Source organism: Mobula hypostoma (assembly GCF_963921235.1).
Source record: "Mobula hypostoma chromosome 6 unlocalized genomic scaffold, sMobHyp1.1 SUPER_6_unloc_1, whole genome shotgun sequence".
NCBI lineage: Eukaryota > Metazoa > Chordata > Chondrichthyes > Myliobatiformes > Myliobatidae > Mobula > Mobula hypostoma.
In genome coordinates this window covers 205,442-349,620 of record NW_026948118.1, presented here as the reverse complement: position 1 = coordinate 349,620, position 144,179 = coordinate 205,442, and the positions used below count along the sequence as shown (strand labels likewise).

The 144,179-nt window shown below is 40.9% G+C and overlaps 1 protein-coding gene across 2 annotated transcripts; it reads right to left on the bottom strand.

Moving 5' to 3' along the window:
* Window positions 1–38,153: 38,153 nt before the first annotated feature.
* Window positions 38,154–105,367, bottom strand: LOC134341134 (ADP-ribosylation factor-like protein 13B). 2 transcript variants are annotated; one of them, XM_063038906.1, is made up of 14 exons: window positions 105,238–105,367; window positions 96,275–96,396; window positions 94,303–94,373; window positions 80,668–80,917; window positions 66,950–67,055; window positions 47,484–47,686; window positions 45,999–46,116; window positions 45,112–45,325; window positions 44,854–44,955; window positions 42,943–43,072; window positions 41,457–41,574; window positions 40,570–40,783; window positions 40,312–40,413; window positions 38,154–38,469 (listed from the first exon to the last, which is right to left on the bottom strand). In XM_063038906.1, the coding sequence occupies exons 2-14, from the start codon at window positions 96,331–96,333 to the stop codon at window positions 38,399–38,401; spliced, it is 1,758 nt and encodes a 585-aa protein (XP_062894976.1). In that variant the 5' UTR covers window positions 96,334–96,396; window positions 105,238–105,367; the 3' UTR covers window positions 38,154–38,398. The 2 variants fall into 2 exon arrangements, with proteins under 2 accessions (XP_062894976.1, XP_062894977.1); XM_063038907.1 differs by lacking the exons at window positions 80,668–80,917; window positions 94,303–94,373; window positions 96,275–96,396; window positions 105,238–105,367 and adding an exon at window positions 77,497–77,596.
* Window positions 105,368–144,179: the final 38,812 nt, after the last annotated feature.

Here is a 144,179-nt window from a genome sequence, read left to right as displayed (position 1 = left end):
TGCGTCAATATGATGGACCCAGGATAGATCTTTGGAGATGTTGACACCCTGGAGCTTTAACCTGCTCATCCTTTCCATTGCTGGTGCCCCTAAGGACTGGAGTGTGTTCCCTTGATTTCCCCTTCCTGAAGTCCACAATCAACTCCTTGGTGATTCTGATGTTGAGTGCAAGGTTGTTGTTGTGACACCACTCAACTAGCTGATCTATCTCAATTCCTTACATCCCCTCGTCACCATCTGAAATTTTGCCAAACACAGCTGTATCATTGGCAAATTTATAGATGCCATTTAGGCTGTGCTTGAGCACACAGTCATGAGTGTAGAGAGAGCAGGGGAGCAGGCTAAGCATGCGTCCTTGAGGTGCACCAGTGTTGACTTACAGCAAGGAGGAGATGTTATTTCCAATTCGCACTGAATGTGGTCTCCCAATGAAGAAGTCAAGGATCCAGTTGCAGAGGGAGGTACTGTACAGAGGCCCGGGTTTTGGAGCTTGTTGATTAGTACTGAGGGTATGATGGTATTGAACCCTGAGCTGTGATCAATAAACAGCAGCCTAACGCAGGCATTGCTCTTGTCTAGGTGATCCAAGGCCGAGCAGAGAGCCAGAGTGATTGCATCGACTGTGGATCTATTGTGGCGATAGACAAATTGCAATGGGTCCAGGTCCTTGCTTAGGCAGGAGTCAATTCCAGCCATGAAACAACTTCTCAATCACTTCATCACAGGAGATGTGAGTGCGTGTGGGTGATAATCATTGTGGCAGCTCATCTTGCTCTCTTAACAACTGGTATGATTGTTGCCTTTGTGAAGCAGGTGGGAACCTCCAACTACTGCAGTGAGAGACACTTGGTTGACACAGATTTTCCAGGTACACCATCAGGGCCTGATGCCTTGCCAGGGTCATGAAAGGTTTTCTGATATCAGTCCCTGAGACAGAGATTACAGAGTCACCAGATTATTTTCCCTCGCAGATCATGTATAAAAGACATTGAGCTCATCTGGGAATGAAGTAGCACAGCTAATTATGATGTTAGGTTTCGCTTTGTAGGAAGTTATGGCCTGCAAATCCTGCCGGAGCTGGCATGCATCCGTTTCTGTCTCTATCAATTGGAATTGTTTTCTCGCACTTAAGATAGACTTCCATATGTCATACTTGGACTTCTTCTAAAGTTCTCATCACTGGTCTTGAATGCCACAGATCTAGCCCTCAGCAGACTATGAATCTACTGGTTCGTCCACAGCTCGTGATTTAGGTATATCTGGTATGTTCTCAAAGGCACACACTCACCCACACAGGTCTTGATGAGGTAGGTTAACACTGTGGTGTATTCATTCAGATCTAAAGATGAATTCCTGAATATCGTCCAGTCCACCAACTTAAGGCAGTCCAGTAAGTGCTCTTCCACCTCCCTTGAACATACCTTCTTGGACCTCACCACCAGTGCTGCAGTCTTTAGTCTCTGCTTATACACTGAGAGTAGAAGTACAGTCAGTTGATTGAACTTTCCAAAGTGCAGGTGTTGGATGGCACTGTAAGTGTTTCTTGGATGGTGGTATAACAATGGTCAAGTATCTCTGGTTCCACAGGTGATATGTTGGTGGTAGTTGTTCAGAGACTTCTTCAAGCTGGCCCAGTTGACATCCCTCACAATGATAGGGAAGGCATCAGGGTGCTCTGTTTTGTGACTCCTGATATGGTGCTCAGCTCCTCCAGTGCCTGCCTGACATTGGCCTGATGTGGAATGCAGATTCCTGATGTGGAAGACAGAACCATCACATGTGTGCACCACAATGAGTTAATCATGAAGCATACTCTCCCTCCTCCACCTTTCAAAGACTCAACAGGCCTGTTGTGGAGAATGGTGAAGCAATTGGGCTGCAGTGCTGCATCCAGAATTGAAGAGCTTAACCATGTTTCTGTGAAGCAAAGTAGACAACAGTCCCTAATGTCCTTCTGGTACAGCAATCCTGCTCTGAGGTCTTCAAATTTTCCAGAGGCTATACATTCCCCAAGAGAATAATCGGGGGTGGGGGGGGGCGGGTCTATGCATCTGAATTTCAATTTTACCTGTAGCCTAGGGAGACTACCCCACTTCCATTTTTTAATATATGGGGAACAGCACTTGCAACCTGAGCCTTCCATCCAGGATTTGTCAATTTTGATGATTAATAGATTCCTTAAACATCTTAAATGATATTGCTTACTGAAGTACCCATGGCTGTGACTGTGGATTTCCTAACCAGGAATACTTGAAGATTGCCATTGGAGCTGCACTCAAAGAGTAGCCACTTATCGGCGCCATCTTCTTAATGGTGGTTAGCAAGTTGAGAGAATGACACAAAGAGCCTGAAGACAGAGAATTCCATACAGATGAATTCAGAAAATGGATGGGTGTTTGGTGATTGGAAAACAAAGTGGGAAAATCAGAGGGTTACCTACTTTGGAAAGAAACCTATTCCAATAATCTAGGGATTTGTTTTGCCAACCTACTAGATTTTCCAGTTTATCAAAGGTCACTCCATTAATATCCAAACAGCCTCTCAAAATCCAGTCCTGTGTCCCCATCACGAGAGGTGGAAATGGGTAAGGCTGGCTCAGTAGAGCTCCGATGCAGGTGTGTAGGCCAATCCCCTGTACAGTGGATTTCAGAAACATTGATGGACTCCAACGATACCATCCACTTTGGAAGATGGAAATGGGAGGTTATCAATGGCCTATGGGAGCTAAAGGTCCAAGAAGAAGAAGAATATCCAGATACAATTTCATTTCATGTGTATTTTAACATGGTACATAGCATTATAACTTTTCCAGTGTACTCAGTGAGTAAAAGAACAGGAAACATACAAGCGTTCCAGATCCTGGCTCTAGCTGCAAACCACTCCTTTTTCTGACTCCTGGTGGTTTGGATCCCAATCCTAGCCACAACCACAGTCCATGTCCCTGACTCTGGCCACACATCTCAGTTGCACTCCAGACCCCTAGTCACATGCTGAACCATCAAGATTCCCAATATATCGATGTGAGACTACAACATTTTGGTATACAGTGGGATCAAGTGATCACAGTACACAGAACACCACCAGATAGTAGGTAGGTAGTTTAGAATAATAATAGAATGTTGGTCTTTATACAAGGAGTATGGAATGAAAGAATATAGAAGTTTTGATGATGGTGAGAGCACACCTGGAATACAGAATACAATCTTGTCTGCATGTTTGAGAAACAAAGTGCTTGATTGGAGGCAGTACAGAAGATTCACAAGGTTCATTCCTGGGATGAATTGGCTGACCTATAAAGACTGGACAAATCAGAATCATATCAAATGGTGAAGCTGGATCAAGGTATCAACCATGTTCCTGCTTCCTTATGTAACAAAGAAAGTTCCAAAATAACTGATAACAATGTTTAATTTACTTTGAAATATTGTATTTTGTTTCTCTAGACAGTACAAATTCAAAAGGTAATACATTTCACATTATCAGTAACATATCAGCAAGCTTTCTAGCGGGGATCCTCAACCATTTTGATGCCATGGACCGATACCATTAAACAAGGGGTCCACGGTCCACAGGTTGGGAACCCCTGCTTTACTATACTATCTATGAAATTGAATAAATAAACAAATTACTATCAGCCAAGCCAGGCAAATAACTTGAAAGTTCGCCAATAAAGCTAATTAAGTAATGTATAAAGACAACAAATACCAATAGGTTTTTTAAGAAAACAAGGAACACACACACAATGCTGGTGGAATACAGCAGGCCAGACAGCATTCGTAGGAAGAAGCACAGTCGATGTTTCAGGCCAAGATCCTTCATCAGGACTAACTGAAAGAAGAGATAGTAAGAGATTTGAAAGTGGGAGGGGGAGGGGGAGATCTGAAATGATAGGAGAAGACAGGAGGTGGAGGGATAGAGCTAGGAGCTGGAAGGTTGATTGGCAAAAGGGATACAAGTCTGGAGAAGGGTGAAGATCATGGGATGGGAGGCCCAGGGAGAAAGAAAGGGGGAGGGGAACGCCAGAGGAAGATGGAGAACAGGCAAGGAGTTATTGTGAGAGGGAGAGAGAGAGAGAAAAAGAGGAAAAAAGGGAAATAAACAAACAAATAAATAAATAAATAAATAAGGGATGGGGTAAGAATGAGAGGAGGGGCATTAATGGAAGTTAGAGTAGTCAATGTTCATGGGTTGGAGACTACCCAGATGGAATATGAGGTGTTGTTCCTTCAACCTGAGTGTGGCTTCATCTTGACATTAGAGGAGACCGTTCCGCTGAACACCTACGCTCTGTCCGCCAGAGAAAGCAGGATCTCCCAGTAGCCACATATTTTAATTCCACGTTTCATTCCCATTCTGATAAGTCTATACATGGGCTCCTCTACTGTCAAGATGAAGCCACACTCAGGTTGGAGGAACAACACCTTATATTCCGTCTGGGTAGCCTCCAACCTGATGGCATGAACATTGACTTCTCTAACTTCCGCTAATGCCCCTCCTCCCGTTCTTACCCCAACCCTTATTTATTTTATTTATTATTTTTCCCCTTTTTCTGTCTCTCTGTCCCTCTCACAATAACTCTTTGCCTGCTCTCCATCTTCCTCTGAGCTCCCCTCCCCCTTTCTTTCTCCCTAGGCCTCCCGTCCCATGATCCTCTCCCTTCTCCAGCCTTGTATCCCTTTTGCCAATCAACTTTCCAGCTCCTAGCTCTATCCCTCACCCTCCGGTCTTCTCTTATCATTTTGGATCTCCCCTCCCCCTCCCACTTTCAAATCTCTTACTATCTTCTTTCAGTTAGTCCTGATGAAAGGTCTTGGCCCGAAACTTCGACTGTGCTTCTTCCTATGGATGCTGTCTGGCCTGCTGCGTTCCACCAGCAGTTTGTGTGTGTTGCTTGAATTTCCAGCAACTGCAGATTTCCTCGTGTTTGTGTTTTTAAAAACTAATGTTTTATTGTGTCTAAACCTCAGAGGCAACATCAGTGCAAGTTCAGCAGGTGCCAGGGCTGTCGCAATACTTCCTGTTATTCATGGGGTCTTAACTGGAAACCAGAAGTTATGAAAGGAAAACACATTTTTCTTCTGGTGAGAGCCTAGAAGTTAGGTTACACTCTTTCCTGGTGCCATGAACTTGTACTGGATAAAGGTAACATTTGCACAGAGTCCTGCACTAATACAGGAGCTTGTGGTCCCTGATACAAAGCCTCAACCAATCTGACACAGTTGGAAATAATTTGCTGTGCACATTCCCTGTGGTAACCAGAGAGCAGCAACACACAATGTGTTTGACATTGACCAGAGCTTTTCAATAGTAGAAATTAAGGTTGTGGTGAGTGAAATAAATGCCAGAAGGGAGACACTGAGTGTAGTGTGTGTAGTCACCTGCCAGAGTCTCCATAATTACAGGATAGAACAGATGGAGAGGAACAGGAGGAGGGAGATGATCACTGTACCAGATATCCCATAGCTTGGGAAGTCTGGTAAAATGAGGCTGGCACCATGAGAGATACAAAAATCATGGAATGCTGAACCATGGGGAGATACATTGGTATTAATGATTCTAGTGCTCAGAGGATGCACGCTTAATTTGTAAACACTCTTTCAAAGAGTCCCTTATTGCCCAGGGAGTCAATACTTTCTCTGCTGTGAGTTGAGACTGATGGTCTCCCCATTTGCCATTCTCATCCTCCTGCACATTCTCCTGCTGTTATTTATTTATTTAGTTATACAGTGTGGAACGCCTGCTTTACTATATTACCTATGAAACTGATAGCTCTTTCCTTTGAGCCACACCGCCTCAGAAACCCCCAACAAATCCAATTAACCCTAACAGAATCACAGGACAGTTTACAATGACCTATTAACCTAACTGGTAACCCTTTGGACTGAGGGAGGAAATTGGAGAAAACCCACGTTTTCCACGGGAGGACATACAGAGGCTCCTTACAGGACGGCACCGGAATTGAACTCTCAACTTCAGAACACCCCAAGCTGCAGTAGCAGCGCTGCACTACTGTGGTGCCCAGTACCACCACTCCCCTGATCTTCAGCCTTTGCCTCGTGGCCTTGCTGCTCCTCCTATGGTGTTAGCAGCTCTCTCGAGGTAGCAAGGTAGTACAGTCTGCAACACATGATAACACGGTCCTCAAACCTTTTGCAAAAATATCAGAGGGTGCCCCCAGACTAACTCAGGCACAGCAATTGCATTTTCAACTGACTGTTTGCATTTTTCTCGGTGATGCTGGTTCCAGCATGGTACACAGCTGCAGCTTTGAACAGGCATTTTAAACAAGGGAAATGGCCGAAAGTAACAGGCAATTTGATCTGTCCCAGGATGAAGACGTTGCATATATTCTCTGCTTCTGTTGCACTGACCATAAGGATAATCTTCTGATGATCCACCATGACTTGAAAACTGTGCGAGTGGAAAGCAGTGCAGTTTAGAAGATCCAGTTTTATTAAAGTGAGCCACAATGGGCACATGAATACATCTCCAGTTGTTGCACTTAAGAAAAAAATGCAGTGGTGACAAGTCTCACACTGCCCAGTATTCCAGCTGTTCCTCAGTTGAAACTGGTGAGCTGACTTTTATAGGAACACAGTACCTGAGCAAGTTCCCTAATGCAGTGGCGAGCAGCAAGCTAGGAGGCATGACTGAGATCAGCTGCCACACTTGGAAAGGAAGTTGAGATTAAAACCTTGAACCTGAACTCCATGAAGAAAAGAAGATCATTTACCCCTGTTAGTAAAATCTAAGCCTGCGAAAATGTTGTTTAACAGAATTGCTACTTTTGCATTTGCATCCTTCCTTAAATAAGATCAATACTGTATATAGCACTTCACCAATGCCCTACAGAACTGAAGTACAGGCTTCCTACTTTTGTATTCAATATTCTGTAAATACTGAAAATGAGCATTCCTAATTATTAGCTCTGTCTACGGACTGGGCTTTTGTGAACCACAGACTTGCACACCCAGATCCCTCACCTCCCCAGTGCACTTCAGTCTCTCACCATTTAGATAATGGTGTTCGTATATTTCACTACCCTTTCAGAGAGCTACAGATTTCTTTGATGCTCCAGGTGAAACATTTTTTCCTCATTAATCCTGCTACCAACTACTTTAGGTATGTGCCAATAACAGAGCCAAAAACATGACTTTGCAGAGACAATACAAGGGCTTGCTGATGTGTGGAGATACATTTATTATGAATGGTTATTACTGGAGTAAGTGGGTTAATGATGGTCATGCATTAACAAGTTAGTGGTATTGCTCCTCATTTGATGACCCCTCATTAATTCATCCTCCTCATCTCAGTCAGAAATGCAGAAGACTACTTATTTGCATGCTGGAACATCAAATCCAAGAGCAGCCAGGAATAATATAGCATGGTAATGATAGGAAAATGGATTCAAAATCTACAAAGGTTACACTAAAAAGCAAAACTGATGAATTAATGGAACGGTGTAGAAAGGGGTATAATAAAATACATTTCAATCATAGAAATTCACAAACAGGCGCAGTAATTCCTGAATCATATTCATGTAAACCAATAAAGGTCAGTGGAACAAAAGAATTCTCAACTCAATTTCAATTTTTCTATATTAACTTAAAACTATGTAACCTACTTATGAAGGCCCTTCAGATCACCCCAGTCTCATAATTAAGTATTTTGCTATTAAATTTCCTCTTTGCCTTCTTGGCTCCAAAGAAAACAACCTCAGTCTTGACAACCTTTCATTATAATCAAATTTGTCAAACTCTTGGCAAGTTATTTGTAAATTTCCTCTGTACTTTTTTTTAGTTCCGTCACATCCTTTATGCATAATAGGCTATATACACCACTTGAGCTGTGGTTTAACTAGTGTTTTATGCAATTTTAGCATTAAGTCCTCAATATTATACTCACTAACTCAGCCAATAAAATCAGGTAACCCATATGCCTTCCTCACCATTATATCTACCTTCATTAAATACTGGGCATTCACTCTGTTCTTTCACAATATTTAATACAGGTGTTCTTCAATGTACAAATGTTTCAAATTCTCCCTAAAATGCTATTCACTCTTTGAGGTACTTATCTTCAACTTCCAAACCCATGATTTTTAATAACAATTGACACAGAACCCTCCAGCCATAGGAAGTATTAAAATGCCCATTTTATAAATCAAGGAATGGCTATACTCTAAAGCAAAATACTGATGATGCTGGAAATCTTTTAAAAAAACAGAAGAAAGTGCGATAGACATTGAAAGTCATGCAACATCTGTATAAGTAAAAGAAAGAGTTCAGTGCTTATGCATGATTATCTTGCTATGGATTCAATCATTTATGGTGCATCCTCCTGCCCCATCAAAATGCATCACATTTCTCTGGAATGTATTCCTTTTGCCATTTTTGGGCACCAAATCACTTCATTGTTGCTTTCCTACTGTCAACAGATTTCTTTCTCTGTATCAAATACATTCTCTCATTAAATAATAGAGCTCCAGCATTACCCTCTGCTCTGTTTACACCAGCAGATTCTCGCCTAAGGAGCTCTATTGTACTGAAGCATTGAAATGAGACAATGTCTTCCTCTGGTGTAGACTCAATTTACTTTCCAAACTGCCCATTGCCAAAAGGAGAGTAACAAGCCCACGGAAGGATAACTACATGCTTAGTTAGACCATCTCCTCACTTTTATTGTGACTTTATATAAAAGGATCCCAACCAATTAAAAGGATCAAATCAGTCTCCCTATAACTAGGTTTGATTGGGAAGTCGATAATCTCTGACATCCCTTGTTGATCATTCAGCAGCCCTTTATGGTTTGTCTCAATCCTTGATTGTTATTTAATATAACTCCATCTGCTTGAGACAGATGCCTTGCTATCTCTTCACCCTCCCCACCCCAGAAATGGGTCGCATAGAACTGGAAACTATCTTGCATTCTGTGTAACCACATCAAGGAAATGTCTCTGCAGCATTCAAATCTGAAGATCAAACGCTTCCATTTCCATAAAAGTATTAGGAACTAATCACATAAATATAATACAAATATATACTTGTTTGCTAACATTTTCACAGGGTTTCAAGCCTCAAAATGGCTTAAGATTCTCCAGTATTTCAAAGCACATGCTCAATGGTTTATGAAACTAAAGTGCCATGGCCCTTTTATATTCCTCTTTCTAGCTTGAAATGAAATTAAAGTTCTGTCTGTTTATTACCAGACGTCTCAGATTGTTTAGTGATGTATTGTGTCGAGGTAACCAAAGATTTCAGTGCCGAGACACAGGAAGGCCTGTTGAATGAAGCGGACCATCTGGTACTTACAAACCCAGCTGACGGAGCTGGTCTGCTATCATCCTCAGTGAGCATAAGTGGCTGCAGCTCCTGCTGCTGAACAAACTCAACGGTATCCTCATCAACACGCCTTTCGCCAGCTGTACAAACATCAGGAAACTGGAAGTGGACGCGATGCCGTTGCAGGTCAGCTGAGGCCGACTGCATGAAGTTCAAGGTCCTTGGCTGAAACACTACATCAGACAAAGTAGGAGAGACTAGGCTCTCAAGCGATGATATGCTGTGCTCCCAGGCATTCCGCAAGTCGACTGGCACAATCTTGGTCGTTTCCACAGAGACACAGGCTGACAGGTTACTTGTGTCACCTTTCCAGGGAAGCTCTTTCTCAGCAGAAGTAGGAGATAGTGGGATAATGCTTCGGCTTTGAAGATATTCAGAATTACCTGAGATATACAAGTTTAGAATAGTACAATTTTATGTCACAAACATTTTCAAAATACATTTACTATAAAACATGAAATATACAACAGCATGAGAGTAAAAACAGTGCAAGATTTACTAACAGGTGCAAGTAAGGTGAAAATTAATAGTTGTAGGATTCAAGTTAACTTGGAGCAAATTAAATTTAGCAAGCAAGAGTTTAAGAGTTTCTGGAGAAACCATCACCATGTTTCATGACAACAAGAAGATGTTACTGATATCTACAAGTCTCTAAGTTTCTGAGTAATTACTTCAATAGCAAAATAAGAGCACGCTTAATCGTATTGTGTTCTTAATGACCAAATCATCCACTGATTTCTGTGGGTGAATTTTGTCTCATTGCTACATATCAGCAGAAATTTGACTATTCACATTGGTGAGTTAACCAATAGGTTACCCTCAACCTTCTTATGAGTTTATGCTGTGCTCACTCATTAACATCCCAATAAAATATATGCTGAAATTGGAGTTAATATTTAACCGCCTACAGACTCTTTTAATATTGAGATTAATGTTCCTGCAATGCATACTCCACATTGAAAGTGACAGTGGAACTATTGACCCTTCTCTGCATGTAGTAATTGTTTGTGTTTTTTCAGATTTTTTAAAAACCATTTTTCCATCTTCTCACTTTTATTAATTGTTCTTCACAATAGTTCATCCCATTTCCTTTCCTGCCAATCCTCTATTTCTTTCTCATTGTTTAATAAGTTAAAGCCATGGATCCCATTATTCAGCAAACAGAAGCCCTGTTGCTTGCTATCCACTTGCCCTATCTGCAACTTGCAGTACAAAATGAAATGCGAGGGTCTAATTCTGCCTATTCCAAGATGCCACTTTCTTAGTTGAAATGTTCAGTCATCTGCCTTCTCCTAGACTCTACACAGTTCTGCTCTCTGACATGGAAGATATTAAGGTAAGGAAAACACACCTTCAACATTCATTTTGCCATAATTTCAAAGGAGTAAATTAAAAACTGCAATCAATTTTTCTAAATGCTGCATTCATAGAACCAGCAAGCTGATCCCTGTAAAGAATTATATTTACACATTAACCATGGACCATTCTGAGTTACCTTAAGCAGAATGAGTGGATTAATAATGTATACAATTATTCATAATCAGGGTGCTTATTCATCTGCAATTGGACTATCACTTCAAGTAGTTAATGAATAGTCAATCGATGCTGCTAAGAACTGCTCATTCCGCACTGTTTTCATCATTCCAAATTCCTCCGGGAATCACCTCTCATAACTCACCACAACAGTTACATTTTTGTAAAATCTTTTCAGTGCTTAAGCTGGCCCGGTTCATTCATATACTAGACAATGCACTATACATAGCTTTCCTGATTGAAAAGCACAAGCTCCCACACTGACTACAGATTGAAATACTAAAATGAACCATCAAGGTTGTTTGAGCTGCTGCTGTGATCCAGCATGTGTCCCGGTACAAACACAGAAGTTGATCACCAACAGCTTCCAAAAAAAAAATCCTGATAGAACTAACATGAGTATAAACTTAGGACATGGAAATAATGCACTCATCTGTAAACATGTCACAATCTGAACTACAAGCTCTCCAATATTCCTTGATTTATTTATTAACATCTAAAAGATTTTCAGATTTTTTTTCTGATATTCTTCTAGAGAAATTACCTGCTATTAAGGATATGCATTGCAAGTAGTTATTGAATCTCAATATTACTTTTTCTTAAAGGACCATATTCAGTTCATGCAGTGGGATAAAGATAGTATTTTCCTCATTTTTGTGATTTCCACATGCCCTATTCTTAAGTCTCCGTAAATTAGTACTCTTTAATACTCAGTTCACTCTGGTTCCCTCTCATCTTTCATCTCTCATTTTGCACTCTGTTGCTTCATCTCGTCACACGATCACATTTCGTTACTCAGCTCCCACCATTCCTCAGTTCACATCATCCACCTTTCTCTTTTCCCGTCAGTCATGCACTTTCCCACCCTCTTCACCTCAATTTATACGGCAAATTCCATTCTTCTCCCCCCGCCCACCCCTGCCCACATTTCCACAGGGTCAATTCTGAACTTTTAAATTACATTTTTGTACTGAGCCTTAACTATATTGGAACAATGTTCAATTTCAACAAGGGGTCTGGGAATTTCTTTTTGCAAAAATTCTTACACCAACTGGCAATGTAACTGGGGCTTGAATATTAAGAAAACTTGCATGTTTAAAATACTTTCAATACAGCACAATGAAAAGATGACTGCATACTATCTCACTGGACCAGTGTACAAACCACGAATAAATCCAAAACGGCCTTCATTTGCTATTAGCAGAATATTTGAGCAGTCTGTATGCATACCATCAGATTCAATGCCTCTGGGAATTAAATTGCCTGCTTAAACAGAGAAAAAAATATATGCAAACACGCTCTACTTTTGATATTGACTATTGAAGTTTGTCTCAGAGTTGAAGAAAAAAAGGCAAATATTCCAGTCTGAAGGAAAGAAAGAAGGAGGACCAGCAGCAGAAAGTAATCGATAACTGCATTATTTACTGTTAATTGGTGTGTTGTTCTTTTGCTTCAGAAGCCACTTGTGGGTCTGCTGGATTAGTTTTGAGCTCGTGGAGATGAATGTATCCAGGCCGCACTAGCTGAGCACTCTGTGAAAGGATGGGTTCATCATTTTGAAATTTCCAAGGTGGATCCTTCTTGCAAATCTCCGATTCTGTGCCATCACTGATTTGACTAGTGACTAAAACAAGACGTGAGTTATTCTAAAACGAACTTAACATTAAAAAAATAAAATGTGAGGCCTATTATTTGATTTAAAACAAAAAAGCAACATTAATTGATGGCTGTGGTATAAAACTGCAAAGGAGCTAAATTGGAAAAGTGTGAAAATGTATGCTGGAATAGGGAAGTATGAATAAACTGCGTCCTTTTAACATGGCATTAGACTCACACAAAATGTATGCTTCAAACAAGGTTTTGTTAGGTTTAACTGTATTATTTATTCCTTCAGCACATAGCCAAGAGGTCAAATTTCATAGAAGGAGCAGATGAAAGCTCTCGTTAAAGAGAACCACCATGTGGCTGTACCTAATGGTGGCAAGTCATTAAAAAAGTCTGAGAACTTGTTGGAAGCCACAGCAGATCACAGGTGAGACAGGGCAGCCTGACCTTCAGATGCACTTCTGAAGGCCTTAGTAAGGGTGAGGAGAGAAATTCTCTTCCCTCACAGATTTGGAACCTCCCCTACGAGATGGGGAGGAAGGAATAACAGTGGGACCAATGTCAAGAGGAAGGAACCAAGCACATGTATGCATTGGCATTCACAAGTGTGGTCATGGATTGTGTAATCATTACCAGTTTCCATTTCTCAAAAATTGTACCACAGTTTCAATGTACCTACCAACAACTTCTGTCCATCAAGACTGCGACCTAACATTCAGATGCCTTCTTCTGGCCCCTGGCCCCCTTGCCAATTTCACATGCTTACCTTTACTCCAAGTTCCATTTTCACATCTCACAGATTTTACACTTCGCCAGTTATTCAGTTGCAACAGACCAGATAAGGCATTGCCCAGAGATGAGTGAGCTAGCAATTATCGGTGTGCCACTCATTGCTGGAATGTCAGGCACAGCCTGTGGGCAGCAGCAGCATGGAGATGTTGGGGATGATGAAATATTCAAACACAATGCTCCTCCTTAATTCCCTCTCCTTTCTTTGTCAGGCAACACAGTCCTGCAGGCCCTGGAGGGTCCGCTGCAGGGAGTGGCAGTGGGTAAGTGATTGGACTAGTATCTACGATTCCGGACTGCTGAGCTTGAAACATGATTTACAACCCCCTTGAGGACTCAAACGTATACAGTGTACTACATCCATGAAGGGTCGCAGTCCTTGAAACACAGTCAAGGTACAGAGAAGGTTTACTCGGATGCTGCCTGGACGAGAGGGCATATCTAATGAAAATGGGTTGAGTGAGCACAGGGATTTCTCTTTAGAGCTTAGGAGGATGAGTGGTGACTTGATAGAGGTGTACAAGAGGCATAGAAAGGGTGGATAGCCAGAGACTTTTCCCCAGAGCAGAAATGGTTAATATAAGGGGATATAATAGTAAGGTGATTGGAGGGAAGTATGGGAATTGGGGGTGGGGGGAAAATGTCAGAGGCAAGTTCTTTACACAGAGATTGGTGGATGTGTGGAATGCCCCGCTAGGGATGTTAGTAGAGGCAGATACATGAGGGGCATTTAAGAAACTCTTAGAAAATGGTGAGTTATGTAGGAGAAAAGGGTTAGATTGATCTTAGAGTAGGTTAGAAAGATGACATAACATTGTAGGGCAAATGGCCTGTACGGTGAGATAATGTTCTATGTTCATATGGCCAATTTGGATAGCAATGACCACCTCCTGTGAAAGCATAAATGTACAAAAATGCTATGCAGAAATGATGATGCAGCCACACCAAAGGACACATGAGAAGTATCCATTTTTTCTCTCTACAAATGTTGTGTAGTTTCTGACTTCGCTGTGGGTTTTCCACAACTGATGTTCTTGGGTTTTCAGTGAACAATGACTGCCAGGCCTATGCAAAGTGCTAAGGACTGTGCAGGTGCCAAGTAAAACCATGCACGTGGCTTCACGGAGTGCTTGGAAACCTTCAAAATGGAATGCAAGTAGTGACTGGCTCCATTTCTATACTTGCAGACCCAACCTTCACCCAGTATCTGTGTTGAGAATGGCAGCACATTGTTTACTGAGCACATACTCTCTTGTCATTGGTACGATCGGGAAGGAGGTACAGAAGTCTTAGGTCACTCAACCACCTGGTTCAGTAACAGTCATTAACCCAGATCCATCAGGCTTGTGATACAGTGTGGATAATTTCACTCATCTCAACTCTGAACTACAGACTCATTTTCAAGGACTTTACAACCAGCGTTCTCAGTATTATTTAATTATTCTTTTGCACATTGCTTGTTTTAGTCAGTCTTTATGTATAGTATTTTCATAAATTCTATTGTATTTATTTGTTCTCCTGTAAATGCCTGCAAGAAAATTAATTTCAAGGTAGTAAATGGTGACATACATATACTTTGATAATAAATATACTTTGATGGAGAAGTGTGTGTCTGTGTAGCTGCCTCCTTCAGTACACTTTTGTTGCATAGCTTTTCTCATGTGTTATTTGTTCACAGGAGGTAGACATCACTGAAAATGCTAGCATTTACTGCCTTTCCTTAATCACCCATGGATGGGTTTGGAGTCACATATAATCCAAACTGCAGAATTCATTCTCTCTATGGGATTTTATAATATTTAGATCATTTCATTGCTATTGTTATTGAGCTGCTTTAAAAAATCTGATTGTTAATTATTACTTGAATTTAAATACCCCACAGCTACTTGGACAAAGGATAGCCCTTGTCACCATATAGGCACATGCTAGTCTGGATTGGTGGCAGGAAGGTAGATGGACTATGGCGTGATGAAAATGTTGTGAGATCTCCCCAGACTGACCGCAAGATCACAATGGACTAAGCGCTCACTGACTGGATATTGAAAGGCTGAAACCAGTGGAGGGTGGAGTATACTCTGGAATCTCACACGGAGCCCTCAAGTTGACCTGGGCGCCATCAATACCGCACTGCACCTCAAGGAAGCCCACAGATATGAACTTTGTAAAGCTATCCAAAATAGAGGCCCGGTTAAGCCCCAGTTGTGACAGGAATTGTATGCTATAACAGGCTACACAACAAAGTTAGCTAGCATTGAGAAAACTGCATCCCTTCCTGATTAATTCAACACAGTCTACAGATACAGAAGCGGGGGGGGGGGGGGAATGAACCGTCACCACCCGCTTCAACAGCATTCACTCCACCTGTTACTACGGTCACCTTTGCAGACATCAAATCAATCTTCTGCAGAGTGAATGTGTCAAAAGCACAGAGGCAGAATTATGTCCCTGGCCATGTCTTCACATACTAAGCAGCTCACCTGGCGGGTGTATCTGCAGACTTATCCCTTCTTCAATCTGAGGTTCCCACCTGCTTTAAAGATCACTATCATTCTGGTACCCAAGAAAAATAATGTAATGTGCCTGAATAACTACTGTACGTATTCACTTGCATCCATAATCATAAAGTGCATTGAGAGGTTGGTCTTGGCTCCAACTCTGAGCACCCAGAGAACCTTGACCTACTGCCTCATGCTGAAACAGGTCCATGGCGGATGCCATCTCCCTGGCTCTATACTCATCTTTGGAGTATCTGGACAGTAGAAATACTTATGTGAGATTATTGTTTATTAACTACAGCTCTACTTTCAATACCATAATTCTTAGCAAACACATCTCCAAACTCCTAGACCTCTAGGACACAACTCTTCACTCTGAAACTGCATCCATGACTTCCTGACTGCAATCAGTAAGGAAAGGCTGCAACACAGGAGATTTCCCTCTCTTTGAATACATTTCCCCCATCAATCTCATGCAGACAGTCTCCACCATGTGTATAATTTGGAACTGTGGTTCAAATTAAGAATTGCTACAAATATCTATCTCCAATCTGGAAAGAGCCCAGAGTAAAAAAAAATGGTGGTCCATGATCATGATAATCACAGGCAGGATAGTCTTTTTATACAGTTATACTGTGGGCACCATTGAGGCAGGTCCTGGGCAGCAACTCATTACTTCAGTGAAGTGTTCACAGGCATTATTCATCACAGACATGCAATCGGACATCTGTTGTTGATGATAAAACCTTTTGCTCTTCACTCTCCCAGCAGATTCCCCTCTCCTGGGCGTCCTGTCTTTTTTCTTTAATCAAAGTACATAACTATTGAAGTAGGTATACTATATCAACACCACAAAATGCTGGAGGAACTCAACAGCTCAGGCAGCATTCATGGAAATGAATAAACAGTCGATGTTTCAGGCTGAGAGACTTCGTCAGGACTGGAAAGGAAGAGAGAAGATGCCAGAATAAAAAGGTAGGGGGAGGGAAAGAGGGATAGCTAGAAAGTGAAGGCAGGTGGTTAGGAAAGGTAAAGGACCGGAGAGGAAATAATCTGATAGGAAAGGAGAGTGGACCATAGAAGAAAGGGAAGGAGCAGGGGACCAAGGGGCAGGTGATGGAGAGCAGAGAAGAGGTAAGAGGCCAGACTGGAGAATAGAAGAAGAGGGGAGGGGGAGGCATTTCTTTATAACCAGAAAGAGAAATCAATATTCTTGCCAGCACACTGGAGGCTACCCACATGGACTTAAAGTGTTGCTCCTCCACCCTGAGGATGGCCTCATCTTGGCACAAGAGGAGGCCATGGAACAACATTTTGTAATGAGGATGGGAATCGACATTAAAATATTTTGCCACCAAAACGTTCCGCATTACACAGATGGGGCAGAGATGTTTCATGAAGCGGTTCCCCCAATTTGCAACAGATCTCACCAGTGTAGATGAGGCCACTTTAGGAGCACTGAACACAATAGATGACCCCAGCAGATTCGCAGGTAAAGTGTTGTCTACCCTGGAAGGACTGTTTGGGGCCCTGAATGGACGTCAGGGAGGAGGTGAATAGATAGGTGTAGCATTTTGGCTGCTTGCAGAGATAAGTGTTAGGCAGGCGATTAGTGGGGAGGGACAAATGGACCAGGGAATCACGGAGGGATGAACCCTGTGGAAAGTGGAGAGAGAGGAAGATGTGTTTTTGATTCCTTTGGAGATGACGGAAGTAATGGAGAATGATGTACTGGGTGCGGAGGCTCATGGGATGGTAGGGTAAACACAGGGGGAACTCTATCACAGTTAAGGCAGTGGGAAGATGGGGTGAGCACAGATGTTAAGGAAGTGGAAGAGATGCAGGTGAAGGCAGCATCAATGGTGGGGAAGGGAAACCCCGAGCATGGAAGGAGGAGGACATCTCTGATGCCCTGGAAAGGAAAGCCACATCCTGGGAACAAATGTAGCAAGGACAAAGGAACTGAGAAAAGAGAATAGCATTTTTACAGGAGACAGAGTGAAAAGAGGTATAGTCAAGACAAGCGTTGGGATCAGTGGGTTCATGAAAAATGTCGGTCGACAGAATGCAGCACCAATGCAGTCATCAATGTAACAGAGGAAGAGTTGAGGAGCATTTCCAGGCAAGGCTTGAAACATGGACTTTTCTACATAGCCAACAAAACAGCAGGCACAACTAGGGCTCATGCAGGTACCTATGGCTACCCCCCAAAAGTGGGAGGAGCTGAAGGAAAAATTGTTGAGGGTGAGGACCAATTCTGCCAGAAGGAAGAGGGTGGTGGTGGAGGGGAACTGGTTGGTTGTATACCATGTACAACCTCGAGACTCATCTTCTTGTAAGGCAGCCATAAAACAAAGAAACGATGAAAAACCCCACACCACAAAGACCGTCAAACATCTAATGTGCAAAAATAAGAATAAAGCTTGCAAACAACAAAGAACGTTAAAGACTCAGAGAAATGGCCAATGTTCTCAGGGAGGACAAAGGTGCAGTAGTTAATGAAAGTCCAAAACTCAGTCACCACAATCTCCAAAAACTTTCGTAACTTTCCCTACTTCTGACACTTCTCTCCAAACAGCTATCCCTTTAATTAACCAATTACAAATCAATGATGAGTCCTGATGATGGTTCTTTTCCAGAAACGTTGACTCTTTATACCTTTCCATTGATGATGCCTGACCTACCGAGTTCCCCCAGCATTTTGTGTGTGTCACCAACAAATCAATGATCCCTTTAAATTGTTTCAGAGAGGGGTTGGGGGTTTGTGGGAATGGATGGTTAGACTTGGTTCTTCCTGCTTATGAATATCAGGTTGTCGATATGGACTATGGGGATCATGTCAGGATTTGCCCACTCTTTATTGGCAAGTGTGTCAGTCTATCACACAGTCAGACTAACACCGAGAACTTGTCCTTATGATCTGCAGAGAAAAATTCAAGTATACAGTGGTGAAGCAATAGAAATGCAGAGTCCAGTTCTGTGGACTCTGAATAAACCCAACAGTCAATTATTGTTTACTGTCTGTTTGCAAAGGTAAATCATAAGCAAAATTAAAGCTCAGAGTTGGGGATGTTTTGATTGCACCTCGTGGTCGATGTTTCAGACATGTTTGCACACACTGAAGCAAATGGTGAATCAGGAGTTTTTGTTTCAGGTGGTTATTTGTTGCTGTCACCACCATTTTGAAAATGTGACTACAGCAACACTGTATTTAGTTTTAGCTAACACTGCAATCAACACACAAGTAGCGACTTAAACGGTATTGGCACTCTATCCCATTCTAACTTCCCTGATCCTAAATTTGAAAGCTTTTGCTAATAATATCCCATTTGTGTCTTTTTAATGACTTTATCTATCTGTTTTACTCTCTTTAAGGATCTGTTCCTCTTTTCATATCCTGGAGTTGAATACATTTACTCTTGCCTTTTTGAAACTCCACAAATGCATAATTTCACTCCTGTATGGAATACATTTCACCTGCTAATTTTCTTCCCAAATGACCAGACCATCTATATGTGCCTGTAATCTAAAGCGTACCTCCTCCCAGTGAAACGCAGCCATTTTTGCATCATTGTAAACATCCTTATCATGGACTTCACATTTAATTTTAAATGATCAGTGTATAAACAAAAAATAGCAAGGGACCAAGCACTATACCTTGTGGAGCACCATTGTAACAGTCTTCCTGTCACAAAACCACAAATCTATCTGCCATATTGTTTGCTATAATTAAACTAATTCTGCATCCAAATTACCATTCTTCTTTGGGTGCATTTGCCTTTCCTTCTGGAAAAAAAATCTATCATTTTGGATGTAGCCAAAACCCTTGGTTAAAGTTCATGTAGATTAAGTTGGAGAAATTAACCTCATCTATCCAATTTATTAATCTTCAAAAAATTCAAATTATTCAGACACAGCCATTCCTTAACAAATCCATGGTGTTTATCTTTGATTAGACTGTGCCTTCCTAAATTAAGGACCATAATGTTCCCTGGAATTGATTCCAATAGATTTAATGAGCAGTAGTTAAACAACCTGACCTGGATTACTCTTTTATCCATTTCTCACTTCCTTTCTAATAATGCAATGTTAACAGTGGTCTACTCTTTTACAAAGGCGTTTGAATCCGACAGAGATCTTTGGAAATTTTATCCTTTATTAGTTTTAACGTCCTGAATAATCTTACATCCAGTCCTGGAAATCTTTTTTCTTTTTAAAGATGCTACTCTTTTGCTCTGTTACTATGTTTCACACTCTTCCTCTTTAAATACAATCTCACCATCATCCCCCTTAAAAAAGCATTCAGAAAGTATTAAGTATTTTACACTCTTGTTCTACATGAGCTCTAATCTGCTAATTAAATTTGCCGATGACACCATATTGATTGGCCTAATTTCAAACAATAACAAGGTGGCCAACAAGGAAGAAGTCAAGAAAACAACCTCTCCCTCAATGTCGCAAAAACAAAGGAGCTGGTTGTGGATTACAGGAGAAATGGAGACGGGCTAACCCCTATTGACATCAATGGATCTGGGGTTGAGAGGGTAAAAAGCTTTAAGTTCCTCGGCATCCACATCACTGAGGACCTCACGTGATCTGTACACACCAGCTGTGTGGTGAAAAAGGCACAACAGCGCCTCTTTCACCTCAGACGGTTGAGGAAGTTTGGTATGGGTCGTCAAATCCTAAGAACTTCCTGCAGGGGCACAATTGAGAGCATCCTGACTGGCTGCATCAGTGCCTGGTATGGGAACTGTACCTCCCTTAATCACAGGACTCTGCAGAGGGTGGTGAAGACTACCAAACGCATCTGTAGTTGTGAACTTCCCATGGTTCAGGACACTTCAAAAAAACAGGTGTCAGAAAAGGGCCCAAAGGATCATTGTGGACCCAAGTCATCCCAACCACAATCTATTCCAGCTGCAACCATCCGGGAAACAGTACCGTAGCATAAAAGCTGGACCACCAGGGTCTGGGACAGCTTCTTCCATCAGGCCATCAGACTGATTAACTCACGCTGATTTGAGTTTATTTCCATGTTACATTGGCTGTTCTATTTATTATAAATTACTGTGATTGCACATTGCAAATTTAGATGGGGACGTAATGTAAAGATTTTTACTCATATATGTGAAGGATATAAGAAATAAAGTCAATTTAATTCATGAAGTCTACCCTTTTAGTTCTTAAGAAGTGCTTAGTGCTCTTCCTAATATATCTGTAAAATACCCAGAGTTTCTTTGATTTTATCTGTTGCATATTCTGATGCTTTCTCTTCACTTCCCTAATTTCCCTTTTAATTTCACTCCTACTTTTTTCTATTTTAGGGGAGAATAATATTTCAGAACAGATAAATTAATATTCCTGCTTCATGACAGTTTGGACTCTTCATCACCATCAGAAATTTGCATAGTAACATGCCCTTATTAAAGGCCTACAATGATGGGAGAAATGGAGAATTTTGCCTCTAACTATGGATGTGTCTGCTACATTTGCTTGGAAGTAAATAATGTATTGTCTGAGTGTCTTGTTATTGAAAAGTGGGTTTAAACTGTGCCCTCACACAGTCCAATTGGAAACTTGGCATTGCCGCTGCATGGATTCTCCAGTACTTGAGAAATCTGGCTGGGAAAGGTTTATGGGTAATGTCAATTTCACAAAAGATGCATTCTTATCAGCCCCTCCCGTGAGCCAGATGAGCTTTCTGAGGCCTCACTCTTACCCCAAACATCAATCCCACTTTTCACTGCCTCGATTCCCTTGTTGATGGTAATCATCTGCAGTAACCTCCCCATCAGGTGTCATCCTGGGTGCCAAATGGAGGGAAACAAAGTGAAAATGATTCTGTAGATCCTCCACACCTGACCTTGGTGGATTATTCATCCATTTCTAGTCTCCCTTTGATGTTCCTTGTAAATATCAGAGCATGTATCTAATTTGGTTTTCAAGTCCATTTGTACCTGAGATTTTTCTTTCTTGTAAATTCACATCCCGTGTACATGCCATGAAGGTGATGCCCTCGTCATCCTCCTGCTCATTTACCTTCACAGGGTCATCCTTTTCCTCATCTTCAGAGTCAACTTCTACAAAAACTGGAACTAGGGCCAATAGAAAGGAAACTTTCAATGCTCCAGTGTTCTGTACATCAGGAGAAAAAAATCATAAGTTAGTCACTTATTTTTAACCATGGAAAAAAAAGAATAATTATGGCCCCTTAACTGCTTCAATTAGATATCACATCAGTGATAATTCTGCTGTTGTATGCCACGTGGGTGATTGTATCACCAGGAAGATGGGAATTTGGTGTTTAGCTGTCCAATGTCAGGAGTGTAGTAGAATGCAAGCACTGATCTCAAGAACTATGGGTTATGGAGGAATGGAATCATCAAACTTTATATCCTGACTGGCATATAACAATACATGTTGGAAGGTGTCTAAAACTGCTATCAAGTAAGTATAAGACTCATGAGTAATATTCCACTAAGTGAACTAGCTGCAAATGCATTTACTTAAAGAAGATCAATTAAAGTGAGCTTCAAGGGATATTGAAGCTGCACCCTCATCTTTTCCAATGCCTGAGGAGGGAGGCGGAATCTGGGAAAATCACAGTATTAAGAGCAGAATTTTGTCGATTGCCGCCGGTGATTCTGAAGGTCACTAGCAGTTTTGGCATAATAGAATTTGGGTAAATTTGCTGAATGGTAGGCAATGCCAAATCTGACACTATACTCTATTACATGGCTCCACATGGTGTCCAGCAATGGATCCAGTCTTGTTGCACTTTTCCAGCATTGCACAAGAGAACTTCCTCTCCAATCCAAACCGTGGTAGAGAATTAGAGATCCCATTCACTTAGATGGGGATTCTAAACCTGTGGAATAGTGCAAGTCATCACTACACATTTTATAAACAAGAGAAAATCTGCAGATGCTGGAAGTCCAAGCAACACACACAAAATGCTGGAGGACCTTAGCAGGCCAGTCAGCATCTATGAAAAAGAGTACAGTCAATGTTTTGGGCCGACATCCTTCAGCAGAACATATTTTATGTTAAGTTATTCTTTTATATGATGGGTTTGGTTGAGTTTTGATTTGGTATTTTTAAAAATAAGTAGTTTTTATTTTTTAAATTATTAAATTATAACAGCATCTATAATTGTTACACCTTCATAGATTTGACACAAAAGTGCTTCACCCCTGGCTTTCTGTTGTCCAGACGGTTTCAGTGAAGTTTCTTGGATCCATACTGGCTGACACCTGTTCAAAGATCTCGCTGCACAATTTTTAGGGAGCAGAGATCTCGCTACATAATTCTCAGGTGCTAAAGGCCAAAGGAATGGCATCCAGTACTTTACAGAAGGGATTGCAGAACATAATTCTGGGCAGCAGGCAGCATCCACTAAGTTCCAGTATTTCCTCCTTCATGAACACTTCACTATGGATTAGGAAAGTTTAAAAGAATTCTTTCTAAAACATTCAACACTTCTGAGTTTTGCTACTAGCCATTGCTGCTGCTGCTGCTTCTTCTTCATACTGCACCCTCGTTGGATAACCATAATATGTGAATCTGCAACCTTTTATCACAGAACTCAACCCTCTTTTCGTCTGGTATATTTATAATGACTGTTCCTGAAGAAGGCTGATACACATGCTTAAATTATAGACTTAAATAATTATCATTCATTAAAGCTTCTCCTTTAACAAGTTCAGCCAACAACTTGCTAACAGTCACCGTAATTCCAACATGTGGAGAAACCTCATTCTTTATGGATGAGAAAATGTGGATCTGTTGCATACAGCAGTTTTAGACCTGTCACGGCAATGGCTTTTGTTGAAAGATGAAGATTTCAATAGTATAGTGTACAACAGGGCAATAAACAGGGCTGTGACTGTTATCCAAAATTAAAATGAGATGTCAGCTAGTTAATGACATCAGCTTAAAGATGGGTTGAATCCTGGAAAAGGCTACTTTTGATGATAATCAGGACATTCTTTATAGAAAAAGGAATCCATATTCATAGCAGAGACAATCTAGAATTGTTATGGTTAAAATGGTGGATAGAACATAGAATAGTACGTAGAACAGTATGGACCCTTCAGCCTGGGATGTTGTGCCGAACTTTAAACCTAGTCTACAATCAACCTCATCCTTCCTTCCTACATAGCCCATACCCCTCCATTTTTCTTTTATCCATGAGACTATCTAAGGATCTTTTATATGTCCCTAATGGTATCTGCCTCTGCCACCACCCCTAGAAGTGCATCCCAGGCACTTACCACTTGTTGGGCAAAGGAACACCTCGGACATCTTTGCTATACTTTTCGCCACTCACCTTAAAGTAATATTTTCTTATATTAGCTATTGCCGCACTAACTTTCTTTCTATCTATGTCTTCTATAATTTTATACACTTCTATCAAGTCGCCTTTCATCCTCTTTCTCTAAAGAGCAAAGCCCTAGCTTGTTCAACCTTTCCTAAGACATGCTCTCCAATCCAGGCAGCATCCTGGTAAATCTCCTCTTCACCCTCTTTCAAACTTCCACATTCTCCCAATGATGAGGTGACCAACACTGAATACAATACTCCAAGTGTGGTCTAACCTGACTTCTGCAGAGTTACAAAATTATCTCACAGCTCCTGAACTCAATGCCTCATCTAATGAAGACCAACACACCAAATGCCTTATTAAACACCCTATCAACTTGCACAGCAACTTTGAAGGATCTAAGGATGTGGACCCCAGACCCCCCCCCTTTTCCTCCACACTGCCAAAACTTCTGTTATTAACCTAGTATTGTCTTATCAAGTTCAACTTCCCATTGCGCTTTTCCAGACTGAGCTCTATTAGCCACTTCTCAGACCAGCACAGCATTATATGTCCAGTTGTACCCTACAACAAACTTCTATACTATTCATAATTCCACTATTCTTTGTCAGCTACAGATTTATTAACCCACCTTTCCACTTCCAAGTCCAAGTCATTTATTAAAACCACAAAGAGCAGGAGTACCAGAACAGATTCCTGATGCTCAATGACCTCCAAGGAGAACATACACCATCTAATACCACCTTCTGCCTTCGGTGGGCTAGCTAATTCCAAGTTCATGCTGTCAGGTTGCCATGTATCCGGTCCTTCATGACTTTCTGGATGAACCTTATCAAAGGCCTTACTAAAATCAATATGTACCACATTCACTGCTCTGCTGACTTCAATTTACTTTGACATTCCCTTGAAAATGTCAATCAGGCTCATAAGGCATGTCCGTCCCACACAGAACCATGTTGATTATCCCTGATGAAACCATGCTTCTCCAGATGCTTGTAAGTCCTGTCCCTAAGAATCTTCTCTATTAGTTTGCCCACCACTAACATATGACTCACTGGTCTTTCATTTCCAGCATTATCCCTATTACTTTCCTTGAATGTTTTCTATCCTCCAGTCCTCTGATACTACTCCTTGGCCAGTAAGGACACAAAGTCATTGTCAATACTCCAGCAATCTCTTGCCTCGCTTTTGTAGCCACCAAGGGTAGATCCCATCTGGACTCAGGGACTTATCTGTCCTTATGTTAACACCTCTTTATGTTAACTGCCTCTTTCTTAACACCAGCAAGTTATCTTGGACCTTGGGGAAACCTGAATTGCAAAAAGTCTTTGTTCGATTGTCATTTTGGTATTGGATAGTAAATTAATTGCAAGTGAAGTATGCTCTGTCACTCCTCCTTCAATGAAACAAAGCTTGCAAAGGGAATTAGTTTTTCACATTTTCAAATAATGACACTAAATACAAGAATGTTCACTAGAAAAACCTATTTCACAATTGTTAATCACAGTAGAGGAAAGGTCTGGCCATTAAGGTGCTGGTTGACTAGAACAGCAAAATTATCTTCTATTAGTTACAGAAAAGAACACCATAGACTGGTCAGAATGATTTTTTTCTCCACTTCCAAATCTCCATTTTGATCTGACACCATCATATTTTTGATAAAATCCTTTTGATATACCACGTATATATTTTACAGTATTTCATGACATTGAAACATCTGTGTGAGTGATCTACATTAATGATTTAAAAGAAGTGACTGAATGTACAGTTAAGATAGTTGTTGATGTAGTAAAATAGGTGGGTTAGCAAATAGAAAGGAGAGAACAACAGTTTTCAGAGGAATAGAGAACGGTTATGTGTGTGGGTAAGAAGTTGGCAGATGCATTTTAACATGGGAAAATATGGTTTAATGTTATCCACATTGCATGGAAGAATGAAAAAAGAAAAAAAATTATTATGATATGAAACTACAGAATGAAAAAAGAAAAAAAATCATTATGATATGAAACTACCCATACATTGGGATCCAATTACATGAAACACAAAAAGTCAGCATATGGAAATTAGAATATCCCTTGTAATATTAACTTCTATTGTAAAGGGCATAAGGTATAAAAGTAGCCAAGTCTTAATGCAACTTTACAAGGCACTGGTGAGAACATACCTGGAACACAGTACAAGTTTGGTTTCCATGTTTAAGGTAGGCTGTACTTGCATTGGAGGTATTTGAGCTCCAACAGTTGAGAAAATTGAGCTAATTGAGCTCCAACGGTTGAGAAAACCGATGCGGTCATGGGGACAACGTACAAACTTTTTATAGGCAGTAGTGGGAATTTAACCTGGGCCACTGGTACTGTAAAGTGTTGTGCTATCCACTAAACTGATTGATCTTGGAGTAAGTTAAAAGGTTGGTACAACATCGTGGGCCAAAGGTCATGTACTGTGGTGTACTTTTCTATGTCCAAGCATACCCAGCGTATAAATGCCATGAAATTAATTTTTTGCAGCTTCAGCACATTACAGACATGCAAACATAATGTGAAATAAACTGAATATTCAGACAACATCCTGGATCATCTTCCTTGCACACTGTGCAGCAGTCACATCTTTCCTATAGTGTGAAGGTTAGAACTGCACACAATACTTCTAAATGGGTTCTAAACTTGTAAAGTAACACCCCAAATGTTACATTCCATTTACCTTTCCAACGAAACAAGAACGCCAGACATCTCCTCCACCATCCTCATGAGTTGTTCAGTCAATGTACAAACCCCATTTCCAGAAAAGTTGGGATATTTTCCAAAATGCAATAAAAACAAAAATCTGTGATATGTTAATTCATGTGAACCTTTATTTAACTGACAAAAGTACAAAGAAAAGATTTTCAATAGTTTTACTGACCAACTTAATTGTATTTTGTAAACATACACAAATTTAGAATTTGATGGCTGCAACACACTCAACAAAAGTTGGGACAGAGTTAAAGTAAGATTGAAAAGTGCACAGAATATTCCAGTAACACCGGTTTCGAAGACTCCACATTAAGCAGACTAATTGGTAGCAGGTGAGGTATCATGACTGGGTATAAAAGTAGCATCCATCAAAAGCTCAGTCTTTGCAAGCAAGGATGGGTTGTGGCTCACCACTTTGTGCCAAAATTCGTGAGAGAATTGTTAGTCAGTTTAAAAGAAACATTTCTCAACGCAAAGGGCAAGGTCAGAAACCACCGTTGAATGCGTGTGATCTTCGAGCCCTCAGGTGGCACTGCCTAAGAAACCGTCATGCTACTGTGACAATTATAGCCACCTGGGCTCGGGACTACTTCGGAAAACCATTGTCACTCAACACACTCCGTTGCTACATCCAGAAATGCAACTTGAAACTGTATTACGCAAGGAGGAAGCCATACATCAACTCTATGCAGAAACGCCGGCGAGTTCTCTGGGCCCGAGCTCATCTCAGATGGACCGAAAGACTGTGGAACCGTGTGCTGTGGCCAGATGAGTCCACATTTCAGCTAGTTTTCGGAAAAAACGGGTGTCGAGTTCTCCGTGCCAAAGATGAAAACGACCATCCAGATTGTTATCAGTGAACGGTGCAAAAGTCAGCATCTGTGATGGTATGGGGGTGCATCAGTGCCCACGGCATGGGTGAGTTGTATGTATGTGAGGGCACCATTGACTCTGAGGCGTATATTAGGATTTTAGAGAGACATATGTTGCCATCAAGGCGACGTCTCTTCCTGGGACGTCCATGCTTATTTCAGCAGGACAATGCCAGACCACATTCTGCACGGGCTACAACAGCGTGGCTTTGTAGACACAGAGTGCGTGTGCTTGACTGGCCTGCTGTCAGTCCAGATCTATCTCCTATTGAAAATGTATAGCGCATCATGAAGAGGAGAATCAGACAACGGAGACCACGGACTGTTGAGCAGCTGAAGTCTTATATCAAGCAAGAATGGACAAAATTTCCAATTGCAAATCTACTACAATTAGTATCCTCAGTTCCAAAATGATTAAAAAGTGTTATTAAAAGGAAAGGTGATGTAACACAATGGTAAACATGCCTCTGTCCCAACTTTTGTTGAGTGTGTTGCAGCCATCAAATTCTAAATTTGTGTATATTTACAAAATACAATTAAGTTGGTCAGTAAAACTATTGAAAATCTTTTCTTTGTACTTTTGTCAGTTAAGTAAAGGTTCACGTGAATTAACATATCAGATTTTTGTTTTTATTGCATTTTGGAAAATATCCCAACTTTTCTGGAATGGGGTTTGTAATTTGTCTCATGAGCATAGTTTTAGAAACATATTCTAAATCTCAGTTTCTGGTTTTTAGTCATGAGTCTAATAATAACAATAATTTGCTGGAACTCAGAGGGTGAATCAACATCTGTGGAAGGAACTGTCGATGCTTCCGGTCAAAATCCTGCATAAAGCCAACATGGATAATTTCTTTCATCCAACAGATACTGCTCCGCCTGTTGAGTTCCCACGGCAGATCGTTTGTTCTCCAGATTCCAGTACAGTACATTCTTGTGCGTCTAATACTAATGTTTAGCCTGGATTTTTTTTTACAGACTAATAATGGCATTTCAGACATCCCACCTCTCCCGGAAGTTCCGGGAGTCTCCCGCATATCGATAGTTGCTCCCTGACGCCCGGAAATTATAAACAATATCCCGGTAATAGATTTTTTTGAGAAAGAGAGGGAGAAGGAGAGCGAGCATCATGATTGGTCTCTCTTCGTGCTAAGAGTGGTCCCCAACCACCGGGCCGTGAGGGAACGATATGATTTGGCGACAGGAGTCAGCTGCACCTTTCCCTGTCACGCACACTGTTGAGCTTGAACGCACGGGAGGTCATTACCCGCGCGTCATCCATGTCAGCGCGGGAAGGAGATCAACTCCTCGAGCTTGCAAATGACAGCGGGCTGAAAAGTATGTTTGACATAACATCTCTGCTGGCATTCCGGATCAAAGTCAAGGCTAAATATCCTGAGATAGCCATCTAAGCACTGAAAACGTTGCTTCCATTTCCAACATCATATCGCTGCGAAGCGGAGTTTTCTGCAAAGAATGCAATGAGAACTAAATTGCGGAATAGACTGGACACAAGGAACCCCCTTCGAGTATCACTGTCTCCCATCACCCTTCGATGGGACTGTCTTGTTGCAGGGAAACAAGCCCAGGGCTCCCACTGATTCAGCGATATTGGTGTGTTGCAACGATTTTATATGTTCATACGGGGAAAATATGCGTTGTGTTTAATATCCAAACGTTACTTAAAATGTTATGATGCTATTGACTAATAATTGACTTATTGTGGCGACCCACTTTCTAGCACACACGAACCAGCCCACAAAACAGCGCGCGGAGGCAGAGGGCCGGACCCAGAAAGGGCGCCAGGCCATCTTCACCAGCAGGGGGAAAATCCCGCGCGTGGAAAGGGTCTGGGAATATGCATTCCCCACAGCAGTCCCGCCCCAGGGAGGGCGGGAACGGTAAGGCTTTAAAGCAGGCCGCGAAGTTTGAATAAATCTCTTTATCGCACCTCCAACTCACCGACTCCGTGTGGTTATTCTAGCGCTGTGTGTAGCACACCGCTACATTTGGTGACCCCGACGGCCCAAACGATATTTGGACCAGAGATGACCGACGCCGCATCTGTTCATGCAGTTTCATTAAAACTCCCAAGCTTTTGGCCACTGAGACTTCGTCTGTGGTTTGAACAGGCAGAAGCACAATTCCACATTTGGCAGATAATCTCGGAGTCCACTCGTTACTACTACGTGCTGAGCTCCCTCGACCAAGAGACTGCTGCACAAGTTGAGGAGTTTATACAGTCGCCCCCGGAGAACGGCAAATACACAGCATTCAAAGCCCTGCTCATAAGGACTTTCGGACTCTCACGGCGCGAATGAGCACGCCGCTTAATGCACCTGGATGTTTTGGGAGACAGGCCGCCGTCGGCATTAATGAACGAGATGCTGGCCCTGGCTGAAAGACACAAACCCTGCCTCATGTTTGAGCTGGCGTTCCTAGAGCAACTGCCCGAGGACATATGCCTGTTGCTGGCCGACACAGATTTCAGCGACCCCCAGGAGGTGGCGGCCCGGGCAGATGCGCTGTGGAATGCTAAGAAGGAGAGAGGGGCATCCGTCGCACAGATCACCAAGCCGCGTGCTCAACGACAGACCAGGCCAGGCCCGGCAGCAGAGCCCAGCGAACAATGGTGCTTCTACCACCAGTGGTGGGGCACAGAGGCCCGCCGCTGTAGACCACCCTGCAAATTCCTGGGAAACGCCAAGGCCCAGCCGCCGCTGATGGCTACGGCGGCTGGCCATCAGGACAGCCTCCTGTACGTCTGGGACAAGCAGTCGGGACGCCGATTTTTGGTCGACACCGGAGCGGAAATCAGCATTTTATTTCCAATGTGTTACAACACCCGCAACAGAGAACCGGGACCCACCCTGAGGGCCGCAAATGGCAGCACAATACCAACCTACGGCACCCGCACGGTGCGGCTACAATTCAGCTCCAGCCGGTTCACGTGGGGCTTCACACTGGCCTCCGTGGCCCAACCACTCCTGGGGGCGGATTTTCTACAGGCCCACAGCCTGCTGGTCCACCTGCAAGGGAAGCGATTAGTCCACGCCAAGACTTTTCAAATGTTCTCCCTGGGTGAAGCAAAGTTGCCAGCCCCACACCTGGACTCCATCACGCTGTCCAACGATGAATTCACCAGGGTCCTGGCGGATTTCCCATCAGTACTGACACCGCAGTTCACGGCAGCCATGCCCAGACACGGAGTACAGCACCATATCCCGACCCAGGGAACACCCCTCCACGCCCATGCTCGAAGGCTTCCCCCGGCCAAGCTCCGACTGGCGAAGGAGGAGTTCAAGATGATGGAGGCATTGGGGATCATACGACAGTCCGACAGCCCATGGGCCTCCCCCCTGCACATGGTGCCCAAGGCAACGGGGGGCTGGAGACCATGCGGTGATTACTGCAGACTGAACGAGGCTACAACGCCAGACCGCTACCCTGTGCCGCACATTCAAGACTTCGCAGCAAACCTACACGGCGCAAGGATCTTTTCCAAGGTAGACCTCGTCCGGGGATACCATCAAATCCCGCTAAATCCGGACGACATCCCCAAAACATCACTCATCACCCCGTTTGGACTTTCTGAACTCCTCCGACTGCCGTTCGGCTTGAAGAATGCCGCACAGACTTTCTAGCGGCTAATGGACGCGGTGGGACGTGACCTGGACTTTGCATTCATCTATTTGGACGACATCATCATAGCCAGCAGTAGTCGTCAAGAGCATCTGTCTCACGTCCACCAGCTCTACTCCCGCCTGAGTGAATTCCGCCTTCCAATCAAGTCCAAACGGGCATCGCTACAGCGGCCCTACGAGGGGCCGTTTAAGGTGATCAGGAACAACGTGTCCACGTTCGTGCTGGACATTTGGGGGAGAGAGGTGGTTTTCACAGTGGACCGACTCAAACTGGCCCATGTGAACTTGGCGCAGCCGGTCCAGTCTTAGGCAAACGGCCAAGGTGCAGCGGCACACCAAGGCTCCGCCGCAGCAGTTCGAACCCACCCACAGCAGTCCTGGACAGACTACGGGAGAGGCTCGGTAACCTGGCCCCCATCCCCACTTCACAGCACGGACAGAGCCCGACCTGCGTACCCAAAGACCTGCAGAACTGTAAGTTTCTTTTTGTACGACGGGGCGGACACCGGGCACCGCTACAGCGGCCCTACGAGGGGCCGTTTAAGGTGATCAGGAACAACGTGTCCACGTTCGTGCTGGACATTGGGGGGAGAGAGGTGGTTTTCACAGTGGACCGACTCAAACCGGCCCATGTGGACTTGGCGCAGCCGGTCCAGGCTCAGGTACCGCGGCACGGGGGCAGGCCTGCCAAACAGAGGCCGATCCAGACTGTGGACATTGGGGAAGTATCGCCGGTTCTGAGGTGGGGGGGGGGGGTTATGTGGCGACCCGCTTTCTAGCACACACGAACAGTCAATAGCATCATAACATTTTAAGTAATGTTTGGATATTAAACACACGGCACTATATGTTCATACGGGGAAAATAAAAATCATTTCAACACACCAATATCGCTGAATCAGTGGGAGCCCTGGGCTTGTTTCCCTGCAACAAGACGGTCCTATCGGGGGTGATGGGAGACAGCGATACTCGAAGGGGGTTCCTTATGTCCAGTCTATTCCGCAATTTAGTTTTCGTTGCATTCATTGCAGAGATATGTTGGAAATGGAAGCAATGTTTTCAGTGCTTTCCTGACTATCTCAGGATATTTAGCCTTGACTTTAATCCAGAATGCCAACAGAGATGTTATGTCAAACACACTTTTCAGCCCGCCGTCATTTGCAAGCTCGAGGAGTTGATCATCTTCCCGCGCTGACATGGACGACGCGCGGGTAATGACCTCGCGTGTGTTCAAGCTCAACTGTGGGCGTGACAGGGAATGAGGAAAGGTGCCGCTGACTCATATCGCCAAATAATATCGTTTCCTCGCGGCCCGGTCTGCGGGGCAATAAATGTTGGGGACTCCTGCTGAGTAGACCTATCAGTTTTCTTTGTGGGGGGGCTTTACAGTCGACCTCAAAGATAATGACAGTGCTGCTCGCTGCACTGTTTGCAACAGTGACTTTTCTATTGCCCATGGTGGGTTAAAATGTAAAAGCATGTTGAGGTGAGTTTAACAGGTGTCATTCGTTCATTAGCATAGCTAACGTTATTTAAACTAGCTGGCTGGCTGCTAAGGAACTACGCTATTGCTGTCCTACGTGATGAGGCCAAACTCCCTGTAGACTTGCTTATAAACATGATAATATAAGTACATATTTTAATGTCACATTTTCTGCATATACCCAACTTGGTTTACAGATTAGACAAAATCACTAAACAAAGTATTACATACACCCTTGGAGGTCGACGGGGGAGGGGGGAGGAATATGGGGTTGCGGGGGGCGGGGGTGCTACCTCCCTGAAATGGTGGTGATGCCTCCCTGAAATGAGTTTTTGCAGGGTGGGATGTCTGGCATTTGTTTATAAAGTTGTGGTAAACCGAGGTTTTAAGTTCCTCCAGCATTTTGTGTGTGTTGTTTTCTATTTCCAGCATCTGCAGATTTTTAAATATTTTAATGGTTTAAAAAGGGAGTATTACTACCTGCTCAGACATTTATCAACTAGTATTTTGACTTTCAGGAAACTATGGTCTTGAACCCCAAATTTTCTCTGTTCATCAACTTTACTTAAGCGCCCTCCCATTTACTGTATACTTGTAAATTGCAGATTTTCAACTTGGGATTTCTGGTTTCTTAAATTAAAACTAACTTCTACGCTAACCACACATTCCTCCCATTCAACCAGCGAAATCCAAAGCCCTGGCCTCCCCTCTCCAACTTTTCCATCAGAAAGCATCCCCTCCCAGTTCTCTCTTGGCGTCTCAGCAACCGGGCCTGTGCCCAGCCTCGTCAGCGGTGTATCCTGTCTCTGTACCTGTGCCTGGGTTCCGAATGCAAGGCCGCGCGTCTGACCCAGCCGCCAAGGAAGTGAAGCTAATCGGGAGCCCTTCACACCGCCTGCAGAGCCTTGCATCGTGGCGGGCCGCGGCCTCGGGCGCCCCCAACTGGACGGCCCAACTGCCCACCCTCGGACCGTTCGCCCGCCTCGCCTCACCCCGCCCCGATAGCCTTTCTGCTTCTATGAAGTGCAGTTTCTCCCCATCGGAGCCATGGTCGGGGTTGTCACAACCCACCCATCTGTTAGAGCTAGCGATTGATGACACCAGAGCGCAGGAGCTCTCTCTGGATTTTACCACTTGCTCCTCTCCAGATCGCCCGAACAGTTCTGTTTTTTAAATTACAAGGGAGTAGGGGATTTGAGGATAAACAACTCCTCACCGTGGAGAATGACTAGTTTCTGCTTCCGTTCTGTCGTTTACCAGATGACCGTTGAGGCCAATGAGAGCTGACAAGTTAGCGGTCAGTTTATACAGAGTTTACCTTGGACCACTGTATCTTGTGAATGCAAGGACTTGGGACTTTGGCCGCCATCCTAAATGGTCCTTTGTGAATAGGCGAGGATTCCCTAGGATCAGTGGGGATATTGTACTTCTTGGAAAGTTTAGGGGAAATCATTGCATCTTTAACACCATCTGCCCTGTAATACCATCTTATATGACATGAAATTTGGTGTTTTACAGCAGCAGAACAGTGAAAGACATAACGTTTGCATGGGATAAGCTGCTCCTAAATCATTGTGTGGGTCTTCAAAGTCCTGTTTCTCCTCCTCTATGGTAGTAGCGAAAGGACATGGACCAGATAGCAAGGGTCCTTGATGATATGCCACCTTGTTAAGGCATTGCCTCTTGAATATGTCCTCTACAGTTGGGAGGCTGTGCCCATGATAAAGGCGGCTGAGCCTATAGCCTCTTGCAATCCTGTGCATTGGAGCATCCATACCAAGCTTTCCACTACAGATCTATTGAGATTGCAAGAGTCTTTGGTGATATACGAAGTCTCTTCAAACTCCTAACAACATGGAGCCATTGGTATGCCTTCTTCATGATTGTGCTGGGAAGTGGTCCAGGATCAAGTGAACAACATGTCCCACTTGCAGTAAACAATTGAGTATAATTGGGTGATGTACATTTTTTTGTATACAATTAATGAATAATTAAATTACCAAGCGGCCCACACATTAATGAGAACATGGACAGGGACAAAGTTTCATACCTTGGAAGGATTTCACAGGATAAATACTTTAACCTCAACAGTATTATCTGGCGTTCCTTTCATATCACAAGGGTGACTCTCTTAAAATGCATCAACTAATGCTCCCATGGATGTCTTGTAAAAGTAACAGAATCAATCAGGGATCAGAGAACATAACAGGAACAACAAGGTCTTGAATACAAGGATAGCTGCAAATATTTTAAAATTATGTGCAAGGAACAGCATTATCTACATTAACTGCTACTACAGCAGTGGTATTTCTGCATTGCCAATGATAAGTCTCAGTCCAGATATAAACCCTTAAGACATAGAAGTAGAATTAGGCCATTTGGCCCATCAAGTCTGCTGTCATTTCATGGCTGATCCATTTTTCTTCTCAGCCCCAATCTCCTGCCTTCTCCACATATCCCTTAATGCCCTGACCAATCAAGATTCCATCAACCTCTGCCTTAAGTATACATATAGACTTGTCCTCCACAGCTGCCTGTGGCAACGAATTCCACAGATTCACCACTCTCTGGCTAAAGAAATCTCATTTCTGTTCTAAAAAGACACCCCTTTATTCCAAGGCTGTGTCCTCTGGTCTTAGACTGTCCCACCAGAGGAAACATTCTATCCACATCTACTCTATCAAGGCCTTTCACCATTCGATTGGTTTCAATGAGGTCACCCCTCACTCTTCTCAATACCAGTGAAGCAGGCACAGACCCATTCAACACTCCTTATATGACAACCCCCTCAAACCTGGAATCATTTTCATGAACATTCTCCAGCTCCAGCACATCCTTTCTATAAGGGGCTCAAAACTGCTCACAATACTACAAGTGAGGCCTCATCAATGTTTTATAAAGGCTCAATATTACATCCTTGTTTTTATATTCTAGCCCTCTTAAAATGAATGCTAACATCCTTACCTGACTCTACCTGCAAATTAATCTTTTGGGAATCTTGCACAAGTCCCTTTGCACCTCAGGTGCTTGTATTTCCTCTCTAGAAAATTGTCAAACCTTTCATTTCTTCTACCAAAGTGCATGACCATACACTTCCTGACACTATATTCCATTTGCTACTTCTTTGGCCATTCTCCAAATCCAAGTCCTTCTGTAGCCTCTCTACTTCCTCAGAACTATCTGCTGCTCCACCTATCTTTGTATTGTCTGCAAACTTTGCAAACTCCTCAATTGTATCATCCAAATTATTAACATATAATGTAAAAAGAATCCGTCCCAACACAGACCCCTGTGAAACACCACTAGTCACCGGCAGCCAGTCAGAAAAGACACCCTTTACTCTCAATCTTTGCCTTCTGCCAGTCAGCCACTGCTTTATCCATGCTAGAATCTTCCCTGTACTACTATGGGCTTGCACCTTGTTAAGCAGCCTCATTTGTGGCACCTTCTGAAAATCCAAGTACACAACATCAACCGATTCTCCTTTCTCTAACAGCAAAATCTATTATCTTGTAAGTGATGAAATGGGAATGTAATTTGGAGTTGATTCAGGACACTTGATAGTGATCTTCAGAGATGTTTTCTGAATAGTATTCATTTTAAGGGCAAAAAGACGTCAGTCTCCAAACTTATAAATATAGAGAAAACACTCTCCAGCGCTTTTAAGAGTAATTCTTTTATTTCAAAAACATCATGAAATTTTCAATTAAGAAATTGAGCCCTGAAGGTTACTAATAACCTATTAACATATCAGACATCAGTTTCTGAGTACAAGACATTTTACTATTTAGCTATTCACAGTAACAGAAATTTTGACCAGGGTGCCCAAACTTTTACATGCCACTGTATTAGTTGTATTCTGTACAAACAAGTCACAGATTTAGCCCTAGATCATGACAAATATGTGGATCAGTGGGAGGGGAAGGTAAAGCAAGTGATGCCAGAGCACAGGGAATTATTTGAGAACTATCCATGGGATTTCAAGTGTGAATTTTGGAAAACAGCTTTGGTTTGAGTTGCAATGTTGCAATTCTTCATTCATATCAGCTAGGTATTTGTGTGACAAAAATATGTTCAGGCTTATAACATATAACGTCCCTACTCAGCAAGATACCTGATGGTTGCTGACATTTGTACTCTAAATATGAAACAATGTCTTCAGGTGAACCAGGTTGTATTATTGGGAGAAGACAGTATTTAAAGGGTTGGGACTCATCTACTGTACAGTTTCAGAAAAACAAAATTCATGAAAATTTCAAAATTTATAAATTTATGAGATGTACAAAATCTAACTAAGCACCAACTGCATTTGAAAAATGTTATCTTGCACTGAAATATATTTGGATTTGTTGTGATCATTTTAACTGATGAAACAATGCTTGAATGTTAAATGTTTCATTGAAGAAAACCCATTAGGATTCAGTTACTGTATGAGAATATACAACTGTTCAATAGCTTTGTGATTGATGTAGTTTAAAAATACATACAGAAAGGGATATTGGAAAAGTGGAATAAAAACAATTCATGACATAATATATACTGTTGAGCTGATCGTAGTTGTGATGTTAACAACTTCTTTCTCAGAAAACACAAGCAAACTATCTCATTACTCTCAAACTGAAGTGACAATCATGGGTATTTTCAACATCTCATTGGATTCTAAATACAGTAGTTTTGAAAGTAAAAAGTTTATTCAAATGAAATTTCAATTTTACAATTTAAACCCATATGGTGCTTTAGCAATTTAACAGGAATCCTTTTAAAAACTAGTATTTTCTGAAACTTAATGATTCTTTATTTTGAAAGGTATGTAAAGTGCTTGAAAACTAAAGTGCTTGAAGACATCTTTGACAGATGTGTAAAGGTATCAGATAGTCTCTGAAAACTCTTGATTGCAGAGTAAAATGGACTCTTCAGTTATGAAGATAAAGCTTAAATTGCACATATACCTTTAGTGACCACCAACATACCTATATTAAAAAGTGCTCTCTGGAAAAACATATATCGCCATCTCAGAATGGGAAGCCCAAGTTCCAACTGTAACAATTCTTCACTTGACCATAATCAACATAGATGTGATTTCTGTTTGCTGAGAATGAACCACTTTAATGACATCTTAAAGTAGTTATTGGAGCTTAACCAGAAGCAGCCCAACAGTTCAAAGGTGTGTATACATTTTCCCTTCATTGACGTTGCCTGACTTATTGAGCTCCTCCAACTTTGTGTTGCTCCCGATTTCCAGCATTTGCAGTCTCTTCTATCTCCATTAAGCTCCGAAGACTTCATGGTGGTTTGTACTATATTAAAGCTGATTTTTGTTGCAACTATTTTACTCTGCCAGTTTTCAAAAGCTCTGTAAAAAACTTTCCTCAAAGTCTGTCATTTTTTGCATTGCTAACATGCCAGTGTTTTTCAGTACAAAGGATCAATTTCTGGAGCAATATTCAATTCTTTTTCTTCTTAGTGGTAGGTCCCACAGGTCTTTCCTGATTTCATAAAACAACTTTTTTTATGTCGTGACTATACATACAATTTTTTCTGTTTAAAGAGAATCACGACCTTCAGACCGCCGAGACCTTCAGACATCATCGGCCTCAGAGTCTGATTTCTGACTTGTTGGTACTGGTGACAATGGCTTAGTGTAAAAATCTGCAAAACAGGTTACATGGAAAATACACCAAGTTAATTGTAGAAACAATAAAGTTTTCTAAGTAGAATCAAAACTACAAAGCAATTGTGCCAATTGCATTTCGTCCGAAAACATGCCATTGAACTTCTGTGTAGGGAGTAGGTCGCCATCAGCAAGATATCTTTTATACATTTAGCCCTACTGACATTACGGGATAGTGTTTATGGAAATGAATAAACAGTCAACGTTTTGAGCTGAAACAGTTCATCAGGATTCAATGTCAACTGTTTATTCATTTCCAGACACTGTCTGACCTGCAGGTATTTCCAGCATCTGCAGAATCTCTTGTGTTACAGAATTTTATTGCATTGCTCTGTGCATTTCTCAACAAACCATGTTAATTTATATTTTGACACCTCAGCCAATCAATTATTCTCCAATGAAAATGCATTAACTGCCCTATGAGCAATCATCATATGAATTTTCAAACTGAGATCACTAAGGACTTCATTTAGTTAAATATTATTAAAAATTTTTAAGGATGTTACAGGGGCCTTTACTTAATTGAAGCCATGGAAGAGAGATCATATAATCGCCCAGGAACATATGTATCTGTGCAAGAGAGATGCGCATGGTGTGGAGAACTATATCTACTGTTTCTGTATGACTTACTATTAAAAAGACCAGATAAAGGGTGTAAACTTGTGGATAAATGTTTCATTTTCATACAAGTAGTGTTCCACTGTAAATAATTACAAGGACAATTAGGTAACCTGAAAGACTACAAGAGAATAAGATTCCTAATTGTTTATTAACATACTATGTTTTCCTTATTTCCGTTCAGTTTTCTGGAGGTTATGATAACTTTTACCAAAAAATTTACACCTAATAAGTGTACCTCTGCTGCAAGCATTGAATTCAGCTGATCTGCCAAAATACCCCATCAGGGGATCATTCAAGTACAACTCTTGACTACATTTATAGCAGAACCTGCTTTCAATAATGTCTACAATGGGATATACCAGTAGAGCCAATGGATAAAACTTAAAATTCTACCTTTACATAAAGTGCTACCAATGAAGTATGAAAATATAATACTACTATAACTAGCAAGTCAATGCACATTGAGAAGACCAAATATAGATATAATTTTGTTAAATATTTCATTTCAGAGCAGAGAACAATCCTGAACTTGGGTATACAAACAGAAAGTACTGGAAATACTAAGCAGGTCAGGGAGCATGCTTCAGGTCATAACCTTCCATTAAAAGTGGTGTGTGGCATTTATTCTATTGCAAATAATTTTCTTCATTTTACAAACACCAAGCAATGAAATTTCATTTTACAATCGGGTGAAGTACATGGGGGAAAATGACTTTGAATATCCGGCATCACAATATTAAAGGACTCAGACCTTCATTTGGACAGAACAGTATCATATTCCTTCTTTATTGCTACCTCACCAGTAACTTACTTCTTAAAAGTTCTGCTACATTACAATTATATAGATTTTAGCAAACACTTAACTGTGGCTGTTGTTCATCCATACTTGTTCAACAGACACAAAGCAACTGGTTGGTTTCTCCTGATCTGTGTTAATTTGAACTACCCAACATTATGCTAATATATACAATTAGAAATCAGATTTTTGGACTGCGGCTAAGAAAGAGTAAAGATGTATTAACTAATCTTGTTAATAAATAACTATATCAATTTCACAGATAAAGAATTATTTATGTTAATCCACACACACTACTGAAATCCATGTGTTCCTTTTGGTAATCAATTCATTTCAAGCAACCTGTTTACTGTCAATACATTGTTTCCCTGTGAGTGTATCAGACCGGAAGTATTTTACTTACCAGACAAACGAAGTACCCTTAAATTTCCAGAGTCATCACCTACATTGCCTGGTTCTACAATATTCTTTGTCTTCATTCGAAACTTCTTGGACTTTTTCTTCCCTGTCATTGTTTAAAATACACAATTGTAAATATACAGCAAAACATGAACATTTGAATGTGAAGATTGATACATAACATCCATTTTAAATCTGAACATAGCCCTGCATAGGAATTTGACACACTGTTTACACTTTCCAAGCAACATTGTTTAATTACCAGAGTCTTGCATTTTACGGTGCGATCCAGGTACTTGGAGCTTATCAGTTACTGCTTCTGCAGTGGCACCCAATTTCAGTGGCTGATCATTTGGAACAGTATCTCTGGTACTCTTTTCCATCTTAGATGGTCCCTGTTCTGCAATATTTAGTGGAGGGTCTCGATTAGGGATTCGATTGTTCTTTTCTTTCTGCCCTTTGATTTCCTCTTCATTCTGACATCATCACAAACAACAAAAATCCTTTTAATGCACAAAATCCAACAGGGAAAGTGATTCATTCATGGTTGACAAGAGAGATGAAGATAGAATGAACTCCAAAGAAGCTAACAAAGCTGTTAAAATGATCTCAGGAACCAGAGCATTTGGAAATTAACAACACTGAACCATGAAAACGAGTTTAAAAGTTGCAAGATAGAATACAAGACCTGAAAGGTCTGAACATTAAATAAATTGTAGGATGAGGGGGAAAGAAAAAAGGAAAATACTTGTAATGGCAGGTTGAGCCCCTTACAGGCAGAGATAGGAGTATTTAGAAAGGAGCATAAGGAATAGCAGAGGAATTAACAATTACTTTGTACCTGTCTGAAAAATAGAAATAACACAAAAATACTGCCAGGTAAACAAACTAGAGAACAAGAAGTCAGGAGAGAATAAGAAATGGGAGAAACGGAATAACAAACAATAAGTGTCAAAGGTGAAGTCAGTCTTTACTATAAACCTTTAACTACATTATGCCACAGACACCACTAGATTAAAATTATCAGATTACATTAACGTTAACTACAGTTAGACATTACAAGCTGATGTTTATTTTAAAATTGACAGCTTAAATGGGATACCCTTAAAAGTTGACAGGAAGATTTTGAGCAGATGCACCAATACCCACCACAAAAATGATCTTGGGTAGTGGTTGAAAGGGGTTTGTTTGTGGATCTGATTCATCACTGTCATCTTGATTTAACAGGTGTCCATCTCTTTTAGCATCTTCCCTTTCTTTCAGTTCTCTGCAAAGACATGAATGTTTAAATAATATCAAGATCATCAGGTAGGAGATACAGAAGCCTGAACGCTCACACTCAGCGATTCAGGAACAGCTTCTTCCCCTCTGCCATCCGATTCCTAACTGGACTTTGAAGCTTTGAACACTACCTCACTCTTTTTTAATATACAGTATTTCTGTTTTTGCACATTTTTTAACAACCTATTCAATATACTTAACTGATTTACTTGTCTATTTGTTTTATTTTATTTACTATTATTTTTTTCTCTCTCTGCTACATTATGTATTGCAGTGAACTGCTGCTGCTAGGTTAACAAATTTCACGTCACATGTCGGTGATAATAAACCTGATTGTGATTTTCTTGTGAATTGTTTTTGCCTTCAGTGATTAGATTTTGAAAATTAATTCCTTGTAAGTGTTTGTGTTAGCTTTATACCCATATTTCATTGTCTTCGGCTGTGAGACACAACTGCTCCTGACATGATAGTGGGATTTATGAGTTAACAACGATAGTGTGGAACTAGTCAGTCATTTATAGGCCAGAATGGTAAATATGGCAAATTCAAACCCCCCCACTGCAACCCTGCCAGAGAGATACTTGTGTGACTGTGATTGCATTTAATAGAATCAATGCCTTTTAGAATATAAGAATTTTGTGCACTAGGCATTAAAATAAGGACTCTATATGTGACCCAGATTCATTGGTTATATTAATAAACATTTTTTCTTTAAATATTGCTCAATGCATATTATTTACACTTGAGCTTTTCCATAATTTTTAGAAATGTGAAGGTTGAATTTTGACATCTTAATGGACTAGAAACAAAGGGGACCGCCAGTGGGCAGCAGACCAAAAGTATCCTGCAGTCCAACTAGCAGAAGCGCTTTGAAAACAGAACATAAACACAGCATTTTCAACATCCTGGCAAATGGTACTGAGTGAGTGTAGAGACAACACACATGGCTCAGTTTCAGAAGCAATATTTAAAGCCTCAATGCCAGCAAAACATCTATAGGATTTTAAAATCTGGCTGCACCACACCAGGGAAGCAGAATGTGGATTACACATGAATCAAGGCTGTCCCAGGATTGATTAACTCTTCACTGGATATGTTCCTAGGCACTCTTCGAGTGATGAAAGGAAAACCCCATTCTTTGAAAGAAAGAGAAATCTCAGATGTTCTGGAATGGAAAGTCTCACCTTGAGAACAGATGTCCCAAAGACAGAGTAACTGAAAGAAGGGAATAGCAATTTTAAAAAATGATAAGCTGGGGAAATTTCAAAGAGCTTGAAAAAAATGTTTCAAAAGTCATAATGTTAAAGATTAGAAATTTTTGAAGTAAGGCAAGCATAACTGTTTGATCTTTTACCTCTCCTCTGGGATTTTTCGTACTCTTTCTACACGTTCTCGTTTCTCTTGGTCTTCCCGTGCCTTCTGCACCATCACATCGTTTTCAACCCGTTCTTGAAGCAACAAATGATCTGCAGGTTGAGAAGTATCTGTTGAGGGAAAAGATTTTTTCAGTGTTTCAAATCAACAACCTGCAATGGGGCTGTGGAGAGGAAAGACAGCCAGTAAAAACACGAGAGATTGAGTTCTACGGTAAAAGTCAGCCGGCAATGGGTGATGGGTGAAGGATGAGCTCCCAGGTGCATACCATTTTAACTCTTCCTCCAATTTTGTCGACTACATTTGGTGCTGCTGATATGTTCCCTCTACATTAGTGTGACCAAGCACATGCAACTAATCTCCACAGCAGCTGAGCTCTGTCTGCAATGGCCACCCCAAGCACCCAGATGTGTGCCATTTCCTTCTCATACCACACCTACTGGCCTTTCCCGTGCCTTCTCCACTGTTAGGGTGAGGACCAGAGGAACAACACTCATATTGCATCTGTGTAGTCTACAATCCAATAGGATGAATGTTGATTTTCCAGTTTCAAGTAAACTTCCCCTAACCCCCACTCTCTCTTTCCAATTGACCTCCAGTCCTCCCATTTTGTTCCCTTTCATACATCCTTCTTCAGCCCCTCATCACTCATTTTCATCCCCCTCCTCCACCCGATTTCATTCCATCTACTAGCCTCAGATTTTGCCTACCAAATCACTGCTTCCCCCCTCGTGCTCCAACTGAAGACCCCCTAATAGTTCCCATTATCTGCTTCCTTATTTATCAGATTTTAGCGCGGGTAGCCTTTATATTCCTGTTTATCACCTTGCTAGTCACGTCGAATTTCATTCTCCCTTCCCTCCACTTGGCTCCATTTTCCTTTTTGTTTCCACCACCATCCATCTCTCTGCCTGCCTCTGTCTTCCAATTCCATTCCTCTCCCACCTCCAAACTCCCTAACCCCCAACCTGGCTCCATCTGCCCATCAGCCTTCATCAATCTTGGATCCACCAATCATTTACCGGCCTCTATCTCACTTCTTCACCTCCCAATTTTACATCGGCTACCTTGCCATTCCACTCTTAGTCCTGAAGCAGAGTTTTCACCTGCAACATCAACTGTTTCTTTCCCCACTTCAGATGCTGCTCAAATTCCTGAGTTCCTTCAGCAGATTGTTGATGTCTCAACACTCAATGATAATGGTGCAATAACAAATTAATAGAGATTGAAAAGGGAATATGAGGGGAAACAACCAAATGTTCCTGATACTTGCTTCCTATTTGACATTTGCTTAAAAATAGTGGTGTGTGGCATTTATTCTATTGCAAATAATTTTCTTCATTTTACAAACACCAAGCAATGAAATTTCATTTTACAATCGGGTGAAGTACATGGGGGAAATGACTTTGAATATCCGGCATCACAATATTAAAGGACTCAGACCTTCATTTGGACAGAACAGTATCATATTCCTTCTTTATTGCTACCACACCAGTAACTTGCTTCTTAAAAGTTCTGCTACATTACAATTATATAGATTTTAGCAAACACTTAACTGTGGCTGTTGTTCATCCATACTTGTTCAACAGACACAAAGCAACTGGTTGGTTTCTCCTGATCTGTGTTAATTTGAACTACCCAACATTATGCTAATATATACAATTAGAAATCAGATTTTTGGACTGCGGCTAAGAAAGAGTAAAGATGTATTAACTAATCTTGTTAATAAATAACTATATCAATTTCACAGATAAAGAATTATTTATGTTAATCCACACACACTACTGAAATCCATGTGTTCCTTTTGGTAATCAATTCATTTCAAGCAACCTGTTTACTGTCAATACATTGTTTCCCTGTGAGTGTATCAGACCGGAAGTATTTTACTTACCAGACAAACGAAGTACCCTTAAATTTCCAGAGTCATCACCTACATTGCCTGGTTCTACAATATTCTTTGTCTTCATTCGAAACTTCTTGGACTTTTTCTTCCCTGTCATTGTTTAAAATACACAATTGTAAATATACAGCAAAACATGAACATTTGAATGTGAAGATTGATACATAACATCCATTTTAAATCTGAACATAGCCCTGCATAGGAATTTGACACACTGTTTACACTTTCCAAGCAACATTGTTTAATTACCAGAGTCTTGCATTTTACGGTGCGATCCAGGTACTTGGAGCTTATCAGTTACTGCTTCTGCAGTGGCACCCAATTTCAGTGGCTGATCATTTGGAACAGTATCTCTGGTACTCTTTTCCATCTTAGATGGTCCCTGTTCTGCAATATTTAGTGGAGGGTCTCGATTAGGGATTCGATTGTTCTTTTCTTTCTGCCCTTTGATTTCCTCTTCATTCTGACATCATCACAAACAACAAAAATCCTTTTAATGCACAAAATCCAACAGGGAAAGTGATTCATTCATGGTTGACAAGAGAGATGAAGATAGAATGAACTCCAAAGAAGCTAACAAAGCTGTTAAAATGATCTCAGGAACCAGAGCATTTGGAAATTAACAACACTGAACCATGAAAACGAGTTTAAAAGTTGCAAGATAGAATACAAGACCTGAAAGGTCTGAACATTAAATAAATTGTAGGATGAGGGGGAAAGAAAAAAGGAAAATACTTGTAATGGCAGGTTGAGCCCCTTACAGGCAGAGATAGGAGTATTTAGAAAGGAGCATAAGGAATAGCAGAGGAATTAACAATTACATTGTACCTGTCTGAAAAATAGAAATAACACAAAAATACTGCCAGGTAAACAAACTAGAGAACAAGAAGTCAGGAGAGAATAAGAAATGGGAGAAACGGAATAACAAACAATAAGTGTCAAAGGTGAAGTCAGTCTTTACTATAAACCTTTAACTACATTATGCCACAGACACCACTAGATTAAAATTATCAGATTACATTAACGTTAACTACAGTTAGACATTACAAGCTGATGTTTATTTTAAAATTGACAGCTTAAATGGGATACCCTTAAAAGTTGACAGGAAGATTTTGAGCAGATGCACCAATACCCACCACAAAAATGATCTTGGGTAGTGGTTGAAAGGGGTTTGTTTGTGGATCTGATTCATCACTGTCATCTTGATTTAACAGGTGTCCATCTCTTTTAGCATCTTCCCTTTCTTTCAGTTCTCTGCAAAGACATGAATGTTTAAATAATATCAAGATCATCAGGTAGGAGATACAGAAGCCTGAACGCTCACACTCAGCGATTCAGGAACAGCTTCTTCCCCTCTGCCATCCGATTCCTAACTGGACTTTGAAGCTTTGAACACTACCTCACTCTTTTTTAATATACAGTATTTCTGTTTTTGCACATTTTTTAACAACCTATTCAATATACGTAACTGATTTACTTGTCTATTTGTTTTATTTTATTTATTATTATTTTTTTCTCTCTCTGCTACATTATGTATTGCAGTGAACTGCTGCTGCTAGGTTAACAAATTTCACGTCACATGTCGGTGATAATAAACCTGATTGTGATTTTCTTGTGAATTGTTTTTGCCTTCAGTGATTAGATTTTGAAAATTAATTCCTTGTAAGTGTTTGTGTTAGCTTTATACCCATATTTCATTGTCTTCAGCTGTGAGACACAACTGCTCCTGACATGATAGTGGGACTTATGAGTTAACAATGATAGTGTGGAACTAGTCAGTCATTTATAGGCCAGAATGGTAAATATGGCAAATTCAAACCCCCCCCCCGCAACCCTGCCAGAGAGATACTTGTGTGACTGTGATTGCATTTAATAGAATCAATGCCTTTTAGAATATAAGAATTTTGTGCACTAGGCATTAAAATAAGGACTCTATATGTGACCCAGATTCATTGGTTATATTAATAAACATTTTTTCTTTAAATATTGCTCAATGCATATTATTTACACTTGAGCTTTTCCATAATTTTTAGAAATGTGAAGGTTGAATTTTGACATCTTAATGGACTAGAAACAAAGGGGACCGCCAGTGGGCAGCAGACCAAAAGTATCCTGCAGTCCAACTAGCAGAAGCGCTTTGAAAACAGAACATAAACACAGCATTTTCAACATCCTGGCAAATGGTACTGAGTGAGTGTAGAGACAACACACATGGCTCAGTTTCAGAAGCAATATTTAAAGCCTCAATGCCAGCAAAACATCTATAGGATTTTAAAATCTGGCTGCACCACACCAGGGAAGCAGAATGTGGATTACACATGAATCAAGGCTGTCCCAGGATTGATTAACTCTTCACTGGATATGTTCCTAGGCACTCTTCGAGTGATGAAAGGAAAACCCCATTCTTTGAAAGAAAGAGAAATCTCAAATGTTCTGGAATGGAAAATCTCACCTTGAGAACAGATGTCCCAAAGACAGAGTAACTGAAAGAAGGGAATAGCAATTTTAAAAAATGATAAGCTGGGGAAATTTCAAAGAGCTTGAAAGAAATGTTTCAAAAGTCATAATGTTGAAGATTAGAAATTTTTAAGTAAGGCAAGCATAACTGTTTGGTCTTTTACCTCTCCTCTCGGATTTTTCGTACTCTTTCTGCACGTTCTCGTTTCTCTTGGTCTTCCCGTGCCTTCTGCAGCATCACATCGTTTTCAACCCGTTCTTGAAGGTTGCCATAATCCTTTGCTATGGTAACCAAAAGCCAATTAAGGCCTTCTTTAATTGCCTCGTCCAATGTTTTTCCATATCCCCGAACAGCAGAACATGGTTGCTATTGATATAAATGGGAAAAAAATATGCTCTGTGAACAATTACTACTTCACTAAAAAGGACAACATGCGTTGGGATGCATTTCCCATTTGCATTTAAGCAGACAGAATCTGCAATAGAAACAGATCATTTGAAGAAACTGCTGTTTCAACATTGTCCGGAAATCAAGTTCCATAACTTTGTGATGTATTTGACAACTGTAAGGTTGACATAATTGTTTATATTCTTTCACTGCTTTGAAAGCATGAGTTCAATGAACTGAATTATCCTTCATTAGTTTCTAGGATTCTGTGATTTACTTTTTAACCAATGTTTTACAAAGCTTGGGATGCACAGTTGTTTAACACTAGTGATAAGAGGAATTATTAGAATTGTGTAGAAGCCTCCAGGATTTGACTGCAACCAGAGGAGAATGTACAGTTCCCATAGTGCAACTGCACCGGTCCCATGAAATAATGGCCACGCAACCTACAGATGTCCTTGAAGATTTATTTTTATTTCTCTCTCTCTTCAGCAGACACCGTGAAAACTACAAGAAAATAAAAGACATAAAGGGTTTGAAACATATATCTCTCAGTCTTTTAAAGTCTCTCAAGCTAGTGTCTGCCGATAAACAGGCTCAACACGTCAGCAAAACAGAAGTGTGCTGAAATCAAATAAAATCACTGAAAACGTATCACACTGTCCATGTAAAGGCACATCAACAACATTATGCACAATAGAAAACAAATTTTAAAATAGCAATTACCGTGTGCACCTCTTGGAGCACATGCAGAATAAGATTATTTTAGGACCATAAATCTTTCTCTGCCTCCATGTTAGTTCTGACCCATAATGCCACAGTCATGCTCTTATTAAACTCTGGTCATGTGACCCATTACACTCTACAGTAAATAAAACCTTATATAAAAAGCACAAAATTCTTAATCAAACAATATTTTAAGGTAATATGTTTTAAACAATTTTTTTTTATGAATGTTACCCTTTTAACATCTTATTTATTACATTTTTAATCTTTTTTACAGCTATGAACTCAAATACTTATGAATTTATGGCAGAAACATATAAAATAAACATCTCAATGAAACACGTCTCTGAGACAGTTACACATCGCTTCAGCGATCATCTTGAATTGTGTGATTCTGAGGTTTGGTTTCAATAGAATTTGGGGTCTGGAAAAGTTTATTTAAATATGCAACTGGAACGGTGGATGTCTAACAATGTCTTTGCCGCTGCAAGGTTGGAAGTAGCAGTACTGCGTGGGTGCAAGGGCTGCAAAGGTTAACTATGACACAACAGGCATTCTGCAAACTGACAACAAGAATAGCAGCAGGTATTGAATTGAAAATACACTTGGACTAAGATGTTAACTGTCCTGTGCTATCACTAGTGGGATCATCAGTTGACTTGCCACCTGTCTTCAGGAGTTTCGGCCCGCTTATGGTCAAGACTCCCTCAAGGTGGTGGGCCAGCAATGCTAAAGCACCACCTCCCACTGGTGAGCTGAAAAACTTGGCATCTGCCTCTATCAGAGTTGTTGGTCGCTTCCATCCAACAGATAATCTGCTCTTCAGGTGTCCATGCAACTACTGAAGGGTTTGCAAAAGATGTATACACTGTCTGACTATCTGCCCCTCTGGACATACTTGGGCCACACCCATGATGATCCTGTCTCTGCTGCCTCAGCTACACCCCTGCTGGTTGACTTGATCTTTCTTCTAGTGAAGTCAAGGTCACACAGCCACTTCTGGAAAGTGAACACCATAAACATAGAAACATAGAAAATAGGTGCAGGAGTAGGCCATTCGGCCCTTCGAGCCTGCACCGCCATTTATTATGATCATGGCTGATCATCCAACTCAGAACCCCGCCCCAGCCTTCCCTCCATACCCCCTGACCCCCCGTAGCCACAAGGGCCATATCTAACTCCCTCTTCAATATAGCCAATGAACTGGCCTCAACTGTTTCCTGTGGCAGAGAATTCCACAGATTCACCACTCTCTGTGTGAAGAAGTTTTTCCTAATCTCGGTCCTAAAAGGCTTCCCCTCTATCCTCAAACTGTGGCCCCTCGTTCTGGACTTCCCCAACGTCGGGAACAATCTTCCTGCATCTAGCCTGTCCAATCCCTTTAGGATCTTATACATTTCAATCAGATCCCCCCTCAATCTTCTAAATTCCAACGAGTACAAGCCCAGTTCATCCAGTCTTTCTTCATATGAAAGTCCTGCCATCCCAGGAATCAATCTGGTGAACCTTCTTTGTACTCCCTCTAAGGCAAGGATGTCTTTCCTCAGATTAGGGGACCAAAACTGCACACAATACTCCAGGTGTGGTCTCACCAAGGCCTTGTACAACTGCAGTAGTACCTCCCTGCTCCTGTACTCGAATCCTCTCGCTATAAATGCCAGCATACCATTCGCCTTTTTCACCGCCTGCTGTACCTGCATGCCCACTTTCAATGACTCCCAGGTCTCGTTGCACCTCCCCTTTTCCTAATCGGCCACCATTCAGATAATAATCTGTTTTCCCATTTTTGCCACCAAAGTGGATAACTTCACATTTATCCACATTAAATTGCATCTGCCATGAATTTGCCCACTCACCCAACCTATCCAAGTCACCCTGCATCCTCTTAGCATCCTCCTCACAGCTAACACTGCCACCCAGCTTCGTGTCATCTGCAAACTTGGAGATGCTGCATTTAATTCCCTCATCCAAGTCATTAATATATATTGTAAACAACTGGGGTCCCAGCACTGAGCCTTGCGGTACCCCACGAGTCACCGCCTGCCATTCTGAAAAGGTCCCGTTTATTTCCACTCTTTGCTTCCTGTCTGCTAACCAATTCTCCACCCACACCAATACCTTACCCCCAATACCGTGTGCTTTAAGTTTGCACACTAATCTCCTGTGTGGGACCTTGTCAAAAGCCTTTTGAAAATCCAAATATACCACATCCACTGGTTCTCCCCTATCCACTCTACTAGTTACATCCTCAAAAAATTCTATGAGATTCGTCAGACATGATTTTCCTTTCACAAATCCATGCTGACTTTGTCCAATCATTTCACCGCTTTCCAAATGTGCTGTTATCACATCCTTGATACGACTCCAGCAGTTTCCCCACCACCGACGTTAGGCTAACCGGTCTATAATTCCCCGGTTTCTCTCTCCCTCCTTTTTTAAAAAGTGGAGTTACATTAGCCACCTTCCAATCCTCAGGAACTAGTCCAGAATCTAACGAGTTTTGAAAAATTATCACTAATGCATCCACTATTTCTTGGGCTACTTCCTTAAACACTCTAGGATGCAGACCATCTGGCCCTGGTGATTTATCTGCCTTCAATCCCTTCAATTTACCTAACACCACTTCCCTACTAACATGTATTTCGCTCAGTTCCTCCATCTCACTGGACCCTCTGTCCCCTACTATTTCTGGAAGATTATTTATGTCCTTCTTAGTGAAGACAGAACCAAAGTAATTATTCAATTGGTCTGCCATGTCCTTGCTCCCCATAATCAATTCACCTGTTTCTGTCTGCAGGGGACCTACATTTGTCTTTACCAGTCTTTTCCTTTTTACATATCTATAAAAGCTTTTACAGTCCGTTTTTATGTTCCCTGCCAGTTTTCTCTCATAATCTTTTTTCCCCTTCCTAATTAAGCCCTTTGTCCTCCTCTGCTGATCTCTGAATTTCTCCCAGTCCTCAGGTGAGCCACTTTCTCTGGCTAATTTGTATGCTTCTTCTTTGGAATTGATACTATCCCTAATTTCTCTTGTCAGCCACGGGTGCACTACCTTCCTTGATTTATTCTTTTGCCAAACTGGGATGAACAATTGTTGTAGTTCATCCATGCAACCTTTAAATGCTTGCCATTGCATATCCACCGTCAATCCTTTAAGTGTCTTTGCCAGTCTATCGTAGCTAATTCACGTCTCATACCTTCAAAGTTACCCCTCTTTAAGTTCAGAACCTTTGTTTCTGAATTAACTATGTCACTCTCCATCTTAATGAAGAATTCCACCATATTATGGTCACTCTTACCCAAGGGGCCTCTCACGACAAGATCGCTAATTAACCCTTCCTCATTGCTCAAAACCCAGTCCAGAATAGCCTGCTCTCTAGTTGGTTCCTTGACATGTTGGTTCAAAAAACCATCCCGCACACATTCCAAGAAATCCTCTTCCTCAGCACCTTTACCAATTTGGTTCACCCAATCTACATGTAGATTGAAGTCACTCATTATAACTGCTGTTCCTTTATTGCACACATTTCTAATTTCCTGTTTAATACCATCTCCGACCTCACTACTACTGTTAGGTGGCCTGTACACAACTCCCACCAGCGTCTTCTGCCCCTTAGTGTTACGCAGCTCTACCCATATCGATTCCACAGCTTCCCAGCTTATGTCCTTCCTTTCTATTGCGTTAATCTCTTCTTTAACCAGCAACGCCACCTCACCTCCCCTTCCTTCATGTCTATCCCTCCTGAATATTGAATATCCCTGAACGTTGAGCTCCCATCCCCGGTCACCCTGGAGCCATGTCTCTGTGATCCCAACTATATCATAATCATTAATAACAATCTGTACTTTCAATTCATCCACCTTATTACGAATGCTCCTTGCATTGACACACAAAGCCTTCAGGCGCTCTTTTACAACTCTCTTAGCCCTTATACAATTATGTTGAAAAGTGGCCCTTTTTAATGCTTGCCCTGGATTTGTCGGCCTGCCACTTTTACTTTTCTCCTTAGTACTTTTTGCTTCTACCCTCACTTTACACCCCTCTGTCTCTCTGCACTGGTTCCCATCCCCCTGTTGTGAACTAACCTCCTCACACGTAGCCTCTTTAATTTGATTCCCACCCCCCAACCATTCTAGTTTAAAGTCACCTCAGTAGCCCCCGCTAATCTCCCTGCCAGGATATTGGTCCCCCTAGGTTTCAAGTGTAACCCGTCCTTTTTGTACAGGTTATGCCTGCGCCAAAAGAGGTCCCAATGATCCAAAAACTTGAATCCCTGCCCCCTGCTCCAATCCCTCAGCCACGCATTTATCCTCCACCTCATCGCATTCCTACTCTCACTGTCGCGTGGCACAAGCAGTAATCCCGAGATTACTACCTTTGCGGTCCTTTTTCTCAATTCCCTTCCTAGCTCCCTATATTCTCCTTTCAGGACCTCATCCCTTTTCCTACCTATGTCATTGGTACCTATATGTACCACGACCTCTGGCTCCTCACCCTCCCACTTCAGGATATCTTGGACATGATCAGAAATATCCCGGACCCTGGCACCCGGGAGGCAAACTACCATCCGGGTCTCTGGACTGCGTCCACAGAATCGCCTATCTGACCCCCTTAGTATTGAGTCCCCTATCACAACTGCCCTCCTCTTCCTTGCCCTACCCTTCTGAGCTACAGGGCCAGATTCTGTGCCGGAGGCACGGCCACTGTCGCTTCCCCCGGGTAAGCTGTCCCCCCCAACAGTACTCAAACAGGAGTACCTGTTGTTAAGGGGCACAGCCACCGGGGTACTCTCTATTACCTGACTTTTCCCCTTCCCCCTCCTAACCGTGACCCACTTGTCTGCCTCCCGTGGCCCCGGCGTGACCACCTGCCTGCAACTCCTCTCTATCACCTCCTCACTCTCCCTGACCAGACGAAGGTCATCCAGCTGCAGCTCCAGTTCCGTAACGCGGTCCCTTAGGAGCTGCATCTTGATGCACTTGGCGCAGATGTAGACGTCTGGGAGGCTTGGAGACTCCAGGGCCTCCCACATCCGGCACCCTACTTTGAATGGATAGCATGAGACCTTCCGCCCTCTGTCTCTGCACTCTGATCTTAATTCTGCATACTTGGTTAACTTGCGCTCATGGGCTTCATCAATGTTGTCTTCCCAGGGGACTGTGAATTAACCAATAACTGGTGTCAGACCAAACGATTATATCTGGACACAATGTGGTGAAAGCTATTTGCACCGGGAAACTGCTTTTCCCATCCAGGTCAGCCTTGACACTCCAATCACTGGCTGAAGAAAGTATGCTTGATATATTTAGGTATATTAATCATCACCCATAAAATGCTAGAGGAACTCAGCATGTCAGGTAGCACCTATGGAAATGAATAAACAGTCAACATAACAGGCAAAATCCTTCTTCAGGACTGTAAAGGAAGGGGGAAGACAACAGAATAAAAAGGTGGGGAGGGGAAGGAAGATAGCTGGGATCTGATAGGTGAAGCCACATGGGTAGGAAAGGTAAAGGGCTGGAGAAGAAGGAATCTGATAAGGAGAGGAGAATAGACCATAGGAGAAAGGGATGGAGGAAGGTACTGGGGGGGGCGGGGGGGCTAGGCAGGTGATAAGAGGTAGGGAAATAGAAGAGGGAAGGGGGAAAGAAAAATGTTTTTATCAGAAGGAGATGGGTACCATAGGACAAGGTTTTGAGGGGAATGCAGGAAATTGGGACTAGGTGGTACTGTAGTTGACATAGACTTATTGGGCTGAAGGGCCAGTTTCTGTGCTGTATTGCTCTATGACTCCTTAAAAACATGGAAGTACTTAGGATGTATGCAGTGAAGATTCATTGCTGTATGCTGAGAGATCAAGTAAGCAAGGCCTCTGTCATCTGCAGTTTGACCTTATTGCAAAGTACTGAACTGTCTGAGTGCTCTAAAGTGCTTGATTATGGAAGACATTTCCCAATAGCTTGAGTCTGGAACTAAGTGTCAAAATTTCAAACATAGGATTGGAATGAGGAGAAATTTCTTCAGTCAGAGGATGCTTTGCAAGTCTCTAACACAGAGGGCTGTAGAGGCTCACTGTATTCAAAAATAAGAATAACACAGATATTTAGATTTCTGCTTGTGATAGAAGATCAATATTCTTGAGGGACCACATAGCCTATTCCCATTTCTTTTTTATATTGAGTTATCTCATGTTTTTGAATTATATACTCAGTGGCCACTTTATTTGGTACCCCTGCTTGTTAATGCAAATATCGAATCAGGCAATCATATGTCAACAAATGCACAAAACCATAGACATTGTCAAGAGGTTCAGTTGTTCAGAAAAAAATTATCAGAATGGGGAAGAAATGTGATTGAAATGACTGACTGTGGAATGATTGTTGGTGCCAGATGGAGTGTTTTGAGTATCTCAGAAACTGCTGATCTGGATTCTTAAACACACAGCATTCCCTAGAGCAGCGGTCCCCAACCACCGGGCCGCGAGGAAACTATATGATTTGGCGATATGAGTCAGCGGCACCTTTCCTCATTCCCTGTCACGCCCACTGTTGAGCTTGAATGCACGCGAGATCATTACCCGCGCGTCATCCATGTCAGCGCGGGAAGGAGATCAACTCCATGAGCTTGCAAATGACGGCGGGCTGAAAAGTATGTTTGACATAACATCGCTGCCGACATTCCGGATCAAAGTCAAGGCTAAATATCCTGAGATAGTCAGGAAAGCACTGAAAACGTTGCTTCCATTTCCAACATATCTCTGCAATGAATGCAACGAAAACTAAATTGCGGAATAGACTGGACATAAGGAACCCCCTTCGAGTATCACTGTCTTCCCATCACCCCTCGATAGGACCGTCTTGTTGCAGGGAAACAAGCCCAGGGCTCCCACTGATTCAGCGATATTGGTGTGTTGAAATGATTTTATATGTTCATACAGGGAAAATATGCGCTGTGTGTTTGATATCCAAACGTTACTTAAAATGTTATGATGCTATTATAAGTGACTTATATAACCATGGAACAATTACGGCATGGAAACAGGCGATCTCGCTCCTTCTAGTCCGTGCCGAACGCTACTCTCACCTAGTCCCATCAACCTGCACTCAGCCCATAACCCTCCATTCCTTTCCTGTCCATATACCCATCCAATTCTTCTTTAAATGATAATATCGAACCTGCCTCTACCACTTCTACTGGAAGTTCGTTCAACACTTCCAGCTCCCCTGTCCTCCCCTGATATTTGTCTTATCGCTATATTCATGCGAGGAAAATATGCGCTGTGCGTTTAATATTAAATTCATTAGATAAACCCTTTTAGAAATGAAATTGAGTGTATTAGCCACTTATCACCTATATTCCGGTCGTGATTAATACGCCGCCACCACCAACAGAATCGGCAAAAACAATTTTTAAGAAATCGGCACGTAAATGCATGCGCACTGGTGCCCGCGCAAGGCTTCATGGTCATTGTAGTCTTTCTCGGGGTAACCCGACATATTTGACTGCTACTCTTGTACGTTGGCAACCCTACCCCCTCCCCCCGCTCGGCCGGTCCGCAGTACGAAAAAGGTTGGGGACCCCTGCCCTAGAGTTTACAGAGAATGATGCAAAAAACAAAAACAAAAAACTAGCGAGCAGCAGTTCTGTGGGCAAAACTGCCTTATTAATGAGAGAAGTCAGAGGAGAATAGCCAGACTGGTTCAAGCTGACAGGAAGGCAACAGTAATTCAGATAACATCGCATTACAATAGGGGTGAGAAGAAGAGCATCTCTGAGCACACAGCACATCGAACCTCAAAGTGGATCGGCTACAACAGCAGAAGACGATGGACATACATTCAGCGGCCACTTTATGAGATACAAGAGGTACCCAATAAGGTGGCCGCTGAATGTATGTCAATAATACAGCTGAGTGTATTAGGTGACTAAGGGAGACAAAACCTTTAGCTTTGAGAAGAAGTTCTGTGATAGTAATTAATACACATCATAGAAAGAACTTTAATAAGCCAATTAAATAATTTTAAGCCTCAACTGCTTCCCTGGGCAGAGATTTCCATAGATTCAATCCTCTGTGGAAAACGCAATTCCTCCTCATCTCAGTCCTATATCTAATCCCCAAAATATTGAGGCTACAGTCCCCCAGTTCTAGTTCTACCTACCAATGGAAGCAACTTTTCTGCTTCCATCCCTTTCACAATTTTATATGTGCTTAAAAGATTCCCTCTACTCATTGTTCTGAATTCCAGTGAATATAGTCCCAGGCAACTGCACCTTTTCTTGTAGGCTAACCCCATCATCTCTGGCATTAACCTGGTGAATCTCCTCCACATCACCTTCAAAGCTGGTATATACTTTCTCAAGTCAGGAGACCAGAGCCACATGCAGTACTTCAGCTGTGACCTCCGTAGTACCCCTGTATAGTTGCAGCATGATCTCTCCGCTCTTAAATTCAATTCCTCTTGCAATAAAGGACAACATTGCCTTCCTGTTAACCTGTTGTATCTGCAAACCAATCTTTTGTGATTCATACACAAGCACTCCCTAGAACCTCTGCACATCAGCATGCTGCAATCTTTCACCATTAAAAAAATCCCATCTTCCAATTTTTCCTTCTAAAGTGGGTGACTTTGCATTTCCCAGCATTGTACTCCATCTGATCAACTCTGCTCCATTCACTTATATACCTCTGCAGACTCTTCATATCCTCTGCACAATTTAGTTTTCCCACTCTATATAGTTCATCGGCAAACACTGCATTTGGTCCCCTCTTCCAAATGGTTAATGTACAAACACTTTGTATATTGTGAACAGCTGCGGGCCCAGCACCAATCCCTGCAGCACACTGTTCACCAGAGAAACCTATTTATCCCAACTGTATGTCTCTTATTAGTTAACCAATACTCTTCTTATGGCTTACCTCAACTTCCTAAGTCTTTTCTACCACATCATATCAAACGCGTCTGAAAATCCAAGTATAGAACATCCATCCACTGCACTTATTATATCCTCAAAGAACTCCAGTAAGTCTGGCAAACAGGACTTGCGCTTCCTGAGGAAACCGCCACTATCCAGTCATCTCACCATTTCTTCCTTAGTGATAGCTTAAAGCATTTTGCTGACTACAGATGTTAAGCTAACTGGCCTTTTGTTAACTGCCTTTTGCCTATATCCTTTTTTTTAAAAAAACAGTAGTTGACATTCAGTGTCTTCCGATCTGCCAGGACCTGCCCAGAGTCCAGATAATTTTAGTAGATTATCAGAAACACTTCTACTATAATTTATGCCATTTCTTTCAGTACCCTGGTATGCATTCCATCAGGACCAGGGGCCTGACCTACTTCTAAGGCCATTAGTTTGTGCAGCACTACTTCTTTAGTATTAACGACTGTATCAAGGTCTTCACCTGCCATTGCATCCATTAGATTAGATTCAACTTTATTGTCATTGTTCCGAGTACAGATACAAAGCCAATGAAATGCAGTTAGCATCTAACCAGAAATGCAAAGAACAGTGTTATATACAAAATAACTGCGAATAAAAAGTAACTGCTGCAGCACACAAATATAAAAGTACTGAGACAGTACAATATGGGTGCAATACTGCTGAGCGCTGTGATGAGAGGTTCAGCAGGGGTCACAGCCTCAGGGAAGAAGCTCTTCCTCAGCCTGCTGGTGCGGGAGCGGAGGCTCCTGTAGCGCCTACCAGATGGGATGAGAGTAAAAAGTCCATGGTTAGGGTGAGATGCATCCTTGATAATGCTTTTTGCCCTGCCCAGGCGGCACTTATGGTAGATGTTCTCAATGGTGGGGAATCGGGTGCCGATAATCCGCTGGGCAGTTTTCACCACACGCTGGAGTGCTTTGCGGTCTGATATGGGACAATTGCCACACCACACTGAGATACAGTTGGTGAGTATGCTCTCAATGGTACAGTGGTAAAAGTCCGTCAGTCTCCTGGGACAGAGGTGAGCTTTCTTGATGCTCCGCAGGAAGTAAAGGCGCTATTGCGCCTTTTTGATCAGGATGGAGGAGTTCAGGGACCAGGTGAGATCCTCGGAAATGTGGACACCAAGGAATTTGAAGCTTGATATACGCTCCACTACAGCTCCGTTGATGTAGATGTGGATGTGATGTGAGTGTGGCTCCTAGCATGCCTGAAGTCCACAATGATTTCCTTGCTCTTCTGGATGTTAAGGGCCAGGTTGTTGTTGGCACACCGTGCGGCCAGGTGCTGGACCTCATCCCTGTAGGCCCTCTCGTCATCCCTTCTGATCAGGCCAACCACCGTGGTGTTGTCTGCAAACTTGATGATGGAGTTAGAACCATGTACAGGAACGCAGTCATAGGTGAAAAGGGAGTACAGAAGAGAGCTCAGCACACAGCCTTGAGGCATGCCGGTGTTCATGGTGAGAGTGGAGGAGGAGAGGTTGTCTAACTTAACTGATTGGGGTCAGTTAGTCAGAAAGTCCAAGGTTCAATTGCAGAGGGATGATGAGCACTATATCTCTCTTTGCCATATTTGAGATGTCCTCCATTGTGAAAAGTGACACAATATAGTCATTCAAAGCCTCAGCCATCTCCACATTACCCACTATTAATTTGCCTTCTCATCTTCCAAGGAGCCTACATTCACTTTACATAATTCCAAAAAAAAATACTGTTTTAAATTTTACTTTACTCTCATAATCTATATTGTCTTACTGCTTGCTTAGCGGATTCTTTTTTTTGAGATACAGCCTGGTAACAGGTCCTTCCAGCCCAAAGAGCCCACAATGTCCAATTAGACATGTGTGACCAATTAATCTATTAACCAGTATGTCTTTGGAATATGGGAGGAAACCCACGAGGTCATGAGGAAGACACACAAACTCCTTCAGACGTCGGCGGAATTGACACCAGATCGCTGGCTCTGTCATAGCATTACGCTAACTGCTACACTACCTACCATTTGGCTCAACCCACGCTAACTTTTCTTGCTTTTTCTTTTACCTTTTCCATTTTTTTATATGTATAAAACTACAATTATTTATACATTCTTAAGTACACATTGAGATGATATAAAAGGAAAGTAAACATTTAAATAGATAATTATGTACTGTGGTAAATCTAACCTATTAGGCTAAGTAATGAAATTAGTTGTTAAGAAAAATGGTAATAATAGTTTCCATACAACCCTTCTGGACCATTTCCACTGGTCCAAAATGTTGCATACAAGCCTATATACCAACCATTGTAGGTGTTTATATCCCAATTTGTTCGTGCTTGTTCCTGCCCACAGACATAATTATCCAATCCCTATGTACTTATTTACTTAATTTTTTCTTTTTTTTTATCCCTTTCCCAAATCTTTCCCTTTAATTGTGTTAATTCTCTATTTTCCAAAAAAAAAACATTTAGACTAGGGGTGCTTACGTTAGCAATATTACTGTGTTGATGAGAAGAGCAATATAAATCATTAGGAGAGTCATCTAAAGTCTGCTCGCATTGGGGTTATATATTCAATCCATTTATTCCAGATTTGATAAAATGTTTCTTTTTGAGTTCTTAGGGAGTAAGTCAACTTTTCCATTTTAAATATTTCCAAGATAATTTCGTACCAATCTTCTAATGTAGGTGGTATTGGATTTAGCCATTTTCTAGTGATTGATTTCTTACTTGCCGCTAAGAGGGCCTGCAGCAACTTTATATCTTCCTTCTGTTCAAGGAACAATACATGCCCCAAATAGAGCGTCTCAAAGTTCAGAGGTATCTGGGACCTAAGTACCTTAACTAATGTTCTATGAATACCTTCCCAAAATAGACTTAATTTAGGGCAATCCCAGAAAATATGAAAATGATTTGCCTCCTTAGAGCCGCACCTTCTCCAACACATCACATTTGTATCTTTATATTTTACCTGATATGGGGTCTTATAATGTTTTTCCAACAATGTTCTCTCCAAGTCAAAGAATTAGTCGAGGGACCATTGAAAGCTGCAGATTTTCCCCCAAGCCTCCTCTGAAAGTACCAACCCCGCTTCTTTCTCCCACTTCTCTTTAATATACGGTGTATTTACATTTTTAGCATGGGAGAGTGCATTATATAGGCGAGAAACTGATTTACTAGGTATTGAACTGCAAGCCGAATTCAGAATCTTGAAAAATTTTAATTCTACTGTTGATAGGTCTGTATATCTACAACTCTGGTTAACATAGTTTCGTATTTGAAGGTACCTAAAAAAGTCATTATGTTCTAGGCCATGCTTGTCCTGCAGGATTTGGAAACTTTGTAATACTCTTTTATCTATAAATGAGAGGTAGGTTGTAAGACCTTTCTTTATCCATAGCTCAAATCTTTTATCTCCTCTGTTGGGAAGGAATTCGGTATCATATGCACACCATCTAAAGAGTTTTAACATGTTATTAATTCCACATGAATTAACCACCTTCTGCCATACTTTTAATGTAAGATTTATCCAAGCATTATTAAATTTTTCCAACTGGGCCATCAATCCTTTGTCAGCTATTGAGGCCTGAAGAGGAAAACTGTCAACTAATCCAAATTCTATTTCCTTCCATCTAGCCTTATATTCCCTATTACACCAATATAACAGAGGGGTTATCTGTGAGGCATAAAAGTAATTTCTCAGGCAAGGAAGAACCATACCTCCTCCTTCCTTCCCTAACTGTAAGGTGTTATATCGAATTCTAGGTTTCCTTCCTTGCCAAATGAAGCGGGAAATCCATTTGTCCCATTCCCTGAATTGATTATCATCCACCTCCACTGGTAAAGTACGGAAAAGGTATAATAACCGAGGAAGAATATTCATTTTTATAGTATTTATCCTTGAATTTAAACTTAAAAAGGGGATAAGATTCCATCTATGCATATCTGCTTTTATCTCTGAGATTAATGGCCCATAATTTACCTGTGACAGTGTTGAAAGATCCTTCGGCAGGGTTATTCCTAAATATTTTAATGATTTAGCTTCCCACTTAAGATCGTATGTATCCTGCAATTTTTTGGATGGTGTATAATTTAGGGACATAACCTGCGTTTTCTTTACATTTATTTTATAACCTGATATTTTCCCAAAGTCATCCAACAGTGTAAACAATCCTATAAATGATTTTTCTGGTTCACTCAGATAGACCAAAACATCATCTGTGAATAACGCCACTTTCTGTTCAATCCCTGCCACCTTGATACCTTTTACCATTTCGCTCTGTCTTATTAGTTGGGCAAGTGGTTCAATATATAGCGCAAAAAGGAGAGGAGAAATTGGGCATCCCTGTCTAGTGCCTCTCTCTAAAATGAAGGAGTCAGAGAGGTCCCCATTTATCTTAATTCCGGCTGTAGGGCTGTCATATAGAGTCTGAATTACTTTAATAAACCTTTCTTGAAAGCCGAATCTTCCTAACACTCTGTATAGGAATGCCCAACTAACCGAATCAAAAGCTTTCTCAGCGTCCAATCCTACTACCATTGTCTCTGTCTCGTTCTTATTAACCTGTTCTAATATGTGCAGAGTTCTCCTTATGTTGTCCTGTGTTTGTCTTTGTTGAATAAATCCAGTCTGGTCTAAATGGATTAGGCCAGGTAAAAGCTTTTCCAATCTGCGCGCTAATATAGATGTAAATAGTTTGTAATCTAAATTAAGAACACTAATTGGCCGATAATTGCCACATTCTAGTTTATCTTTACCCTCTTTAGGAATAACTGAAATAATCGCTTCTCTCCAGGAAGGTGGAGTTTCTCCTCTCTGCAAGATCCAATTAAAGGTGTTAAGTAGTAATGGGGCTAACTGTGTCTTCAGGGACTTGTACCACTCTGAGGTAAACCCATCAGAACCCGGGGACTTTCCAGCCTTTAACCTAGAGATGGCCATGTTCAGTTCTTTGACAGTTACTGGTTCTAATAAACTTTCATTTTGTAAATCTGTAAGTTTAGGTAGATCTAAAAAATTCAATACACTGTCTATATAGGGCTCATTGGGGGCCCGGGGTTGGGAGTACAGCTCTCGATAATATGTTTCAAAACTCTCTTGAATTTTCCCTATTGTACTCTCCACAAGCTTTGTCTTTGGATTCTTTATTTTATGAATTGTATTGTCTGCTTGTTGTTTTCGTAATTTATATGCTAATAATCTAGCTGATTTACCTCCTACTTCATAATTCTTTTGTCTCAGGTAAAGAAAATTTCTTTGCGTTTCCAACGTATAAATATCATCAATTTCACTTTGCAATGTCCTAATTTCCTGTTTTCGATTTGAATTACTTTTGTTGCTATCTACAACTTGAAGTTGTTTTAATTTTCCTTGAAGGTCTGCTAATTTTTGTGCATTGATTTTTTTCATGTGAGTAGTAATGGAAATAATTTTCCCTCTCAGTACAGCTTTCAATGTATCCCATAAAATCACTGGTGATGTTTCTCCCGTGTCATTAAGGTCTAGATATTCTTCGATTTCTCCCCTTAATCTCTCCATTACTTTCGGGTTATTGAGTATATGTGAGTTTAGCCTCCATAGTGTTTTCCTCATTTTCCTTTCCAGGATTAGAGACATAGAGACTGGGCTATGATCCGACAGATCAATTGTTGCAATATTACAGTTTTTTATCCTGAGTCTATCTGTATTAAAGATAAAGAAATAGTCTATCCTTGAATAGGCTGAATGAGGGAAAGAGTAATGTGTATAATCTTTACTAGTAGGGTGTAATTCCCTCCAGACATCTATAATTCCCAACTCCTCCATCAATGAATTCACTTTCCGAGTCAGAGGTTTATTCTGAGTAACTATTCTTGAAGAATCTAATATAGGATTTAATCTAATATTAAAATCCCCTCCACAAATTACTACCCCTCGAGAACTGACCATTAGGTCAAAAATGTGTCTATAAAATGACCATTCACTACCTGGAGGAGCATAAACATTCAGCAATGTTATTTCTGTACCTTCTATTCTTCCTGTGATTTTTACAAACCGTCCTTCTTTGTCTCTAGTCTCTGAAATATGTTCATAATTAAGAGTACTTGATATTAAAGTAGCTACCCCTCTTTTGTGACTCAATTTATATGATGAATAAAATACATGCTTAAAGCCCATTCTTTTTAATTTTCCATGTTCAGATTGGCTCATATGTGTTTCCTGGAGGAAAGCTATTTGTGCCCTCTCTTTTTTCAATTTAGACATAATCTTATTTCTTTTAATTGGATTCAAAACCCCATTAACATTATAGGAAATTATTTTTACCAATTCAGTTTGCATTTTTCTCTAGTAGAAAAAAAGCACTCTCCTTTTCTAACCAAACAGTAAGCAATCCCTTCTCAACAGTAAACCAAGACATATAACCACACCCTAGACATTTCTGAACGTATAATATTTGAAAATTTTTCCCGACTTCCCACAGTGAGGCCTGAGCACCGACCCGCCTCAGTTCAGAGGGATAACCTCTATCTTCACCCTGTGTTAGAGGGCCCTCAGCAGTTTGAATAATCATAGAGAATTTTCTCCTATTTATGTCTCGACCATATTGCTATCATTCAAGTTATTCCGCCTAGTTTATTTTCAGTTACCAGTTTTCATTTTACTTTTAAGTCCGATTTACTCTTTTCAGTCATTTCTCTTAATTAATCTGTATTCTCTGTACATTCGCGTCTGAATATTTGCAGCTTTTCCTTGTAGATTGACACTCTGGTTCGAGTGGAGCGTCCTCGCCCCACTAACTGCCACCACTTCTGCCGAATCCTCTCCAGTAGCGACTCCGGTTGGATGATAACTTTAATAGGTAGTCCCCGGTCCACCAGGTCCAACGTTGCCTCCTCCACCGTAGCGTAAGTTTTTGTTCCTTCGTCGTAAAAGACTCTCAGCCGAGCTGGATACAGGGTCTGGAATCTGATGTTGTTTTCCTTCAGGACACTCCGTGTTTCCGTATATTCCTTCCGTCTGGCAAGAATCCCCGGTGCGTAGTCGTGGTCTAAACTGATTTTGCAGTTGTTCCACATGAAACCTTTCTTTTGCCATGCTCTTTTAAGCACCTCTTCCTTCGTTCTGTAACTGAGAAATCTGATCAGAATCGATCTGGCCTGGGTGCCTGCCGGAGGCTGTGGTGCCAACGCGCGGTGAGCCCTTTCTATCTGTAGGTCTTTTGCGGCCGGTATATCAAGGTTCTCTCTAAGCAGCCTCTCCACGAAGGGAATCATCAATCCGGGTTTACCTTCGGTTCCTTCGGGAACTCCGTAGATCCTCACATTTTCCCTTCTCGAGCGGCCTTCCCGATCCACCAGCTTCCACTGGAGCTGGTCTTGTAGCTTCAGCATTTCTGCTATCACTTCCTCGGCGTTCTGTAGCTTCTCTTCAATTCCAACAATCCTCGCTTCGGCTTCATCTATCCGCGAGTTAGTTTTCTCCTTTAATATCTTCCAGCTGTTTGCTGTTATCTTGTCGGAACTCGCGAATCTCTCCGAGAATCAAAGACAGAGTCACCGATTCCCCCTCATTATCTCCGTCCTGGCTTGCCGTGGGGGAGCTAGGCCCGTCGCCTTGCTGCATCTCTTTATGTTTATCAGCCTTCGAAGCGGACTTTTTATTCTTGTTCTTAGACATCATCCTTGCCCCTTTTATTAATATAGTTATGCAATATTAAGTATTTGTCTAAATTCGATTTTGGGGCAGTTTACCTTTTTTGTCGAGAGACTTTTTCCTTACGCCGCCATTCCCTTGATGACCCGGAAGTCCTCCTGTTCTTGCTTTTAACTAGAATATAATTTTCTTGAGCACTGTGAAAAAATCTGATTTCCACTGTTCCACAAATTTCCCACATATAGTATGTGTACACGAACCAACCCACCCTGACTCAGGCATCCGTTAGTCCTGCGAGACCATAGATCTGCACCTGGAAAGTCTTCACTGTCCAGGGCGTAGGCCTGGGCAAGGTCATAAGGAAGACCAGCAGTTGCCCATGCTGCAAGTCTCCCCTCCCCACGACACCGATGTTGTCCAAGGGAAGGGCATTAGGACCCACATACCTTGGCATTAGTGTCGTCGCAGAGCACCGTGTGGTTAAGTGCCTTGCTCAAGGACACAACACGCTGCCTCGGCTGGGGATCGAACTCACGACCTTCAGGTCGCTAGTCGAATGCCTTAACCACTTGGCCACGTGCCCACTACTTAGTCATAATACATGGGTTTTAGATTGAAAATGGTTGTTGTGATGTATCTAGTGTGGTAGCATGGTGGATAGTGCTTGTGGCTCTCACTTTAGCTTCTACTGCTGGCTAGCAGACTTGCACATCCATCTCTCCATTTGGCAAGTCTCTCCCTGCAGTATACGGCCTCTCCAACAGCAAGCATCATGTACTGCCCTGTCACTGGCATCACACAGAAACGGACTCCTTTCAGACAAAGGCTGAACTACAGAAAACGGGGAGGAGATCTGGCCCCTGCACATGCAGCACGCTGACGCACTGGTGTGTAGACACGCCCTGGTGCCTGTGAACCAGATCCCCAGCTATGGGTAAATAGCCCCACTACATTGTGAGCAGCCTCAGGAGAGGCGACGACGACGGAAGTGAACTCAGACAGCAAATCCAGAGTGGAGTGCCTAAGACAGCTGGACACCATTGAACATCCTTACGGCAGCTCCTGCAGCCAAGCTGGTGGATTACACTGGTGAAGCAGAGAGAGGGATCTTGACACTGGGCATCTCAGGATTTCCATACCTTCCGTCCAGGCTTGTGATCTTGATCATCACCCATTGTCCTTCGAGACAAGTCAGATGCCAACCACAGTTTGAACTATTGTACCCTCCAAATGAATGGGATATTCAATCAAACTGTGTTCACTCTTTCCAAAGGATCCTGAACTATGAGGTAGTTAATGTTAACAGCCTCATTAAATGGGACCAGATCTAAGATATATTTTCGTTTGCATGTTTAGTGATATACTATTCAAGAAATCCTAATCTTTCTTTGAGCATTAAAAAAATACATTAGGATTTTAATAAAAGAGAATATATACGTCATGCCTGCTTAACCTGGAAATTGAACAAAAATCCATAAATGAAGGCTGCTGTTGATGTAATTTTTAGAAAGTAACTACTGCCAAATCTTTCTGCAGCTTCATGTACCAAAATATTGATGGGAATACAAAATCTGGTCTTATTAGATATTAAGTTATATTTAAATATTAAAGTAAGCAAATTAAATATCAATGTTGACTGTGTTGAGGTATTGTTTCCATTCAAACAATATGAATGGGAACAAATACTGAGTGCAAATATGGTAGCAGTAACAATTAGTAGCTCAGAAACACAAATCACAAAGTGTAATAATGAGATCTACATTTGTGAGCTGGGAAATACAATATAAACCCATAAAAATCAATAATATGTTCTCTTTAGACTTTATTACCTTCGTTCAGGAAAGACATTAAGATGATAGAGAGGAAAGAAAAAAATCACTGTGATAACACAACGGCTTTAACAGTGAAGAAGAATGGAAAGAATTTTTATTGAAGTAATTGACTGCACAGGTACTTACAATTTTGCAGAAGCTTTTATTTTCATTGACCAACTTCTCCAATGAAAGGCGCTCTATGAGTTCAGCCTCTCCTAAAGCACCAACACAATCTTGTTTGTTTGCCAATCTAAAATAGACAAAGCATTGATTATATTTCAATTTAACTGTTCATTTTACCAATAGTAATAACATACTTGGTGAATTATTGGACACTTAGAAAATGGGCTAAATTATCATTTGGGCATTTGCAACTGAACTTCCTGGGATGTTCTAGGGTGATCTCATATTTTTCACATTTCTTGAAGGAAGATTAGTCTTTAAAGGGATTAGACAGTCATTAGTTCATATACAGTGGCATGCAAAAGTTTGGGCACCCCGGTCAACATTTGTTACTGTGAATAGCTATGCCAGTAAAACATGACCTGATTTCCAAAAGCCATGAAGTTAAAGATGACAGATTTCTTTAATATTTTAAGCAGATTACTTTTTTTTATTTCCATCTTTTACAGTTTCAAAATAACAAAAAGGGAAAAGGGCCCGAAGCAAAAGTTTGGGTACCCTGCATGGTGAGTACTTAGTAACATCCCCTTTGGCAAGTATCACAGCTTGTAAATGCTTTTTGTAGCCAGCTAAGAGTCTTTCAATTCTTGTTTGGGGGATCTTCACCCATTCTTCCTTGCAAAAGGCTTCTAGGGTCGTGAGATTCTTGGGCCGTTTTGCATGCACTGCTCTTTTGAGGTCTATCCACAGATTTTTGATGATGTTTAGGTCGGGGGACAGTGAGGTCCATGGCAAAACCTTCAGCTTGCGCCTCTTGAGGTCATCCATTATGGATTGTGAGGTGTGTTTAGGTTCATTACCCCGTTGCACAAGCCATCCTCTTTTCATCGTCAGCTTTTTTACAGACGGTGTGATGTTTGTTTCCAGAATTTGCTGGTATTTAATTGAATTAATTCTTCCCTCTACCAGTGAAATGTTCCCCGTGCCACTGGCTGCAACTCAAGCCCAAAGCATGATCGATCCACCCCATGCTTAACAGTTGGAGAAGTGTTCTTTTCATGAAATTCTGCACCCTTTTTTCTCCAAACATACCTTTGCTCATTGCAGCAAAGAAGTTCTATTTTAACTTCATCAGTCCACAGGACTTGTTTCCAACATGTATTAGGCTTGTTTTAGATGTTCCTTTGTAAACTTCTGACACTGAATTTTGGCCACAATGGGCAAAGGTATGTTTGGAGAAAAAAGGGTACGAAAGGAAGGAAATATCATCAAAAGAGCAGTGCATACAAGACAACCCAAGAATCTCACAGAACTAGAAGCCTTTTGCAAGGAAGAATGGGCGAAAATCCCCCAAACAAGAATTGAAAGACTCTTAGCTGACCACAAAAAATTTGTGGGCAGAACTGAAAAAGTGTGTGTGAGCAAGGAGGCCTACAAATTGTAACCTGACTCAGTTACACCAGTTCTGTCTGGAGGAATGGAACAAAATCCCAGCAATTTACTGTGAGAGGCTTGTGGAAGGCTATCCCAAAGCGTTTGACCCAAGTTAAACAATTTAAAGGCAATGCTACCAAATACTAACAAAATGTATGTAAACTTCTGACCCACTGGGAAAGTGATGAAAGAAATAAAAGCTGAAATAAATCATTCTCTCTATTATTATTCTGACATTTCACATTCTTAAAATAAAGTAGTGATCCTAACTGAGCTGAGACAGGGAATGTTTTCTAGGATTAAATGCCAGGAATTGTGAAAAATTGAGTCTAAATGTATTTGGCTAAGATGTATGTAAACTTCTGACTTCAACTGTATATAATAATCTCAGCAATTAGGCTTCAAAGGAAATTTTATACACAAATTTAGACATGTTTCTATGAAACAACATATTTTTGCATTTTAGCTTTGAGCATAATTTTAAAAAAAACCTCTGCTCGCATCTGAGCAGCTGTCCATGCCACAATAAGGCCACCCTCGGGTTACAGGAGCAACATCTTATATTCCATCTGCATAGCCTCCAACCTGATTGTTCCCCACTCTGGCCCCTTCGCTCACCTTCTCTGCCTATCACCTCTACCTGGGTCCCCTCCTCCTACCCTTTCTCCTATGTCCACCTCTCTCCCATCAGATTCCTTCCTCTCCCTCTCTTTACTTTTCCTACCCACTTGGCTTCACCTATCACCTTCCAGCTATCCTTCCCCTCTCCCTACCTTTTTATTTTGTCATCTCTTCCACCCTACCCCACCTCTGCATTTCCCATCCTCAAGAAGGGTCTCAGCCTGAAATGTCAACGGTTCATGCATTTCCATAGATGCTGCCTGACCAGCATCTTGTGTGTGTTGCTTTGGATTTACAGCATCTGCAGAATTTATTGTGTTTAAGATTCATGGTAAGTTGATGCAGAGCATTTTTTGTGCATAAAGCTGGTAGATATTTAAATAGAAAGAAAAAAGAAATTAGCTTTATTTGTCACATGTACAAGAAAACACTGAAACAGGCAGTGAAGTGTATCATTTGCATCAAATAAAATCAGCAAGGATTGTGCTACGCAGCCCAAAAGCGTCATCATGCTCCTCCAAAACACTGATTTTATTTGAGTTTCATATTTCAAGTAATTTTGAAATCTGCAATAGAATATATTTTTCTCTTACATCAAGCACTGTACATTATAAAGACAATTCATTTTTAGAACAAGGTAGGAAATTGAGATGTCTCAGGGCTGTTCTTACATTTTGATTCTTTTTTAAATATTGTTGCATCCGACAGTTTAATTCTAGATTAGCCTACAATTGTATCTTTCTTTGCATTCTAACAATTAAAATACAAAGCATAATTCTAGAAAGCTCTGTATGTTTCTTTGCTCTGAAATTACTTACATAAGTGCATACTCATTGGTTAACATGGCACTCCCAGTATCGCATAGCTGCTTTCTAATTGGTTAAATCTTATCTATAGATTTAAATGGATTTTTCCTTATCCGAAGGTATAAAACAGCTGAACACAAAGCAGCGCCGTCTTAAACTTCTTGAATTTAAGACTTCTGCTTCTAGCTCCTGCTCCTGTTTCTTTCAACACTTAATAAAATGATCGTGAAGGAACAAGTTTTGCCCCTATTTTCTAACTTCCGAAAGAACCTTGGATTTAAACATCAAAATCCAACAAGTGGCGAAGTCAGCAGCACGGTTGTGGAGACTTAGAACTTGCAACAATCAAAGCCAAAAGTGAAATTGTCAGCGCCTAAACAAAAGCGGTAAAAATTTCCTCTTTATGTTCCTAATTATCTGAGAGAGAATTAGTTCTGACTTCAACATCGTCAGATGGGTGTTAGGAGTGAGGACTGCTACACTGCTCTTTTAAAGAAATGCAACTCGGTAGATCTACGTGCAAAACTGGTAGAGTGTGGATTAAATATGCAAGCTGATAGACTGTCAAAAATGAAATTTATACAAGCAGCGGAGCACAGATAAACAGATAATAAATTTGCACAGGTCAGCAGAGTGCATGAGAGAATTTACATACTTACAAGCTGGCAGAGCATTAAGAGAAAAAAATAAACTTGGGTTGCAGGACAACTTATTAAAATTTTGGCTGTAATACTATAAATACTTCAAGATCACCAAATAATAAAAAGAGTGTACAAATTAAGATCGAATTAAAGCAATGTCCGAAGTCGAAAAACCAACTACACAATCTCCAGTTACATGGGAACAGATATTTGAGCGTTTGAGCTCGTACTTGAATAAAACATTCCATTTGTTAAGTTTAATGCGAGAAACTGGACGGAATATATGATCAATATTGAATCTAATGAAACATAGCTCCTAAATGATACCATGAAAGCACGGAATAAAATCCAGAAAACACCTGCTACTGATTTAGAGATAAAACCGCATGGTCAGTATGATCAAATGTTGAAGCGATTCAAAGAGATAACAGGACAAGTAAGGTCTTTTACTAATCAAAAGAAATGCGAACCTTGCTATAAACTACAGAAACAGCATGATAAAGACAGTTATAAAGCATAAAAAGCAAATCAGTGCATTAACTGAACAAGCAAAGAGCAATACACTTGTAGGATTTTGTGAATAAAACATGAGTCATTTTATGAGCTTGAAAGCCGCAACCCTTTACTTCCATTACAAACAAAACCAAAAGCAGTTGCCTTACACTGACATTATTATGTCAGACACCATCTCTTAAAGTGAACACAATTAATGAAGTGGTTTGTGAATTATGTAGAGTAGTTTCTATTTATGAACAATATGTAACAATAAATAATTACTTCCGTAGTAATTCAATTGAAGTGTATTCTGCCGAGCTCAGAAGCAAAATAAAACGAAATGTAAAAAGTGCAGCCACGACTTCAAGTGGGTGGTCCTGCCAATGATGCTACTGCTAGTGCTCCGCCCGAGGAAACACCTACTTCTGAAGCTCCGTCCAAGGAATGAAAACTCACATTGAACAATTGAGTCTCCCCATACAGCACCACCATCCAAACTCTTGAGAATCTCACCTAATATCGGACAGACTCCAGAGATAGTGACACCACCTGAACTCTGAGGAATTACAGGATGGACGTGACAAAAACGCTATAGCAGCCCTGACCGACTCAACGGAGAATGACAGTGATGGAACAATAACATTGACAGCTATGTTACAGCTTGCTCCAGTGAAGACCAAAGGAGGGAAGACACGTAGGACTGAAGAGGAAACCAATGTAAATCAATACATTGACCAGTCAGTGACAGATCCATCAACAATTGCTTAACTACTCAAGTCTGCTGAAGGACAGCAAGTCCTCAAACTCTTAGTTAAGAGCAACTCAGTGTTTCAAACTTTAAAGGTGACATTCTGTTCTGCATCTGCATTGTATCCCTGATACAGGTAAACATTTACCCAGTATGTCAACAAGAAACACGTGATGGCAGTCTCAACTCAGAACATGGAGACTGACAGTGTGCTGTTGATTGTTACTCCAATCATCTGATTCTGTACACCGATGAGTAAGTGTGTGCCTCCATGTACCCCGAAACAGCATCTTTAACAATCAACTCCAACATCTCCCAACCACTGACGTCAGGCTAACTGGCCTATAATTCCCTTTCTTCTGCCTCCCTCATTTCTTGGAAGAGTGGGGTGATATTTGCAATTTTCCAGTCTTCCAGAATAATGTCAAAATATAGTGATTTTTGAAATATCATTAATAATGCCTCCACAATCTCTTCAACTACATTTTTCAGAACCCTCGGGTGTAGTCCGTCTGGTCCAAGTGACTCAACTACCTTTAGACCTTTCAGCTTCCGAAGCCCCTTCTCCCTAGTAATAGCAACCACACTTACTTTTTCCCTGACATTCTCAAACTTCTGGCATACTGCTAGTGTCTTCTCACAGTGAGTACTGATGCAAAGTACTTATTACATCTCCAGCATCTTTTTCCAGCAGTCTAGTATCTACTCTCGCCTCTTTTACTAATGTTAAAACATTTGGCATCCTCTTTGACATTATTGGATAGTGTACCTTCATATTTCATCTTTTTGCTCCTTTTTGCATGCAAGGGGAATAAGTGCTACACCTGCCCCTACACCAAAGGATCACTACCATTTAGGGGAGATTTGATAGAGGTATATAAAATTATGATGGGTATAGATAGAGTGAATGCAAGCAGGCTTTTTCCACTGAGGCAAGGGGAGAAAAAAACCAGAGGACATGGGTTAAGGGTGAGGGGGGAAAAGTTTAAAGGGAAGATTAGGGGGGGCTTCTTCACACAGAGAGTGGTGGGAGTATGAAATGAGCTGCCAGACGAGGTGGTAAATGCAGGTTCTTTTTTAACATTTAAGAATAAATTGGACAGATACATGGATGGGAGGTGTATGGAGGGATATTGTCCGTGTGCAGGTCAGTGGGACTAGGCAGAAAATGGTTCGGCACAGCCAAGAAGGGCCAAAAGGCCTGTTTCTGTGCTGTAGTTTCTATGGTTTCTATGGCATTTTTAGTTGCCTTCTGCAGATTTTCAGAAGCTTCCCAATCCACTATCTTCCCACTATTTTTTGCTCTATTATATGCCATCTCTTTTGCTTTTACGTTGGCTTTGACTTCCCTTGTTAACCACGGTTGTGTCATCCTGCCTTGTTGTTTCTGAAACTGTAATGCTGGCATCGGGAAGCATGGCTCCTGGTACCTCTGTGCAACAGGCAGAACAGAAAACTTTGATCGAAGCCTGTAAGGAAGATCAGCGAATGTCTCCACTGATTCCTCCAACCTGAGCACGTAAGGGGAATAAGTGCTACACCTTACCCTACACCAAAGGATCACTACTATTTAGGGCACCAAACAGTCCTTCCAGGTGAGGTGACACTTCACCTGTGAGTCTTTTGGGGTCATATATGGTGCCCAGTGCTCCTGGTGTGGCTGCATATATAATCGGTGAAACCCCAACGTAGATTGAGAGACCGCTTCACCGAGCACCTATGCTCAGTCCACCAGAAGAAGCAGGATCTCCCAGTGGCCACCCATTTTAATTCCACTTCCAATTCTGATACGTCAATCCTCTACTATGGCGATGAGGCCACACTCAAGGTGGAGGAACAACACCTTATATTCTGTCAGGGCAACCTCCAATCTGATGGCATGAACATCAATTTCTTAAACTTCCAGTAATGGCCCCTCACCTTCACCATTCCCCATCCCCTTTTCCCTCTCTCACCTCATCGCCTCCCTCTGGTGCTCCTCCCCCCTTTTCTTTCTTCCATGGCCTTCTGTCCTCTCCTATCGGACTCCCCCTTCTCCAGCCCTGTATCTCTTTCAACTTCCCAGCTCTTTACTTCATCCTTCCCCCTCCTGGTTTCACTTATCACCTTGTGTTTCTCTCTTGCCTCCCCCATCTTTTTTTCTCCAGTCCTGTAAAAGGGTCTCGGCCTGAAATGTCAGCTATACTTTTTTTCCCATAGATGCTGCCTGGACTGCTGAGTTCCTCCAACATTTTGTGTCTGTTGCCCTGATCAAGAATGACCAGTTAATACAAGAACTCATGAATGTCATAATTCAAGTAACGCAAAGAAACTTCCAGAGCTTTCCAGAATTATACTTTGTATTACCACTAGAAGCATATTAAACTGAGCATTGGTTTTTCCATACCACACTGTAATGCAACCAGTTAGGATACTCATCACTGATCATCTACAGAAGTTAGTCAAAGTTCTTGGTGTCATGCCAAATCTACACAAACTTCTAAGTAGAGGTGCTGTTACACCTTCTATATGAAGACCCAGGATAGATGCTCTGATATGTTAGTGCAAAAGAATTTAAAGCAACTGACCCTCTCCAGCTTCATTCTCTAATGAGGGATGTCTCATGGACCTCTGGCTCCTTCCTGCTCAATAATCAGCTTTTTGGTTTTGCTAATTTTGAATGAGAGATGGTTGCTGAGGCACCATTCAACCAGATTCTCCATCTCCCTCCTACATGCTGATTCATCAGTACCTTTGATTCGACCAACAACTGTGCTGTCGTGAGCAAACTTAAATACGCCATTGGAGCTGCACTTAGTGACACAATCATAAGTATAAAACGAGTAGAGCAGAGGGCGAAGCACACAGCCCTAACATGCATCTGTGCTGATGGTGAGCATGCAGGAGATGATGTTGCCAACACAACACAAAATAATCTGCAGATGCTGGGATCAAAGCAACACTCACAACACGCTGGAGGAACTCAGCAGGTCCGGCAGCATCATTGGAAACGACGAGTCGACGTTTTGGGCCGGAACCCTTCGTCAGGACTGGAGAGGGCCTATGCCCCTTCCCTCTACAGTCCTGACGAAGGGTTCCGGCCTGAAACATCGACTCATTGTTTCCATGGATGCTGCCCAACCTGCTGAGTTCCTCCAGCGTGTTGTGAGTGTTGAGATGATGTTGCCAATCTGCACAACTGGGGTCGACTAGTGAGGAAATTAAGGATCCGGTTGCACAGGGAGCTACCAGGATCATGGAGCTTAGTGATGAATTTCATTGGGGACGACAATGTTGGATAATGAGCTGTAGTCAATGAAGAGCATCCTGACATGTGCATATTCATTGTCCATGTGTTCCAGAATTGAGTGATGAACCAATGAAATGGCATCTCTGGTTGATCGGTTGTGACTGTAGGCAAACTGTAATGGATCCAGGTCACTCCTCAGGCAAGATTTGATATGCTTCATGACTGACCTCTCAAAGCATATCATCACAGCGGATGTAGGTGATACAGGATAGTAGTCATTGCGGCAAGTTGCCATGTTCTTCCTGAGCAATATTATGATTGATTCCTGCTTGAAGTAGGTGGGTACCTCAGATTGCTGAAGTGAGAAGTTGAAGATGTCCAATCTCTTACTTTGGCAATCTGAGGTAGTTTTGTAATGAGACTTGCACAAGTCTTCAGTACTTGGCCAGTTACGCTGTCTGGACCAGATGCTTTCTGTAAATTGACCCCCCCGCCGAAAGGATGGTCTCACATCGGCCTCAAGAGACTTAAGATCACAGGATCAGCAGGAATTGTGGGGATTCATGAAGATGTCTCCATGTTCTGTCAGTCAAAGCAAGAATAGCTTTCAGCCTATCAGGGAACAAAACCTGGTTACTACGGAAAGCGACGGAAGAGATTATGTGCTTTTAGTGATGATCTTTGCTTGCACACAGGCCACACGAGTAGTGGTACCAGAGGAAGGCAACTGCTATTCCTTTGTAAAAGAAAAGCAATTGGAATTATCCTGGGAATTATAGACCAGTCAGCCTTACTTCAGTGGTAAGCAAACTATTGGAGAGGATTCTTAGAAACAGGATTTACAACCATTTGAATAAACATAGCCTGATTAGGGATAGTAGGCATAGCTTTGGGGAGGGTGCGGGCGGCAGCAGGTCCTGCCTCACAAGCCAGACTAAATTCTTCAAGGAAGTGACAATGAAGGTAGAACGGTGGATACAGTATCAACATAAATGAATTTTAAGAAGGAATTTGACAAGTTTCCCTTAGGCAGGCTCATTCAGAAAGTCAGGAGGCATTGGATCCAGGGAATCTTGACTGTGTGGATTCAGAATTGGCTTGCTCACAGAAGGCATAAGGTGATAGTTGAGGGGGTGTATTCTGCCTGGAAGTCCATGACTAATGTTCCACAGTAATCAGTTCTGGGACTCACATGCTTTGTGATATTTATAAATGACTTAGATGAGGAAGTGGAAGGGTGGGTTAGAAAGGTGCAGACGACACAAAGATTGGTAGCACTGTGCACAGTGTAGAAAGCTGTCGTAGGTTACTAGGACATTAATAGGATGCAGAGCTGGGCTGAGAAGTGCTAGATGGAGTTCAATCCGGAAAAATGTGAATGATAAACTTTGGAAAGTCAAAGCTGAAGGCAGAGTGCAGGACTAGTGGCAGGATTCTTAGCAGTATGGAGGAACAGAAGGATCTTGGGGTCAATATCGAGAGATCCCTCAAAGTTGTCACGCACGTTGAGAGAATGGTTAAGATGCCATGTGGTGTGTTGGTCTTCATAAGTCAGTGGTTTGTGTTCAAGAGCAAGAAGGTACTGTTGCAGCTTATAAAACTCTGGTTAGACCACGCTTGAAGTATTGTTTCAATGTTGGTCACCTCATTAAAGGCAGGATATGACATTTACAAGGATGCTGCCTGGATTAGAGAGCATGCTCTATGTGGAAAGGTTGAGTGTGCTAGGGCTTTTCTCTTTGGAGCAAAGAAGAACGAGAGGAGATTTGATGGGGATGTTTAACTTGATAGGACGCATAGTTAAAGTGGACAGCTAGTGCCTCCCCCCACCACAAAAAATGTGGAAATAGCTAATAGGACAGGCCAAAATTTTAAGATGATTGGAGGAAAGTATAGGGGATGTCAGAGATTGCGTTATTTAAAAAACACAGAGTGGTAAGTACATGAAACACACTGCCAGGGATTGTGGTAGAGGCAGATACATTAGAAACTCTTAGATAGGCACAAGAATGAAAGAAAAATGGAGCACTATGTGAAAGGAAGGGGCTAGACTGATCTTAGAGTAGGTTAAAAGGTTGGGAAAACATCATGGTCCATGGGACTGTACTGTCTGTATTGTTCAATGCTCTAGGTTCAAAACTGCAGTCCCTTTTTATGTGCAAGTAACAATCGGTTCAACGTTACTTTAAAGGCGCATTCTAGCCTATCTAATCAATTTCAAAGCTTTTGCATTTAAAGAGAAATAGAACTAGAAGCAAAATCAGGTTCAACGTCACTGGCACTTGTTGCGAAATTTGTTGTTTTGTGGCAGCAGTACAGTGTAATACATAAAAACTATAAATTACAATAAGTACATATAAAAAAATTAAATAAGTAGTGCAAAAAAGTGATTTAAAAAACCATACTGATTTAGTGTGCATGGGTCCATTGTCCATTCAAAAATCTGATAGCAGAGTGGAAGAAGCTGCACCTCAAAACATTGAGTGCATGTCTTCCAGCTCCTGTACTTCCTCCTCGATTTTAACAATGAGGAGAGGGAATGTCCAACGTGAAGGGAGTCCTTAATGATGGATGCTGCCTCTCTGAGACTTTACCTTTTGAAGGTATCCTGGATGCTGGAGAGGCTAGTACCCATGATAGCGCCAGCTGAGTTTACAACTTCCTGCAGCTTTTTCTAATCTTGAGCAGTGGCTCTTTCCATATCAGATGATGATACAACTTGTTAGAATGTTCTTCATGATACATCTGTAAAAGTTGGCAATTGTCTTTGGTGACACACCAATTCTCCACAAACTCCTAACGAAATACAGCTGCTGTTGTGCCTTCTTTGTAATGGCATCAATATGTTGGGTCCAGGATGGATCCTCAACAATGTTGACATCCAGGGTCTTGAAACTGCTCACACTTTCCACTTCTGATCCCTCAATGAGGACTGGTGTGTGTTCTCCTCACTTCCCCTTCCTGAAGTCCACAATCAATTCCTTGGTCTTACTGGTACTGAGTGCAAGGTTATTGCTGTGTTACCAGTCAATTTAACTCTGATATTAAAGACAATTTCTCCACTTTGGATTTCTTGAGTCATAGAAAAATACAATACAGAAACAGGCCCTTCAGCGCATATAGTCCATGCCAAACCATTTAAACTGCCAATTTCTTTCGACCTGCACCGGGACTATAGGTACTCCTACCATCAATGTATGTATCGGAACTTCTCTTAAACATTGAGATCGAGCTTACATGCACCACCTGTGCTGGCAGCTCGTTCCAGTGAAGAAGTTTCCCTCATGTTCCCCTTAAGCTTTTCACCTTTCACCCTTAAGCCATGACCTCTAGTTGTAGTCCCACCCAACCTCGATTTAAAAAGCCTGCTTGCATTTACCCTATTTATACCCATCAGTGTTGTATACCTCCATCAAATCTCCTCTTAATCTTATACATTCCAAGGGATAAAGTCCTAACCTATTCAATCTTTCCTAATAACTCAGGTGTATACAGGATAAATATCAGCACAACTATAGTACTGATTTTTCCTTACTTTCTACACAAGGCCGGAGTTAGCTTAGCAATTTTATATGATTTCAGATATTTGACACTTGATGCTGTTTATAGGCAAATGAAAAATGAATAATGTCACAATTGCATTACGAGTTCTTTTCACAGACATGGTTGACCAAATAAAGGCTTTGCCTTCATCAAACCATATTTCATTCTTTTAGCACGCTGCTAACTTATTATTTTACCAGTTAAATGCTAGATTAAATTAGGAGATAAAAAAGTAGTTTACAAGGAGCTACTGGATTTCTGCAGTAACCTAAAGCCCAAAAAATACCCAGGGTCACACACTACTGGAAACTGTAGCAGTCATATACAAGATAGGATAAATGAATGAACAATAGGGCATTGGTAATAGACAAGCTTGATTCAGTACGCCACGAGCATCTGCATTTCCAGCTTCACTGCTCTTAGTTGCACTGGAAATGAGGCGCAAACCTAATTCCTAATCGATAGGCCCTCACGACTTTCCTGGCCATAAATAGCAAACTCTGCCTACAAAAATGCCTAGTACCTAAAGACATCAAATTACTGTGAACATCTTCAATATTCATTAACATTCAGTATCAGACAAAATCTATTAAAAATTAATAAAGAAACATTTCCCCCAAAAATCTAATTTTAATGCATTTAAAGACTAAAACATACTTAAACACAACACGCTAGAGGAACTCAGCAGGTTGGACAGCATCCGTGGAAAAGATCAGTCGACATTTCGGGCCAGAACCCTTTGTCCTGACGGGTTCCGGCCCGAAACGTCGACCAATCTTTTCCACAGATGCTGTCTGACCTGCTGAGTTCCCCTAGCGTGTTGTGTTCTAGTGTTGCTTTGACCCCAGCATCTGCAGATTATTTTGTGTTAACATACTTAAACAGAATTAATCAGATTAATTACACATAACCTACATTACTGTTTCTCTCAGAAACATTCTTCTTCACTGGAATCAACAGAATCACTACTTTATCTTCGAGACTAAAATGGAAAAATAGTCTGCTGACAATATTTACCATTGTTACTGCTGGGAAACTATACGAAATTGGCAGTCTACGTCAGAGTGTAGTCAGAACAACAAAGCGAGAACCTTTCAGGAAGTTTATCACTTCTGCATTCACGTGAAATTCCCTCAAGAGCGCTCTGAATTCTCAGTCTTATCCCTCCCGCCAACAATAACTGTGCCCACTGACACAACTTATTCCATTAATTCTGTAAAGATGTTTTGACAATGAGTCAGCTATTTTACTGCAACACACAAGTCATCTAGAAATGAATAATGAAGTGGTATGTAACGCTCAGTTATATTGGCTCGTATATGTCCAGGGGAAATCCCACCCAGCACCTGCCTCAACGCTTCCCATGGAGTCGGTTACCGCCCAAATCAAGCCCAAACATCAATCATCAGCCAGCACACCCAGTAAATTTTACCAAGTACACTTTATAGATATTACTAATTCTATGACATTAATATAAATTCGATACAGAAAAGGAAGTAATGAAAAAAAAGCCGCCAACACTTATCAAAGTCCAAGTTCTTTGCACGCAACTGTTGGAGCTCAATCGATTCCGGACGACCACCCGAATCCTGTCGACTCACGGCTCGGGATCACCCGAAGTGATCGACCGCAGCCTCTCCGCACGTCCACCGTCCTCCTCGTCTCTCCTCCGACTCCCCGCCAAAAACCCCGTCCACAGTCATATGATACAGCATTATATCCGAAATCAAAACGATACATGACCACACATTGGCTAATAGCACCCTGCTATCTATAATAACCCAAGCAACTGTCTAGCTAGAGACTTTCTCAGCATTCCCCAGTATAACATAACAAAAGAAGCCATTTTAAATTTAACAAAAAAAAGAAAGACCCAGTACAGTCAATATGAAATATTACATTGTAAAACTCAGCTGTCAACATGATAATTGAAATGTTTGCTTTTCTCCTTTGTTTGAATTTATTAAGCTGACATGATAAATCCAATGCCTTGATCATAGTGGCCCAAGATCAAGTATTTCCATTCTGTGCCCTACAGCAAAGCAGGAAATTTTGCAATTGAGTCCAGAGAAGCAGAGGAGCCCAGAGATTTAGCTACTAGAGATTCAGCTTCTTGCTATCAGACATAATACTGCACTGTGTGTTATTACTTTTCCAGGAATTGGAGGAAGTAAACATTGCAAAGAGATAGGCTTTGTTTTATATTCAGATGAGACACTTACACAAGCACAGGTTTTCCAGAAATCCCAGGATGCCTTATGACGTCGGTCACAGCTTTTTTAACTATTTCCATTCGAATAATATCACTGGAGTCCACAACGAAAATAACGCCAAAGGATTCAGCATAATAGTTCTTCCAGATAGATCTGATATTTCTCCCTCCACCTAAGTCATGAATGGTGACTTCGAATTTCCCCTGTTTTATATCAACTCTTGAAAACCCCACCGTTGGATCTGTAAAATATGGAGGCTCTGTAAAAAAAAAACAAAAAAAAAATTTAAGAACTACAGGTGTCAGAAATATGAAATAAAAAAACAAGAAAGCATTTAAATGTTTAAGCAGAGGAAGCATCTGTGGGGAACAGCATCTCAAAGACACGTGGGTTGGTAAATTAATTGGCACTGTAAACTGCCCCAAATGTGTAGATGGTGGAACCTGGATCGGCTGGGGTATAGAGGTAGACGTTGATGAGAATGTAGGAAGAATTTTTTAAAAATTGGGTTAATGTACGACTCCTGGAAATGGGTGGCTGATGGTTGGCATGGACTTGGAGGGTGGCATCTCTCTATGTATATTAGATAACCTGAGGACATCTTAACTCAAAAGCAAGTCCATTCACTCAGCATTCTCTGATCTATACCATTCCTAAGCAACAGATACATTTTTAAACCCTCATCACCATTTCGAATCTTTCTATAATTGCATCCATCTTCTTTTCAGTAACTTCTTCAGCATTCTCCCTCAGTATGTCTATATATGGCTTCTCACACAAGAAACTTAATTCCACTTCACCAATGGCAGCTATACCTTCAACTGCTAAAGCTCTAGAATCTCCTCTTTATATCAAGTTCAAATACATTTATTATCAAAGAATGTATAAATTATACAATCCTGAGATTTGCTTGCTCACAGGCAGCCACAAAGCAAGAAAGCCGAAAGAACTCAGTTAAAGAAGAAAAGTAAAAAGACCAACACCCAATGCGCAAGAGAAAGAAAAAAAAACACACACAAATCATGCAAACAATTGAAGCGAACAACAATATTCCAAACCAAAATTGAGTCCTCAGATCTGAACCACGGAGTAACCTGGAGTTGACCCAAAGCTTTGCTGAGCAGTTAAACATATTAGCAGGCACAGAGCACAGCAGCCAGGGCAGTCTTCATAGTCTCAATGCTATGGAGAGGAGTGACCATCACAGACAGTGAGCAAAATTGGCCATCACCCCAGTTGCCAACACCCTATCTTTCCAGTCTATTTGGGCTGGTGTTTAAATTGACCAATTAACTAAATAGTGAAAGGCTCTGGAACCCGGGTGAAAGGAGTGACCATCACAGAGAACAAGCAAGAATCTGCTCTCGCCTCCGATCTGGGTCAGCGTTTAAATTGTCTAAACAGCAAATTGTACCTCACACTAGGACACAGTGGCAGTGAAAGGCTCCAGGCCTAGACCACACCATCTAGCGACTCAATCTGGGCCCATATTTCGCCATCCAGCCTGAAGCCACTCTCGAGCTCTTCAAATCGGCTCTGTGCCCAGGGAGATCCAACCTCGTACCTGGACCAGTTGTACAGGCACCAAATCTCCTCTGTTCATCTAACTTTTCTGTTAAGAGAACTGTTTTATCACAATACTTCTGTAGCTCTTCCCATATTTGGTAGGCTGTTTAAAATCTCCATCTGACCAAGTATAGGGTCATCTGCTGTAATTCACCTGTGGCTCATTGTCAATTTTCTGTTTCTTTTGACAAACACCCCTATATCTTTATGGTATATTTAAGACATTATACAAAAAGATGCAAACTGCTGGACATATTATTGCTTTCAAAAATGGATAGGGGAGCAATGAATAAAACAGAAGGTCTACAATAAAGTGAAAGGCTAGAGGAATTAAATGAAATGATGGAATGATGACGTGACAAGAGTCCAGATGAGTTGTAAATGACAAAGGAAATGTCTCAAAATAATAGAAAGGGCAAAATTAATTATGACCAGAATAATGGAATACAATTGATCAGTCAAAGCTTACAAAGTAACTACTCATTAGGTACTGCTCCACAACCTTCCATTGAGCTATATCACAGCAACACACCTCAAAGTTGCTGGTGAACGCAGCAGACCAGGCAGCATCTCCAGGAAGAGGTACAGTCGACGTTTCGGGCCAAGACCCTTCGTCAGGACTAACTGAAAGAGGAGCTAGTAAGAGATTTGAAAGTGGGAGGGGGAGATCCAAAATGATAGGAGAAGACAGGAGAGGGAGGGATGGAGCCAAGAGCTGGACAGGTGATTGGCAAAGGGGATATGAGAGGATCATAGGACAGGAGGCCCAGGGAGAAAGCCAAGGGGGAGGGGAACCCAGAGGATGGGCAAGGGGTACAGCCAGCGGGACAGAAGGAGAAAAAGGAGAGTGAGAGAAAGAATGTGTGTATAAAAATAAATAACGAATGGGGTACGAGGGGGAGGTGGGGCATTAGCACAAGTTAGACACACATTCTTTCTCTCACTCTCCTTTTTCTCCCTTTGTCCCTCTGGCTGTACCCCTTGCCCATCCTCTGGGTTCCCCCCCCCCCCACCCCCCTGTCTTTCTCCCTGGGCCTCCTGTCCCATGATCCTCTCATATCCCCTTTGCCAATCACCTGTCCAGCTCTTGGCTCCATCCCTCCCCCTCCTGTCTTCTCCTATCATTTTGGATCTCCCCCTCCCCCTCCCACTTTCAAATCTCTTACTATCTCTTCCTTCAGGTAGTCCTGACGAAAGGTCTCGGCCTGAAACGTCGACTGTACCTCTTCCTAGAGATGCTGCCTGGCCTGCTGTGTTCACCAGCAACTTTGATGTGTGTTGCCTCAATACTCAACATCTGCAGATTTCCTGTTGTTTGTGTGAGCTATATTACAGTAGTACAGGAAGCCAAAGGCGAACGTCATGAAATAGAAAATTAACAGGACAGGTTCAGAGTCTAACTACAGACCAAAAAGATGTGTCTCATAATCCAATCTGAATTTAGTCTTCCCAGTGTAGAAGAACTGCAGCTTATTGTCCGTTATACTATGTTAAACAGAAAATAAGGCAAACATGATTACTAGATTTTAAAATATACCCTTACATCATGTTCTCCAAGAGCCAGCAAGAAAAAGCTACAGGACTTAGAAACACCACAATAGGTTCCAGTGACGTCATCGTTCAGAATGGCAGCTTAAATCAACAGCTCCTCCGGAAAAACGCATATTTTGCCCAGTTAATCTATCAAGTATAAGATCTTTTGAAAATATCAGAATTGATAAGGGGGCAAGAATGGGGAGAAAGAATCGAGATGAAAAAAAAGCACCACTGCGGAGCCTATGCAAGAGAGAGGTACAACGCGCGGCTCTCCTACACGTGCGTGTGGCGGCGAAGCTGACGCTGGGCTTCGTGCGGGCGAAGCGGCAAATACGATAAAGATTCTGGAAGAGATAAGGGAAGTCCAAAAAGATATAAAGCAGCAACTCAATGATATAAAGTCAGAGCTCGCCAACGTCAATCAGAAAATAGTGGTGGCAGAGACTCGAATTGAGAAGATGGAAGATCGCGTGCAAGACGTGGAACAGATACTAATTAAGATGATAAAAATATTAAATTAACAGGAAAGTAAATTGCTTGATCAGGAGGGAAGATCGTGTCGGAAAAGTATCAGGATTTATAATGTTCCCGAAGGAGCGGAGGGATTGTCGATGACGGACTTTGTAGACAAGCTGCTGCAGGAAGTGCTGGAGATTTCTCAGACTATGGAGACTGAAATTGAAAGGGTGCATCATTCGCTTGTCCAGTGGCCTCCCGGAGACAGAGAAGGTAAACCGCACTCCATAGTACTTAAATTCCTTCGATTCAAGAGCAAGGCAGAGATCCTACGAAGGGCCTGGGGTAAGAAGAAGGTGCTTTGGAACGGGAAGTTAATATACTTCGATCATGATTATCCCCCAGCGGTCCTACAGAAACGGAAGGAATATTCCGAAGCGAAACGGATATTAAAGCAAGAAAAGATTAAATTCCAAATCCGGTACCCTGCAAAACTGAGGGTATTTTACCAAGAAGGGGTGTATCTGGACCAGAAGGTGGAGGAGGCGACTACAGACATGAACAACAGAGGACTGCCCATTAGCATGTTCAAACCAAGAGAAACTCTGGCTGAGCAGTTGTCCCGAGCTGCTTGGGAAATAGTAAGAGAACCTAGAAAGCAGGGGACGGGAGCAGGACGCGAGGAGGATTTTAGGAAGAGACGGTCAGTTCTGAGGGCAGCCCTCACCTCCTCCAGAAGAGCCATAAGGTTTGGCTAACTTTAAAAGTGCTGATAAACTAAACAAAAATAGACGGTGATATACCTGTCTTGAGAAATACATGTTATAATGTGGATTTTATATTACTCAATTTTTAAAAAAATTCATTTATTCATTCCTTTTACCCCAGCTAAATGAGAATATATACATGGGAGGAATACACAGGGAAATCATTTCTGTGTAATGGACAGAGTTTTTTTTCACTTACTTTTATAGGTACTGCAACAGGGGCCCTCAACCCACAGCTAGGAGGGGCTATCCCCCACGGCTTGACTTTTCTTCTAGCCCAACCCAGGGTCATCTAGAGATCCCAGCCTTGGAACCACACTTTCATTACCTTTTGTTACATTATTCACTTCTCTTGGTTCTTATTTGCTCGGATCGATTAAGTTATATTCTGCAAATTTCTATGATATACTAACAAATAAATACACTTAGAGAGTAAGACCATATATTTTGGGTATATACCTCAAGAATGGTTGAAAAGAGATAAATATAAATATTTAATGAATGTACTGCTGGTGGCTGGTAAAAAGACCCTTACCAGGAAATGGTTTTCTCAAGAGAGCCCAATTTTAAATGTATGGATGGAAATTACAATGGACATTTACAAAATGGAGAAGATAACAACATCTGTCAATTGTAAGTTGGAACAATTTTATTCATACTGGAAAAAATGGTTTAACTACATAACACCTCATAGGCCTGATTTTATTCTCACAATCAATGAATATGTTGTAAAAAAAATCACTCCCTACTCTGTACATAGTTTTCTTCTTTCGATTGTTCTTTCTTTCCTCTTCTTTCTATAAGTGTATACCTCCGATAAATATTATGTGGAGATTTGTGACAAATATGATTATATGATATATATGTACAATATCTGAATTTCCACTTTAAAACGTGGACACTTATCTAAAGGAAGGAATAGGTCATCTGATAACTCTAGCCCTAAAAAGTGCAAACTGCCAATTAACACTGCAAACACGATGGCAGATAATCTGTGGTGTATATTTAACTAAACCCCAACCATCAAAACATGCAGCCAATTTAAAAACTCTACCCTACAAAATCAGAAAAGACTTAATGCCCTGTGTATTGTCATGTTAGCAAAATCAATAGTGATCACAATTGCAAAATGACATTGTGCGGGTTCCTAAAGACTGGAAAATAGCATATGTCATTCCACTCTTCAAGAAGGGAGGGAGGTAGAAGAAAGGAAATTGTAAGCCATATAGACTGCCTTCAGTGGTTGGAAAGATGCTGGAGTTTATTAAGATGAGATTTCATGGTACTTGGAGGCACATGATAAAACAGGCCAAAGTCAGCATGATTTTCTAAAGGGGAAATCTTGCCTGACAAAGCTGTTGGAATTCTTTGAGGAAATAACAGGCAGGATAGACAAAGGTGAATAGGTGGATGTTGTGTAGTTTGATTTTTAAAAGGCCTTTGACCAGGTGTCACATGAGGTTGTTTAACAAAGCAAGAACCCAAGGTATTACAGAAAATAGATAGAAGATTGACTGACAGGCAAAAGGCAGAGTGGGAATAAAGGGGGCCTTTTCTGGTTGGCTGCCAGTGACGAGTGATGTGCCGCAGGGGTCAGTGCTGGGACCTCTTCTTTTCACATTGTATGTCAATAACCTGGACGAAGGAATTGATGACTTTGTGGCTAAGTTTGGAGATGATACAAAGATAGGTGGCAAGGCAGGTAATGTTGAGGAAGCAGAGTGTTTGCAAAAGGACTTGTATTGGGGGATTGGGCAAAGAAGTGGCAGATGGAATATAATGTCGAATGAATAAAGTGCAGAGGGACTTGGGAATCCTTGTGAAAGATTCCCTAAAGGTTAACTTGCATATAATAACATATTATATAAGCATTTGATATTTAATTTAAGGACCACTCTGAAGTATAGGAAATTATAGCATTTCTATTCATTTCAGACATACTGCTGAATCCAAAAAACTTTGAAATAGGCTCAGGAGGAGGGGGGACTTCCGGGTCATCAAGGGAATGGCGGCGTAAGGAAAAGGTCTCTCAACAAAAAAGAAGGTAAACTGCCCCAAAATCAAATTTAGACAAATACTTAATATTGCATAACTATATTAATAAAAGGGGCAAGGATGATGTCTAAGAACAAGAATAAAAAGTCCGCTTCGAAGGCTGATAAACATAAAGAGATGCAGCAAGGCGAAGGGCCTAGCTCCCCCACGGCAAGCCAGGACGGAGATAATGAGGGGGAATCGGTGACTCTGTCTTTGATTCTCGGAGAGATTCGTGAGTTCCGACAAGATAACAGCAAACAGCTGGAAGATATTAAAGGAGAAATAGTAAAAACTAACTCGCGGATAGATGAAGCCGAAGCGAGGATTGTTGGAATTGAGGAGAAGCTACAGAACGCCGAGGAAGTGATAGCAGAAATGCTGAAGCTACAAGACCAGCTCCAGTGGAAACTAATAGATCAAGAAGGCCGCTCGAGAAGGGAAAATGTGAGGATCTACGGAGTTCCCGAAGGAACCAAAGGTAAACCCGGATTGATGATTCCCTTCGTGGAGAGGCTGCTTAGAGAGAACCTTGATATACCGGCCGCAAAAGACCTACAGATAGAAAGGGCTCACCGCGCGTTGGCACCACAGCCTCCGGCAGGCGCCCAGCCCAGATCGATTCTGATCAGATTTCAGTTACAGAACGAAGGAAGAGGTGCTTAAAAGAGCATGGCAAAAGAAAGGTTTCATGTGGAACAACTGCAAAATCAGTTTAGACCACGACTACGCACCAGGGATTCTTGCCAGACGGAAGGAATATACGGAAACACGGAGAGTCCTGAAGGAAAACAACATCAGATTCCAGACCCTGTATCCAGCTCGGCTGAGAGTCTTTTACGACGAAGGAACAAAAACTTACGCTACGGTGGAGGAGGCAACGTTGAACCTGGCAGACAGGGGACTACCTATTAAAGTTATCACCCAACCGGAGTCGCTACTGGAGAGGATTCGGCAGAAGTGGTGGCAGTTAGTGGGGCGAGGACGCTCCACTCGAACCAGAGTGTCAAACTACAAGGAAAAGCTGCAAATATTCAGACGCGAATGTACAGAGAATACAGATTAATTAAGAGAAATGACTGAAAAGAGTAAATCGGACTTAAAAGTAAAATGAAAACTGGTAACTGAAAATAAACTAGGCGGAATAACTTGAATGATAGCAATATGGTCGAGACATAAATAGGAGAAAATTCTCTATGATTATTCAAACTGCTGAGGGCCCTCTAACACAGGGTGAAGATAGAGGTTATCCCTCTGAACTGAGGCGGGTCGGTGCTCAGGCCTCACTGTGGGAAGTCGGGAAAAATTTTCAAATGTTATACGTTCAGAAATGTCTAGGGTGTGGTTATATGTCTTGGTTTACTGTTGAGAAGGGATTGCTTACTGTTTGGTTAGAAAAGGAGAGTGCTTTTTTTCTACTAGAGAAAAATGCAAACTGAATTGGTAAAAATAATTTCCTATAATGTTAATGGGGTTTTGAATCCAATTAAAAGAAATAAGATTATGTCTAAATTGAAAAAAGAGAGGGCACAAATAGCTTTCCTCCAGGAAACACATATGAGCCAATCTGAACATGGAAAATTAAAAAGAATGGGCTTTAAGCATGTATTTTATTCATCATATAAATTGAGTCACAAAAGAGGGGTAGCTACTTTAATATCAAGTACTCTTAATTATGAACATATTTCAGAGACTAGAGACAAAGAAGGACGGTTTGTAAAAATCACAGGAAGAATAGAAGGTACAGAAATAACATTGCTGAATGTTTATGCTCCTCCAGGTAGTGAATGGTCATTTTATAGACACATTTTTGACCTAATGGTCAGTTCTCGAGGGGTAGTAATTTGTGGAGGGGATTTTAATATTAGATTAAATCCTATATTAGATTCTTCAAGAATAGTTACTCAGAATAAACCTCTGACTCGGAAAGTGAATTCATTGATGGAGGAGTTGGGAATTATAGATGTCTGGAGGGAATTACACCCTACTAGTAAAGATTATACACATTACTCTTTCCCTCATTCAGCCTATTCAAGGATAGACTATTTCTTTATCTTTAATACAGATAGACTCAGGATAAAAAACTGTAATATTGCAACAATTGATCTGTCGGATCATAGCCCAGTCTCTATGTCTCTAATCCTGGAAAGGAAAATGAGGAAAACACTATGGAGGCTAAACTCACATATACTCAATAACCCGAAAGTAATGGAGAGATTAAGGGGAGAAATCGAAGAATATCTAGACCTTAATGACACGGGAGAAACATCACCAGTGATTTTATGGGATACGTTGAAAGCTGTACTGAGAGGGAAAATTATTTCCATTACTACTCACATAAAAAAAATCAATGCACAAAAATTAGCAGACCTTCAAGGAAAATTAAAACAACTTCAAGTTGTAGATAGCAACAAAAGTAATTCAAATCGAAAACAGGAAATTAGGACATTGCAAAGTGAAATTGATGATATTTATATGTTGGAAACGCAAAGAAATTTTCTTTACCTGAGACAAAAGAATTATGAAGTAGGAGGTAAATCAGCTAGATTATTAGCATATGAATTACGAAAACAACAAGCAGTCAATACAATTCATAAAATAAAGAATCCAAAGACAAAGCTTGTGGAGAGTACAATAGGGAAAATTCAAGAGAGTTTTGAAACATATTATCGAGAGCTGTACCCCCAACCCCGGGCCCCCAATGAGCCCTATATAGACAGTGTATTGAATTTTTTAGATCTACCTAAACTTACAGATTTACAAAATGAAAGTTTATTAGAACCAGTAACTGTCAAAGAACTGAACGTGGCCATCTCTAGGTTAAAGGCTGGAAAGTCCCCGGGTTCTGATGGGTTTACCTCAGAGTGGTACAAGTCCCTGAAGACACAGTTAGCCCCATTACTACTTAACACCTTTAATTGGATCTTGCAGAGAGGAGAAACTCCGCCTTCCTGGAAAGAAGCGATTATTTCAGTTATTCCTAAAGAGAGTAAAGATAAACTAGAATGTGGCAATTATCGGCCAATTAGTGTTCTTAATTTAGATTACAAACTATTTACATCTATATTAGCGCGCAGATTGGAAAAGCTTTTACCTGGCCTAATCCATTTAGACCAGACTGAATTTATTCAACAAAGACAAACACAGGACAACATAAGGAGAACTCTGCACATATTAGAACAGGTTAATAAGAACAAGACAGAGACAATGGTAGTAGGATTGGACGCTGAGAAAGCTTTTGATTCGGTTAGTTGGGCATTCCTATACAGAGTGTTAGGAAGATTCGGCTTTCAAGAAAGGTTTATTAAAGTAATTCAGACTCTATATGACAGCCCTACAGCCCGAATTAAGATAAATGGGGACCTCTCTGACTCCTTCATTTTAGAGAGAGGCACTAGACAGGGATGCCCAATTTCTCCTCTCCTTTTTGCGCTATATATTGAACCACTTGCCCAACTAATAAGACAGAGCAAAATCGTAAAAGGTATCAAGGTGGCAGGGATTGAACAGAAAGTGGCGTTATTCGCAGATGATGTTTTGGTCTATCTGAGTGAACCAGAAAAATCATTTATAGGATTGTTTACACTGTTGGATGACTTTGGGAAAATATCAGGTTATAAAATAAATGTAAAGAAAACGCAGGTTATGTCCCTAAATTATACACCATCCAAAAAATTGCAGGATACATACGATCTTAAGTGGGAAGCTAAATCATTAAAATATTTAGGAATAACCCTGCCGAAGGATCTTTCAACACTGTCACAGGTAAATTATGGGCCATTAATCTCAGAGATAAAAGCAGATATGCATAGATGGAATCTTATCCCCTTTTTAAGTTTAAATTCAAGGATAAATACTATAAAAATGAATATTCTTCCTCGGTTATTATACCTTTTCCGTACTTTACCAGTGGAGGTGGATGATAATCAATTCAGGGAATGGGACAAATGGATTTCCCGCTTCATTTGGCAAGGAAGGAAACCTAGAATTCGATATAACACCTTACAGTTAGGGAAGGAAGGAGGAGGTATGGTTCTTCCTTGCCTGAGAAATTATTTTTATGCCTCACAGATAACCCCTCTGTTATATTGGTGTAATAGGGAATATAAGGCTAGATGGAAGGAAATAGAATTTGGATTAGTTGACAGTTTTCCTCTTCAGGCCTCAATAGCTGACAAAGGATTGATGGCCCAGTTGGAAAAATTTAATAATGCTTGGATAAATCTTACATTAAAAGTATGGCAGAAGGTGGTTAATTCATGTGGAATTAATAACATGTTAAAACTCTTTAGATGGTGTGCAGATGATACCGAATTCCTTCCCAACACAGGAGATAAAAGATTTGAGCTATGGATAAAGAAAGGTCTTACAACCTACCTCTCATTTATAGATAAAAGAGTATTACAAAGTTTCCAAATCCTGCAGGACAAGCATGGCCTAGAACATAATGACTTTTTTAGGTACCTTCAAATACGAAACTATGTTAACCAGAGTTGTAGATATACAGACCTACCAACAGTAGAATTAGAATTTTTCAAGATTCTGAATTCGGCTTGCAGTTCAATACCTAGAAAATCAGTTTCTCGCCTATATAATGCACTCTCCCATGCTAAAAATGTAAATACACCGTATATTAAAGAGAAGTGGGAGAAAGAAGCGGGGTTGGTACTTTCAGAGGAGGCTTGGGGGAAAATCTGCAGCTTTCAATGGTCCTCGACTAATTCTTTGACTTGGAGAGAACATTGTTGGAAAAACATTATAAGACCCCATATCAGGAAAAATATAAAGATACAAATGTGATGTGTTGGAGAAGGTGCGGCTCCAAGGAGGCAAATCATTTTCATATTTTCTGGGATTGCCCTAAATTAAGTCTATTTTGGAAAGGTATTCATAGAACATTAGTTAAGGTACTTAGGTCCCAGATACCTCTGAACTTTGAGACGCTCTATTTGGGGCATGTATTGTTCCTTGAACAGAAGGAAGATATAAAGTTGCTGCAGGCCCTCTTAGCAGCAAGTAAGAAATCAATCACTAGAAAATGGCTAAATCCAATACCACCTACATTAGAAGATTGGTACGAAATTATCTTGGAAATATTTAAAATGGAAAAGTTGACTTACTCCCTGAGAACTCAAAAAGAAACATTTTATCAAATCTGGAATAAATGGATTGAATATATAACCCCAATGCGAGCAGACTTTAGATGACTCTCCTAATGATTTATATTGCTCTTCTCATCAACACAGTAATATTGCTAATGTAAGCACCCCTAGTCTAAATGTTTGTTTTTTTTTGGAAAATAGAGAATTAACACAAGTAAAGGGAAAGATTTGGGAAAGGGATAAAAAAAATGAAAAAATTAAGTAAATAAGTACATAGGGATTGGATAATTATGTCTGCGGGCAGGAACAAGCACGAACAAATTGGGATATAAACACCTACAATGGTTGGTATATAGGCTTGTATGCAACATTTTGGACAGTGGAAATGGTCCAGAAGGGTTGTATGGAAACTATTATTACCATTTTTCTTAACAACTAATTTCATTACTTAGCCTAATAGGTTAGATTTACCACAGTACATAATTATCTATTTAAATATTTATTTTCCTTTTATATCATCTCAATGTGTACTTAAGAATGTATATATAATTGTAGTTTTATACATATAAAAAAATGGAAAAGGTTATATGTGTGAAAAAAGTACATGATAATTGTGAATTCCTTATCCAAATAAAAATAAAATTTAAAAAAAAAAGAAATAGGCTCAGGAGACAGCACATTTACAGGCTTTTTGGCATCAATCCATAACTTGCTCTCGAGAATAATCGTGAAATAAAATTTCACAATGACTGTACAAGTTTCATTTTCATAGTTCCCTCTTCAATACTCTTGATTATTTTCAATGTACATTAAAAGATACAATTCTATAGCAGTAGCTATATTCAAAAAAAAGTCAGACTGCAAGATTCTATTATAACGTATTGGCCACCAAATTAAAAGTCTATGATACATAGGGTCACTGAATAATAATCTTGATGATGATTTCCCATAATCTATTAGATTTACCAAACATGCTTTCTCCTATGCAAGTACAAAGCATCCTTAGCTGAAACTAATGCTTCTACAATATTTCAGGTGCCTTGCCGTTTGGCGTGGGCGATCATGTCTCTCCATCCATCACAGTCCCTAACCCTCCGAATTGTAGTTGTTGCCTCCCCTGTTTCTAACCACGATATTATTCCATCTATCATTTTCATTCTCTGCTTGCCTCTGCTTCTTTTTCCTTCCAGCTTTCCAGTTGTAACTACAGCATAGTTAAATGATCAAGTGATTAAACTAAGTTCAGAGTATAGCAAGAGGAATTGGGGTGGAGCTTAGGAGGAATGATGGCGCTTAATGGCAACTCCTTTGCTTGCATCTTTGGAAACAGCTCTATTTCTACTTCTCTACCTTTAATATCTTTATTTTTCCTTTCAGGGTTCTTTTGAAGAACCTGACCTGGAGTTACACGCAGGCTTCGGTTCTTTGCGGGAATGGGACCCGTTCTCGGGGTTCCATGACTGGCCACTATTCGACATGCCAAGAGTTTGGCCTGAGAATCTGAATTGTGTTCGAAAGCCTAAGATCTTGGGGCTCTGGAGACGGGTGGATCGAGGGTCAGTGTCACAGCCGAAGACTCGTGTGCCGTCAGGGAGGCCAGAAAATCTTTCACCATGGGCCCGAAGACCCAAGGTCTTTGCCATCTTTGGACACAAAGCTCGAGAAAAGCGACGAAATGGACTTTTAAGATCGTAAGCCAGCGGGTTGTTGTTATGTCTCCCGCTTGCCGTGAAAATGGGGGACACCTCCCTCTCCCTTGCCAGGGAGAGAGAGAACCTGTGGGTTGTCGAATTCGGATGAAATGTGAAGCTTTTGGGGTAACTTTGGTCTGTGTCTTTGCTATTGCTTAGCACACACTTGGGTTCGGTGATTGTACCGATGAGAATTTATTTTTGCTGTTTGGGGGAGGGGGGGATCGTTGCTCACTGCCACTTACATGCGGGGGAGCTCGGGGGTGGACTTTGGGGTTCTCACATTTAACTATCATTCGTTCTTTGGGGCACTGTTTTTGTGGATGTTTTGCGAAGAAAAAGCATTTCAGGATGTATATTGTATACATTTCTCTGATATCAAACTTGACCTTTGAACCTATTAGATAAAATTGAGTTAAACTTAGTGTTTTGAATCCTACAACTAGAAGAGAATTAGAGTAAAAACATAATGTCTTTCCAGAGATTGCTTACCTCCTTGAATCCCTTTTATAGTTGCAGTTTTTCCAGCATTATCCAATCCCACCATTAGTAGAGTAACCTTCCTGTAAAATAAATGTGCTGCATTACTTTTGAACAATACTTGATCATTGGCTTATCATCTATACTGGTGGCAGATTCAGTTCTCCTATGTTTCATTTGTTATACTGTAATATCATGTGTGTATGTGCTAGTGCATGTTTCTATTTTAAATTACTTTTCACAACCAGCGTTAGCACAGGACCACCGTCCTTGCCAGCAGCTAACGTCAGCAGCTAACGTTGAAGAGGCAGAGAGCATGACTTTGGGATTCCCGACCACAGAGGCCCCCGAACAACCAAGTCATTAACCTTTAATTAACATTAACCATTAATGTTAACGTTACCGCTACTGAGGATCCTTACAGCACTGATCCTGCCTGCTGGAGAGAGGAAACGTTAGATGATCCAGTCCGAGTGTACTGGGCTAAGAAAGGCCCAGAGTCCTGCCAGAATAACGATGTGGATATCAAAGCTTCGGAACAAGTAGACAAACAGCAGAGAGGTTTTTTCTCCAAATTTCACTTTCAGAAGCTCGTAAATGGTGAGTACATATCAAGGCAATGGCTCTTATATTCCCCTTCCACTGGCTGTGTGTTTTGTTTTGCATGCTGCATCTTCAGTGATGGTAACTGTCAGTCCATCTTCGAAACTGGCTTTAGCGACTGGAAACATGCCGCTGAGCGCATAGGAGAGCATGAAAATAGCGAACACCCAGGAAAACAATACTGACCTACGTTACACTAGTGTCTGACAGCAGAAGAATAGATACAGAACTGCAAAAACAGTTTGAGGCAGAGTGTGTCTACTGGACGGACGTATTGAGAAGAGAGGTAGTGGTTGTGAAGTTTTTGATCGAGAGGGGACTAGCTATCGAAGGTTCCAGTGACATATTTGGCAGGCCTGTAACGGCAACTATATGGGCATTCTAGAGGTAATAAGTGAGTTTGACCCGTTTTTGAAGGCGCACATACAGAAACTTAGAAATGCAGGATCAGCTTTGATATTTAGACCAGTACGACCTTTGCTCTTGTTCTTGCCTTTTTTATGCTTGGTACAGTAGTATTTTACGGTGTCAGCAGGGGCCCATCAGGGCCTCCAGCCCAGGGGCCCCGGACCCACTAAATACGGCCCTGAGGGCGACACCCTGAGTTTGGAGAAAGTGGGAGGAGCTAAAAGAGAAAATGTGGAGACTTAACACCTTTTTGATGGGGGATGGAAATACTAAAGTATTAGGACAAGGTGAACCAAGACAGTTGAAGACTTGCATCTGCACCAGGTTAGTACAGATGTGGGAGAATGTCCAATTTCGCTGGAGACAAGAAAGAGAAACAAATTGTAGCATTCAACCCACAGAAAAATTTACTCACTGTGCCCATAACCCAGTTCTTCCATGCATAAAAGATAATTTAAGTGTTAAACGAAAATGATGATTGAAAACAAATGATTCTATTGTCAGCATTCATGGTACCCTCTTCTTGTATCTTATGTGCCTAACGCTAATATTAATTTTGAGGTGAACAATTACCTTTCCCCATTCATACCCACTTGTTTTTAACCACATAGACATCTAAGCAACATTAATAGATTAATCACAAGCAAACTTACATTGATAACAAATAACTGAGAGCGCTAAAGACACTGAAGCACAACTAGAATATTAGGTAAATATTTAATGTTAGAATTGGTGAATTCCCTTCCTTTGATAGTATAATTTATGTTGCTGTTTGACATACAGATAGGAATTATTGCTGTGCAACTTTTTGAAAAAAACTGCATTTTTGAGGGGAGTTTATTTTGGAAATATCCTTGGCTTTATTAGAATGAAGCTTGTCATTCAGGAGAAGTTGCTTTTCCAATCCAATTGTACACAGATCAATCATGTAGCGTTGTTGACAAGTTCAGTCAAAGCAAATTTAAAATCATACCTGACAGGTTCTCGCCAATGTTTCAGCCAGCAGCAACAATTAGCTAGGAAACTAAACATTTCTCCTCTGAAATACTGCAGGATCAAACTTCAGCTGCAGATAAACCAACTAGAAATCAGTATCTGCAACAGAATAAAGAGAGCTTACATCAACTCATTTACAAGAAAGCACTTTCAAAATTAGAAATAACAAACTCAATGCCACTTCATGCAAAAAAAATGACTAAAGTTTAAAGTATGAAGAAAATGTAAATTAAATTTAGATTGGGCATTAATGACCAAGCCCTTTCAACCTAGGTTGGCAAATGCAAAGTACACCTGTATGCATTCTCAGCAAATCAGGTTGCATCAGTGGAAAGAGAAACAAAACACTGTCACTGCCTGACCTAATGAACATACTCAGCATTTATGTTTTTGTTTCAGATTTCCAGTAGGAATGATTTTTTTAATTAATTTACTGGTAAATCTCCATATTAATTATCCAAGTTACCCAATGCCATATTTTTCCACTTCCTGCACATTCATTCAACTATATAGGAGCCTCTTGGATGCCATGATTGTACTTGGCTCCACTATCACCCCAAGCAGTGCACTCCAAGCACCCTCCAGTCTCTGTGTAAAAGCACTAGCCCCGCGTATCTCCTCTGAACTTACCCCTTCTCACATTAAATACATGCCCTCTAGTATGAGACATTTCAACCCTGTGAACAATACACTGGCCACTCATAGTTACGCCTCTCATAATCTTATAAACCTCTATAAGATCTCTCCTCAGCCTCCACCATTCCAGAGAAAACATCGCAATTTTGTCCAACATCTCCTATAGCAATGTAATCCAATTCAAGCAGTATCCTGCTAAAGCTCATCTGTACCCTCTCCAAAGCCCCAACATCATTCCTATAAAGGGGCAACTGGAACTGAATGCAATGCTCTAGATGTGGTCTATATAAAGATTCAACACAACTTCCCAACTCCTGAACTCACCCTATCAACCTGTGTAACATTCCTACCATTGAAGTGGAACTACAACCCAGATCTATAACTTCCATATTGGCTAGAGAGGACAGGAAGATATTGGTCAAGGCCCCAGCAATCTTACATAGAAACATAGAAAATAGGTGCAGGAGTGGGCCATTCGGCCCTTCGAGCCTGCACCGCCATTTATTATGATTATGGCTGATCATCCAACTCAGAACCCCGCCCCAGCCTTCCCTCCATACCCCCTGACCCCCGTAGCCACAAGGGAGTTAGTGTCCCAGCACTGAGCCTTGCGGTACCCCACTAGTCACCGCCTGCCATTCTGAAAAGGTCCCGTTTATTCCCACTCTTTGCTTCCTGTCTGCTAACCAATTCTCCACCCACACCAATACCTTACCCCCAATACCGTGTGCTTTAAGTTTGCACACTAATCTCCTGTGTGGGACCTTGTCAAAAGCCTTTTGAAAATCCAAATATACCACATCCACTGGTTCTCCCCTATCCACTCTACTAGTTACATCCTCAAAAAATTCTATGAGATTCGTCAGACATCATTTTCCTTTCACAAATCCATGCTGACTTTGTCCGATCATTTCACCGCTTTCCAAATGTGCTGTTATCACATCCTTGATAACTGACTCCAGCATTTTCCCCACCACCGACGTTAGGCTAACCGGTCTATAATTCCCCGGTTTCTCTCTCCCTCCTTTTTTAAAAAGTGGAGTTACATTAGCCACCCTCCAATCCTCAGGAACTAGTCCAGAATCTAACGAGTTTTGAAAAATTATCACTAATGCATCCACTATTTCTTGGGCTACTTCCTTAAGCACTCTAGGATGCAGACCATCTGGCCCTGGGGATTTATCTGCCTTCAATCCCTTCAATTTACCTAACACCACTTCCCTACTAACATGTATTTCGCTCAGTTCCTCCATCTCACTGGACCCTCTGTCCCCTACTATTTCTGGAAGATTATTTATGTCCTCCTTAGTGAAGACAGAACCAAAGTAATTATTCAATTGGTCTGCCATGTCCTTGCTCCCCATAATCAATTCACCAGTTTCTGTCTGCAGGGGACCTACATTTGTCTTGACCAGTCTTTTCCTTTTTACATATCTATAAAAGCTTTTACAGTCCGTTTTTATGTTCCCTGCCAGTTTTCTCTCATAATCTTTTTTCCCCTTCCTAATTAAGCCCTTTGTCCTCCTCTGCTGAACTCTGAATTTCTCCCAGTCCTCAGGTGAGCCACTTTCTCTGGCTAATTTGTATGCTTCTTCTTTGGAATTGATACTATCCCTAATTTCTCTTGTCAGCCACGGGTGCACTACCTTCCTTGATTTATTCTTTTGCCAAACTGGGATGAACAATTGTTGTAGTTCATCCATGCAACCTTTAAATGCTTGCCATTGCATATCCACCATCAATCCTTTAAGTGTCATTTGCCAGTCTATCTTAGCTAATTCACGTCTCATACCTTCAAAGTTACCTCTCTGTAAGGGGTTACCCCTCTTTAAGTTCAGAACCTTTTACCTCTTGCCTCTCTCAATAACCTGGGTCCTGGGAACTTCTCTAGGAAGAGATACAGTCGACATTTCGGGCCGAGACCCTTCGTCAGGACCAACTGAAAGAAGAGCTAGTAAGAGATTTGAAAGTGGGAGAGGGAGATCTGAAATCATAGGAGAAGACAGGAGGAGGAGGGATGGAGCCAAAAGCTGGACAGTTGATTGGCAAAAGGAATATGAGAGGATCATGGGACAGGAGGCTTAGGGAGAAAGAAAGGGGGAGGGGGAAGCCCAGAGGATGGGCAAGGGGCATAGTGAGAGGGACAGAGGGAGAAAAAGGAGAGAGAGAAAAAGAATGTGCGTATATAAATAAATAAATAATGGATGGGGTATGAGGGGTCCAGCAGGAAGTCGCCCACTGATTTTCCATATGCTTTTGAAGTTGTTCATGATTTTGGAAACTTATGGAGACAAAGAATTTCTTACAGCTGTAGGAATCCCAATCAAGAATGGCCAACTAGTACAAGAACTTATGGATGTGATACAATTGCCGTCAGAAGTTGGTGTATTAAAATGTAAAAGCCACTCTAAAATGACAACAATTGAAAACCATGGAAATGCATTGATGGATGATATTACAAAAAAAGGCAGCACGGGAAGGTGTAAAAGAGACAAAAGTATCAAGAACCCACAACTGGAATTATGGAAACAGTGGAACTCAGTATAACAAATGAACTAACAAGATATTCAAGATGCAAGCTCAATGTTCTAACCAGGAAAAGTGGTTCTTGATGGAGAATGGTAGGAGGTTAAACAGTGATGGAGTATTGAGATACAGCACTAGTAATTGACAAATAACTCAGCTACGTTGTCTCTTTCCCTGGCACAGCAAATATACTCCCTGGGGCAAAATGGAGTGCAAAAGATTCTCCCAATGGTGGTGGAATCCAAAATTCAGAACACAAGCTCAAAAAATATTTGAGAAATGCATTACATGCCAAAAAAACAAATCCTGGAGTAGGGGAAAAGCTACCACAACTAAGTGCTCCTGCCCCAACAGGTCCATCTTTACACTTACAAGTGGACTATATTTCTCTGCCAAAGTGTCAACGATATTCAGATGTTCTGGTAATAGTGAACAAGTTTTCAAGATAAGTGGAAGCTATTCCAAAAAGCAAACCCCTGCCACTCACACAGCAAAAACTCCGACCAAGGGACACATTTCACTTGGAGTGTTTGTCAGCAATTATGTCTACTGACATAAAATAGTGCCAGCGAACAAAAGGACAATAGGTGATGCCCTTCAGTCAGTTCACAAAGTTACCTTATACTTCCTCTTTCATTTATGATTCTGCTACTAAGCTTGGAACCTGTGATTTACATTTTGATGGCATTTTTCAGGCCATTTGAGAGATCTGGCGCTTTGCTGTTTCCGAGGGAGATGGTGAGGTTTCGAGCGGAGTGTGTGGCCTGGAGACCTCGCCTATCAAAGCATTGAGCAAAATTGGAAACAATGAGCATGAGAGCAGAAGGCGAGCGATTGTTCCACACCATCTGTCTGTATGTGATCTCTCTCTCTCTCGCTCAATGCTGCTGGAGGATGGTGCTAGAATCTTGGGTCTTGGGCAAGGTTTATTTGAAGTGCTTTGTGGATAGACTCTGCAGTTCATATTATATGTGTTTCTGGTTCTGGTTACCAGACATCCCACCTCTCCCGGAAATTCAGGGAGTCTCCCGCATATTAATAGTGGCTCCCTGATGCCCGCAAGTTATATACACTATCACGGAAATCAATTTTTTTTGAGAGCAAGCGAGAGAAAGCAAGAGAGAGCGCGAGAGCGACCACGAGAGAGAGCGCGCGCGAGAGAGAGCGAGAGCAAGCGAGCGAGAGAAAGCAAGCGAGAGCGCGCGAGCGAGAGCAAAAGCAAGCCAGAGCGCTTGAGAGCGCATGAGCGACCACAAGAGAGAGGGACAGAGAGCACGAGCGAAAGCACGCCATGGCAGAGTGTTCCAAAGAAAATATAAAACATACGTCACCCGAGACTACACTAAAGTGTACCCTGCCTAATAGGGGTCAAAGTAATGACAGTGTTGCTCGCTGCACTGTTTGCAACAGTGATTTTTCTATTGCCCATGGTGGGTTAAGACTGTAAAAGACATGTTGAGGTGAGTTTAACAGGTGTCATTCGTTCATTAGCATAGCTAATGTTATTTAAACTAGCTGGCTAGCTGCTAAGGAGCTACTCTATTGCAGACATCCCACCTCTCCCGGAAGTCTCCCGCAAATTCATGGTGCTACCTCCCTAAAATGAGCTTTTGCAGGGAGGGATGTCTGGGTTATTTTTTAAAAATTGTTACTTTGTGTGATTTTGATCGTGGCGGACTGTGGAAAGACAAATCTCAGTGTTGTATGTTGTACACATACTTTGATAATCCACGTACCGCGAATCGACTGATGAAAATTGAATGGTCTTTCCATTGTCCACATCACCCAGAGTCATTAGGACAAGTCAAACAAATGAATGGAACCGTCAAGCAATGACCAAGTATCATGAGGAAGGTGTGCCATGGCCTGTGGTTCTTCCTATGGTCTTGTGCAGTATCAGAGCAATCCCAAACAAGAAAACTAAACTAAGTCATTTGAGGTGGTAACAGGACCTCTTATATAACTGCTGGAAGCCTTCAATCTCAGACAGGCTGATATACACATTATGGCAGACACTTTAGGTAGCTGTTGTTTGAAATTAACTCAAGCTTTACAGTCTTCTTCTCAACAGGTTTCTACCACTTGGGAGGATACAACACAATCTTCAGGAGGATAATTCACCCTGATTCTTCACAATGGTTCACGATTTAACAAACTGAAATGGAACCATTGGGAGCTGGATGGAAAGGTCCTTATCAAGTGCTGTCAATTGCCACTTGGTAGAGAAGGCCAAAGATAAAAGTAGAATGGTCTGTCATTAGATCTTCTCTTAGCAGCTAAGAGGGTGGGATCATGTACAGTTATAGGTATGGAATATTGTACTTACATACCTGACAAGCCTGAAGACATGAAAGACATAACTAATTTGGCTGATCATATTTGTAAAGAAACAGCTAAAAATACATCAATCTGATGGACAACACACATCAAAGTTGCTGGTGAACGCAGCAGGCCAGGCAGCATCTGTAGGAAGAGGTGCAGTCGACGTTTCAGGCCGAGACCCTTCGTCAGGACTAACTGAAGGAAGAGTGAGTAAGGGATTTGAAAGTTGGAGGGGGAGGGGGAGATCCAAAATGATAGGAGAAGACAGGAGGGGGAGGGATAGAGCCAAGAGCTGGACAGGTGATAGGCAAAAGGGGATACGAGAGGATCATGGGACAGGAGGTCTGGGAAGAAAGACGGGGGGGGGGACCCAGAGGATGGGCAAGAGGTATATTCAGAGGGACAGAGGGAGAAAAAGGAGAGTGAGAGAAAGAATGTGTGCATAAAAATAAGTAACAGATGGGGTACGAGGGGGAGGTGGGGCCTTAGCGGAAGTTAGAGAAGTTGATGTTCATGCCATCAGGTTGGAGGCTACCCAGACGGAATATAAGGTGTTGTTCCTCCAACCTGAGTGTGGCTTCATCTTTACAGTAGAGGAGGCCGTGGATAGACATGTCAGATTGGGAATGGGATGTGGAATTAAAATGTGTGGCCACTGGGAGATCCTGCTTTCTCTGGCGGACAGAGCGTGGATGTTCAGCAAAGCGGTCTCCCAGTCTGCGTCGGGTCTCGCCAATATATAAAAGGCCACATCAGGAGCACCGGATGCAGTATATCACCCCAGTCGACTCACAGGTGAAGTGTTGCCTCACCTGGAAGGACTGTTTGGGGCCCTGAATGGTGGTAAGGGAGGAAGTGTAAGGGCATGTGTAGCACTTGTTCCGCTTACACGGATAAGTGCCAGGAGGGAGATCAGTGGGGAGGGATGGGGGGGACGAATGGACAAGGGAGTTGCGTAGGGAGCAATCTAATGGATGGGATTTCTTTGATTGGACTCATTTAAGTCTTAGAAGCTGAGTCATATCATTCAGACTAAACTGCTTTATCACAATTTACTCATGTTCTGAAGGAAGTAGCTGTGGAGATTGCGAGGCATTAACGATGATCTTTCAAAAGTCGATAGATTCTGGCATGGTTCCAGAGGACTGCAAGATTGCAAATGTCACTCCGCTATTTAAGAAGGGGGCAAGGAAGCAAAAAGGAAATTATAGACCTGTTAGCTTGACATCCGTGGTTGGGAAGTTGTTGGGAGTCGATTGTCAAGGATGAGGTTACAGAGTACCTGGAGGCTTATGATAAGATAGGCAGAACTCAGGCAGATAGGCAGATTCCTTAAAGGAAAATCCTGCCTGACAAACCTATTACAAATTTTTGAGGAAATTATCAGTAGGCTAGACAAGGGAGATGCAGTGGATGTTGTATATTTGGATTTTCAGAAGGCCTTTGACAAGGTGCCACACATGAGGCTACTTAACAAGATAAGAGCCCATGCAATTACGGGAAAGTTACATACGTGGATAGAGCATTGGCTGATTGGCAGGAAACAGAGAGTGGGAATAAAGGGATCCTATTCTGGTTGGCTGCCGGTTACCAGTGGTGTTCTGCAGGGATCAGTGTTGGGGCCGCTTCTTTTTACATTGTACATCAACGATTTAGATTATGGAATAGATGGCTTTGTGGCTAAGTTTGCTGACGATCCGAAGATAGGTGGAGGGGCCGGTAGTGCTGAGGAAACGGAGAGTCTGCAGAGAGACTTGGATAGATTGGAAGAATGGGCAGAGAAGTGGCAAATGAAGTTCAATGTTGGAAAGTGTATGGTTATGCACTTTGGCAGAAAAAATAAACGGGCAGACTATTATTTAAATGGGGAAAGAATTCAAAGTTCTGAGATGCAACGGGACTTGGGAGTCCTCGTACAGGATACCCTTAAAGTTAACCTCCAGGTTGAGTCAGTAGTGAAGAAGGCGAATGCAATGTTGGCATTCATTTCTAGAGGAATAGAGTATAGGAGCAGGGATGTGATGTTGAGGCTCTATAAGGCGCTGGTGAGACCTCACTTGGAGTACTGTGGGCAGTTTTGGTCTCCTTACTTAAGAAAGGATGTGCTGACGTTGGAGAGGGTACAGAGAAGATTCACTAGAATGATTCCGGGAATGAGAGGGTTAACATATGAGGAACGTTTGTCCGCTCTTGGACTGTATTCCTTGGAGTTTAGAAGAATGAGGGGAGACCTCATAGAAACATTTCGAATGTTAAAAGGCATGGACAGAGTGGATGTGGCAAAGTTGTTTCCCATGATGGGGGAGTCTAGTACGAGAGGGCATGACAAGGATTGAAGGGCGCCCTTGCAGAACAGAAATGCGAAGACATTTTTTTAGTCAGAGGGTGGTGAATCTATGGAATTTGTTGCCACGGGCAGCAGTGGAGGCCAAGTCATTGGGTGTATTTAAGGCAGAGATTGATAGGTATCTGAGTAGCAAGGGCATCAAAGGTTATGGTGAGAAGGCAGGGGAGTGGGACTAAATAGGAGAAAATGGATCAGCTCATGATAAAATGGCGGAGCAGACTCAGTGGGCCGAATGGCCTACTTCTGCTCCTTTGTCTTCTGGTCTTATGGTCTTATGGTCATATTCAGAAATTTTTTAAATAAAAATGTTATTTCTGTCCTTAGTTATAACCTAAAGTGTGTTTCACATTCAATTCATTTTGAAAGTCACTAATTCAAGAGAACAAACTTCCAAAACGTTACCATTTAAAGCAAATGTTGTAAACAACCAAGGAATCATTCTGCTGAGATTTTTCAGCATTTTCCACATTTATTTCAGATTTTCAGTATTAGGAGTTTACCGTAAACAATTTCTCCTCTGACTAATCACTCACAGAAATGAATTCCAGATCATAACCTTTGGCTGAGTGAAAAAAAAATCCTAATGTCACTTTCAGGCAAATCTTTGTCATAGAATACAAATACAATGATCGTTCACATCATAGGGCTACTTTGACAAAGCAAGTAGGGTGAAGATAGTAAGCAAAGAAAACAAAGTATGACATTAGAGATGAATGATTCTGAAATATATTAACGGAACGCTATTATCCATGAGCAGTGCTAACCCAATAATAACGTGCAATCTACGAATAACTTACTCAGTAAAGTGATTTATTTGAAACAAATCAAAAACATCACAAAAATATGTAAGATTTGCAGCAAAAAAGATTTTGTGAAATAATTTCCTCAGTGAAATAATGTCCAAAGCGACGCCCCCTCCACCCCACTAAAGATCTTCAGCAGGCGAGATGTCTTCAGGGATTCCCTGAACCTGCCCAAAGTACCGATGAAAGCCTCCGGTGGTTAACCCCAATCTCGGACAAAGAAAAGATGAATTTCCGCCGCCCAACTAAACCACGCAACAAATCTCTGCGACTGCTTTCTGCAGCGGCGCCGGTCTCGTCAATTACCTGCTTTGAAGAGAGTTACGGGAGGCACACTCGGCTCCAAGCCGCACTGATCTCACCCGAGCTCGGTTCCTGGATGTTCTCCGCTCTAATCGCTACCGTGATTGCCGTTCGCTCGCTACTCGCTCTGTCAAACACGAACGCTGAGTTTTTGCCGCGCTTGCAAACACGTGGATGAGGTTCAGCGTCGTCCCGGCAACATTGTAACGTCACCTGGCAGCTCTGTGACGTCACTATATTTCAAACCGCTCCGGCCCTGTATTAGCATTTTAGCGCAGGCGCGCGGAGGGAATCCCTGATTTCACTCTAGTCCGTCTGTAGATCATGGAAGTGATGCGGAAGAACTGGAACTTATTATTTCAGCAACACACATCAAAGTTGCTGGTGAACGCAGCAGGCCAGGCAGCATCTATAGGAAGAGGCGCAGTCGACGTTTCAGGCCGAGACCCTTCGTCAGGACTAACTGAAGGAATCCCTTACTCACTCTTCCTTCAGTTAGTCCTGACAAAGGGTCTCGGCCTGAAACGTCGACTGCGCCTCTTCCTATAGATGCTGCCTGGCCTGCTGCGTTCACCAGCAACTTTGATGTGTGTTGCTTGAATTTCCAGCATCTGCAGAATTCCTGTTGTTTGCGTTATTATTTCAGCAGACCAGTTTTTAAATCGTGCATCACTGCAGACCCTACATATCAGAAAATATAGGTTTCATGCTTTTCCGTCTATTACAATTTTTTAACCTTTTCTATTAATCTGTAAAGAGATATTTAGACATCTCGGAACCTTCTCATCGAAGTGAACTAAATTAATCAACTGTGCATTCTTTTTAGAGAGTGGGAAACAACTGAAGATCAGATCAGAGGAACATTGTATCATTTCTTAATGCATGCATTACTAAATGACAATAAGAGAGGACTGCGTGTCCTCATAATCTAAAAAAAAGATCAAATCATAAAATAAAAAAGAAAAGTTAACAGGCAATAATTTCCACTATCCAGTATGCACTCCAATGACCTGAGGATGATGACCCTAGGGATATCAGTGCCACTGAATCAGAGAACACTGCTTGCACCCATGGTACCCTGTCACATAGAGGAGTGGAGATGCTTTTTGCCTTAAAGCATCTTAACCGCATCTGGAGGATACTGAAGGTGATCTGTTTGATCAATGAGATAGTGAGAAATTCCATTGTAATGCATGATGTCTGCATTGGCAACGTTCTTTCACTTATTTTATGTGTTGTCATACTCTTAGTAATGCTATTTAATGGAGACACTACAAAAGAAAATGCAGCATCTTTGTGATTTTTATACGTACTTCTTAGGCACTGTAAGATATCTTGGTTTCTTTCCTTAACCCAGTGCTAGCAGAGCGGATCCTGTAAATACTAGTCCTGGCACATCAGTACGGTGACCCTCTTGTCCAGCTTGTCCTCCATATGCACCAGAGGATGGTATTCCGAAAGAACTATAAAAATATAAACTAAAAACCCAAGTGCAAACATTGGAAATATGAAATAAAAAAGAAGGCAATGCTGGAAATGCTGAATAACTCCTGTGATGGCAGGAAGATCACAGTTAATGTGACACCTTCCAGATATTTAGAGTTCACTTTTAACCTCTTTAGAAATAGGGTGAGAGGAATGGCAAACCTGCAACAGAAAATTTTAAAAAATGAGGACTTAGAACTGGCCTCTAAGGGTGAAAATTAATCCTTCGATATATCAGAAAAAAGATGTTATCAAAGAGTATGTTTTCAGTGCCTTTAAAGGGGCCACCGAAGAGTATTTGATGCTCTTTATGCAATCATGATGTACACAGCGATTCGTTAATTGTTACCCTATTCATCACAAACATTTATTGTTTCCATCAACATTACAGTGGTGCGGCATTTAATACCTATAAATCAGTAATGGTAGAAAATGGCACAAATGGTGCCAAATAGGCCTAGCATTTTCAAGGCAAGTGTTTCACACATTGAGTAGAAATTAATGGACAGGTCAAAAGAACGTGTGATTTTCCTAAATTAGTCTCAGCATTTGAATCACTTCTTAAATATAAAACAAAACCAACCTAATGCTCGTGTCTGTAATTAAAACAGCCCACTGTCTACTCCGCAGAGACAACGTTATTGAAAATCCAAAAACGGAAATTTTATTCTGTTTATGACTCCTTATCGCAAGAAGCTTAAAATGATTTACTATTGCTCCCCTGAAAAATGCCACATATCTGCATCAAAGAGAATTATCTAATCTGCCAAATAATGACCATATGCCAAAGATGATAGATCTTAGGTAACTGTCTCAGAAAAGTATTGCATTTATTTATTTTTTAGGATTATAACATTGCTGCCAAGGCAGGTTGTACTTGAGAGACCACAAGACCATCAGACGAACACTCACAATGCGCTGGAGGAACTCAGCAGGTCAGTCAGCATCAGTTGAAAAGATTAGCCGACGTTTCGGGCCGACAAAGGGTTTCGGCCCGAAACGTCGACTAATCTTTTCAACTGATGCTGACTGACCTGCTGAGTTCCTCCAGCGCATTGTGAGTGTTCCTTTGACAACAGCATCTGCAGATTATTTTGTGTTTAAGACCATCAGACTATAAGACATAGCAGCAGAATTAGGCCATTCAGCCCATCAAGTCTGCTCTGCCATTCCATCATGGCTGATCCCAGATCCCACCCAACCCCATACACCTGCCTTCTCGTCATATCCTTTGATGCCTTGACCGATCAGGAAACGATCAACTTCCACCTTAAATATCTGCACAGACTTGGCCTCCACCAGAGTCTGTGGCAGAACATTCCACAGATTTATGACTCTCTGGCTAAAAGAATTCCTCCTTACCTCTGTTCTAAAAGGTCGCCATTCAATTCAAGCATAAGGAACAGGCGTGACATGGTACAGGCAGAAGTACGGATCCGTAAGGAAGAGAAGCGGATGTCAAAGGCAGTAGAACAAGGGTCCCAGGGTGCCTGGACAAAATGGGATTTGCCCAAGTGCAAGATCTCATGGGCAGAGTTAAGGAGTCTGGAGCCCTTCCATATTTCCATCCTCTTGTGATCCGTGTATGACACCCTTCCTTCGCCATTACATCTGTACACCTGGGAGATGAGAGAGGACCTGAACTGTAAGCCCTGTGGTCAAAAGGGGACACTGGCTCATATACTGTCCGGGTGTAAAACAGCTCTAACTCAAGGATGGTATACGTGGCGCCATGATAAGGTCCTTCTGGCTCTTGCTGACACATTAGAGTGAGAGAGCCAGAAGCACCTTATCATGGCGCCACGTATACCGTCCTTGAGTTAGATGCAAGAAGAGGATGGCTGGCACAGATCTGAGGAAGCCCATCACCTTCATCAAAGAGGGAGCCAGGCCTTCTTCTTCTTCTTCTTCTTCTTCTTCTTCTTCTTCTTCTTCTTCTTCTTCTTCTGTTGTTTAATGGCGGTTGGCAAACCAGCTTTAAGGTGCATTACCACCATCTGCTAGACTGGAGTGTGGATCGTTGGATAAGCAGGAGAAGGGAAAAGAATTGCATTCCTTATATTCCATATAACAAACCTGGGTCTTTCAGACACTTCATGATACAGATCTGTATTTCTCTTGAATTCCCACTTAAGGTGTCTTCTATATCCACATCAGTTTTTTTGTTTATCTTAAGCACTCCTATCATCTTCACTCTTTCTTTTTGATACTTCTTACATTTTATCAATACATTTTCAACTGTATCTGGTTGATTACAGTATTCACACAACCCAGCTGGATGTTTCTCTATTTTGTGTAATGAGTAATTAAGACTAGTGTGTCCAATTCTCAGACGACTGATGATCACTTTTGTCTTTCTATATTCACTTGACAATCTTTTGTATCTGACTTTCCTCTGTATTTTGTACAGTTGTCTCCCTGTTACACTCTGACAATAAAAATGACAATAAAGAGGACTGCGAGTCTTTATAATCCAATCTAATCTAATCTCATCCCAATCCTTCTGCCATGTCTCCTCAATGCGTGCTTTAATAATGCTCTTGACTTCCGCTTTGCTAAGAGCGATCTGGACCGCTATTATAGATGATTTGAGCGATTGTTCAGCTATACGATCCACCTTTTCATTCCCCTCCACTCCACAATGAGCAGGAGTCCAATGAAAGCTTACTTCTACCCCGTTTTTGGTCAGTGTATATAACTTGCATAGAATCTCCAATAAAATATCCTGTCTACTTTCTGATTTTCTTGATTTGATCGAGGTTAATGCAGATAAACTGTCTGAACAGGTTACAGCCTTTTTGATAATATTTTCTTCCGTCCAAGATAATGCCAAGATAGTGCCATTAATTCCATTGTATACACTGATAAATGGTTTGATGTTCTTTTTCTGATACTGGTTTTGCACTGAGGAATGTAGACTGCAATACCTGTGTGGCCAGATCTAGGGTCTTTAGATCCATCCGTAAATATTACAAGTTCATTTCTAAAATGCAAGTCTTTATATTCTTGTACTATCTGTTTGATTCTATAGTTAGACTTCTTTTTTTAAAAGTTGCTGCAGGTTTTTATCTACTGTATGCATTGTAAAGCGCCATGGAGGAACATCAGATATTGGAACTGCAGGGCTATATTCCATTTTGTGTGGACAATATTTTTGTGCTGCTGCATCCCCGATCCATTCAAAGCTATTATAATTTGACTTATTATGTTCCCAGCAGTCTTAATATAGCTTTAGCTGGATGTGAGTCGTTACGTCCCATGACGTTAACCCAGTAATTTAGCATTAGCTTTATTCTTCTAAGTCTTAATGGCACTTCCCCCATTTCGACTTGAAGAGCTGATATAGGTGATGTTCTGAATGCACCACTACATATCCTGAGGGCCTGAGCTTGCTCAACATCCAGCATTTTTAAATTACTTTCTGCAGCTGACATGTATGCTACGCTTCCTTAATCCAATGTGGCCCTCATTAAAGCTTGATAAATACTTAATAGCGATATCCTGCTTGCACCCCAGTGCTGTCCGGCAAGACCCCTTTCATAACCAAACAACCAAAGCCCAATCTGCTGCTAACGGCCAGGTCCTGGGAGATGAGGGTCTATGTGGGAAGGAGATTGCAGGTCCCGGATGTGGTGCACACAACCTTATGCCCGGACGTTGTACTGTGGTCAACTGAAGACAGGAAAATAATTCTGGTTGAGCTGACTGTGCTGTGGGGGGAGGGATGGGAAGAGGCCCATGGGAGAAAGGCCTTGTACCAGCCCTTAGTGCAGGAGTGTAGAGACAAGGGACGGCAGGCATGGTTGTTCCCTGTGGAGATCGACTGCAGAGGTTTCCCAGCCAAATCAGCATGGCGGTTGTTGTCAGCTCTGGGCCTGGATGAAAGGAGCAAAAAACAAGCAGCTCGTAGGCAGAACGAGCCTCTTGTTGGATTTGGAGTAGGTGAGAGGAGGGGAGCTGGAAGCCAGGAGCAGATGGGCAGTGATTTGTACACCACTGCCGGCCCACCAACTGGAGAGTGCCATGGTTAAGGGTTGAAACACTCTGTGAAGGTTGGGAACCACGTGATGACATCTGCTCATGGCTGAAGTCTACAGTTACCTTCTAAGGTATCTGGAGAATGTGCCCGAACAGGTGTATGTAACAAGTAACAAGAGGCTCTGCCCTTTAGGTCTGGTTCCCCCCACCATAGGAAACATTCTCTCCACATCCACCCTATCTGGTCCTTTCAACATTCAGTAGGTTTCAATGAGATGCCCCCCACATTCTTCTAAATTCCAGTGAGAACAGGCCCAAAGCTGCCAAACACGTCTCATGTGTTAACCCCTTCATTCCCATAATCACCTTTGTGAACCTCCTCTGGACTCTCCAATGACAACACGTCCTTTCTGAGATGTGGGGCCCAAAACGGTTGACAATACTCCCAAGTGCGGCCTGACTAGTATAAGAGGGTGTGGGGTTGAGCTGCATTCTTGAACTACTGAAGATATTTTTGTGATCGTACCCCAAGGAACCCTGTAACATAGGGATTCCAGGTTTGTAGTGAGGAATGAAGAATGAATGGATAAATAGAGTACTTCTAAATCAGGATGCTGTGTGATCTGAGGGGAACATGCACTTAATGCCCTGTTCTCCTTGGGAGTATAGATAAATAAAGGTAATAGATTTGGGAGCAGCTTGGGGAAGCAAATGCATGTTTTTGATAGCACACATTATATTACTGTAAATAGTGATAGGGAGAATACATTTTTAAGGTGGTGGATAGGATAATGATTAAGCAAGTGGATTTATCTTAGACGCTGTTGATCTTCCTGAGTCATTGGGGCCTCACTCATCCAGGCACGCAGAGGGTATTCCATCATGTTATTGACTTGTTGCTTTAGATGGTGGAAAGGCCCTAAGGTGTCAGAGGTAAATTGTTCACAACAAAATATCCAGCCTTTGACCAGCTTTGTAGCCACTGTGTTTATGAGGTTGGTCCAGTTGATATTCTGGTCATTGATGACCCCCCAGGGTGTTGAAGGTGGTGAACTGGACAGTGATAATGCTATTAAATGTTGTGTAGCTGAGTTTTCTTGAACAGTGATAATGCTATTAAATGTCGTGTAGCTGAGTTTTCTTGATGGAAGTAACATTTCCCTAGCACATTATGATGCAAATGTTATCTGCCACTTATGATGGCTCAGGTCATTGTGGATTTAGGTGTGGACCACTTCATTTTTAAAGTAACTTATCATCAAAAATCATCAGAAAATATCCTTACTTCTGACCTTAATGTGGAAGGTAGGTCACTGATAAAACAACTGACGATGTTTGACCCTGAGGAAATCCTATCATGATGTCATTGGGCTGGGTCGATTGACTTCCAAAACCATGATGATCTTCCTTTGTGCAATGTACAACTCTGTCCATTGGAGTGCTTTCCTGTCTCTGCCCCTTTGTCAAAGGTTGCCATGATGTCAAAGTCAGGCATGCTCACCTTCTGTTTGCAACTCAGCTCCTTGATCACACTTGGCTGTGGTGTGCTCTGAAGCCCAGTGGCCCTTTGGGTACCCAACCTTCGCACTGATGCTCAATTATCACTTTATAATTCTGTTTCTGACACCATCCATCACTTTGTTGATGTTTGAGTGTAAACTAATTGGGTGGATTGAATGTGTCCTATGTTTTGTGAACACATCCGGATCATTTTCACATTGCTCAGTAAATCCTGTACTGTATCTATACTAGAAGATCCTGATTTCAGCCATTATGTATTCAAATTCAGGCCATCTTCTTTTGCTAGCAGTTTACATGCTCACAAAAGTCATGACCAGATGCTGCAGAATTACACAGCTTTGATATTGTTGCTTAGCTATGTTTCATTGCTCTGTTAATCCATTCAGTCTCTGCCCAGATGTCATATTAGCACTGACATAAAAATTGAATTCAAGATGCCTGCCTGATACAAGCATCTCCCTGTATGTTTAAACTAGATTCACAGGCTTAAGTGATCAAATGAATCACTAAGATGGAAATTCACAATTGATCACTGTAACAATGCAGTGAGAGACAATATCTATCCAAAAGGTTAGTGGTTTATTTGCTAGGCAGATATTTAGATTAAGACACTAATTAGGCAGAAGGTGACAATGTTGTTACTGCAAAACAGACACACAGCATGACTCAACTGTCCATTCAGCACCATATTATAATCACACAAGCAGGTAGGGAACAATTAGTATGTTCTTCTCCAAAACAATAACAGTGCCATCAAATTATGTTTAAAAATATGTTTATTAATGCATTTGAAGGGAGGACTCCTAATGCTTTTACATATTCTGGTTTACATGTAACTTTAGTCACAACAATTATGTGGTTAAACTTAATCGCCTTATTAAGTATGCTCAAACATTGGTCTATCGAGCACACAGTTGTATGATGTTACCTTTTGGTTATAACGTTCCTCATGGGAAGTTTTGATGAAGTTAGTTACATCAATTTTCCAATGTACAAAATTGAACAGTCAGCTGGGAATAAAACGATGTGCTTTATGTTAAATGTTCAAAGCTAAGTAATTTTTTTCATTTCTTCATATTATACCTACTAACAGTAAAACATACACAGAAAAAACTGAATGTTACATGCAGATGACTGACAACTCAAAAAGACAATTACAACTTCCTAAATAAAACTGATAAGAAAGTTACTTACAGAATGCAACATTTGATATTTTAGTAATAAGATATAGTTACCAGAAATTAAACCCGCAAGATATTTGGGAAAATAAACAAATATAGCTTCTGAATAAAGAAATGATCCTGACAGTATATTAATACAATACATCAAATTTACATTTTAGATGTAAACAAATAAAAAATCTTTTTTCCCAAGTCTTGTTAAGACAGATTTTAGCTATTTAAAAACAATTGGTCACAATATTGAGATTATTTTAAAAGGAATTACATTTGAATGATATACAGTACATGTTTAATTGCAATTACCCACTGTGCAATATGTTATTCAAATTCTCTGGCAATCTTATAAGGGAATAACAAATATATAGAGAAGCAGCATATTTTAATATTTATCTTGGTGTAAATTTTGTTTTGGTGTCAAAGTGCTTGTAATCAGATGACTGATTTTTCCTGCTCTGTCATTTGAGCTGCCATTGTTGAACAAGATGTCTTAATCTTCAAATAAGATGCAACTCTAAAAAAAAACCCATATTGTAAATGAATAAAATTAAGACACCAAAATGCAATAAAATGATACTATAATTTTACTAAGTACCATAGCATTTGGAAGAGCATGTCTATGTTTGTGTGAGAATTAGCCATCACTTATAACATGCAAGGTATTGAAAACATTGTTTATTGATTTCACTAGCTCTTTTAGGAGTGGGCCTTTGAGACCACAAGAACAGCAATGGAAGTGCACTTTTTGATCTACTGAGCCTGCTCTGCCCTTTAATACGATCATGGCTGATTTGACATTCTACAAGTCCATTTTCCCACACTATACCCAGATTCCTTGATTCATTTACTGAGCTAACTCAGCTTTGAATACATTCCAGGATTCAACCACCACTGTTTTCTGGAGTAAAGAATTTCAAAGATGCTCAACACTTTGAGGGCAGAAGTTCTTCCTCTTCTTGGTCTTAAATGAGACTACTTTCTCTTTCCTAGACTCTCTTACAAAGGAAAACCTTTTTATAACTTTTTATCCTGTCCAGCCCTCTAAGGACCTAAGGTGATTCAGTTAGATCATCCATCATTATTTTAAATTCCATTGATGTATAGTCGCAGCCTGTTCAACCTTTCCTCAAAGGATCATTACCCCCATACACATAGGATCATCCCAGTCACTCTTCCCTCTAAGCTGCAGGGGTGCATGGCCACGCAGCAACTGAAATGCTCCCACACACAGTTCTTGTTGCTGTACAGCTATAATTTTCTTAACATTTAACAATTTAAAGTGCCGTGCAGCTTTCAATCCATGTAAAAATTTCCTGCTCAGAGCAATGGTTGGTCCACACAGAAGTTAAAAAAAATTTAGAGGGAATCTCAGCGAACCTTTTCTAAACTGCCTCCAGTTATAATATATCTTGTCATGAATAAGGGAAGCAAAACACTCAATAATATAACTAGTTCTTCATTAAAATTATATAACACTTCATTTCTGTTATACTCCAACCATCCTAAAATAGTAGTCAGCATCATTAACCATCTTGTGCACCTGGATATTCTAGCCTTTTGTGTTTCTTTAGTGAGAATCCCTCAGTATTGCAACTTTCTGCAGTCTTTCTCTATTTAAATAAAAATCAATTTTATCACTCTTCCTTCAAAAGTGAACGAGTTACCTTCCCTCATATATTTTATCTGCTATATTTTGTATTCTCTATCTATCAATATTTTCATGCAAATTGTTTACATCTAGAAAGTAAAGGCACCTACATTAGACTATTGCTTATTAACTACAGCTCCACCTTTAATACTATAATTGCAAACAAACCTGTCACCAAACTCTAAGACCTAGGTGTCAATATCTCCCCTTGCCACTAGATGCTCAATTTCCTGACCAGCAGAGCACAATCGGTAGGATAGTCAATAACACCCTTACCACAATTATTGTCAGCGCTGATGTTGTACAGGGTTGCATCCTCAGCACTCTATTCTACTGCCTGTTCTCTCATGACTGTGTGGCCCGATTCTGCCCCAACTCCACCTACAAGCTTGCACTGTAGTGGTTGTTACTCAAATAATGGTGAGTTTGAGAACAGGAAGGAGATAGCTCAGTAACATGGTGTCATGACAATAACATTTTCCTCAGAGTCAGCAAAACAAATGAGCTCTCATTGACATCAGGTGGGGTTGGGGTAGTTACACATGCTTTTGAAACAACAGATATAGGCTTTTATTGTTCAAAATAGTTTATTTCCATGACCAGTCTTAACGTGCTTAACGTGAGATAAAAGCCAGATGTGTTTTATAGATGACATGGGAGGAACAAATTATTTTTCTCAGAATTAAAGCAACACAGTCCCTTGGAAGTGTGTGTCACAACATTAATGCAAAAAGAAAAATCAGAAGTCTTTGATGTCTTCCATAGTTTATGATCAGTCATGATCAGTTTATGTGAGAATTGTTTTGCTGACTTAACATGCCCAGAATACCTTGGTGCCTGTAGCTGAGCACAATACTTTGTGGCTAATAATTTGCTATCAGCCGCAAGTCAATGCTATTTCCTCCTACCTGCTAAAAAGCTCAACCTCACTGATCTACGATTTCTGTGCAAAAACTTCCCTTTTCTCTGCACCTGCTGCTGTGAAAATGTCTGTTCATTTGTTTCTCTGGTACCCAGTAGTTGGGGCATCATCAAGCTGGCTGACATATTAAAATTCTTTCATGCATCAAACCAAAGTAAAAATGTTTCATATATATGCACAAAATGCCCAATATAGATACAAACATATGTAAATGATTAAAGTGGAAGCTGAAGTATCATTAAAAAATAACTTTTTAGCGTATGTGCTAGCAATACCTGCATGCCAGTAATACTTTGTAATAAAGGTGTTTGAGGCTCCCCCACCAATTTTGTGTGAGGTCCTTCTGCAGAGAAATACACAAACCCAAAAGCAAAGGAAGGCCTTCTGAACAATGAACGTATCATTCCAAATCTAAGGCAGTGAGCTGGAACACATTGAGTTCAGGTGCTGGATGGAGTTGCTAATGGGGATGAGTCAAAAAGAATGGAAACAGGCCCTTCAGACCAACTGGTCCATATCAGCCCAGATGCTCATCCAAGTTCGTCACATATGCCTGCAGTTGGCCCATATACTTCAAAACTCTTCCTATCAATGTACCTCTCCAAATGTCTTTTCGAAATTGTATTGTATATGCCTCACCCACTTGCTCTGGCAGCTAATTCCATACACTGTACATACCCACTTGGCTATAAAAATGTTGCCTAGCAAATTCCTATTAAATCCTTCCCTTCTGACCTTTGACTCTATCATTTATCTATGCCCCTCATGACTTTACACACTGTTTTGTCTGTGCAGCTACATATCAAATAATTAAAAACATGTACACAGAATGGCTTTAACTGCAGTATTCACATGGGGGGGGAGGGAGAGAGAGAGAGAGAGAGAGAGAGAGAATGAATGCAGATAGGTAAGTTATCAGTTCAGATGCAGTTATAAGGGGAGCCATTGCTGTAAAAGAAATAGATCCATTAGAGAGAGAGAAGAGGAGAGAAGGGAGAGGGGGTGGGGGAGAGAGAGGGAGGGGAGAGGGAGAGAGTGGGGGAGAGAGGGGCGGGGGGGAGAGAGAGAGAATGAATGCAGATAGGTAAGTTATCAGTTCAGATACAATTATAAGGGGAGCCATTGCTCTGAAAGAAATAGATCCATTACAGAGAGAGAAGAGGAGAGAAGGGAGGGGGGAGAGGGGGGGAGAGGGGTAGGAGGATGGGGGATGAGGAGTGGGAGGGGGAGAGAGTTGATGGTTGAAATCGGACTGTAATGAAAATCCATAAGCGATCCATCTATTTTGGAGTTCAATGTAAAGGATAAAATAAAGTTAGTCCCTTCTGACCAACACCGAAGGAGGCCTTAATTTTCCAATTAAAATGTTTTCGTGGGAGTGATCCACACTGATTATAGGCCTCACTTGTAAAAACTAATTTTGCAGTAAAAAACACAAGGTGTGTTGTATGCAATCTGCTATCTGCTTATTCAAACAACAGGAATTCTGCAGATGCTAGAAATTCAAGCAACACACATAAAAGCTGCTGGTGAACGCAGCAGGCCAAGCAGCATCTCTAGGAAGAGGTGCAGTCGACGTTTCAGGCCGAGACCCTTCATTCCTGACGAAGGGTCGCAGCCTAAAACGTCGACTGCACCTCTTCCTACAGATGCTGCCTGGCCTGCTGCGTTCACCAGCAACTTTTATGTATCTGCTTATTCATGTGTTTTAGAAGGTATTTACCTGTGTAAGGAACAAAAACGTTGCTCCATGTAAGTGAATTTCTGATCTCCATTGCTTGATTTAAAATCCCTTAAATTTTTAATATTCAGAAAGGAAATTACACTGCACAAACATAAAATTAATGTTTTATTGCCTTAGAGGTTGCTAAAAAGACATTACAGCTTAGTTCACTATTAAAAACTCACTTAGACCTTGTTTAACCAAGTATAAGTTATTCAGTGTATGTTATAGTGAGATTTGTTTGCTAGAAGCTTACGTTTGCATTTGTTCGATTAATTTCATCCTTACTGCATACAGCACAATGTGCAAAGGCAAAGCAAATCTCCAATAGAAATTTTTCAATTCAACATTATCATGTATGCATGAAAACCACAGTTGGTTTAAATTCATAGAGCAGTAGCAATGAACGTCAATGATATTGCTAACATTTCTGTCCCAAATCAAGGCCATTATGAAACTTGATATCTTCCTTCCAAATACTTAAACCATTAAGAGATAGTGATGGAAAATTAATGCAGGTTCTTTCTTCAATGTGCTTTAGATTCTTTAAGTTGTTCAGTTGTTCTAGACATTACTAGAAGACCAAGATTTATTTTCAAAGATGATTAAAATTATCTCCCCAAGCTAACTGGCTTGCTATTTCTAATGGCTTTAAAACTCAACCACTTTGGTCAGTCTATGGTCACCTGCATATCATACTGGATAATAATCTCAGGTATTCTCCTGGATGGCATTATTTAGCTTATATGCCCTCCATTATGGATATTATCATTTGAATACAAGCTTCTTTAATTTCTTTTATTATATTCCACATGTGAACTGAACTGAGGACAAAGGAAGAACATAGGTGCATCTGCCTAAGCATTTTTATATAGCAATCCAGACACTCCATTTTTAAAATTACAATTATCTTTCTTTTTCACTGGAATTTAAGTTTCCCATCTCTTTGGATCAATAGTCTTGTCCTCTGAATATTTATCCAATGAACATTCACTAGAATCAGGCCAGGGTCTTTTGCACCAACAAAGGAATGGAAGGCCAAAGATGATCAATGAAAACTCTTACGGCTTTCATTGGAGAAAGGAGTCTTCTGTGGGACTCATTCCCTATTACTAGTAATGGTGAGGGGTTTTTTGTATGGAATGTAGTGGTTAGCTTCCTAACTTCTGAGACACAGTCACTGATAACAGGGGAATAATGATGGATGATCCATCCATGACCCTTTCAGTTATAAATTAATTTGGTAGAAGAAACAAGACCATAGAATACAACTCCAAAATCCAGCCTTCAATCAGCTTCAGAGATTAGGAAACCAAGAGCTTATCTTTAGCATGCAAGTCTTTGATAATCAAAACCACATCTGATGTAAGAATAGTTTTTTTTCCATCGGCAACCATAGTTTCAAAAAGGAAATAGATTTTGTACCACCTTAACACCTCTTTGCCAGAATTTAGGCTCACCCCAACATTTTAGTACAATACATGTTTAGAATATATAAATAATCAATCAGCCATGATCATACTGAATGGCGGTGCAGCCTCGAAGGGCCGAATGGCCTACTCCTGCACCTATTTTCTATGTTCTATGTTCCTAGCAGGAAACTAGGCAACTTCCTCATTGAATATAGTGAAAGTCAGTGGGAATTCCAAAAAATTTTTTTTAATATCTAATTAAATTGCATCAATAAAATTTAAGCATTTTGAGAAGTTAAACCAAGCCAAGACATAAAACAGAGAAACACAGGGCCCTGGCAAGCACTATTAAATAGCAAGACCTTGTTGTACTCATATATAATGCCATGAAATCACAAAGCAAGTAGAGAGAGGGCTGAAGAAGCCACATGGTAAGCTTACTTTCATCAGCTGAGGCACTAAGTTTAGCATTTATGGTGTCATGTTACAGTGGTACAAGTCTTTCGTTTCACTACACTTGGAATATTGTGTGCTGTTCTGGTAGTGATACTATCAGAAGGAGGTTGCAAGAAAATGATTCACAGGAATGTTGGTGGAACTATAGGGCTTGAGTAATCAGTAAATATTGGATAGATTGGGGTGTTTTCCCTGGAGTGTAGGAAGCTGAGGAGTGACCTTAAAGAGGTCTATAAAATTATGAAGGGCATAATAAAGTGGAATGTCAGTCATTTTCCCCTTGTAGGAGAGGGAAAACTAGAAGGCATAAGCTTAAGATGAGAGGGGTTGGATGCAAAGGTGATCCCAGATGGTGGTGGATAGGAAATGAGCTGCCAGAGGATTTGGTAGAAACAGTTGCAATGACAACATCTGAAAGACAGGTACATGGATAGAAAAAGTCTAGAGGGATACAGGCCCAATGCAGACAATTAAGATTAATCTACATTGGCATCTTGGTCAGTTGAGCCAAATAGTCTTTATTCCACACCGTTTAACTCTACATAAAGATACTAACACAAATCACACATAAAATTATGGAATAGGTACCGGCAGAAAGCCAAACCATAACTCAAAACATTACCTTACGCATTACATTATTATTTGCCTACTTATCTTTGAGAAATTACTGAGGCAAAAGTGCTGATGGTGTTAGTGGGGTGTGGGGGCAGCATGGAGGCAATAGGTAAATGGCCAGACATGGGAGTCCTGTACTGTGACATTCTCTTTCTTTGGATTAGTTGTGATCTGTGACTTGGCCTATGTGATAAAAGAGAAGTAATTCTAGACCACTGCATATAATATAGAACAAGCTGTACAATCACTGAGATTTTTATCTGAGTCTGGTTTTTTTTGTTTGTTTGTTCACAGCATCTGGGCATTGCTAGTAAGGCTAGCATGTATTATCCATCACAAATGCACTCTAATACAAATAGTTTTCTAGGCCATTTCAGTGGGTAACTGAGTATCAACCACATAGGAGGGTCTAAAATCTAAAGTAGAATGGGTGAGGGCAATGTATTTCTTTTCCTGAAATGTATCAGTGAACAGTGACTTTTATTACAAGCTATTCATTACTATCATCATTACTGATAGTACCTTACGATACCAGATTTATTCTAAGTACTTTTAAAGAAACATTGAAACAATATAATCATATAGTACTAAGTTCATCACCTGTACCAGTGTTTCTTCCCCATGTGAAACATTTTCTTACTTTAACTCTTCCTCCCCACCCACTGTGTGTAACATTCATGTATTGCCAAATTCATTCTTCAATTGATGTGGACCCTGCTGGTATAGGACCAATAGACAGCCAATTAGCCAATGGAGCCCGGAATCATCAAGCAGAAGAAAACCAATGCCATACTAATAAACTGTGATTAAAAGTAAGTGCTGTACCTAAATTACTGCACACACAGCTCACTTTATGACACAGCCCAAAATAATTGTTTTTCACTTTTACTGTATTTTCACACTGAAATAAGTGCTTTTGCCTTCCAAAAATACCATTGAATTTACATTCAGTTATTTTCAGTGTTTAGACCTTCTGCAAATATTAAAATATACTTCTCTGAAGCCTCAGAGGTTGCAGTGAGACTGCAGGTGGTGGCAGTGCAGCTGTTCAGTTACCGGACCTGTCATTCATTGGGCCTGTACTAATACTTGAGATGCTGCAGTTCAAATCCCACATTGGCAAAAGTGAAACTTAAAACTCAGTTAATATCCTGGACTTTTAAAACAAGTTAATTATTAGAAAGGAGGGTCACAATATGGCCAGAATATAATGAAGCTCCATTTGTTTGACTCATGCCTTTTACTGTAGGAAACCTAAGATACAATATATGACTCCAAACCCAATGCAGAAGTAGCCAAGCAAGGCACTGATGGCCACTATGCCAAAAAGACAAGAACAAAATCAGACCCAGACATCAAACTTAGACAAGACAAAGATTCTCCCGGTACAGACAAACTTGTAAACTGCTCCTCATAAACATCTGGGGGTCTTTTGTCTAAGTTGATAAAGCCGTCACACAGACTAGCTTTTCAAAATTTCAACTGAAGTTAGTAAACAATACTTTACTGCTGAGGTAGATTTATGTTCTTCTTGTCCTCATCATAAATTTTTATTTCCATGTCTCATTGTTACTCTCTCATTATAATACTTTTAAGATTTGAGAGGAGTTTAAACGCAATGTAAGGGGCAATTTTTTAAAATGCAGAGAGTGGTATATACCTGGAATGGCTTACCAGAGTAGTGGAAGCAGGCAGTTTGGTAAAGTTTAAGAGGCTTTTAGATAAACATATGGCCATGATGATAAACCGGAGGAGGAGAATATTGAGTATAAATTGCCATCAAGATCAGCACAAAGTTCTGGAGCCAATGGCCTGTCCCATGCTATACTGTTCTGTGTTCTGTTATCTAACTCTTCTGCTCCCTTGATAGATCCCTCTGTTCCCATCTCATGGGATAAGTTAACTATAAACAATTACTAACCTACAGGCCTCCATGGCTACCTTCCCTAAACTTCCTCCTACCTTGTTTGAACAAGGACTACATTCAACTCCCTCAGTTCCTCTGCCCCTGATATTCATATAACAAAGCTGCATTCCCAACATTAACATAACAAAGACGCCATTTTAATTAGCCTCTGCAGTAACATAAAAGTCGAAACCCCCTTACACTAAGATAAGACTTTCCATAGAGGCCCCCTGCTGTTTGTGTCAGTTTGTTCTGCACTAACTAGCTCATGCATATTTTACATTAAAGCAATGGCTACACTCCTAAACTACATTGACTGCAGAACCTAATGGAGCAATCTGAACTCAAGAGTTATGCTATAGGAATGCAAAACTTTATTATCTGTTGTTTCCTTGGTGGAAAAGGCAGAGAAAGTCTGAGGAGCAGAGTTGATGCAAAGAACAGAAACACTTTGGTGGAGTGGAAGCGAAGGACCAGCAACTGGTAGTTGAGCAGTGACTGGAGAGGCTGCAAGATAAATGAGGACGAGGGAAATGATTTATTTATTCTGCATGCTTCAGGTCTCTGTACTTCACCATGAGACCAAAATTATTCACTGCATTATCATTATGGCTTCATTTAGTGCATGAAAACCCTGAGCAAACTTTCATGGTTCAGCAGCCTTAACCATTTACTCTATGCAAAGCCATTTTATTTTTGTTGTCTTCCAGCTACCGAAAAAGGAATCAGAGTATTTTGTAAAGCCTTTGAAAGTCATCTTCAGAATAGTACTTCAATTATCTGAGCAGACATATCAGTTACCTATTTTGCAGGTTACTTTTCAACAACTTCTGTAAATAAATGTCCAGTAGTCTCCCTCGGACTCTTTCTTCCCTCACCTCCTATGGGCTAAGGAGTGTTTCTGGTGCCGAACTTCAGTCTGTTTGCAGATTTTACTGAGTGCGTGGCTTTGGTAGCAGGCTGCTGTTTATCTACTGAGTGTTTCTGCCAGCTTCCTGTTGTTGCATGTTGCGCCTGGATAAGTTCAGTTGCATTTTTGCTAGCTGCTTGGACACCGAATGGTAGACCAACTGCAGGATGGTTGGGTGGTTACTCTTCCTGATCTACATTAGCTCGGCTATTCTCTAGGTGAAATTAATGAACCATCATGGGAGCCAGCTGTTGCATGTTTCAATTGTACACAATGTTTTTAAGATATTATGACAAGTTTAATTAGATCTATTTAAAAATATATCTACAACAAACACTGCAAGAAATACCCACTAAAATATTTAGGTATATTTACTTTTCCAAATAGCCAAACACTTCCCCAGAAAAAAAATATTGTTAAAAGTTACAGACATATCACAGTAATTTGAGGAAATGCCCAATTTCTGGGAACTGCACGTTGCATGTGGTTAGTATTAATAACCATCATTCAAAATAAAAGCAGAAAACATTGGAAATACTGAGCAGGTCCAATCAAGTGAAAGAGAAACAGAGTTAACATTTCTGGTCGATGACCCTACATCAGAATTGGGAAGGAAAACAAAAGGAGCTGGTACAGTTGTAGGGAGTGTGGGGGAGTGGGATACCTAAAATAGGGGAAAACTGGGTTGACCATAGGGATAAGCTGCAAAAGGAGAATAAGTGGTTGATGAGGGAATAGGTGCAATTAGGGAGTGACAGCATAGATCAAAGATTGCAGGAGTTGCAAAATGAAGAGAACAAAGACATTCTAATACATTGAGAACGAATTTGAGGTCCTCCGTTGGTTCGGGTCAACCATGGATGTTGCACCCCAGCTGTCTGCATGATACGCAAGCCAGGGCAGTACAATATGGAGAGCAAGCTGTTGCTCCTGTAGCAAGCTCCCCCCGCTCCCCACACCCCCCGCCATGCAGCTGATGCATCCAAAGGGACAGCAGAGACCAATATAGTCCAGAGTCGCAGGAGTTAACACTTAACAGTCAGTGTTGAACTCAATGTGGGGCTGCCTCAGGGATTCCAGCTCCGGATTTTTCTACAGGGTTTACTTCCAAAGCCTTCTCCATCAGTAGGTATATCTGCAAGGCAATGGAAGTAGAGAACTGATACAGTCAGAGAAACCTACTGTTGCAATGAAGCCCAACACCAAGCTTGAGAGATATCTTCTCATCTTCCACCTAGATATACTGCAGCCTTCTGGACTCAATATTAATTCTACAGCTTCAGGTAGCTTGGTATTTATATCCATGTCACTCATCCATCTGTGATAGTGGCTCAATCTGGTTATTTTTTAATCTTTTATTTATTTTTTATCTTCTATTTGTGGAGGACATGCCCAGCCTGATCTGCTCTGCATTTTGAAACTTTCACAATCATTCATCTCTGTTCTCACTTTCAACTGCTTATATTTACTCATTTTCTAGATCACCTAACTTTATAGTTTATTGCCATGGACACTATGGTTTTATTCCTTATCAACTCTTTCCCTTTTTCTCTCTGCAGCTTAATAAGTTTATTTTAACTTTTCCTTAGCTCTGATGAAGGTTCCTAACCTGAAACTCTTACATCAGACGTGACCTGTTCTCCTGAGTACTTCCAGCATTCGCTGTTTTATTTTATATTTCCAAAATTTACAGTTTTTCAAATTTTCATCCAAATCTCATTACAGTCTGATAACAGCAGATGCAATTCGGAAGAGAATGTGGCTCCAGAAACAAAAAAAATCAGGTGCTGAAAAATACTTAAAACTATCTCCATAAGAATCAATAGGACCACAACATATGTAGTCTCTCTGTGGGTTAGATAATAATCTGCTTTTCAATTCTTCCTATTGAAGTGCATGATCTCATGTTAAACTCCAAATAACTTTAACAATCAAAATAGGCTCCAGCCCCTTGTTATTCCCCTTTCAGAGTTTCTCGAGTAATTTTACAGAATTCCCATCAATATATCTATCAACCCAAACTAGCTTCAGACAGTCAGGCAATTGTGCATTCAATTTGTTGGGACTTCTGTTCTGGGGCTTTCTAAAAAGGTGTGCACCCACTTTTCTCAAACCGTATACCAGTTAGATTTTCTTTCTAGATGTTCCCTTCTGTTGTTTGTGTGAGTTTCAGACCAGTTAACAAAACAAAAAAATCGGTATCTGCTGAATAGAGTATTCATTTCCAACTATGACCTATCTTAGTCCATCCAAGCAGAGTTCACTGCCAAGAAGGCCCACCAGTGCCTTTACTTCCTGAGAAAACTAAAGAAATTTGGCCTGTCCCCTAAAACCCCTCACTAATTTTTATAGATGCACCATAGAATGCATTCTTCTAGGGTGCATCACAACCTGGTATGGAAGTTGTCCTGCCCAAGACCGAAAGAAGCTCCAGAAGATCGTGAACACAGCGCAGCACATCACACAAACCAACCTTCTGTCCGTGGACTCAATTTACACCGCACGCTGTCGGAGCAGTGCTGCCAGGATAATCAAGGACACGACCTACCCAGCCAACACACTTTTCGTCCCTGTTCCCTCCAGGATAAGGCTCAGGAGCTTGAAGACTCATATGGCCAGATCTGGGAACAGCTTCTTTCCAACTGTGATATTCTGCTGAATGGATCCTGACCCGGATCTGGGCCATACCCTCCAAATATCCGGACCTGCCTCTCATTTTTTTTTGCACTACCTTACTTCCAATTTTTCTATTTTCTATTTATGATTTATAATTAAAATTTTTAATATTTACTAATTTTAATTATTTTTAATATTCTTAATATTTAATATTTGTAATCAAGGGAGTGGGAAGCGCAGAATCAAATATCGCTGTGATGATTGTACATTCTAGTAGCAACTGTTCGGCAACAATAAAGCATAAAGTATTTCTTTTTTCATTTCATGGCTCTAATATAATAGAGGTATCATGCTTGGCCACCAGGATTGTCCTTTTAAGTTAGGATAACTAATAGAAGTTAAACAGAATTCTACAAGAAATGCAATTGCAGTTAATTTGTTTCTGCTCCTTCTGCAATTTTTCACAGCACCAAAAAAAGCTGCTTTTTCAATGATTTCCAAGTGTGTTTATTCACAAGTCTGTTGGTTTTGCATGTTAGGTTATCATTATTACTTCCTTTGGAATATGTAAATTAATTCAAAGTAATTTAATTTTCACTTGTACTCACTTCCCCTAATCAAAGTTGTTAAAGCATCAAGAAAACCACTCAGAAGAAAAGAATGTATTGGTTAAAAATTATGAAAACTTTGGGTGAGCTCTGAAACATTTTCCCCAATCAATCATGGCACTCTCTACGAGACGGAAAAGTGACAGAAAAAGACCATAACAATAGTCAAAGTTGGAAGAGTCAGATTTCCATGTGAAGACTGATGACATGTTTTATCTTATATCAGATCTCAGTGAAAGTACACATTATTTCAGAGTAATGGCATTTCTAGTGCCAATCCCTCGTGTCTGATCTGCAGCCAGATATTAGCCACAATGCAATAAAACTCCAATAATTAACTCTCTGACTGGTCAGAAATCCAGATGGTTCAGCATCTAGCTCACAGGGTAATGCATGTCACACAAAAGAGATGTTTGTGGATTTTCAGAAGGTGCAGGCTGACCACTTCTCTGTGGAGAGAGTTAAGGGCATCAAGTTTCTGGGAGTGCACATAACTGATGATCTTACCTGGTGCCTCAACCACCTCTTTAGAAAAGAAAGCACAGTAGTACCTCCACTTCCTGAGGAGACTGAGGTGAGCGAGACCACCCCCCCCCCCAATCAATTTTTACAGTAGCACCATTGAGAGTGGGCTGACCAGCTGCATCATCATCTGTTATGGTAACTGCAAGGCATCTCACTGCAAGAATCTACAAGGGATTGCAAGGACTGTTGAGAGGATCATTGGGATCTCTTTTCCACCCATCCGAGATATTTACCAGGAGTGCTGTGTACGCAGGGCACTCAGCATTCTTAATGATCCCTCCCATCCATCTAACAATGTCTTTGACCCTCTACCATCAGGCAGGAGGTATCATAGCATTAGGACAAGCATTGTTAGGATGAGAAACAACAACTTCCCCCAAGATGTGGGGCTACTAAACTCCCTGCCACCACCCAGGTCTCAGCGCGTACTGTATGAAGCACCGGTAGTGTTATACTGTTTATCTTTTAACTTGTGTTGTAAATGCACCTTATGATTTGTTAATTTATTTGTGGTAATACTACTTTATGTGTTGTCTGTGAGTTATATGTATTGTGTCGTGCACCTTGATCTGGAGGAACATTGTCTTGTTTGGCGATATACATGTATATAGTTGATATGACAACTTGAACGGTAGCCTGAACTTTCAACACACTACAGTCCCAGTTTCCACCTTCATTTAACACTTACAACTAGTCAGTCTACATTTCAACTGAAACACTGTGTCAGATAGTGATACAAGATTTGACCTAAAATGTCAACAATAGCATTCAAAGAAGCAGTACACATCAACATTTGTTGGTTAAAAAAAATTAAATCATTAGAAAGAAGTGGCATAAGACCAGAGGATGTAGAATCCTTGTGGGAAGAGTTGAGAAACTGCAAGGGTAAAATTACCCTGACTGGAGTTACATACAGGCTTCCAAACAGCAGCCATGATGTACAAATTACAATGGGAGATAGAAATGTGATGTAAAAGCACAATGTTACAATGCTGCTGAACAAGATAACAACCCATGGTATTACAGGAAAGAATATTGGCTACCTTGCAGAAGGCAAAGAGTGAGAATTAAGGGAGGGCATTTTCTGGTTGGCTGCCAGTTACTAGTGGTGTCCTGTAGGGTTCAGTGTTTGGTCTGCTACTCCTCACATTATATGTTAATAATCTAGATGATGGAATTGTTGGCTTTGTGGCGAAGTTTGCAGATAATACAGAGATAGGGGTGTAGGCTGTGTTTTCGAAGCAGGAGTATGCAAAAGGTTTTGAACAGATTAGGAGATTGGGCAAAGAAGTGCCTGATAGAATACATTGTTGGAATATGTATGTCATGTGCTTTGGTAGAAGTAGTAAAGGCAGAGACTATCTTGAACTGAGGAGTGAAATCAGAAATCAGAGATGTGAAGGGTCTTGGGAGTCCTCATGCAAGATTACCTAAATTTTATCTTGCAGATTGAATTGGTAGTAAGAAAGGCAAATGCAATACAATTTTGAGAGGACTGGTATATAAAATCAAGGATGTAATGCTGAGACTCTATAAGGCGTTGGCCAGACCACATCTGAAGTATTGTGAGCAGCTTTGGGCCCCCTATCTAAGAAAGTATGTGCTGGTACTGGAGAGAGTCCAGAGAAAGTTCAGAAGAATGATCTCTGGTGTGAAAAGGGTTAACATAGAAGAAACATTTGAAGCCCTGTACTCAAAATAACTCAAGAGAACTGAGAAAAATGAAAGGGATCTCATTGAAACTGAAATATTTAAAGAAGTATATAGAGTGGATGTCGAGATGATGTTCCAGTAGTGGGAGACCTTAGATTCAGAGGACACGGCCTTAGAATAGAAAGTTGTCCATTTGTATAGAGATAAGAAGGAATTCCTTTAGCCAAAGGGTTCTGAATCGGTGGTACTTATTGCCACAGATGGCTGTGGAAGCAAAGTCATTGGGTATATTTAAAACAGAGGTTGATAGGTTCTTGATTAGTAAAGGAAGAAGACAGGAGAATGGAATTGAGAGTGAAAATAAGTCAGTCATGATGGAGTGGCAAAGCAGACTCTCTTTCAGCCTGTCTTATTTTGCCTCACCTAATTTGACTTGAGGTTCCTTATGTTTGCTACAGCCAGGGGAAGATGTAGTGGCGATGAGCTCCCACTAACTATTAAAATAACCCAATGGTATGCTTCTCAAATAGCCTCTGACAACCAAATCCATCTCCTGGCCTTCACATGTGGTTTAGCTTCAAAGGTCAGCAGAACTATTTCTACTGACAGGAGAAGAGGCAAAGATGCCTTAAAACCAGTTACTCCGGGCAGATGGCTCTCATCAGCTAGGATTGGCAGCTTATCTAGTAGAAAGAAAACTCTGATCTCAAACCTCCACTGTCTTGTGCCTATAACCACTCATGGGGAAAGCGTCAGGAATAAACCCTGAGGAAAAATTCACAGCTGGAATCCCCAAGACAGCCCTACGTTGAGTTCAATGTTGACTGGCAACTCCTGTCAACACCACTGGAGCCAAACTGTATTGATCTCTGCTGTTCCTTTGGATTCATGGGCAACAGTTCGCTCTCCATATCGTACTGCCCGGACTTGTGTATACAGCTAGGACACAACATCCATGGTCGACCCCAACCAACAGAAGACTTGAGTTTGGCTTGATTTCACTCTTCTTCATTTCCTTGTATTATTTCACTATCTGAATTTTCACTAGCTAAGAATATCACTGTTGGTCCAAATGTACCCCAAGGTCTCTCTTGGACCTTGCCACATCAATAATTCGACTTCCAGTGAGTCCTTACACAAGCACTTTTCAACTGTAATATGATGGGAAAAGAACCTGTCAAAAATGTGCTAAAAAATGTCTCCCTTTAGCAGTCGGCATCAAATTTGTGATTCTGTGAAAACAAAACGGAATTTCCTTACCTTTTTTTTAGCTTCTTGTGTTCTTATTCCAGTGGAAACACAACATTAAAAACTATAGAAATTGCCAGTGGTCCTAAGATAATCCAAAAATAACGTTCTGTTCTAAATTGTGATGCATGTGCTGAAAAGCAAAAAAAGTATTAAATAATTGAAAATGGCAGATTAACCTTTTCATTTTCAATTGCAGAACAAATTTAAGTTTTTCTGAAACATACAGAGCATATTTGTTTCCTCTGACTTATTTTCCTGGCATTTTGAAACTTCTCAAAGGAATTTCAAGGGAATTGCAGCCAGTTTTATGTTGAAATTTGCAGCTCTCTGTTGAAATTGGAATGAATTAGTCTAATGGAGGGAAGGATGTTTAACTAGCACCATTAGGGAAAAAAGAGGACAAGTTCAGAAGGGATGATGTGAACAGCACAGAATGGAACTGGCAGGAGATATGGAATCAGAGGTAAGTGAAGAGGGGAGAAAGATGTAGAGGGATTTGGAAATTCAAGAGTTGAGTTTCAAAACTAGAGGCAGTTGAAATTAATGGGTCAGGTCATCTATCCATCTGTGATATTGAATCAGTTTTTCTCTCTCAGTACAATCTGATCTGTTGAGTATATTCTGCAGTCCTTCAGTTTTTGACATTTACATTCCGTTGTCTGTGATTCGCTCTCTTTACTGCCGTCATTTCATGATTTTTATGAGAAAAGGACCATGTTATTTCTCTCCCTAAAGTTTCCATTAACTCATCATCTTGATTATGTTGTTTCCAGTTGATCAATAGGGCAACTTTGGCATCATCCTTTCAGAGATATAATCTTTGTCAGAATCAGAATCAGATTTATTGTCAGTGACACAAGTTGTAAAATTAGTTGTCCCATCCAATAAGCCCTCCCCTACTCCATCCCATAATTTAATATATATATTTTCTCTCCCTTGCGGTTCTGACTTTAAGGTCTGTGCCCTGAAACATTAAATATGTTTCTTTTTCTCCCCCTCAAATACTGTGTGGCCTTCTGATCCCAATGGCTGCTTGGCCATCGAATAAGCTACCTCTTGCTCCAACTGTCAGAGTTGCTGGTTCCCACACTGGCCTCATTTGTCACCCTGGAATCCATAAAGGTGAAGCAGAAGCCAGTTGTCCTTGATTCTGAGGTGTGACCAAAGAAGAACAAGAATATTGGAAAAAAAAGTGGGAAAACATGAACCTGCAGACAGCTTACCCTAACATTAGTCATGAAGAAAATGATAGATACTATTAAAAAGAAATGGATATCATTATACTTCGAAAATATCAATGGGATTACACACAGTCAACACAGATTTTTGGAAGGGAAGTTATGTTTGACAAACCCACTGGAGGTTTTGAAGATGTAGCTGTTAGGATTGATAAGGGGAAAATCAGTGGGTGTGATTCACCTGGTCTTTAGAAAGCCTTTAATAAGTACTGGGAACAATGTATTGGCACAAATTAGTATACAGAAAATAGAACAGGAATAAATAGATGGACAGCAAATAAAATGGTGAATGCTGTAATCTGAAACAAAAATAGAAATGCTGGAAGTATGCAGCCAGTCAAACAAAATCTGTAGGAAGAGACGCCAGTTAATGTTTCAAATCAAGGACCCTTCCTCATAATAAGTGGGACTTCTGAGTGCCAGGTGCCATGTATATTCACATATTGGGTGAGGAACCAAACATAATATTTCAACGTATGCTGGTGACACTGAACCACATTGATGGGAGGATGCAAAGAGGCTTCAAGACAGCTGAAGTTGATGGAGTGAGTGGACAGTATCTTACTAGGTGTGGTATAATATGGATAAATGTTTTCCATTCAGCAAGAAAACAGAAAGACATGTTAAATGGTTTTAGATTGGGAAGTGTCGAGGTAGAAAGAAACTTGGGGATCCATGTACACCAATTACAGAAGGTATCAGCTAAATGCAGCAAGTATTTAAGAATGCAAAGTATTTTAGCCTTGAAAGCAAGAGGATAGAGTACAGGAACAAGGATGCCCTGATACAATTCTACAAGACCTTGGTGAAACTGCATTTAGGACCTTGTCTACAGTTTTGGGTCTCCTTAACTAAGAAACAATACACTTGCCATAGAGGGAGTGCAGTGAAGGTTAACGTAGGGACTGCTGTAATGAGGAGATATTAGGTTAACTATGTTTGTATCCATGGTAGTACAGAAGAATAAGAAGAAACCTAATTGAAATGCTGACAAGGCAAGATAGATGGCAATCAAGAATGTGTTCCTTGGCTGTGGGCTGTGAGGAGTTCCAGTCTCAGGATAAGGGCTGAGGCACTTGAAACTGAGATGAGGAAAAATTTCTTCACTCAGAAGATGATGAACCTGTGGAATTCACCAGCATGAAGGGCTATACAGGAAAGGTCATAAATATATTTTAGAAGTAGTGAAAGAAAATTCTTAATGCTAAAGGCATTAAAGGTATTGGGAGAGAGCAGGAATCTGATATTAAGATAATGATGAGCTGTGTTTCTATGGAATGGTGGAGAAGGCACAGAAAGGCTGAATGATCTACTACTCTTAATTTACTGGACCCTGTGCATTTGTCATAATTCAGATGCCTGAAATATAACTTTTCTGCAAGATCTTTCAAAGATTATAGAGGCTGATGCCTTAAGTTTGCAAATGCCCAGGGCAGCTGAGTTATTCTTCAAGATGAATTTCGATTTCCTTTACTGATGTGAGGGCCTCCGCTGGTTGGAAATGACTATGGATGTTGCATCCTAGCTATCAACATAGTTGATATGCAAGCCAGGATAGCACGATATGGAGAACAAGCTGTTGTTCATGCTGCAGGCCCCCTCTCTCCATGCAGCTGATGAACTTACAGGAATGGCAGAGACTAATATGGCTTGATAACAGGAACAGCATTGCAGGAGTTGCCAGTCGACATTAAACACAGCACAGGGTTGCATTAGAGATTCCAGCTCCAGAATTTTGTCAAGATTGCTGCTTGACACATCTGCTCTTCATCGAATACTCTTAAAACCAATAATTCAGCCGAAGAACATGTCACACTTTTCAGATTGCTCGGGGAGACAAGCTCTATGATTGCCATATGATTTTGGGGTTCCAAGCAGCAGAAACAAGATACTGTAGATGCTCTGAATCTAAAATGAGGTTAAATGTTGATGCAGATCCTCAGCAGGTCAGGTAGCAAAGACAAAAAATCAGAGTTTCAGTTTTAGTCTAAGGAGCTTACACTAGAATAAGACAAAAAATGACCCTTCCATTTCTTCAGTTGATTCTGTCTTTCATCCCTTCTTCAGATCTTCAGCTTCTCCTTTGAGACCTTGAATAGTCCATCCTCAACAAAGGTCTCAGCTTCAACCACACATTTCTATATTGCAATCATTTCAAGCTCAAAATGATACCAAGAACTTCTTCCACTGCCTACACCTCCAGGTGAAGGTCCCTTTATTCAGGAGACTTCAACCAGAGCATGGAACTATGGGAACATGGGAAGATCAGTAGCCTCCCAAGCTTTTCTGGCATTTAAAGGGATGGCCACGCTTATCCATTGACCGATAACTTCAGATAAACTTGGTTACCAAAAATCCACCAAACTCAGGTTTAAAAATAACAAAATACCAAAGGACACGTGATTTTTATAAAATGATATCACAAGCTTCTTCAACTCTTTGCCTATGTATGCATTTCCTAACTTCACTTCTGACAGGACCCCTAATTGTTTAGACCATGCCACATGTCCAAGACTTCCCATTTAGTCAAAAAGCTGCACTCCATTTTCCCCATTATTAACTTGAAAGATTTGATCAAATCATAGCTTAACTTTCTAAGTTTTACAAACGATAGATAACACAACATATTTGTGTAATTTCTAGTGAATTTCTTGTTCATGTATGATTTTGGTAAATTTATAGTGCATTCTACCAAAGGTCAATTCATTATTTTCAAGGTGTGGCACCCAGAATTGCTCACACTACCTCTGTACTAATCCAATTAGGGATTTCCATAGCTTAGTCATAGAGTCACAGAGCACTAAAGCACAGAAACAGGCCATTTGGCCCATCAACCCTGTGCAAAACTGTCATTCTGCCTAGTTCCAATGACCTGCACCTGGACCATAGACCTCCATACCCCTCCCATTCATATGCTTATCCAAACTACTTTTAAATGTTGAAATCCACTACTTCAGCTGGAAGCTTCACACACACACACTCTCTCTCTACACCCTCTGAGTGAAGAATTTTTCCCTCATGGCTCCTTAAATATTTCACCTTTCACCCTTAACATATAACCTATTTCCAGGCTTGCTTATCTTCAGTGGAAAAAAGCCTGCTTGCAGTTACCATATCTATAAATCTCATAATTTTGTATATTCTTTCAAATTTTCCTTCATTCTTCTACAGTCCCGGGAATAAAGTACAGTACTAAACTATTCAACCTGTACAGGTAACTCAGATCATTAAGTCGCAGTAGCATCCTCGTAATATGTTTTTTTGTACTCTTTCAATCTTATTGATATCTTTCCTGTAGGTAGGTGACCTAAACTTCACACAGCACTCCAAATTTGGCCTCACCAACATCTCATGCAACTTCAACATAACATACCAACTCCTGTATTCAGTACTTTCATTTATTAAAGCCAACATGCCAGAAGCTCTCTTTATGACCCTATTTACATGTGACACTACTTAATGCATTAATTTCATCTGCCATTTTTAGCCCATTTTTCCCAGCTTTTATACATCCCACTGTAGGCTTTGATAACCTTCTTTGCTGTCCGCTATGCTCACATTCTTAAGGTTATCCACAAATTTGCTGATCCAGTTTGCCACTTTATCATCCAGATCACTGAGTTGACAAAGAACAACGGACCCAGCATTAATCTCTGGCACATGACCAGTAACAGAAAGGCTACCATCTACCCTGGCGTCTTCTGCAAAGCTAATCTTGAATCCAATTTACTACTTCATCCTGAAAGGAGGGATTTTTTTCAGCCAGAGTGGTGAGTCTGTAGGTTGAGGCCAACTCATGGGTATATTTAAAGCAGAAGTTGATAGATTCCTGACTGGTCAGGGCATCAAGGGATATAGTGAGTGGGCAGGTGTATGGGGTTGAGTGGGATCTGGGATCAGCCATGCTGAAATGCTGGAGTAGACTCGATGGGCTGAATGGCCTAATTCTACTCTCATGTCTAATGGTCTTATGGTCTAATGCCAAGTAACTGATACTTCTGGACCAGCCTTCTGTGCCAGACTTTGTCAAAGGCCCTGGCTATCCAAATACTTACACATATATCCATTCCCTTACAATACCTTCCTATAATTCACCCACTATTCAGGTCAGGCTCATTAGCCTATAATTTCCAGGCTTATTCCAAGAGTCTTTCTTGAACAATGAAACAACATTAGCTATCCTCCAGCCCTCCAGACCTCCAGACCTCCAGCCCCTCACCTGTGGCTAAGGATGCTTTAACTATCTCTGGCTGGGCCTCTGCAAATTCTGCACTGGCCTCCCATATAGACCAAGAGGACGCCTTATCAGGCCCTGGGAATTACCCACCATAATTTTCCCTCAAGACAGCAAGCACGTCCTTCTCTATAATTCAGATACAGTCTATGAATTCAGTAACGTTTTGCCTCAGTTCTATAGTCTCTGCATCCATCTCCCAAGAGAATAAATAATCAAAAACTCTATTTAAAATCTAACACACCCTCCATCTCTTTTGTATAAATTACCACACTGATCTCATGTGGACTAATTTGGTCCATTGCTATCCTTTTGATCTTAATATATCTGTAGAAGCCCTTGATTTTCTCCTTCACATTGTTTGCCAGAGCAAGCTAATGCCTTCTTTTAGCCCTCCTGATTTTCCTTTTAAGTGTTCTCTTGCATTCATTATACTCTTCAAGCATCTCATTTGTTCCTTGCTGCCTATACTTGCTGTGCAAAAACTTCTTCTTCTTCTTAACCAGGGCCTCAATATCTTTTGAAACCAAGGTTCCCTAAACCCGTTAGACTTGCCTTTCATTCTTACAAGGAACATACAAACTCTGCACTCTCAGTATTTCACTTTTGAAGGTCCCCCATTTACCAAAGATCCCTTTGCCAGAAAACAACCTAACCCAATCCACACTTGCCAGATCCTTTCTGATGGCATCAAAATTGGCTTTTCTCCATTTAAAATCTCAAACCAAGGGCTAGTCCTGTCCTTCTATGTGATTATCTTCAAACTAATGTAATTATGATCACCAGATCCAAAGTGTTCGCCTATACATATTTCAGTCACCTGCCCTGACTCATCCTCTAATAAGAGATCCTGTACCATACTCTCTCCAATTGGAATCTCTATAGATTGATTAAGACCATAAGGCCATGAAGGATAGGAACAGAATTAGGCTATTCGGTCCATTGAGTCTGCTCCACCATTCCATCATTGCTGATTTATTATCCTTCCCAATCCTGTTCTCCTGCCTTCTACCTGTAACCTTTGACGACCTTACTACTCAAGAACCTATCAATCTCCACTTTAAATATATCAAACGATTTCGCCTCCACAGCCGTCTGTAGCAATGAATTCCACAGATTCACCACCTTCTGGCAAAAGCATTTCCTCCTCATAGTTGTTGTAAAGGGACATCCCTCTATTTTGAAGCTGTGCCCTCTGGGCCTGGACTCCCGCACAAGGGAACATCCACTCGTTCAAAGACTTAAAATATTCAATAGGTTTCAATGAGGGAGCCCCTCGTTCTTCTAAACTCCAGTGAATACTGGCCTAGAGCCATCAAACTCTGCTCATATATTGATTCTTTCATTCCTGGGATCATTTTTGTGAATATTTTCTGGACCCTCTCCAATGCCAGCACATCTTTTCTTAGACAAGGGGCCCAAAACTGCACACAATGCTCCAAGTGCAGTCTGACCAATGCCTTATAAAGCCTTAGCATTACATCCTTGCGTTTATATTGCAGTCCTCCGGAAATGAATACTGACAATGCATTTGCCTTCCTTACCACCGACTCAACTTGCAAGTTAATCTTTAGGGAACACTGCATGAGTTCTCCCAAGTCCCTTTGAACCTCTGAATTCTGAATTTGCTCCCCATTTGGAAAATAGTCGACACTTTTATTCCTTCTACCAAAGTGCACGACTATATTCTTTCCTACACTGTATCAATCCTCCACTTCCTTGACAATTCTCCTAATCCGTCCAAGTCCTTCTGCTGACTCCCTGCTTCCTCAGCAGTACCTATCCCTCCACCTATCTTTGTATCGTCCGCAAACTTAGCCAGCAAAACATCAATTTCAAACTCCAAATCACTGACATATAAAGTGAAAAGCTATCCCAACATAGACCCCTGTGGAACACTGCTAGTCCCAGGCAGTCAACACATATAGGCACCCTTCATTCTGACTCTGCCTTCAATCAGTCTTCTATCTTTCCTACAATGCCATGGGCTCCTATCTTGTTTAGCAACCTTGTCAAAGGCCTTCTGAAAATCCAAGTAAACAACATCCACTGACTCTCCTTCGCCTATCCTGGCTGTTATTTTCTCAAAGAATCCCAGCAGGTTTGTCAGGCAAGATTTCCCCTTAAGGAAACCATGCTGACATTCACTTATTTTACCATATTTCTCCAAGTTATCCAGGTAACTCCTTAATAATGGTTTCCAACATATTTACAACCACTAATGTAGGGCTAACTGGTCTATAATTTCCTTTTTTATGCCTTCCTCCCTTCTTAAAGAGTAGAGAGACACTTGCGATTTTCTAGTCCTCGGGAAACATTCTAGAATCTAACCATTCTTGAAAGGTCATTAAAAATGCCACCACAATCTCTTCAGGTACCATTTTCAGAACCCTGGGGTGTAGTCCATCTGGTCAAGCTGTCTTATCTACTTTCAAACGTTTCAGCTTCTCCTCAATAAGAGCAACTTACTTCTCCTTGGTAAGAGGAACCATACTGACATCTGCCCTCTGATGCTCTCAAATTGTTGGCGTACTACTGGTGTTTTCCACAGTGAACAAAATACTTTTTAAGTTCATCTGCAATTTTTTTCTCCCCCATGACTACATCTCAGGAATCATTTTCCAGCAGTCTGATATTCATTCTTGCCTCTCTTTTACTCTTTACATATGTGAAAAAAATCTTTTGGTATCCTTTTTTATATTTTTGGCCAGCTTACCTTAATATATTAACTTTTCTCTCCTTATAGTTGCCTTCAGTTGGTGTTTAAAACCTTCCCAATTCTCTAACTTCCCACTAAGCTTTGCTGTATTATACGCCCTCTCTTTTGCTCTTATGCTGTCATCCACTTCCCTTGACAGCCACAGTTGCCTCATCCTCCCTTTAGAATACTTCTTCTTTGAGATGTATTGATTCTGTGACTTCTGAATTGCTTCCAGAAACTCCACCCATTGCTGTTCTGCTGTCATCTCTGCTAGTGGCACTTTCCAATCTGCTTTGGCAAGCTCCTCTCTCATGCCTCCGTAATCCTCTTTACTCCACTGTAATACTGATACATCTGATTTTAACTTCTCTCTCTCAAACTGGTAGTACAGGATTTTTATCTGAGATATGGAGGATTCAAATGTGAGATCTATTTGCTGCAGTTTTGGTAAATTTTCAAATTGTAAATATCATTTTTGTAATTTTATGGTTCCATCTACACCTATCTGCAATTTTAAATTGTATATGTGGCTTTTTAATCCCATAATCTTCATTATTAATAAACCACAGTGAATACTTTATGGGTCATTATTAACCATCGTCTGCCTTTAGACAACCTGTCTACCAGAGTCATTGTCAGAGTTGTACAGAATAGAAACAGGCCCTTCAGTCTACCACATGTATTCTCACCATCATGTCTATTTATAGTCATTCCATTTGCCTGCATGAATTCCATATCTCTCTCTCCCTGGCTCATTTAAGTACCTGTCAAGATGCCTCATATATATATTTCATCACCTCCTCTGACAGATCATTCCATTTACCAACTATTCTGGGTGTGAAAAATGTGCTCCTCAGATCCCTTTTAAACCTTCTCTTGGTCACCTTAAATCTACGCTTCTGATTTTAGTCATTTCCACCACAGGAAACAGACATTGCTATCTATGCTATTTATGCCTCTCATAATTCTACATACCTCTAATCATGTCTCCTCCCAGCTTGCTACAGTCTAGGGGAAACAGACCCAGTGTATCCAATTCCTTCTGCTAACTCAAGTTCTCCACTCCAGGCAACATAATTGTGAATCTTTTCTGCAGCCTCTGTTTTAATCGTATATTTCCTGTAGCACGCTGACCAGAACCGCACATAATATTCCAAGTGCGGACTAAGCAAACTTTTGTACAACTGACACCTGAAGTGCCAACATCCCTACTCAGTGCCTCAGCCAATGAATCTAAGCATGCCATATGCCTTCTTCACTACCCTGTCTACTTGTATTCCCACTTTCAGGGAACTATTTCCACCATCTGCACAATCTCTGTGTCCAAGTTAAATTCCATCTGCCATTCCCTTTCTCAGTTGATCTCTGTCCTGTTGTAGTTTCACCTTCTTCAGTATCAATGACTCCACCATTTTTTTTACACCATCTACAAACTTACTCAATCACGCTACCTACATTCTCATCCAAATCATTATGTGACAAACAACAGAGGATCCAGCAATGATCCCTGCAGCACACTACAGATCACAGGCCTCCCATCTGGAAAAGCAACCCTACACTATAACTCTCTGCTTCCTCATCTATTGAATCTTCTCACTCTGAATCCATGTGTTCTAACCTTCTGTCACAGTCTACCATGTGGAAGACTTTGCTACAATGTCCATGCAGAAAACATCTACTGCTGTGCTCACGTGTCTCTTGGTTACATCTTCAATAAAAAACTATTTAATTTGTGAGCTGTGATTCTGCTAATCAGTCCTCATCCTTCCAAATGCTAATAAACTCTTCCTCTGAAAATCCCTTCCAATAACTTTCCCACCACTTATGCAAGACTCACTTGCCTGCAGTTTGCTGAAGTAACCCTGCTGCTCTTCTTAAATAAAAGCACAATATTAACTATCCTCCCGTGCCACACCTGTGGCTGACAAAGATACCAAGGTCAGGGTCCTGGTGAGTGGGAAGGAAGCGGGAAACTCAAGTCTTTGCAGGAGGGGTTGGAAGGTGGAATTGTAGGGAGCTTGGCAAGTATTAACTGATGAGCTAGAGACTAAACCTGTGTGATTTCAGAATTGTCAAATTGTTGACTTTTGGAGCACTTCTCTAGGCACATAATTCTCCCTTGGGTAAATTTACTTCCATTAACTTCAGTGAAATGAATTTTAGAAACTTTAAAGTAGTTTAGAAGTTTTAAAGTATAACTCCAATAATCCTCAGTTTTGTTTGTTTAAATGATACAGACTGGGATGAATTACTACCTCTGACATTTTTGCAAATTTACTATAGGTAATTAATTTGCCCAGGTCTTTGACTGAAATGAAAACTCATTTTCTCCCTCCATAGTTACTACCCCATCTGCTAAGTGTTTTCAGTATTGTTCAAAAATCTAATAACTCATTGACAGAAATGTTGTCCATGTCTTTGTTTCATTTTTCTGCTCATTAATGTATTATACTTACCAGTTACAGTGAGGCAGGTCTTGTCAGAGCTTGAATCAATTTCAGATGTATTAAAGAGACATTGATAACATCCTTCATCTTCAAGCTTTATTCCAGATAGTTTTATTGTGTACACTGGCTCATTTGTTGATATAAAAGAAGCTCTTTTATCACGTTTCTCATATGTATTGAGTTTTACATTAAACTTGATGATATTTTCCTCAGATTGACCTCTTAGCTTTTTCCAGATAACCTGTTAAATATTTTCTAATTGTGTTGTACAGCTGAAGTTAACGTCTGCACTTATAACTGCTGTCTTATTCTCTTGAGTCTCTTCATGTGGACTTTTTGCTGTGAAATGGAAACAGAATACAGTTAAAATTTCCTGTCAAGACCTTGAAGTTTTCAAATTGGTATGAATGATTTTACCACGGTTGGTAAAATGATTCTCATCAGCTTTGTTCCACTCCAAAGCCCAAAGCACAAACCCTGGACTTGTACTTCCGTGCTGATTTGAAGGAGCAGCACTGTATTGGAAGTGTACTTTTCAACTGAATTGGTAAATTGAGACCCTGACTGCTCCTCTGATACAAAGCTCTTTACAATGGACAGGGCAAGTTTTCTCCTGACCCTGGCCAATAGTGATTGCAAATCATTTATTATTAATAACATTATTAAACTAATCCTTAAATAGTTCACACCTCAATCTGCAATAAGTTTTCATAGGCAACAACACTTGAACTGTCAAACTAGAAGAATCTGTTGCAGTACAGCACCAAAAATACTTTTTTATTTACCTGAATATCATGTCAGAAGATGCAAGACAGCTGATCTTTATCTCAGTTATCATATTGGTTTCTATAGCACTGCAGATACCACACCCATTATTCCCTGATTACATGCAAGGGTCAAATATGTACAGTAAAGTCCTTTTGGTACTGCACTTTACTTTTCCTGCAGGGCTCACACCTGACATTTCTTCTGGATGAAAAAGCACATAACTATGTATTTGGTTCCCAGTCACTGCCCCATTATCTATCTCTGGTGCTTTTAATAGCAATGCCTTATTTCTGGAGTATCATGAATATAACCTTTTCATGTTTCTTAACAAAAGTGCCAGAAATTACTCATCTGAACTCTTGAACTCCCATTGTTACTCATTATTTTAAGTCTAAAAGATAACGAGCAATATCTGTGATATTCTTTGTGGGGATAAAACAGCTATAGTTTGGTAAGACATTGTTAGTGAGCTACTAGGAAACTACATACATAAAAGTTTATCCCCAGTTGCTACAGGTCATTCATGTTTTTATAGATGTCCATAAGTTGATTTTGTCCATGATGGAAAATAAACAACAAAATAAAACTCACTTGGTATCATAACCAATGGTAACCATACCTCCACAGTACTACAAGGAGTGGCATCAAAAGCACACACGACTGATAAAGAAAGAACAATTTTAACAAGTGGAGTGAGAAGAAACTAATTCTGCTGTTTGTAAGTATGCACATTGAATTTTTGAATTTGAATTTTGTGAGCATGCTGTATGTAGGGGTGTTCATAGGTTGAAAATTCTTAACCCAGGAATATCCTACACTACTAAATACATTATCACATTAACTATGTGATAGTCTGCCTTGAAATCCATTCCAATGATATCAATGGATTACAGCACAGAAACAAGCTTTCCTCCCCACCAAGTTTCACTAAGCAGCAAACATCCATTCACAGTAGTCCCATTTTATTCTCCCCTCAACATTCCTGTCATTCGTGCAATTTACTGCGGCCAGTCTATCAATCTGCACATCTTTGATGTGTGAATGGAAACCACTGCAGCCAAAGGAAATCCGTGTGGTCATGGAGAGAATGTCCAAATACCTGAGGTCAAGATTGAACCCGGGCACTGGAGCTCTGGGGCAACAGCTTTATTAGCGCATATTGTGGACAGCACTATTTTGAATCTAGATTATTTAACCCACTGTTTACCTTAGGTCCTCAAATGAAATTTGAATTAACTTCTATTTCATCTTACTAGTCCTGCAATTTAACAACTGACCACATGGTTTCCTTAGCAATACACAAAGTACTCTTATAACTACTGATCCAGGCAGAACACCTGTCAGCGCAACAAGGAAAGTACAATGGTTTAAGAACATACGATGCTAAGCACATAACTGAGCAACGTCCCATCCGTGATCCAGTTAAACCCGTGGACTGTAGACTGCTAAATTGCCTGATTGCTTCTCAGCTGCAAGGTCAGCCTCATGGGAAATAAAACATCTTAATTAATCAACACACCATGAGATATGTGTTTCAAAATGATCCAGATTGAATTTTCAGTAGTAATAGACAATCCTTATTATCGACTAGACATAACTTATTGCTTATTCTTACCAATTAACATCAACTTCAGGTAAGTAAATATCAGTCGTATTTTTGAGTAAAAAGTAAATATTTTAGTCACTTTTACATGAGATAATAAAATTACAGAATAGACTATCATAGATGATTTTAATTCAGTCAATTCTATTTCAAGATAACAATTAACAAAAAAAGATTGAGAGTTTTGTTTGAATAGGTTAGTTTGAATGATGCAAGAATTAAAAAAAATTCTGGAATCTTGCACGAGTTTGCATTCATGATTAAATAGTCACATAGGGAATGTGGAAGGAGATAATTTAATGAGCCAAGTGGACTTTGGTGGTTGAAGACACACTTTATTTTTATTTGTACAAGTCTTACCAAGTACATTCAGGCAGGTCTTCCCAATATTTGATCCATCTGGGAATACTGATAACATCCTTTATCTTCATGTCTCACTCCAGAAAGTACAAGGGTGGATTCTTGCAGCTTTGATGTCAAAATAGACACCCTATCCATAAATGGTCCAAATACTTTGGGTCCAATTTTTTCATTATAGATGGCGATGTTTTCCTCTGTTTGACCATTTAACTTTTGCCAGGTCACCTGTAGGATATCATTTAAATTTGTTGTACAAGTGAAGGAAAGACCTTCTCCGAAAACTGCTGTTATTTTTTCCTTTGTTTTCACAATTGGACTTTGAGCTGTGAAACAGAAATAAAATAGAATATTGTAAAGAAAACTAATCAACCATTTCACAAATATTTATTCCCAAAACACTCAAAGGTATGCTAATTATACTGGACGTACATATGTCTTGGATCAGAATGCATGTGTCTGATAGCATATTTACAGAAGAGGTAAAAATTTGTGCCTGCTGAAGGGTCTCGGCCCAAAATGTAAACTGCACTTTTTTCTATTGATGCTGCCTGGTCTGTTGAGCTCCTATAGCATTTTGTGTGTGTTGCAAAAAATTGTGGAGGTTGTAGATAGCAAAGAAGGTAGTCTATGTGTACAGCGGGACACAGATCAGTCAGGAAGTTAAGCGGAGGAATGGTAAATGGAATGAGCTAATGCACCTTGGAAAGCAAATCCTTGTAGGATATGTACAGTAAATGGTAAGAACTTTAGGAGTATTGATGCATAGAGGGACCTTTGGGTGCAAGTCTATAGCTCACTGAAAATGGTAACCTAGCTGCATAGGAAAACAAGGAAGACATTTTGTCTGCTTGGTTTCATAGGCTGAGATATTGAGCATAAGAGTTATGGTGTCATGTTATAGCTGTATGAAACATTGGTTAGACTACACTGGAGTGTTGGGTACAGCTCCATTGCCACACTGGAGAGAGGGTGCTGTAACAATAGAAAGAGTGCAGAAGAGATTCACCAGATAGTTGCCTGGAATGATGGGCTACACAGAAATTGAATAGCTGGGTTTATTCTGTTATGTACCCCGTAACTGGGTTGCCAAACCAGCAGAAATGGATCACTCAGTTGGAGTCTGGATTACTGGAGCTAAGAAAGTTTTATTAAAGAAATAAGCAACACAGTACTCTAATAGAAAGGAT

Coding starts and splice junctions, on each gene's coding strand:
- LOC134341134 (XM_063038906.1), bottom strand. CDS start 96,333: ATGTTTAGTTTCCTAGCTAATTGTTGCTGCTGGCTGAAACATTGGCGA. Junction 41,575..42,942: donor CGAAAAATCCCAGAGGAGAG/GTAAAAGATCAA, acceptor ATGTCTTTGCAG/AGAACTGAAAGAAAGGGAAG. Junction 40,784..41,456: donor TACCCAAGATCATTTTTGTG/GTGGGTATTGGT, acceptor TGATGATGTCAG/AATGAAGAGGAAATCAAAGG.